Source organism: Onychostruthus taczanowskii, unplaced genomic scaffold (genome assembly GCF_017590055.1).
Source record: "Onychostruthus taczanowskii isolate IOZ18803 unplaced genomic scaffold, ASM1759005v1 scaffold2, whole genome shotgun sequence".
Lineage (NCBI taxonomy): Eukaryota > Metazoa > Chordata > Aves > Passeriformes > Passeridae > Onychostruthus > Onychostruthus taczanowskii.
The window spans coordinates 16301986-16446164 of record NW_024499239.1 but is presented as its reverse complement, the minus strand read 5'-3'; the positions used below and the strand labels follow the sequence as shown (position 1 = coordinate 16446164).

Genomic DNA, 144179 nt, shown 5'->3' with positions numbered 1-144179 from the left:
CAGAAGGAGCTGTGATGAGAACTATCACAGGGCTTGATTGACCACATGCTATTGACCTGAACAGGGTAGGAGATTGATATGATATGTGATGATATGATGATACAACCTGTTGACATCTATCGTCTTTCATCTTTTCATCTCTCCGTGGCTGTGAGTGAAAGTCTAGTGCTGCATCAGGAACTTCTCCTGAGAGCTGCACTGCTGTTAGGCAGGTTACAAACACAGGGAAAGTTGTGAAAGACTGTTCCTTTTCCAAAACCAGCCATAGGCAATTATTGTGCTTACTGTTGAGTTGTGTTGACTGTCATGTCAGACAGGTTTTGTCTCAGGCTCCTCATCCACAGGTCCTCTGAAAGGGTCAGGGAGCAACTCTGCTTTCACACAATGTCTCAGTGAGCAGATGGTACCACTTAATTTCCCTGCCTCCTTCTACTCTGCATTGACTGTGTTAGTGACACGGGTGGGAGCTAACAAATAAGACTCAGTATTGTTAAGCCTGAGCCAGTTTTGGCTGGAGAGAAGAAAGCAGCTAGAACACAGCTCAGTTTAGTAATCTTTGACCACTTCTAGCGTCTATGACAACAGTCAGCAACCTGTGGGGATTTATATCCCCACCTGCTGCTCAAAGTCAATGTAGCACCAGCTACCTTTTTCTTTTCTGTTACTGTGCCTCAGCTGTGGTCCTTTCATAAATAAAGGTAGACCCTTGACCAATTTATAGCCTACAAACATAACTGAGGGAAAGCAGGGGGAAAGTCACACCAGATAGGTAAAGATGAACGCCAGTCCGACAACAGGAAGTCATTAATCAGCTAAAGAACGTAAGTTGGCATGTAGCTTGCCAAAAGCATTTGAGATTTCCATTTGTCTCTAAACAATAAAAGGCTTCACACGGTTCCCTATGCCATCACAACTATGTAAGTAGATTTCTGCAAAGGTTTTCATGTTGTCATCAACTCATCTTCTCAATTATGTCAACAAGCATGCAGCAGATATAGGAAGCCCACTGTACTTGGAACCGTACAGACACACAGGGATATGGAGCTGCCACTTAGATCCACCCAGAAACTGAGTAAGGTGTGTTAATTCTTAGAAATAGCACTTGAGCAGTGGTCCAGGAACTATGCTGATTACTTACCTGTTTCCAGGGGGAGCCAAGGTGTAAATGTTGATGAGTAAAGCCCCATGAGACACTTATTTCTCCCTTTGTCATGTTACTCGAGCTGTTGATGGCAGCAATAACTCAAAATGAAGTCTTGCTCCATATAAAGGAAAGTTTATCCAGTCAGAGGGACTACCTTAATTTGCTTCTTGCCCTTGGACCAATATATCAGTCCATTCACTGGGAAGAGACTGTGATCTTACAGTGACTTTGTAACCACGAACAGCAGAAAAAGGTGCAGGGAAACTAGGACTCATGTCTCTTTCTCAGTGATGTTCTGTCACAATTTTCCAAGCAGGACTCAGATTTCTAGGTTTCTCTAGGAATTACATGTCCCTGAAAAAAAATCTCAGAAGCAAGAACAAGCAGAAAATTGGCTGCAGTCTGAGAAGTAAAAGGGAGGAACTTTTATAGCCCTCTTCAGTTAAGGTGCAGACAGCAGTTAACCCTAAGTTTCTCTCCCCTTGCACATAAGGGGTCATGGGTAATCACTTATGACTAATTGCACACTTGTGTCAGAGAGATGCCTTTTCACATCTGGTTCAGATAATCCCACAGTCCTGAAATGTTCCACCAAATGTTGCAGAAAAATACAACCTGTGCAGTGTAACAGCTGGCGGATGACCCGAGCCTGCAGACTGACACCTAATAACACATTTGTACCCTGCAAGAAGATCTTATTACAGCATGGTCATTTTACATCATGAAGGATTATCATCTTCAGGATGAGAATTTCACCTTTAAAGTAGAGCCATAAACATTTGAGGAAATGCTGACTACAAACTGACCAATGTGCTATAAAGCCAAATGCCAAACTTGGGGAGAGAGGTCAGGACAAGGAAAAAGATCCTCATTATGGAGTTTGAGTAGCAGCTTCCCAGTCAGGGGTCTGAACTTTCTGACACATCCACAGCTTCAACCTGCCCCATGATTCTTTTTTTGTAAAGCATCCCCTACCCACCTCAAATGCCTTCTTTCTAATCTCTCTACAAAAAAAGATTAAGTTGGATATGGCATTCCAGATACATGAAAATGGTGAAAATGTTTTTTTACTCCCAAGGAACTTGTGTTGCAGAGTTTCAAATGGCTTCAAGATATCCTATACTTCATTCACAAGTGCTGACCACACTTTGCCAGTCCACTCTCTAAGTATTTTGAATTATTAATTAATAGTGAACCAATTAGCTCTCTCCAAAGTTTATGAACTTAGTGTTTCAGAAATGTGATCCATGTATGACTTCTGTAGGTAGAGTACAAGCAGTATACATGTTTTGTGCCCAAACACAGACTGCTGAGTGTCAGTTCATAGCACAACCTTACATTCATGACATTGAGGAAAAGCATCTCTCTGCACTGCAAGCACTCTTCCAGGACACTAAATTACTAATGCAGATGCACCCTTTGAGAAAAGGCAAAAAGATTTTCCTCCTCTCTAAAGACACAAGTAACTAGCCTTCTTAGTTTTAGAATACCTGTCTTCCAAGATAAAACTGTGTTCCTACAGATAGTATATTCAAATATATATAAAGATTTTGTAGTGTATCAGAAAAAAAAGTGACAAAACTTATGGAAGGTATGACAGTTGGGGTTTTTTAGCTCCAAGGTCTCAAATGTTCGGTTTAGTGATGTAGGATTTGTATATTCAGTGAACTATAATCACAGCAGATGTCTAGAGCTACAGAAGTAGCTCCAGAAATTTTGGTATATGGCGTTCTGTATTGCAGAGACATAGTGAGCCACACAGTTCAAAGCTGCTTCCCCTTCGTTTGTGTGTTCTAAGAGTAAATTCAAGCTGATTTACAAAATTAATTGTTGACAATTCTGCAGCCAAGACACCCATCCTAGGCCTCAGTGTTTTAAATACTTTAAAAAGAGAATAGAACAGCAGATGTATAAAATTCTTTACTGGTCAAAATCATGGATTCTGTAAAAGTGAGAGGAAATAATGTGCAAATACACTTGCACATTAATAATAAGGTAATAATAAGGCAATAATAATAATGAGTTTTAATAGTGTTAAAAATAGAGAAAGACAAAAACTACATCCAATTCCAGAGAAAAGGAATAGCAGAGAGGAAACAGAAATTAAATAAATCACCAAAAGCGAGAAGATGTAATACTGCAGCATTCAGTGCCCTCTATTCTTCCTTCCACAATACAGTCCTGCTGGTTATAAAGATTTTGCTTCTGTTACAGATTAGGAAGGCACATTTAAAAAAATACACTAAATCCTGAAAGACAACCTTGTCTGACTTTAAGTACCCAAATTGTCAGCCTGTTCTTCAGAGCACTGCATCCTCTGTGCCATGAGGTCAGCCTTGACACGTTAGCTAAATAACCATTTACCTGCCTGGTGCTCTTGTAGGAGCACCTCACGTTGAATTTATTTACCTGACATAGACATATGAGAGCACCACAGGAAAGCTTTGACTGCAATGCACCTGGCAGGTCCTCCCTCCAGAGAGGGACAAACTCAGGTCTGTACTGACACCTGCCATAGTCCCAGGATGACTCATCTGGCATGCACTGAGGCTGACTTCAGGCCACCCCAAGTCATGGGCTTACATTCACACAGTTTGGAAAAAGAGCATATTTGTGTTTGAGCCCAAAATAAAAAATCAGCACAGTCAGCAAGACTGAAGTGAGCATTGGAATAAGGTAAGATGCTCTACTCAAAGTTGGTTTTATTACTTAAAGAAAAATTTTTAAAAAACACCACACCACATAAAAAACCCACACACACCAAACAGAGGCAAGATCCAGTCTTTTCTATTAAAAAGTATGGAATAAAGGCACAAGCTTTTGGTGCAATTTTCTGTTTTCATGAGAGCCCAATTACATTTAAATGCAAAATGTTTCTGTTAGCTGTGCCAGATACTGTTTCATGGAAGTGGAAGGGCAGTCCTTCTAACCAGAGGAGAGGGATCAATATCTGGTGAATGATGCTTCCTTTACAAGACCTATAATATGACTCTTGGAAAAAAGAAGTGCTTTTCTTTTATTAGTATAATCAAGAATAAATTCCACCATTTAAAAGACTTAATGCTAGAAGAGCCAAAATCATTGCAAAAACATTGCACAACATGGACAAAAGTAGATCTCCAACACACAAATGGAAACCTACATTAATGAAACCAGATGGGAGTCCCATACATCCTCCAGCACATGGGCTGTATGTTCCACAAATCGTGAACTGCAGATGTAGGATAAGTCCTAAAAGGTTTATGTTAGGTAAGAGTCCACTTTATGGGTAGCACTGGAAAGACTCCACAAACCAAGTCAGTTTTGCATAGTGAAATACACTCCTAGAAACAAAACCCAGCCCTAAAGCATAAACCATTTTGTCCCAGCTACACACCATGGACTAAGTTAGAGAGCAACACCTTGTGCATTTAACTAACTCAAAAATATAACAAAAAATAACCTTTAGAAAACAGTCAGGAAAATTAGGGAAAAAACCCTATGTAGTAGTAATATAATGTAACAAAAATTCCTGCAATTGGAACCCTGGTCATAATCCCATCCCTCCAGCAGCTCTGCTAAGGCAGAACATGCTGGCAGCTCCAAAGAGCACACGTGTTTATTCACATCATATTGTGCACTCTCCCTCTTATCCATGCTGAATATTTTATGTCTCTGGAAAATAGAACCTAAAAGGCCATGCAGGGGGCAGCTCTCAAGGCTTTGTATAGCAGAAGGCTGCATGCAAACACACGAAACACATTATCAACACCTACCTATTTCAGAGCCCCTTCAGAACATTCATATTGAAATACATCAGAGGTGTAGATACATCTTTTGCTTACAAAGTCTAAAAACACAACATATCACAAGATATACTAAGATTTAAAACACTATTTCTTTGACTGTTGTAAAATATGATTTTCCTTTTCTTCTGATCCTGGAAATGCAAGGCAAGGGGGAAAAATAGCATAAATCACAGAAAGGTTTGTGTGTGAAGGGATCTTAAAAATCACCCAACAGAAAGTTCCAACTTTCTGTTATATGCAGGGACACCTTCCACTAGATCATGTTGATCAAAGCTCCATCCAGCCTGGCCTTGAACACTTCAGGGATGCTGCATCCACAGCTTTTCTGCATAACATGTTCCAATGTCTCACCATCACAGTAAAGAATTCTTCCTAATGTCCAATCCAAGCCTGCCCTCTGTCAGTTTGAAGACATTACTTCTTGTCCTATCACCACCCTTGTGAAGAGCTCGTCTCCAGCCTTCTTACAAGCTCACCTTAGATATTAGAAGGGGCTCTAAGATCTCCCTTGGAGCCTTCTCTTCTCCACGCTGATCAGCCTCAACTCTCTCAGCCTGTCACAGGAGAGGTGCTCCAGCCCTCTGATCATCTCCATGGCCTCCTCTATACTTCAACAGCTCCATGTCCTTCCTGTGCTGGGGACTGCAGACCCCGGTGCAGAACTGCAGGTGGGGTCCCACCATAGCAGAGGGGCAGAATCACTTCCCTTGCTCTGCTAGCTGCACATCTTTTAATGCAGCCTGGGATATGGTTGGCTTTCTGGGCTGAGTGCACATTGCTGGGTCATGTCGAGCATCTCATCAGCCAACACCCCTGAATCAGTCTCCTCAGAGCTGCTGTCTATCTATTCTCCACCCATTTGTGCTTGGGATTGCCCTGACTCAGGTGCAGGACCTCACACTTGGCCTTATTGAACTTCACGAGGTTCACATGGGCCCAACTCTCAAGCCTGTCAAGGTCCCTGTGGATGGCATCCCTACAGTCCAGTGTGTCAGTTCCACCACACAGATTGGTGTCATTGGCAAACCTGCTAAGGGTGCACTCAATCCCACTGCCCATGCTGACAACAACACAAAGAAAATATTTAATGAAAAAGCTAATGATGGTTTAATACAAAATTATTACAAAACTGAGTATCATTTTCTGGAACTATACAAGTAAATAATTCCATCATCCATTATGGCCTTTTTATCCTGTATTAATAAAGCAAAGGCAGCATAAATTTGCCTTGAGAAATTCCTACATATCAGGAGTGGCAGAGAACCAGCACAGGCAGAGCCACAGTGCCCTGTTGCACTGGCAAGCTGGGAAGATGCTGGTGCAAGTTGTCCCTTCCTCAAACTGCTTTAATTTATGCCCTGGACTGGTCCTGACTCCAGTTCTTTTTTTTTTTTTTTTTTTTTTTTTTTCCCAAGGGGTTTTTTTTGTCAGGCTTGTCTCCTTGGAAGTGGAGATCTTGAACCCTTAACGAGAATTTTAGTTGGAACTAGGAACAACTTCTTGATCTCATCCATGTTTTTCCAATTTGGATTCACAAAATAAATTTAAAAACCTTTATGAAAATCAGAGACAGACTGGAAAACTTAAAAAAATGTGTGTTAGTCCCAGTGGGTGTTCTCTTGTTTTGTCTACAGCCACAATATATAACTACATAAATAGTAAACTCCAGATTGACACACCTCTCAGCCATAGGCTTCCTTGCTGAGCTAATCAGGTAAAATATGGATCCAGGTTCATGCTCATTCTTCAAGTTTTGTTTAGAGGTATATTATTAAATAGCTTTTACATTGTTCCCCCACCCTTTGCCCTAAATTTTGGGTACTCTTGGCAGGTAGATTGGGTTGCTGTGGGAATATTTGCAGTGGAACACAGAATTTTTTCCTATATATTCCTGTTGAGACCTTCAATAAATTAAATTGGTGGTTTTGAAGTTTTTCTGCCTACTTGCTACCATAAGTCTCTAAATAGAGCCTCTATAGTTTTTTCTGTATAACCCATCTTAGTGTTTATAAGGTGGTAGAAGTTGTGGAACTTACCTGCAGGCTTGCCAAGGTCAGTGTATGAGCATAGCTCTGCTTTATTAGACTTTGGAAACATTCCCATTTGGAGGTTCATTTTCAAATGTATAAATCTCAGTTGGTAAAATACCATGACCTTCTAGCAGCTTCTAAGCAAAAACCTACACTCACCTCATACATCAGCATAAATTTAACTCATATCACCTTTTATTCCTCCTCCTTCCACAGCTGGTCCAGGGCTCAGTGGGAAACTGCTGAGTTTCAAATCTCAAGGGAGCACTTTGCTTTGCAGTGGTTGCCACTGTACCAGTGTGGCAAGAGCCATTTTTATCTCTGTGGGTTCTTGCCAGAAAATAAAAAGATTCTAAAATTACTCTGAACTCCCAAAAATAATTGCTATAGCAAATAAATCTGAGCTATAGAAAATGTGGAAAAGAATTGCTCTGCTTCTTCCCCTTACAACCAAAGGCAATGAGATCAATATTTCTTATGTGATTTCTGCAGAGCTGATAGACATACATTCAAAGAAACTTTGGGGGTAAAAATCTAAGACCAGTTTTATTCCAGCAGGTGAAGGAGAAACAATTTACTCCTTCCCGCAGGATCAAGGACTGCTGCCCTGTGATGGTGCCCTCTCTACTCCAAGAAAATCACACCACACTGCCCTTCTCCCCAGACTTTAAAAGTCCCTTGAACTCAGAATCATCCCCAAAGAAGTTCCAGAGCTACTCATAAATTTCCTGGAGGATGTACAATACAAGCCTTGTCTACATGGTACCAGCCAGCTTGGCTTAGCTGATCCTCATCTGAGCCAATTCCACCAACTCCTTGGATGGTGGCAGTCTCCAGAAGTGGAAAGACTGCAGGAATCTGCATACCTATTCAGAAATTCACATTATGTAGAGGTCCATGTTGGTGGGTGTTCTTGTCAGGATCATGCTCAGCCAATTCATATCAAGTGTGACTGAAAATGTGAAAATTCTACCATGTTGCTTCTTGGGCTTGGAATTCTTCCTCCTAAATCTTGAAGATGAGATTAGATCTTGCCTCCAATGATGGATAATTTTATACAATCAGTTAAAAACCAAATGCTTGCACATTTTTCACTTCTAGAAACAAACCAAAATAGAAAGAAAGAACAAAAGAAAGGCTCAGAAAAATGGTAGCTAAGCAACACAACTAAAATATTCATTTACAACCTCTTTATTGCCACCTATAACCCAACATATCCTCCAGTCCTTGGGACTGAACCTGTTCATGATATACCATGGGCTACGTCCACATAGCATTGTTCAGGGCAAAATACATGCTTTTATGATCAATACAGCTGTGAAAAGGGACAAAGGACAAATGCATCTATTAACTCTCTAATGTAGAAACCATTTTTATTCTATTTTTCGACAGCATTCTTGTGGAATGTCTGTTATAGTAGAAATTTTAAAATGTTGGGAAATAGAGAGACAGGAGTAGAAGAATTTTTTTCTAAAAAAGGAGGTAAAGTAAGACAATATAAAAGAAATTTGAAGTGCAGAAACCTACAAAACAAAGGAAACCAACGAAAGGAAAGCAAGAGGGAAATGGGGCAAGCATCGCACAGGAACACTCACAACCAGTGTAAAGACTGGTCAGTAATAGTGTATGCAAAGACACTTCTAAACCTTTGCATGTGCAGGGAGAGTAACACTAAAAGTGGTGATGAGCTGAGAGAAGGTGACTCCATCAGCAAGAGCTCTTGCTCCTCAGCCTGTGAAGTTTGGAGCCGGGGCTCCTCCACCTCCTCATTGCAGCCTGGAACCCACCAGCAGCTCCCACAGCCCACCAGCCCCACACAGCACAGTCACTGCTGGGGCCCAGAGGAGCCCTGTGCACAGTCACACACACACATGAGCAGAGAGGGAAACTTGTAGTCAAGGCTGTTCAAAGCACTCTTTTCTGAAAAGCTTTTCTTTTTAAGAAGTACCAGAAATCCAAGTCCCCTGCACTATTCTATTTCTTCTGCCTCCTATAAACACTAGCATGCCCTCAGTGTTGGGGTGAGAAGTGCACTCCTACCATCTTGAATGAAAAGATTAATTTAAAGCTTTCCAGAATTCCCTAAAATCAAAATACTTTCTGACTATTACCCTGTCGGAAACATTACAGTCAACTGCTCAACAGCAGTATTACAGATACAAAGTAAACAATAGCATACTCTATTAATTAGTTTACAAAATGCCATGTACATTCTAGATGTTCAAAAAAGCTAGTTCCCTACCCAAAGAAACTACTTCATGGCATAATGACAGCACACTAGGTAGAAATGAAAGTAAACTGAGAAAGCAAACAGCAAGAGAGGCACCATTAAAACACAAGTGAGACATTCTACTTTGGCTGGGGATAAAGTGGGAGACAGAATAATAGCCCTTCTAGCCCTTCTAGCACTGAATCTACACAGCTATTAAAAGAAAGTTTTTAATTTAAAGCCAGTTCAATTCACCACAGTTAAATCTCACTGAATTACGGATTCGTACAAGCCAGATATTTGTGCGCGTGCTGCCGCTTGTGTAATTTACACTCCAGCCCTAAGTGATTACTGGATCGGCCAGCTGACATATGGGAAATATTTGCACAGAGCTGTGACACAGGGAAGTTTGTGGTTTAAAAAAAAAAAAAAAAAAAAAAAAAAGAGAAGGAGGGGGACACACACACACAAAAAAAAAGGTGCTGTTAGTACAGAGCCTGTGCCACTCCAGCTGAGTGAAGCCAAAGTTTCACTTGGAACTTTTCCCACCAGAACTTCCATCCTCTCAACAGTGTTAGTTAGAAAAGTCGTTTGCATTCATAATGCTTTGCTTTCACAGGAAGAGAGACCTATTGCAGCAGAGCAGCAACTGCATCTCTCTCTAAAAACCTACCTATTCAAAGACATATTACCAACTGAAATATTACTTAAATGAAAATAAGAGTTGTCAGGGAAACTCAGATGTTGAGCTCTACAGATGTTTGTGAGGTCTGTCTAAGAGGAGAAATCTCAGCTGCTCTCGCTAGCAGTGCTGGTGACATATTCTGTGTGCTGGTTTCTTTTCCTTTTCTGCTAACAGTGTTACTCTGCCACGCGCAGTGCCAGGGAGTGCCAAAGAATGCCAAAGAATAGCAGTGCTGCCTCCTTAGCCAGGCTCAGGTTCCAGCTCATCCCAATCATTGATCATTAACTACCCCACGCAAGTTTTGCACCAAGTCACCTCGAGCTGCAAGATGTCTCTGAGTATGCATTGTGCAATTTAATCTCTCCCTGCTGCTGCTCTCTGGGCATCTTCAGATGGAGGTGTTTGCTGTGCTCAGTGCCTGCCGTGCTGCAGTCTGCTGCTCACACTGTTGAACTGATGCCACATTTCAGGCCAGAGGTGGCTGGCTTTCAGTGGTGGGAGAATTAACACATTGTATAAACAAGCGAGGCTGTAAAGCCCTTTTAAATCCACCTGAATGATAACTGCTTATGTAGCAAAGGAGAGAGAGTTCACATTCAGTTTGTCTTTTCTGGGGTCGGATTATGTTGCAGAAAAGGCACAATTTTGTACCATGGAACACCAGCTCATTTACATGCTTTGGGCTTCATCCTGTCTCATTTATTCAGCTTACCTCAGGAGGACAGGCACAGAGAGAGGGCCTATGAGCCCTTCAGGCTACGGCTTTGCCAAATAGGTTTGCCATTACTGAATTACTTCTAAGATATAGCTTCTACTCACATAACTAGCTTTTAGTAGGGAGAAAACTGCTCAAAATTCTTCCAATGTTCTTCATGCCTTAAAAAAAAAAAAAAAAAAAAAAAAGATTTGACACTTCATGCACGAGATGAACCAAACCAATTCATGGAAATGTACATCCCATAACTAGGGAAAGTATTTTGTTACCATTGGTGTTAGTAGCTTATGAGAACTGACAAGATCACAGCCCACAGTGGTGTGGCTAAATGCCTGCAGAAAGAAAAAGGCTTTTGTAAGTTTGCTGGAAAGAACCTACTTGCAGCCCTGACTTCAGACTGAAATGGAAGAAATATTCTACTTTCAAATGTGAATCAAAAAAATATCGCTAGCATATTTCTCATCAGCCAAATGATTTGTCTTATAAATATGGTTTTTTGCTAATTCCTCAGAGGATGACAGCTGGGTGGTAGATTTATACAGCTAAGAAAAAATTTTGAGAGGAATCCAGGCATTTTGAGGCATCTGAACTTTTCCAAGCTTCCAGACCTTTAGAGCTTCATTCCTCACTGTTAAACACACAGTAGATCCTCTGACCGTGTCATTACAGCTTAGCATGAATAAAACCACCCAAACCCTACATATTTAGGAATGTAAATCAATAATATCTTGCAATTTTATCTGAGGTAAGAGTTTAAATGAATTTCTTCTGAACATTTAATGGTTATTATCAAGGATTTTCTTTCAGGATTCAGGGAAAATATGGAACGGGGAAAAATATGGCATAGTCTTTGGCACATTCATCCCCTTAATTTTTTAAAAAATAAAAACACGGTAAATTTTTTTTAACATTTTCCATTGGTTACCTATAAGTAAGGGAGGAGTAAATGGATAGCACGATGGTGTGAGGCAAAGCTCAGTACTCAAAATCATGAAATACTCAAATTAAAATTTTTCATGATGGATTCAGAACATAGGAAGAGCTGTAAATTAATATGGGCAAGAAAGTTTTCAAAAAGCAAACCAGGACCTCTTCCTATAAACGAAACAATTGGGATAGAGATGCCCATAGTTACACAAAAAAAAGAGAAATAAAAACTAAGGAAAATATCACCACATCTCTGGCCCCACTGAAAGAAATATAATAGATGTGGAAGAACCAAAAGACATCAGGACTTTCAAGTAAGAACCACCTGCATTTAATCTGAACAAATGCAAGCAAATAAATTTGGATCACAGGCAGAGTGAATAAAGCTTCTCAAGCTGTAGCTCCAAGTTTCTTGAGAAGGGCTGACAGCTCACAGAAACATCTGTAGAGGAGTCCCAAACCACCTCAGCAGGGCTGTGCTGAACAGCGTGCTCAAAGCACGATCACGTCAGAGAAGGGTACTCAGGTGATTCCTGCCTTCGGTACCAAGAGCAGCTGAGCTCTGGAAGCACAGACTCCAGTATAGGCTGTTCAAGCACAGCTGAGGATCAGGTTCTTCTCTAGGGTGTTTGGTGTTCACTCTTTGTTAGCTCCTGGTATCCAAACAGATTGATAAAATGAACCGATTCTGCCAACAGTGCAACAATTGCTTCTTCAGTTTGCTTAAATTCAATTACTGGTATGAATTACACTGCAGGTATGCACAAAGAAAGTAGTTCAGCACCAAAAATTAAAAAAAAAAATAAATAAAAAAGACTAAGTCAACCCAGGAAAAGCAAGAGAAGTCCCTTGGCTAAGTGACTAAGGATGGATAACAGAACCATTTTCTGCAAAACTTTTTCCTAGCTCTGAAGTCAAACAGCAAGGACAGACATATGTCAAAAAAGACATAACCCACATTCCATAATGCTTATGCTTTGCATCCTTAAAAATATCCTGTCGTTTTTATGGCAAATATTAATTCCTGTCCTAAACACTCTGTAATCTTGCTCTGTGCTTTTAAACAGCAGCCATGTTTTGACACAGGATCGCTGTATTCCAAGGGTGAGAAAAATCAATGCACTACTGTTTAAGTGGTCTGTAGACTGCTTTGAGAACCAACCAGCAAAAGTACCCTGCATTTATTTCATTATTTATTGTTATTGTGCAGAGGTGGCTATAAAGTCTGCTGGAATTCAGTCTCTATGTGTATTTGATTGCTGGGCTCTGTGTGTGGACAGAGGGCACCTCTGTCCAATTAGGGGCTTTCCAAGGGAACATGGCAGAGGTATCCACTCCAGGGATTGTGTTTTATTTACTTTGCTTCTTAAACAGAAATATCAACCAGTTTTCCATTGCAGGACCAGACGTAGCAATCCTCATTCATGTTGGAAGGCAAAAGAAGTATTTTTTTCTTAAATCTGCCACACAAAGAAGTAAAATACACAAAAGCTCTTCCTTGTCAATATCAGTAATATGCATATTAAGAACTACATCAAGCATGTGCATTTCATAAGAACAACTAATACTTGGTTTCCTTAATAAATACAAATCTTTCATACACATCTGGCCAGGGATACATGATGCTGAGAACACCTCAGATCTCATGGATTTATTAATAAATTATATATTCCAACTACTACATTCTACACCATGAGTTTTGAGTAACTTGTTGCAAATCCCACTTATATCTGTACTAGAGCTAGAAAATTAGCTTGTTTGCCCAAATTAAAGACCCAGGATTTAGTTAACCTGATCAGCTCTTATTTACAGTGATAAACATTTGGAAAAGTAGGTTGGATTCCATGTCATTCCATTCAATTTCATTTCAGAAATCAATCTGTAAATCTTTATTTTTCTATTTGCAAAGTGCAGTTGACAAAGAACACTTCATACAGCCATGTTTTTCATGGTCTAATACTCCAGAGAGTAGACACAACTCTAGTGACAAACTGCTGTCATCTGACTGTCATCACCATCCTCTAGTATCTAAATATTAGCAAAATGCCTAGGAACTTGCCAAGAGATAGGCCACAAGTCAGCATGAATGAAGGATTCTAAGACTGCCTACTTGCTATGTAGAGACTTTTAAAATGCAGGATTTCTGGAAAGAAATTTATCCTTTAGGCTGGATAAACTTGTAAACCCTCTGACAGAAAGGAAGAAGCATCAAGAGATAAAAAGGGGTATGAAATTTCAAGGCATTTGAAATTATTTCCTGTTATTTTTTTCCTCAAGACTCTTGTGTTCACGGATAGAGATTTTAAAAATAGCTGAGTGACTTCTTGGCTGAGGCAAACAGAAAAATACAATTCAGGGTTATTGGCTGCCTAGTAGACATTATATTCTGGTTTCCTCTGTGCATTCACACAAGTAGTTGCCTGTATGTACACAGTCATAGAATCAGAGAATATACTGAGTTGGAAGGGACCCATCAGGACTCTCAAGTACAACTCCTGGCCCTGCACAGAACACCACCAAGAATCACACCAGGTACCCAAGAATAATGTCCAAACACTTCTTGAATTCTGCCAGGCTTGGTGTTGTGGAACTTCCCTGAAGAGCCTGTTCCAGTGCTAAACCACCCTCCCTGTGAAAAGCTTCTTCCTGATATCCAACCTAAACCTCCCTCAACTCACCTTCATGCTGTTTCCTATAATCCTGTCACTTGTCATGAGCATGGAGAGATCAGCGTCTTCCCCTCTGCTTCAGTCCAAGTTGTGGAAGTTCTTTTCAGATTAATGACAGGCTTGCTTCAGTTAATAATGACAGTTATTTTAGTGCCCAGCAGTTTTAAGGAAGCCATTGCTTATTTCATCAAATCCTACCCAGGTTTTCAGATAAATCACTACTTTAAATGTTCAGGTACTTTGCCACTCACAAGAGCAGAGGCTGAATCCACTGATTTCACTAGTACCCATTTATTGCTGCAGCATATATTACAGTTGTGATTAAAAGAGTGGCTTTTCTTGTGTTTGTTTTGGTTTTTTTTTCTTTTTATTTCAGAATTACCAGAGGACTTGGGAAACTGCTGAGTTCAATCCCATGCAATACTATGCAAGAGAAATTAATGTACCTTCCACGGGCATTGGAAGAACACAACTGTAGAAAAACTAGAAGAGCAGACTATTTGAAACAGGCTGAAAAGGACAAACCTGCATGACTTCATGTTGTGTTTAACGCTACACTTGCATTTCAAGATTACTCTACGAGGCATGGCCACTGCTGATATTTGAGACACGGTGCAGAATCCATGCAAAACCCCACTGGGAAAGGGGACCAAATAGTTGTTTTCTCTTTTCTGTGCTGCTTAGGCATATTCATTTGTCTTGAAATAATCAAGTAAATTAAACAGATTCTTCATCTCTGCCTCTGCCTTAGCTCTTCACTCCCAAAGCTATTCCCAAAGCCAATTATATAGAATCCTATAAGGTAAATATTACTAGTTGTACAAAAACAAACTCACTATATGCTGTTTATTTTTATGAACTGCTAAGAATCACAAGAAAAGTCATCTTCTCAAAACACACTCAAGAAGAAAAAATGGTCATATGAAGGTATTGGCAAAAAAGCCGATACAAAAGAGTAGAATTTAAATCAGTCACAGCAATCATAAACAGATTTGACTAAAAACATTACTTAGTCAATGCTTCCCAGATTTACATTCTCAGAGTAGCACTGTAATTAGTAGAATGTAATGCTAACAAGGAACATTCATCAAAAAAACCCACTGGAAACTGAAGTTCTTTTGGTCATTCACAGTTAAATATCCTATTTGAACTCCAAATTCCTCAGTTTTTACTCAGACAAAAGCAAGGATATGCCTCACTCACTGAACCGGTTTTGTCAGCGATTATTCAATAAATGTTTATGCAATGGACATTAAGGGTTTTGAGGGAACTTTCACTTTCACCTTGTTTCCTTCTTTTACCTCTGGAGGGAGGCACCTCAAGTCAGAGCCCATAGGCAGGGAGTACCAGAACCTGGGTTGCAAAGATTTCACTTTGCGGTAGCAAAGCTGTGATGCTACGTGAATTTCCTCAGAGCAGGGCTCACAGGGAAAGCATGTGTGGGGTCCCCCACTGCAAAGAAAAAAAAAAGATAAAATCTCCAGTTGGAAGGCTCTTCTGGACTCCAGGATCTCACATCCCAGTGAACGTGTCCAAGTGACCAAACTCACAGCTAGAAGCAGTAACTTAATCCTCTCTTCCAAACACATTTTGGCAACATATGGAAGCCACTAAGTGGGTTGCAACAGATAAGTGACCACACATAACAAAATGAGACTCTTCAAAATGGTTGTAACAGACTGAGAAAAACAACAAAAACTGGAGAAAATAAAAGAAACTAAAACTAACAGAATGAAATGAAGGCATATTAGACCAGGCCTGGAATGTCTGAGTGGAATCCAGTTCACCTTATTTATATAAAATTTTGTTTGAAAAAGGAAGTCTGATTTCAGCAGACCCATCAGCTTTTATATGAGCATGAAAAGCGTTTATAGGAAACAATTAGTATCACTGTCCAGAGCTGGTATCAGAAAGTCCAGTATCAGAGCAGAAAGTTTTCATCGGGCAGGGAGACTGAAGGAAGTGAGTTCTTGAATGAGTAAACCCCTGAATGAGTAATCTACCTACTTAGTACTAATAAGAGTTAGTACAAGAAAGTAGAGAATCAAATCCATGCCTTTCTGAATCCAAATGATTTTCAACAGAAGCGCACTGCACAAACATTTATAGAAGTGAAAGGGTGACTCACTGCTTGCATATAAGTTTGTTTTAATGAAATTATTGTCTTACTTGCAGAGTTATATTTTAAGTAGGTGGTCTCCCATTTTTTAATTAATATTTGCTTCCTTTTTTAAAGGCAGACACACAACCCATAAAATGTTAAGGCTAGTTTCAAAGTCTTGCCATTCCGTGCTGTTTAAATAGCACAGCTCTAGAAACCAACACATTTTGAACACATTACCCACCCACATTACCAGTCATTAAAGGAGCAGCTGTGTCCCAAAGCCTCATGCAGACTGGAGGAGTTTGGAGATCCTGAAGTCAGTGTGGGACCTACTGACCCACATTGTTCCTCATCTGGTGCGCTTACAGAGGAGATGAGACCACTGTTCCAAACACACCTCATCACCTCCCTTTGCTTCATTCTTTGTGATTTTCACAGGGTGACCTTTTCAGTCACCTGCACATTTTAGTTTAGAGGTCTTTGTTTGTTTTCTGAATAGCTCATATTTGTGGCTTTCAAGCATGTGCCCTTTGACTCCACCTTCCCAAAGGACAGTCACTGTGGTTCATACCTACTTGCTTTTCCTAAACCACAAAACAACACTCTGAGTCTTATCATAAGGTGGTTATTTCTGCTGCTAATCTCCAGACACGCAGCTCTCTACATCTGTTGCTATTGTGTCAGATCTCTTTGGAGGTGTTTTATCTATCAATGCTCATTTTCTTTGATCATAACCCAAATAAATTTCTTCCAGATTTGATCAAATCAGAAGCACTTTTTGCTTTTTCCTCTCCTTAAGAATTGTTTTAACTCTTGAAAACTGCATAATTGATAAATGTCTGCTTGTATGATTTTGAAGTAAGAGGTGAGTGCCACAGAGACACCTTTGGGTACCCTCTGGTCTACAGTAGGAGAGCTATGTCTTCCCAGGGACACATGAGACCTTCAAAACTTCTGTGTGATGCCTGCCAGCCCCACAGAACTGTCACACCCTAGGGAATGCTTATAACATGGGTGCATGTGGCTGGGCAGCAGAACAAAGGTCCATCACTTACAGAAGGCTTTCAGCGTGCCCTGCAAAAAAAAACAGGCCCAGGAGCTCCCATCCCAAAGTCTGTACAGTACAGGAATTTACAGCTGCAAGACTAAGGTGCAATATAATGTCTATTTATACCTTGAAGATTACTGCAGGTGTAAACTAGCCAGGAAACAGCAGTCAGTACAAACTTTCAGAGGATAGGGACAGCAGGCTCTGAACCAGAGAGTAAGACAGTTTTTGACAGTGAGTGTGAATCTAAGGGAAAGATAAAGGAAACTTTCAGAGGGGCTGGATGGACAGATTTTTTAATGATTTAGAGGAAAGGCAACAATCATCTGTGGTTAAATAAGAGTTTGCCACAACAACCTCCAGATTCAGAATTCTCCCTGAAACTTGTGCATACTTCAGGTTGAAAGATTTATTAACACAGATGAGGGGTCTCCACGGTTTTATGTTTTATGTTTATGTGTTATGTGTAAACACACATATACAGAATGTCTTTTTCCTTTCCCTTCAGGTTCTTAAAAATCTCAAGAGACAGAGAAATATAAACAAATAGCTGTTACAAGTTAGTTTTACATTGAATAAACCTCTAGTAGAACATGAAACTGAACCCAAAAGCCTGAGTACATGGTCAGTAGAATTCCTAAGCCCTAAACTAGAATAACCCATGTCCCTAATACTGTTTTGTGCACAAGCACACACACATATGTCTAAGACACAGGATTGAAATACCATGACTGTTCTTAGCTATGCCAAAGTTTTTCCACCTGACACTAAACATTAGTTCCAGATAGCTTAAATCATCACAGCTACATTGAAATCATTAATCCTTGTTAGCAATTATGTGCACAACCTTCAGACATCAAATTTATAGTAAGCATACTAAGCTGAACTAAAAAAAAAATAAAATTCATGTTCTGTGTCCATGTTTGACATACTAAGATGCAATAAATTTTTTGCCTTAACACTCATAGGAAATTTTAAATTATTATGTGAAAAAGACTGTTGCCTATCACCCTTGGTTTTTCAAACAAGCTGACCATCTTTTGCTTGCACTGATTTCAGCCAGAGCTGCACTCCCTTAGTTTGTATGAAAACTTCACAGTTTTCATACTGTGTAAACACAGGAGTAACAGAGAAAATAAGGACAAAGCAAAACACCTAAAAGGACAGAGCTGGAATATTTACATATTACAGCAATCTAAATTTTATCTTCTTTGTATTCAAATTGACCTTGAGAGGGAAATCTTGACATGTTTTTGAAAATAGCTCTATTGGTAGCTGTAGAAAAGCTGTCAGAGGTACCTGGCCTTCTGCTGCTGGGTCACTCTTGCAGAAGATTTTTGAGCCAGTTCAGCCTCCCACTAATAACAAACAGATGTACTTAATGCTACTGAATGTAAATATTATTCTAACGCACTTTTGCCTAGTTTTCCATGAGGCCTTATTTTGAACTGCACATGCTTGTGAATCCCCCTGCCCAAGGGTTCTGCAGGTGGCCTATCTCACAGTGCCATTAGAAAGTTAATTACCTACAAGGGAAGTTTAAACAAGTTGTTCCAAAAGCAGTGGAACTAATAAAGCCTGGTTTCCTAGAGATTTGTGGCTTGCATCATTCCCTGCTCTGTAATGCTACAGTCCAAGCTCCTTTTCCATTCTCCTTTGATAAATTCCCCTCTCTGTGATCCACCATGCTCTCCTCCACCCCTCCTGCATCCATCAGCTTCAGGTCAAGCAAGAGGCACTGTGCTTGTTTCTGAACACTGCGCATGCCAGTGGCTTCATCAGGATGTGTCTGCTGAAAATTTTCCATCCATCCATGTATAAATGTCTAATGTATAACTAGCTCTAGTTTTCTCATAATAAAGATGAACTTCACAAATTTGAGAAAACATTGGCACTTAAATTGAGTAAAAATGGCCAACAAGTTCAAAAATTTCTTTAGAATAAAAATATCTAATCATACTCAATGACTATTTTTATTAGATTTACTCCTTTAGAAATTTAGTTGAAACTATTCCTTCCTCTCATATCATCTGTGTATATTTTCACATTGGTTAAAAGAACATTTTGTCTCTTAATCTACTAAATAGTATCAAATCTTTAAGACCATTTCAATCATTGTCTGCTTCATCTCAAAGATAATTACGTCTACAGAAAGATAACTGCACACCTTCCAAAACTTATCAAGTAACATGTAGTACTAAAATTAAAATGAGAATTTTAATTTTTTACTGCTGCACGGAATGAGATTACAGTCTGAACTGCTCTCAGATACCTGAACTCTTCAAGGACCAAAGTGTTTTATTTCCTTTTGATAAGCCTGTCCCACAGCTCTCATAGCATCTTTTCTTCACTAAGCAATGGTCTAATAGTGTAATTTTCTTGGAATTTCCACTCAGTCCTCCTTATGACTGTTGTGAATACCATGGGTCTGTAATCTATACAGTGCAGGTTTCCTAGCCCCTCACTCACAGAGAGATTAGACTTTTACAAGAGAGACCTTTCTTAATAGCAAAAATAATAAATGTACCTCCTAAAATAACATCTGTGAATCTGGCCCAACTCACCCAAAGATATTTTTCTATCACCCAGTAACTATAACATGCATGCATATTATTATCCCTGAGCTCTGTGGGCCCATTTTGATTAATCTTTCCCCAGGACACAGAGCCTTCCAAGCTATGAATCACTTTTGCTTGATTTTGTCTGCACTTTTCCATGTCAGCAGTTTTCCTGCCCCACCACATGATGACAAGAGCAGCATGCAGCGTTTGTTGACTGCCAAGTGTTACTGTCACACAAGTAGAAAAGGCAGTGGAAACAGATCAGCTTTGTTTAAGGATGTGCAGTGACTTTGTAGGCATCTCTATCTTCATCTATCAAAATACCAAACATCTCTTCCCAAAACAACCCCCAAGATTCCCCACAGACTGTGTGAACATTTGAGACAAAATTGCTTTTCACAGGTTGGTATGACACAGCCCACAGGAGTTAAAGTGGTCACCACACACTTGCAACACGCTAGGGTAACACCCATTTCTGTAGGCTGATTCCATCTGGAGAGCCTGACCAGAAACACCAGGAATTCCCTGCGACACACCTGACCTCCCCAGCACTCTTACCTCGCCCTCTAATGAGCACACAGCTGCCCAGCTTCTTTCCAACACCCACCAGTTTCATATCAGCCTTGCCCTTTGAATCTCTCCTTGCCCCTATTTTGATGTGCTGCTGACTCTGCAGCAAAGCTACACCCTTCTTTTGGTGGAGAATATGCTAAATACTTTTTCACGACAATAGTCATTAAAGATCTATCATGAGTCAAGCCTTTGGTCAGGACTTTGTTTATTCTGCATGAGAGATTCAATGGAACTTGTTCCAACTGTGTGCATTCATCTTACAGCTGATGAGAGACATAGAGAGAATTTTGTTTTGACCTACCCAAAATAAACATTTTCAAGAAAAGAGATACAAAATAAATAGTAAAAAGACTGTAAAATATTGAGGAAACTTGGAATGTCTTCGAAGATTACATAGTGTCTTCCCCATGTAAAGAGATTAATTTCTTTTCAAAATCCTCTTTAAACTGTAAATTATCAAATAAACTTCTATTTCAGTCATTATTCAGAACTTTAAAAACAGAAGGGTAAAATTACTACAGAGAACTATTAAAGGAAGAGGAGGTTAAAGTTCTAATTCATTTTAAAATTGGTCCTGTCTGAAATCTCCAGCAGGATATTGTACACAAGCACACGGGCAGCAGCAAACGAATCCAACCCTCTGCTGAGGGTCTGGGAGAAGACGAGTTGTGGGGTGGGCTGCAAGCGCCAGCCAGAGACACGTTTACCCTGCATATCACAGTGTCCCACTCTTCCCCATGCCCAGGCAGATCATCTGGTTCTGCCTCAGTGCCTGGTGATCCAGCAAGGACAGGGAATGAAGGTGTTTTCCTTGCAGCTTTTCCCACTTCTTCAAGGGAAAAAGAGAGGCCGAGGCGAGGAGGAGGTGGGAAGAGAAATGAACGCCTAGTTGTTCTCTGCAAGGGCAGCTATGAAGAAATAAACAACTCACATTACTCACAGGAGGGGGTGAAAGGAAAGTGGAGCCAGTCTGCAGGAGCTGGATTTTCCTGGCTCCAGCAAACCCCTCTGGAGCAATACATTGAGCCACCTCGCACCCCTCACTCCCTTATCTGAAACAAGCTGTCCACTTGCAAGAAGTGCTTTGCCTTCCCTCGCAGACCTGTCCCCAGCAGCTTCGCACAGGTAAGGGAACAGAGGAACCAAGAAGTCCAGGGCACAGGCTGAGACTCCTGGGAGGAGAAAAATAGCCACAGGAGTCACAAGGAGTAGGAAATTCCAGTATCATCAGGAAAGAGATGGGAATAGGCTATGCTCTTTGCAGAGATGTGTCCTCACTGTAAAGTTGCCAACTTTCCTTTTGACCTGCAACAGAGTTAGTGGTGTGGCTAAGACACAGCAGGGAAGCTGCACAGGGACTGAGGAAAGTGAAAACACCACCTCTATTTACTGCACCAGGTTTGAGATTTGAACGGCAGCATGGCAGACTGGAACACACAGTGCATCTGCTGTAGTTTCTGCAGACACAAATTGTTTGAACATGCTTAATCCAAAACATTTTACCAATTTTGAGAGGAAACTAAGAAAAGTAAAATACACATCTTCTTAGAGGCTTACATTTCAAATATACAATTTCAAGCACACGGAATGTTCAGAACTCTACATATTTGCTTTGAAGCCCATAGGTTAGATGATGCCTGTGCTAGAGCTCTTGTCTTTCAAAAAAGAAAAAAAATTAAAACTTCCAACTTATTTTATATTCTTCTGCACTCACTACAACTTAAAATTACCTTTCAACCCTCCAATTTTTTTTAAAAAAGATTGCATACTACCATCTATTTCTTTATGCTTGCAGTAACTAACAAAATGGGATTGCGACCAAACTCACAAATTGACATAACCCCCCAAAATTATGAAACATACTGTGAGTAGTGGAAACTTCTGGGAAACACTTCTCTAACATGCACTAGACGACTGCACAACACATTTATAACTGCATTAGGAGAGTAACGTAAAATCTGAATATAACCATATGTGATGAATGATGGTATTTTAATTGTCTTAGAAGACAGATCTCTTTTCCACTGAAGATACATCCTAGGTGAAGGATTTATGGAATTCACTTTTCATTCAACCCCAGTTTTTCTTAAGGCAATACAGAGGAACACACAAACTCCAGGTCGGCCCTGAGAATTCTGCAGTCCAATGGAAAGCAGTGGCAATGCAGACTGAACAGAAGACTTGCTGGGAGGAATGTTTGGAGCATTTTGCAAGGACAGGACCCTGTGTGACCCACCTGCTCCCAGGTCACCTTGGCCTCGTGAGTACCTCTGACACCAGCCTCCCACCCATAACCTCATTAGAGACTGCCAGGAATCCTACATCCAGCTTTCTGGAAGGACCCAAATTACAGCCTGATAGGCAAATGGACAATCTCTCAGTCACTTTTTTCAAAGTTTTCAAAGTCACTTTTTTTCATTGTTTGGCACCTTTATTCAATGTCTGGGGTGGATTCTGGCCCCTACCTTGAATTTGAAAATATCTCTTCCAAAGAGTAGAGCCCAGAAGTCAGGCAAAGGCAATGCACAGGAACACTGAATCACCTCTTTACATGTGCTTATCAGTAGATAGATGACTTTGGCGTCCAACTCCATTTTTTCAGACATAAATTAGGCATCAACAACATCAAGATTCACTGGTCTGCAATAAAGTCAGGTCTAACCACCACTGAGACTTTGAAAAATGTGTTAAGTTCCTTATCTCTGAGTTGACTTCTGCAATTTTTTTTCCTTCAAGGCATTTTGGAGACAGGCACACGTTAGAGGACCAAGCTGAATGAATTTGCATCAGCTGTGTGTCTGTCTGCAGGGCAGCATAATGCAAATGCTCATTCTGGTAGATTCAGAATCCAGAGATTCCAGGTCTTCTCTCCTGCATGATCCATTCTCTCTGCTAGTTACATTACATTGTCAGATAGCATTGTCAGTTATCCCAGTTCTGACCAAGGCTCTTTGTCTGACATTAGGATACCATGCATGAGTTTCACACTTGTTGGCCAAAATTTACAAGAGTGGACTTTAACCCAACTCAGTCTAACATCATCCACTGCCTAGCAAATGTACAGACTTTACTAGTGGGCTCCCAGTCTTTAATCACAATATTGCTGTGCTTCAGCTAGCCAGAGTCCGTGCTACCATCATCAACACTGAACTTTCCAGAAAGAAAATTTCCTGGGAGTCATTTTGCAGTCTAGGGCCAGGGATGAGGCAACTTGCGGTAGTAAAAAAGAAAAGCTGAAATGTAGCTCCACTGGAGCTGGCCAGTGACCGAAAACCTGAACATTCCCATACAAAATCCTGGCCCTGTTAAAGGCAATGAGCAATTCTCACTGATTTCAGAAAGATCTAGATTTCTCACAGATGCACTCAGAAAAATGTTTAAAAAAATCAGCCTCAACACTGAGTCAAATATTCACATTCCTGCTTCTGTAAAGAACCAAAATTCTCTCAACCCCCAGAGCATGAAAACCACCCCCATATCTTATGTAATGCTTTTATCTTCAAAAGCGTGGCAACTAGTCCAGAAAATGGATCAGGAGACTTGTTAAATGTTAAACAAGTTACACTCTCCTGTCTCTCTCCTATGTTTCCTCCTGTTTATTTTAAAAGGGAGCTTTATAATCCAAGAACATAATTCCCATCCTGTAATGTTTCCAGCAAATGAGTTATGGGCATTACTAGGCCGATAAAATACTTACAGGATTTCAGAATTAGTTTTACCTTTTCTAAAATCATCAATTCTTAAAATAAAGTAAGAGGATTATCCGGTGGAAATGTGTTTTATCAAAAGGAAAAAGACTGCACCTATATTTAGTCCCATTCAATACAGACAGTTTCAAAGGAGTACTGTAAGTAAAACTCTTAGACAACACTATATAAACACGTTATTTAAGCTACATTCTGGATCTGATTAATTATAACAGGAGATCAAATGTTAACAACTTAAGAATCTTCACTCCCATTGACACATATGGAGTACTTTAAAAAGCACTATAATTTCAGAGTAATAAATAAGAGCTCTCACCTAAATTATATGGACATTATCTTTTGATTGTTTTAAGGTGAATGCACAATATGGAGTGTTCATTGCAGGCTCATTTGGTAAAAGTTGCCCATATATGGCTGCTGAGAGAACCAAAGAGGAAAATTATATCCTTTGTAAGAACATTTAATTCACGAGCCTGTTCTGTTTTCTGTACAACAGTTATGCTTATGACAGGTATGCATTCCTGCAGCACTTACAATGTGTTTTTATATGAAAAAGACATTCATATTCATCCTTAGCTGAGAACATGTCTTGCGTTGCTCTGAGTGTTACAGTAATCCTGTTTCTTAAGAGAATAAGCCAGGCCAACTTTCTCAGTATTTAAACTCCAAATTCAATTTGTATCCTTACCATTTTGCTTCCAGCTATTTTCTCAAATACTGGAAAACTTCCACTAAGCTCCACTTCTTACAAAAATATATTGAATGTTTATTGCCTGATAACAATTACAGCAATTTTCAGTATGATTAGAACTGCCACATCCTGTAGTCACCAATTTAAATGAAAGGGAAAAACCATCTCCAGTCCAAACCATAACACAGATAGTCCACGCTCACTCCAGATGAGAAAGAGCAGAAACACAAGCATGTGATCCCAAGCTACCAATACAGGCTTTTATATGCCACATATCACCTTATAAAATTCAGTAATGGAAGTGAATCCTTTATTTGAGGTTTCAGCTATTTTCTTTTTTCTTTCCCTTTTTCAGAAGCAGACATACTGGCCCAGAGTTTCATTTTGAATTAACAGTGGAAGCAGTCAACCTTAATATGGAAGACTTACAAGGAAAGCAAGCCCAGTATTTTGGGAAAATTACAGCTGTAAACTACAGCTGAAATCTACTTCCCTGAGTTTTCATGGTGCACAATCAGACTTTTAAGAGAAAACACCTTCTACTTAACATAGAGTCTGGCATCAACCAGCAACCTACTTCTGTTGAAGGAGTTCAGGAGTTCCCAGACCCTGAATTTGGGTGATTTCAGCCCATGAAACATGGAAGGAGCAGAGGAACAGACACACAGCATTGCTTTTATTCTTCCTTCAGAGTCACATTTGAATGAGAAGTAGGCAGGATTTGTACCAAGTCACGACAGCACTCTGGTAACTCCAAAGATATGTCATCTTCATATGCCACTGTATCCACCCTCCTTTTAAACTGGACACCAGAAACCAAACTTGGTCTTCTGTGTTCTGATGGCTGTAATAAAAAACAAAAGATGTTCCAGAATTCAAAATTTCCACTTCCCTATAATATCTATCACATCTTTATCCCATTCACCACAGATAACTCAAATACAAGGTCTAACTTTTTCATTTGCTTTTCTTCAGAAAGCAGCAATTGAATGGTTCATATTGTTTGTTGTTTGACTTGTTAAATACAAGAATTTTTTCACCTCAGAAGTCAAATATATTTTCAAAATAAAGTTACTTTCTATTGGAAACATGGGGGGAAAGAAAAAAAAAAAAAAAACAAAAAAAAAACCAAAAAAAAACCACCAGTGTTTTATCTTGAAAATGGTTACAGAAGAAAAACAAAAGTATCTTTCTTTAAAATTGCAGTACTCAAAGTAACTAACCTTCTTTTGATATGCTCACTTGTTTTCCATTATATGCTGTTGCTTTCCAGCAATAAATGGATAAGCAGAATATATCTAAGGAGATGTAATTGTTATTTCCATAACTGACAAGGGAAGAACTTTGATTGGTGTCTGAGCTCAAATCAACAGTGACTCAACCAACTTCTATCTCCTGAAATGAGCCTCAAGACATCAGCCCTGCTCTGCTGTCCCACCCTCTCCTCAGCCCTCCCCAAAACCATCCCATTGCACAGTGACATCACCAGGAAATCACCTCCTCTGAAACGTGACCTTTCCTTTCAGCCCCTCCATTATCTTCTTTGCTTCCTGAAGTTTCCATTCCTCACCAATTCCTTTTGGTCCATGGGCATGCACCACATTTTCTTTAGACATTAACCTCATGTTTCCTCATAAACACGCAATGAAGAGAAACCTTCAGAAAGAAAGGCAGATGACACGATAAAACTCAGAATCTGGGGTATTTTGCATTCTTTGTCTTACTGCTGGGGAAGGCAATTTGCTGTAGGTCTGAAGAGGCACTGTATTATTCATTGGCCTTGACCAGCTGGGTGCATATAAATATTTTTGTATAGTACCATTTTGACCTAGATTATGCTTAATATTTAGAATGTATATCACACAGTTAGGATGGTTTGTGTAGAAAACAGATATAAAATGTTACAGTGATGATGGCAGCATTAACTGCATGGAAAACTATCAGTTAATTTTTCTACATTAATTTTAATATTTTTCAATACTGCGTCAGAATGATTTACCTCTTCAAAACAGCAAGTGGTAAATACAAAAAACATAACTCTTGTGAATAAGCACTTTTTAGATTTCAACTGCATGAACTTCATAAGAAAAAGGCAGTAAACCTTCCAAAAGGTTAGGTGATGTTTCTAAAAGCATCTTTGTTGTTAAGGAGCTTAAGCATATGTCTTTTGAACTTGCACTTAAGCAATTATGAAAAATATCATAAAGCAAATATGAAGACATGTAAAGTGTTGGAGTCTAACACCTGAACTAAGTTCAAGCCCTGTGGAATATATTCATTCTTTTAAACTTAGCTCAGGATTAACAAGTTACACAAGTCAGAGCCAGGGTAAAACATGGAAACTGTCATATTGAGAGATGAATGTATAATACAAGCTTACAGAAACAGGTCTGGACTTTTTGTTTATATAATGGGTCAACCAGACAAAAGCTGTAGCTCCAGGTTAAAGGTACATATTTATGAAACAGGTGCCACCACCTTCCTCCTTTTTCTCTACTCCTAGAGCATTTCTAACATAGGGAAGTTTTGTCTGCTGTTGGTTTTCACTGCTATGACACTGTAGTGACTTGAAGGATAGAGCTCTAATTCCTTAACCTTTGGGAGAGAACCAGCCCTCCAGCTTTTTTACTTATTTACTCCATATGTGACTCATAGCTAATAGCAGTCCCCTGTTTTATCGTCCCTTCTCGATGCTGCTTAGAAAAAAAAAGAGAACATATTTCCTGTCCAGCTAAGACCTGAAAGAATTATGATCTCTTTGGCCTTCTTGAAACTAGGATAAGGCAATAAGGCAATCCTTTGACTTTGAGGGCTTGTCAGTCCTGTCACAAAGCCAACAAATCAGCTCAGAAGGCATAAGCAGTGGTGCTCCGTGTGCTGTCCAGTTTATCCAGGTCTGGCATGCCTGTCCCTGAGACACTGGAACACTTGGCTGGCCCATGGTCCAGGACAGCCGCAGAGTGCTGGGTTCACAGGCTGGAAGCTCTCGTTCTGTCAGCTGCTGCACAGCCTCACCCCAGGAGGCAGGATCCCAGGAAAAGCAGGATCCCAGCCACGGTCAGCACAAACAGGCTCACCCTGTTCATTTCAGCTACAGCACATTGTCACAAATGCCACTCACTGTGCAGGTGGCCAAGTGCCTCTGAATGCATGACCTGGGCAGCACAAGGTAGAGCCCTGTCTGTAACTGGAAATGGCTCTCCATGTGTCACAGCTCAGCCACAGTGAGTACCAGAATGCTTGGATCAGGAGGGACAAGTGTCCACCTTGGAGCACTTGCTGCTGTCAGTGTCCACGAAGTGGTTGGGTGATGTTCTTAGACAGTTTCAGTTCAAGATTGCTCTGTGTGAAGACTGGATTTGGAATCACTGATCCTAAGGGATCCCTTCAAACTCAGGTTATTATTAATCCAAGGAGCTGGGTCTGGGATGACTTCGTGGTTTTGGAAGATATCTTATTCAGTGTTCTAGTCCATTAAATGAGCTTAATATGATTCTTTCATGACAGAGGTGATTGACATAAACCCTGCAAGGTCTGTAATTTTTAAAGACTGCTTTTAAAGGGAACAAACTGCTGAGAATCAGCTGGGACAATTGTGTCCCAGTATAAATATTTTGCTGTTGTATGTGGACTGTCATTAACTTCTATATGAATGAAAGTTTCACAAACAGAGGTTCCACCTCCTTCAAAAAAAATAAAAATAAACAACTATGGGTGAGCCAGGGTAAAATTCACATTGTAAGCAACAGAGTTCAATGTGCTAAAAACCATTAATCATGCTGAGGTCAACCAGTGCTTTACATATTTCCTCCCCAAACTCTGTCTTGTGGGTGTCTGTCTCCTAACAGATTTTGTATTGCTGAGTTGTAAAGCGTTCCTGATGAATTGTTTTTGGCACTCAGTCCAAAGTCTTGAAAGCCCAAGTCCCTGAAAATAAAAAGCAGAACCTTGCTTTAACATTGCTGTTGGACACAGCACTGGAACACACTCTACATTGTGTTCATAACAGGAGAGAAGTCTATTGCCTGTGCTTTGGTTTGTCTGTGATATCAGGGAGGCACGAGGCTATCAGCAGTGTTATAAACCAAAGCTGCTAGAGAAATGAGAGCACATTTGAAAGAAAGGCTATTGATATTAAATTTATTCCTCCTTTGCTCTGCCCCAGTAACTCTGGGACTTGTTATGCCTCTCTAACTCCCACCATCAGACAGTGATCCAGTACATTCTTCCTGCTGCCCTGTTACTCTCCCTGCCTTTCCTTAACCTCTCACTCTCATTAGTTTCCTCACACTTTTGACAGAAATGTGCCTTACTCTCCTTCACTGTTTGAAGAAGAAATGCACAAAACCCATTCTGGCTTCCATCCTTTTATCCTGCCTTTTCAACAGTTGCCATGAACAGTCATTCTGAATTCTTCCTCACTGACCTCATTCTTTACCCAGTCCAGTCTGAATTCTCCCTTGAAATTTCATCCTTCCAGATACAGTGAAGCACACCTCCTACCTGAATCCAGATGTTCTTATTCCGCCTTTACGGTCCCTCAACTTTCATCTCTTTCTCATGCTCCTCCTTACATCCAGCCTTCCTTTGCTGTTTGTGGTTTGATTTGGCATTCAAAAATTCTTCCTTTTCTTTCCAACTTCCAACAAAGAATCCAAACACTCCATCTTTTGCTTATGCCCTTTCTCTTTCAGTTTCCACACCTTCCATACCACCTTAAAATTGCAAACCACACAAATTTTTTTAGTAGAATACTTTTATCAGCTGTGTATTAAAGAGTCAAATTCATTACATTCAAAATAATTAGTACTGAACTCTGTTATTCTGTAAACAGCAATGTTTGTAGACGCAAAGAAAGCAGAGCCCCTCTTTTTCCTTTTTTCTCTCTTTCTATCATATAAAATTATTTTCTGAGCACTGCTATGGTATTTTTAAGCAATAAGTATCAAAGCAATATATAATTCACTGTCATATGGCAGTTATGGTATGCCATACAGTTATACCTCATCTACACATATTCTGTCATCATTTATTTTGTCCTTCAGAAGACTGCTCAGAACTTCCTAAATTATCCATAATCAACAACATAAAAGGACAACTCTTCTGTTCTCAGAAAAATAAAACTTCAATTTATATTCCCTTTCAGGTGTAAAAATTATAGTGCTAATGTGCCTCGTGGCTGGGGGTTTCAGTGTGTTTAACTGCACAGGCTAATTTTTCATAAAGCTTGCAAATGGATTTGAAAGATCATTTCTCTTTTTGTTTTCACAAAGGTCAATAGGAATCTATTCCTGGATTTCAGCAGAAGCTTGATCAGACACCTGTTTTCTGTGATACTCAGCTTCATTCATCACTGTTATCTACTATTTATTCTTCACCACTTGACTAGGGTTGTGATTAAAACACAACTAAACTAAACAAGTCAAAGAAAGTTAAGAGACTTTAAAAATCATGGCAGCTTTAATTAAATAATAAATGCAAATAACTGTTTATAACATAACAAAAATATAGTCTGCATAAGAATTAAAAAACTCTAATGAAGAAAAATTTAATGAAATTCTGCAGTCTTCTTGCAGCAGGAATTTGTTTAAATACAGCATACGGTAATTTTTTAAAAAAACAGTTATGGATTGCTCAATGGGATTAAAATTTCAGCTATGAGTGATAAAGCATATTAATGTGAGTATCATTTCTTTCATTCATGTGATTACATTCACTTAGTTATTCCACTTTTTGTTGGATTATTTCTCCATGTCACATCTTGTCCTTTTTTACCATTAAATGCTCAGAAATGGAATATTCTACTCTATGTTTACAAATAACCTAGCACAACAGGACCTCCATCCTGGTTATGAGATTCAGAAACAATTCAACTTCTAATTATAGTGACTTCATAATTACTCATGGCCGGCCACAAGAACAGTCCCATTTAACTCTACTTAAATAGGTCTGTAAACAATATTGCTGCCAGCCCCTTATTTTTTGTGATAAAAACTATACAATAAATTAATGCTTTGAACATTATCATTTTCCCTCTCATGTACAAGACAGTATGTTTTTGTATAGTCTCTTCTGCCAATAAATGAGTGTACCATTTAATTCTTCATGGAAATCCCTGATCAATATTCCACCTGGAAATTGCTAAGAAGGGCGGCGTTGGCCTCTAACCTCGGCTGCCCCAGTATCTGCTGGGGGTAAGTGGATGCAGCAAAAAATTTCTTGGTCCTTCGAGCTTGCCCGTGGTCTGATTTAAAGCAACCCACGCCACATCTGACTAGCTGTGACCCCAGGGCTGCCTGCCAGCTGGGATCTGCCGGAACATCGTGTGCTTTGGACATTCCCCTGTTCCCACAGTAACGTTTTGTCGGGGGCTGCAGGAATGTGCTAAGCAATGAGAATACCCAGCTGAGGAGACGCAGCAGTTTTCCAGACATCTACAATGTAGAATAGAAGAACTCAGACTGACACACTCCAAAGCTGTTTGCAAAAGCAAACTCTCTTATCCCAGGATTGAAGGATCTCACCATGCTACACCAGCTGTGGCTCTGAAGGAGAGAAGGGGCAATGCTGCCTATGAAGGCATTTCTATTTTAATTTATAGGATAGCTAAGATAAACATTGCAAAACTGCAATTGTATTCAGACAGAGAGCACTAAAATAAATCCAGATAACAGGCATCTGTGGTTCCAGGGCACCATTCTGTCTTGAAGCAGTACTATCTATCTTGCCCACAATTTTACATGTGAATTTAAAATTGTCCATCTATAGAAAAATCATTTTTATAAACTCAGTGTATTTAAATTAGTGAGATATATTAATGAAATATTTTTGCACCACAACTATCTTTGCAAGGTAAAATACATACATGGGATGGGCCTGAACCAATACACATCAGCATGTTAAATGACATGCTTCTTAAAAATAACTTTTTTTTTAATAAGGCTTAAAAGTGAGGCTCTAACTGCCCAGAGCACTTAAAAGTCCCAACCCATTTCCAGCGAGGACCTAATCCACTACCTTGGATCATCATCTCCTGCTTGTTCACTTCCCGTCCCAATTGACTACCCAGGACTGCTCAACAGCATTGGGTGGTTATTGAATCCTTCTCCCATCTATCATGGTGCTCCAGTGCTGGGTTTCTGAAGCTGTGAATAGTTTTGCAAATCCCTGATGAAATGCAAAAAGCACTTTGGGAGAAACTTGATAAATGAAAGCTCCATAGAACTTTTTTTGTTTAGCACAAGAGCTTAATGGAGCATGATCATGGTGGGTGGTGTGCACCTTCCATGGGGGGCGAGGAGCAAGCCAGGAAACCATCTTGCTGAGAAGAAGGAGAAGGCAGAGACAGTAAACATGCAGCCACGGGTTTTGTAAGAGATGATTTTTGAAACAAGCATATTCCAGTATGCAACACATATTTTTCTATTGCTTTGAAATTGCATCTGCTTTTTGTAAGATTATTATGTAAGAAAGGCCTATTTGCCAGAGTATGTGGTTACACATTTTCTACTGACTTTACAAATTGTTCAAATTTCAGTATTTGTTGGCTTCATTATAGACCAGTGTTATTACTGGCAGCTACAATAAGGTATTATAAAAACTTTTTTTATTGTTACTATAGTGTGGCATTAAGGATCAGAAACTGATCTGAAATAAGTGAAAGCTGAAAGGACAGGAATCAATTTACATTGTATTACATTTTAAAATCTTACTAAAATAAATTATATTTTCCCAAAAGGTCAAGGTACAAACAGATCTCCCAGATGTGTGATGGCTTCTGAGGTCCTCAATAAGAGCGTTCTGTTTCAAACCAAATCCTGCCTGATTATTCCGCTCAGTTGAAGAGGTTCCCTTTGTCTGGCCTTTGTGCTTCAGCTCACTTCCTATCCAAGGCACTTTCTGGACTCATTTACAGTTGATCTTCCCCCCATACTTTCATATTTTCTAATGGTTTTGATCTCATACTAGCTGAACACAGACTTTCCACCACAATCACCCATAAATATAGGCAGTAAGGAGGAAGCCACGGTGTGATGAGCCATGCACACAGAAGCTGAAGGGTTGGCCTAGGTCAAATCAACAATAACCAGCCCTATTCTAGACAAATTGCCCACTGCTGGGGGAGATGTTTCAGTGTCACATTTCTGCCGGTGTGACATAATCTGACAGGCAGAGGAACCAAAAGATTTCAACCAATTGCTCATCTAAGTGTCTGCTAATCTAATTTAATTGCTCAACTACTTGCCCATCTGAGTGGCCAAGCACCAGGCAATCCTGTGTCAGAAACGCTGGCTTCTTTGTAGCATCACAAAGGAAATACATACAGCATTTTGAGGAAACTAGAAAATGGGAAAAAACTCCATTCCCAAATGAGATGGGTTAAATCTGTTCATTGCTTATGTTTTTGCTTTGTTTCATCGGTGAACTGAAACACAAACAATTGTTTATAAAATCTCCAATTATACACTCAGGTAAGTGTTTTCCTTCAAAATACTAAACTAGAATTGTAGAAGCATGTGGAGTTTTAGGGGAGCAAACCTGTGCCTACATTCATCCTGATAAACTGAGACCACAGAACGCTCCTATATTAATTAAGAAGCAGGAAAATTTCAGGCTGAAAAGAATAAACACATATGAGAATGCTACATAAGCTGTTGATTTGGAAAACTCTACAAAAAAGTCACTTATTTTTCTGTCTTTGAAAGTAAAGTGGTCAAAGAACACGAGAATTGTTTATAATCCAAATATCCTGAGTATGTACAGGGCTTCCCTAACTTTTCAGTGACACACCAAATGCAGGGGCTGAACTATTTCACTTCACAGAGCTGTATTGAGTGCTGATGTCAGCAGAAGCAACCACTCACCCCTGAGGCCAAAACTCATCAGGTCTGCTCTCAGGTCAAGGCATTCAGAAAAATCAGGTTTGAGGTCAAATGTGGTGGGACAAAAAGACAGAAAACAAAGCCAAGAAGCCAGCAAAATGAAGCTTTTATCTCAATTTATGGCAGCACTATATGCAGACTAGTAGAAAGTATACATCCAGTTTGCCAAGTTTTACTGGGGGAGAGGGAAGGTCAGTCAGAGGAGTGCGTGGCTTTCTGCAGCATTACTAGCCTGAGTAAATGTCCAGTATCTGCTGGTTTCACTAGATTGGACACAGCATCTGTAATACAATCACTTACAGCATTGCCACACTCTTGATAAATTGCCACGACATCAGCTCCATTCTTGGGTAAGGACACAAGACCTCGCTGAGCCCACTCTTCATAAACACTACACAAGAGAAAAGATGATCTCTCACCCGTCGGTGTCACACTGCAGTGGTACAAATGACAGGTTATTTTGACACCTACTGGCCAACTCCACGTACAGCATTGTTAAATTCCCAAATTCCCAGGCTTCAACAGTGCCAAGAGAAGGCAGATGTTTAAGCCAGAATCAGTACAGTAAAAACTATTTTTTTTTCCTTTTAGGTTGGTTTTTTTTTTTTTTTTTCTACTGGAAGTCAGTGTATGATTGGAAACTGTAAAGGCAGGACTGACTGCTAAAAATCCCAGGCTAGTCTGAATCACAGGTTTACTTTAAAATAATTTGAGAAGATAAGGACAGGGAGAGGATAGAAAGGAAGAACACAGGGACTGGGAAGCAGGATGCTGCTTGGAGAATGCAACATTTACTTTGTAAGCACCGGCGTGGTTAATGGCTCTAAAATAGCTCTTATGCATCGAGGCATGAAATCCATTGCCAGGTCCAGGTGTTGAAAAAGGACTTGACTGATAAGAAAAGGCTGGCCAGAACTGAGAGCACCACCAATGATATAAACAGCTGTCATTTGGGGGGAAAAAGGATTAATCACCCCTGGAAGCTAATCAGAACACCATTGCCCCTAAATACCGTTAGAGGATTATAGTATCAGGATCCATGCAGAGAGAGGGTGCCGGTATATTACAAGTCAGTTAAAATGCATCATGAAAGTAAAACCTGTGGATTCAGGATGAAAAAATTAATGAACCTTGCAAGGTTTTGACACTGGGAGTCAAAAAGCTTGGTAACTGTCAGTCTGTCCTGACTGGCTGACACAGGTAGAGAAGCAGTAGATGCAGATACAAAGTGATGATTCTGCTTAGTTATTTGGATGTACAAAATGGAGACATTATTAATTGTTAATACCCTTTGAGAAAGGAACTGAGTGCACTCATTTAAGCACCAATCCCTGGATTCGCCAATCTTCTTTGCAAGAGCTTCCACACTCCACATTTCTCTGGCTGTGCAGCTGGACAGAAGAGGGATCCCACAGCACAAAGCAAAGCAAAGTTCAGAGAAATGCTCAGTTGAAAGAGAACAAATTTTCCAACTTTCTCCTCTTCCCAGCCAGTCCTTTGGATTTAGCTACACTGTAGAAAGCTCAAGCAACAAGTCATACCATATTTTTTGCAAGTAAGGAGTATAAGCAACATATTGCAAGAAAAAAAGACCAATATACATTCCAATTTTTTCTTAACCTATGAAATTTAACAATAAGCACCATATATCACATTATGTGCAAAGGAGAGGTGAGAAATGGGCAAAATAATAGATTCTAAATTGTTGAGATCTAGTACTATCTCACCTTAGCCAGTCAGACTTGGACATGCAGCAGCTGTTCAGTTGGAACACTGAAGAAGTACATTTATGATAAGAGATGGAAAAATTTTTCCAAGCTGAAAAGTTTGTAAAAAATCTTCATGCTGAACATTGGAAGGAAAAAAACTTTTATTTCTTCCCTCTTTCATTATGCTAAGGGCAATTTATTTTCACTCTGCCATTAAATGCAAACTTGTCCTCCATTAATAAGGAAACTGGTTTGGGCCCAGCATGGTGACTGCTCATATAATGCAGAGAGTACAGACATTTTCATACAAATTTCTGTCCTTCCTAGTCTTATTTTTCACACTCAACTCCATATATATATATATTTTTTTAGAGAGAAGCATTCCATTACCATTTTTTCTTCTTTTCATTGATTTTTTCCCTGACCTTTTACCATACTCTTGAAATGAAACATGAACCTAGTAATGTTCAAGATTGAGCTGAACCTTGAAAGTGATGATATCTGAGCAGGTTTCAAATTAGACAAAATGAATTCTTCATTCTGTTGCTTAGGAAAATATATCAACCTGTTTAGAGAGATGTGGGGACTGACTTATGTTTTCAAACAGCAGAAAATGTCTTTACAAGAATTCCGTGCAATATCTGGGATACTGAGTCATTGCAGAAGGATTTTGCACCCTACCACACAGAGGGGTCCAGTGTTGAGAGCACTCATACAGAGTTCATATTTTACTTGGGACTCAGAGAATATAGCCTTTTTTGAAGCAATCAGTTTATCAGTTAATATCACCTCTGCATGGTTGCTATAAAAAAAGGAAAGCAAAGCTGAAAATGAAATACTGTGAGAACCTCTTTTGAAGTTTTTCCTTATCTGGCAAAATGTGTCTCTTCAGGCTGTTTATCCCACTGAGATGGGGAACATTTTTTGCTCTCCTCTGAAAATTATAGTCCCAGTAACATAAAGCATTGTGGTGAGGGTAATATGAGCACAAATACGGATGCAAGAGGAATTCCAGTGTGAGGATTTAGCCTGTGCCTGTAAGCAAGGGCAATCGTTGGCACCTGCAGAGTCAGAGGTGCTGAGTGCAGTTCCTCAAGTGTTGTTAAATGCATTTTTCTTTGTATTTGACTTCACTGGACATGGACACCAGTGTGTGGGTGTGACCCAGAGCAGCAGAACAACCTCCATGACAGAAACATTCCAATTCCAGTATCAGAGAAGAAGGTACAGAAACTGCAGATGTGCAGGGAAAGCGTAAAGAAAACTGAACAAGTCATCTTGAAGGGCAGCAATCTCAGTGGTCAGGTGCTAATACTCCTTTTGTAGGCTTCTTGGGAAAACAGAATTTTAAAACCTGATACTTAAAATTCATCTGCATGTAAAGCCAGTGTCACTCTCTCCTATCCAATAAAACAATAAGAAAAATTCTTTAGTTTTTGCCCTCCAGCTAATTCAGCTAAAGAGCTAGAGGGAGCATCCATTGCATCTCATTTTAGCAGTGCAGAATCAAGGTTCTTGAAATTTTATACCAACAAATGAAGCTAAAAGTCCCCAGTAGCCATTGAGCCTGAGGTCAGATATTCCACAGCTGCACTCCAAACACAAAAAGAACTTTTATCTTAAGCCTCCCATGATACTTCAGATGCCTTAAGCAAAATTCTCCCCTTTCACATGCACACTGGGTTTCATCTCTACTGGATTTTGCTCTCCTCCTGTGGGCAGTTAGTGGGATTCTCACTTGAGCAGAGCAGGCAGGCAAGATCTCTTGATTTCACAGGGAAAGAAGTTTTATTTTAACAAGGTTGCCCAGGAAGATCAGAAGGGATATTAATATTAGTATTAATGTTGTCGATGGTGTTTTGTTGTTGTTATTGAGACATTCAGCTCCCTCCAGAATCAAGAATGCACATACCCATTCCTGTTACATACACAGAAGAACAGGAAGCTGGTGACAAAATTTTGTGGCTTCTTTCCCCTACCTCACCAAGATTTTATCTCCTCATTGTATCATTAACAAACACACCACACTTTTGCTGTATAAGGAATGATACCGTTCTGTATGTTAATACATACCTGAGTGCAATAGCTCAGGGATGGGTTAAAAATTACACCCAAAAGCACTTAATAAAGCCTAAAGCCTTTACTTCCAGTGACGAAGGCTACATGGAGGTACTGAAGAGAATGAATACAGGGATGACAGGGCTAGTGTAACATTAGCATTAGTGCTGTGTGCTACTTGCTGTGCAGCTGTGGTTTGTATAAGCAGAAAGAAACCATGTGTCAAGAGAGGGGAGAGAAGAGGGAGCCAGTAGTTGGCCAAACTAAGGCAATTTTGCATCTGTATGGGTTGCAGATATATATATGGGTAAAACAAAGGAAACCCCAGAGCCTACTTTTCCTTCCACTAACTGTGTGGCCTCTGAACTCTGATCATCTGCTCCCCCCTACAGCTATAGTTCTCCTGGCTTGTTTGAGGATTTAATTTCAAATTATACATGTGCAAAACCAGACTGAAATCCCATTTTACACTGGTTTGATCACTACTGCCTGAACTATAATTTTAAAATGTGGTGACTGTAATGTAGTTATGCTTCTTGTTTGCTCTTTGTAGTATAATAAGATACAGAAGTCAGGAACCCACTGTGTCAAGCAATGTGCAAACATATCCCTGTGCAATTCTTCCTCCATGAGTTTACAATTTTAATACACAAGGGTTGAACTATGTTAACAGTACTGCTACTTCTCTTTTTTTTTACTAGGCTCTGAAAGACCTAAACACCAAGTTGACTGTATATGTTATAAACATTTTCTCAACATTATTTACCCAAAAGGCAGGGTAGCAGCTCTGAAAGTATAAGTGCGATGTAGAGTCACTTAAAACACACATAACTTTCCCATGCCTCTCCCTTGCAATCCATTTAACACAAACACCCACTACTGTTGTCTCCGAACACCTTTATGTTAAGTATTTCCACCAAAACCAAACCTTCCCTTTACTTTCAAGGCACCATTTGACAATCACCTCATCCCTTTGCCCAGACACCAATATCTTCTGACTGCCCCGTTTCTGACTGCGGATTTTTCCCACACCATCATAAGTTTAGCTGAACTTCCAACTAGACATGGCAGAATCCACTTAAAAATATTTCTGTTGCAAACTAATTTCTTCTTGCTGCATTTAGTAGAGAGCAGTTTCGGTACTGTGCTAAATTACATTTTTGTCTTAGATGAAGCCCAAAGATGGCAGGTCCTGTAGGGCCTACGACTGAAATGGCTCCAGTGGACAGCTTGACATGGAAACAGAGCTGAAGTTTATGATAAATATAATGCCACCTTCACTTCTGAATTAATTCCATCTTCTTCTTCCGAAATATGTAACTTGAAAATTAATCCTTCCAGCGTGTTTCCCAGTGCGTATTCTCTTTCCACCTTTAAGCACTAAACTGAATGAGCAAGGGACTGGTTCTGTTTTGTATCTCACACGGAACTGAGCAGCTCTGTACTTTATGATGAATATGTGAAAGTGAACAAGGGAACATACCACCTGAAGTTTCCATTGCAGACCACTGACTAAATTCATACCCAGATATTAAATATTGACTTCCAGAACAGACTGGAATTGTTTCTCCTTTGTGACCCACTAAGAGACCTCTTATAATTTAGCTTTTTTCTTTCAGGAATCATATGCTTAAGGTTTAACTAGTTGATTGAAGTTATGTAAATTTATGATCTTGATGGAGATCCTCATGTATTGTAAAAATATGCTTCTTGCCCTATTAGAGAAGCTATTGCAGTCACAAATTATTTAGAAGTCATTATAATAAAATAATACCTCAGAATCATCTTTCTGTCACATGTGCATTGCTCAGGATAACTTTCCACATTTTAAACAGTTTACCCTTATTGCCATCAGTGGCTTCATCTTCATATATTGAATATTAAATAACAGATTCTGGTGATTAAAAAGATCCAGACATTTATTTAGTGGACATTTATTTGCTGAAGAGGCTACCATTTTAAAGCTATTCATCATGTGTTAAGTAGTTTATTACATGTAACTAGCCCATTCAAAATTCAAGGAGCTTTGATTTCACTAATATTAATATTTGTCCTAAGTTACTACTAATGATGGATACCAGTTTGAAACAATCCCTTTTCCTTTATATATATGACCTGCAACCACTCAAACAAGGAGCATGCTTCAGATGCACCAAAGTATCCATCTTCTAGTTACAGTCATGTCTAGGTTTTCCTCTTTGCTCTATACCTTATCAAAACAGCTGTAGGAGTTTGGTGAGAAATGAGCAATCTGATTTTATTGTGTATTCGAAATGACTACTCAGCCAAAATAAACTTTGGCCCTCTAGTAGCTTAAAGGCAGTATTGGCACATGTAAAACAAAACACACAACAATACATACCATGATGACTGCCAGATGTTCATGGCCAAAAACACACAGCTGTTGGGCTTAGCTCACCTGAACTCATTTTAAAGCCAAAGACAGCAGTCACCTTTGTTGAGCTGTCAGATTAACAGCGGGACTGCAAAGACTGGAAGCAAGGGTGGGTCATCTCAGTTACACTGAAGAATGCCAATTTATGCCTCATCAGCCAGCTGTCATGTAAAATTCCTCATGCTAGACAGAACTAAAAATAACCCATTTGTTTTAAATGCAGTTTTGTACTTTGAAATAATCTCGTTGTAGTTACTCGTCTATCAGAATTGAATGTTTCTCAAGCTAACTGAAAAACCCAATAGACCACAATTCTTCTGTTCTTCTATCCAGAAATATCATCGAGCAGTTCAGAGAGAGCTTACTCAGGAAAACTAAATATCACCATGCCATGAATCACAAGCAAATGGACTGCCAAACCCTGAATTCTATATAATAATAAAATAATAGCTAGGAATTATTATTATCTCGCATACTCAAGCACAAGATAAATATTGGGTGATACATATCTCTGAGATAGAGCTTCAATAAAGATTAATAGATTGCAGCAAACAATTAAACTTTTAAAGGTGGAGTTACCCCATTGCTAAAGAAACTCTGGCAAAAAAGTCCCCAGAAGAGCACTTCCCTTAAAAGGATATGGCTACAGGATTTTAAGTCATTTTGATGAAAACCAGTTGTAAGACTAAACGCAATATTCTATTCCCAGTGCTGAATTACAGTAAAAGTAATGAATATTTTCCTCAGTTTTCTGAGTATTCAAACAGCAGGATCATGTATTTTGTAAGGATTCAGGAGTTACAGTGTTTGGATCAATGATCTAAAATTCTGCTAGTTTGCACACACACAAACATAAGCAAACTATTTGCAAATGGCAATAACCAAGTGAATAGTCTACTTTTAAACCTATTTTTGTTGATATTTATCCTATGAATGTATCCTGTGTAAGGCACCCAAAAATCTGTTGTGTTTACACTTGTTTTGGTTCTTTCTCTGAAATTCAGTTGGGGCCAATTCCACAAGTACGTTTATTTGTGTGTTTTATTTTCTCATCTTCTTACTATTTGACAAAATAATCTTTTGCCCTTTTTATTATGTATTAATACATAAAATAAAACTCCTTTTGGCAAGATATTCTTGCCCACAGTAAGTAAATTTAAAGATGTACTTCTGATCACATAAAGAAGCAAAGCTTGAACAAAAACTGTCTTAACTGGCAGCCATCATTCTACTTAAGACACAAGAGCACGTATGGCATGTTTTCCCTTACTGAAAACAAAAGTAAATTCACATGGTGCTAGCTCACAAAAGATTTGGCTCCCAGAGTCCACACCTTAAATTCCTTGTTCTCAGTGTCCACGTGCACATCCATGCTGAATTTCCCCAGGACAACTCTGTAAATGGTAAAATTATACACTTAAGTTTTTTAGTTTTGTGTCTCTTACTTAAGAGGACTTACTCTGGCCTCACTTAGAACCAATATGTTCTAATATTTGTCTGATATGCAAATTAGGTCATGACAGAAAATTCAGGATGCATTAAACATTTTCTGAAAAATTTAAATCAACCTTTGTGGAAAGACTTTATACAAAGAATCTATGAGGCCCATCTGCTTTGCACAGGGTGTGAGAGCCCATGAGATTCTTATAGTTTCATATTCTGCTATTAGTTAAGGACTTTATTGCTTCCTAAATAAATACAGCAATTCAATCCATAAACTTACCACTGTATAACATATTTGGTATGACAGGCCTGACATTACCCATCTGAACATGTGATTACCAGAGACAGGTGAACAATTCTTCCTTCAAAGCACTGTATTTCTACATATGCTGAAAGAAACATCAAGAAAAAAAAATTAAACTAGCGTGAGGAAACATAACAAATATTTTAAATATTTTCATTGCTGTAAAATCTCACAGGTGGTCTCATGGCAATACCCCCTTTTTATGAAATCTAATAAATTCAATGCTTCCTAAAGTTGTAGCCTCAACTGAAGAATTTAATTGCTAAAATAGCACAAAACATTTATTCACACATCTGGTTGAAATTCCTTTTCTCTGACAAATTTAATCAGTAATTATCTATTTGACAGACACATAGACAAGGAGAAACCTCAACAAGATACATGCTTCAATTAATCTTTCCAAAAATTTGTATAATCTAACAGATGGATCAAACTTTATGTAAGTATTTGACCAAAGGCTATAAATCAACAGTGACATGTTTTCTTTCAGGCAAAGAAATTAATGTTGTTTCACAGTGAGACAAAGGAATTGTTAATCTTACAATAGTTCCCTTCCTCATAAAACTATCTGCTACATAGAGAATATTAATGATACAGCATTCTTAACCATGGCAAAGAAAGGATAGGTTTAATATGTGTGATTCTTGTTAAGTAATTTTCTTTTATTAATGCAAAGAACTTCATAGTTTTGCACTACAGCAAATTACTTCACAGTAACACTGATGAACAGTAAAACTCCCCAAGAGGCAGACCCCACAGTTACCATCTAATCTTACAGCACTCTGTCAAAGTGACGCTGCTCTGGATTCATATTTTTCATTGCATTTTTAAAAATGCAAAACATCGTGACATGAAAATAAAATTTGACCAGGGAAAGTGGCAATATTCTAGGAAAAGCTCCAAAAGGTGATTTGTGCTGTACAGGAGAGAGGCCTATGTCACTGCTGACCCTCCCTGTGGCAGATGTCACCGCAGCACTGCCTGTCCCTGGCCAGGAGTTTGTGCTGCTCCAGTGTCCCGAGCACTGGCAGCACCAGGCTGGGCACACCTGCGGCTGGCTCTCTGAGAGCTGCTCCGGGTGTATCAGCTGAAAGCCTCTCAGTTTAGAGCAGCCTGGACCTCCCAAGCTGCCCTCAGAAGGAAAAGTAAACTCGCAGCTTCTCCCCCACTAACCAAAACACGCAGCAGCTGAGGAGCCGTGGTCTGCAGCAGGTCACCGTGTCACCAGCCTCTCACTCTCCATGCCCCCACACACCCACCTGGCAGTGCTGACAGCAGCACTTGCGGCCTCAGCAGCCACAGGAGCTCCTGCCACCCCCCTGAGGAGTGACACAGCGGACACACGGCAGATCTCCTCAGGGAAGGGGTCTTCTTGCAGCAGAGTGCCTGCGGGCCATATAAAGATGGTCAGAGCTGCTGCTGCTGATCAGCTGAGTGCTGGCATCTTCCTGCAGACCAGCTCAAGCAGCTTCAAACAAAGGGAAGAATTAAACTTGCAACTCTCTCTTGCTATGAGAGTGAGCACCATAGCTAAGTGGAATGCCAAATCCATTCATTATTTCGGCAACCTTCAAAATGAAGCCTTGTTCCTCAGCAGAGCATGCTACCATACTGCTGCCGCAGAATGCTTTAAGACTGGTACCTTGGAGTGGCAATACTTCTTGCTCTTTTAAGCACAAGTGAGAAGCCACAGGAAAAAATTTTGTCTGGCATAAAAATATAGTCTCTTGGTTATGACCTTCAGCATCCTGCTCTGTGAGAAGTAATAGGAGCTTTGACAGCAATTAAGGAGCTGGCAACGTGCAGAGCAATCCAGACAGTGTAATGTAGAATTGGGTGGGAGCAAGAATTTCATTTAAATCTTACACTTGTTAAATACATCTTTCCATCTGTCTCTGAGTCAGCAGCATCCCCCTCAAGGCTGACACAAAGCTCAAGAGGAAACGAAACCGCTCCAAAATATTTTTGAACTTAACCTATCAAGCTAAAATTTAAAACCACCTGAGGTTCACTCACTCTCAAAGAGAGGGTGGGGGTATTCCTTTCTGAACCATGAGTGGACTTCAAAGGTATACTCTTTTCACTTCAATGTGAAAAGCAGACCTAGTCCTCTAAAGCTACAAAGCCCTAACTCCCTTGATGTCTTAAAGATTATTTCAAATCAAATCAAAATTAATACCAGATGGGGAGGGGCAAGAAGGCCAGAAGAAGTGAAAAAAAAATTAACTTTCTGTTTTATCTGCAGTTATTTTTGGCATTTCATAGAGGTACTTTAATTTCTTTACCCTTTAGTCTGCTATGACTAACTAATTCCAAGCTTAACTGGTAGTGACTATTGGCAATTCTGCTCACTTGTCAGATAATCACAGCAGTTAATTTTTCCAGATTTTTTTATTTCATAGTGCTAGGCAAATACATAAAAATTTATTTGCAAATACTATTCCCTTGTTGATTATGTCTTCTGCTTTTTCACTGCACTGGTATTTGCAACCTGCTTCTTTACTTGGGCCTGGATCCTGCTGGAGCTTGTGGACAGAACTTGCTGCTCACATGGAGCCAGGCAGTGGGACTGTGCACGAATCAAAAGCTATCTCATGCAGAGCATGAATATGTGTGTTCAAACTTTGTATTTAGAGGAAAAAAAAACCAAAACCAACTCTTACTTCACAGTATAGAAATAGCTATTACAAATTCACTTGGAAACAGGGAGCAAGATAGCACATTCTTCAGTCTTATGCTTTCCATAAGGAAACAAAGAGAATAATGTGCAAAACCAACAAATGATCCTATGGCACGAAAAACTTGCAGTAACCAGCATAAGAAAAAACCCCACAGACTAAAATTAATTTGCACGGATTACTGATGGAACTTTAAGAACATGAACTCATTCCCAATACAACCTGTTTGTGGTAACATGGAATAATCTTGAGGAATATGTTATAAGAAGATGAAAAGGTCCCTTTTTACAATGTTGCTAGTTGAATCTAAGTGAAAACCCAACAAAAATATAGGATAATTTGCTTTAAAGTCTACTAAACTTCTCTTGGCAGCCTTGGCTTCACCATAGCTTATTTATTTATGCATGTATATTTATATCCAACATATATATTATACTATACTATATCTATAATGTAATGTAATATAAAAATATAATATAATATAATATAATATAATATAATATAATATAATATATAATAATCAAGAAAGCCATATGGAAAACAATTAAGGCTCCAAAACCAGAAACAGGAAAGTTAGCAATAGAGGCAAAGTTGCCTGTTCCACCACAGTGCTGTCTGCTCATGCCTGTACATTTTGACACCATCTCCCGTTACACAACTGCGTACTCTTTCCCCTAAAGAAACTCCCACCCAGATACTGGCTGAGATATTTTCTCCCTCCCTCACCCAGAAAGGTGCGGCACATTCTGTTACTGCCTGAAAGCCTTGCTGTGAGGGCAGGATTCATTTCCTCAGTGGTGGATGTGGTGTTGCACATCCCCATAGTAACTGACTGCTTCAACCACGAGTGCATTTTCACAACACCCCTGTCTCCATCCTCCATCACTCTGCTTGCTCCCAATCCCTTTGGCAGCCCTTTGCCTTCCACAGTTTCATGCCCCAGTCACCCAATTCCTCACGCAATCTTGGTCTCAGCCACACCTAGAGAATAAGGTTCCCATCCAAGTCATAACTCCAGCAAAAACAAAATTTAGAAAAGGTGGGGTTTAGCCCAGACTTCCTTGAATTCCTTCTGATGAGCTCCTCTCCAACGCCTGAAGACCCACTCGAGAGGTGAAACAACCCCAGCAGCTAAAATTTAGCAAACATTTTAAAACCCGTGTGCAGTGAATTGGAAGGGATAATTTAATGTGGTGAATCATTACAGAAGAAGTTGCAGCAGCTCTGCCAATAATTTATATTCAAGAAGACACCATTTTCTAGGAAAAATTAATTTAAACTGAGAAAAAAAAAAAAGAGTTTAAAAAAAGGGTTAAAACACCCCCTGGAATAGAGGGAAGCACTCACAAATACCACTTTCAAGATACTTCATTCTGCACCACTTTAAGGACCAGTTCTCAGCAAAACATGCCAAGGAGAGAAAAGTAATTTTGTAGAAAGCAGGCAATATTAACAGTTGTAGTGAGAAGTGCTGTTTATATGTATTTTCTAGTTCAAAAAGTAAAATATATTACATATTCTGAATTGACTCTTGCTATCTTTCCAGATTTGAGGCTTTTAAAAGAAAAAAAACAGTGATATGAAATGACACTTCATTATTGGATTTGTTGGGGGGCAGGAGTAATGTTTAAACACAATGTTAAAACTTCTTGTCTCTACAGTAACTGAAAAAAATATTCTTGGAAATTTTCTCCCATTAAGATATGTTTTGGCAGTATCAGCACACTCATGCATGTTGAGGAACAATTTCTGTTGATGAGTTGGTCACTCACAAACACAAATCCAGATTCTCATTACTAAGGCTCTGTTCCTCTGCATCCCTGCCTGCAGGCTCTCCTGGAACTGACAAACAAAGCAGCATGACAGGATGTGACCTGGATAATTCAGGCAAACCAGACGTGGATGCACATCTGGGAACAAATGTATCTCTTCTGCACTATTCCAAAGTTGAACTCCATGATCTTGGAGGTCTTTTCCAACCTTAGTGATTCTATGATCACTGAGCACCAGCTCCTAAGAGGAGACCATAGAGCCGCATGGGGAGCGCTACACTGACTTAAAACTTTACTGCCCTAAAACCAAATGGTCTGTCCTCTGTTGGCCTCTGGACAGATGCCTCTGCAACCCTCAGAGTATGGCACTGTCTCTGCATCTCAGAGTTGATAGTCTGAGTGCAGATGCTCGGGCCAAGTCTGGTGGCCCTGGGGCCGGGGGTTGTGTGCCCTCCCTCGGCCAGCGCTGTCCCTGGAGCCCTGCTGAGCACAGCACGGCCGCTGAGCGCCTGGCATGCGCTCCCACGGCCAACAGCAAAACATTTGCATTCATGTAGACTCAAAAATGCCACGGCAGCATACATATACTGGCCTTTCGCTCTGCAGTTCCAGCTCTGGTAGCAAATCTCTGTACAGGCATGAACAAAACTAACCTTTTCTATTATCAAACAATTTATACGAGAATTCACCTGCAATGTCAGCTTCCAGAGAACTCAAAGCAATCAGGAGGATTCAGACTCTACAGGAAGCCTCCTCACCTCCAAACATCATAGAACAAGGCAGATAAATATTTTCTACTTGAAGCCTTAAGAGCAAGTGAATATGTCAAGTAAAAAAAAAAAATTTAAATTAGAAGCATGTTGAAAAAAAATGGACTGGGGTTTATTTCAGTTTTATCAAATCCCAGTCAATTTCTGGAACATTTATTCAGCTGTTCGGGATAAAGAGTAATATCTTAAATATTTTGAAGTATCATCAGATATAAGACTCTTTCATAAATTACAAATTGAAAGGTCAATGACTTCTGTGAATTTAAATGGTAACCAATTAGAAATCAAAGGCAGCAGTCCAACTATTATGAGATCCATCTCCTGACTCTACTAAGAAGGAGATTAAGTAATGTGTAGCTCCATGGATAAACTCTTAGTCCTTTATGCATGTATTATTTATTAAAATTTAACAAATGTTTTGAAGGCCACATCACCTTAGTATAGGAACAACCTTTGGTTGTTTTGTGACAAGGCCATCATTTGTTTCTACATTAAAACAGCATCAAGTTTTGCTAATTCCAGAACAACATTGGTGTTTTAGCACTTTTTGATAAAGATAACAAATAGATATTTTTCTATTTCCCCTAGCAAAGAAACAAAACCCTCCCAATCCCAAAGAGGAATGTCTAGATTTTATTGATTTGACCAAATGTCTATCATTTACATGGTATCTTCTCTTATGCAGCATAAACATTTACATACATGACATACTCACACAGCAAATACAAATTAACAGGCTATTCCTAAGGACTGTAGTTTCCATACAAGTGGGCACCTTCAGCTTTGATGCAGGTGGGCATAATGACATTAGTCAATGAAAGCCTTATGCTAAACACATGATTCTCCCTCAGGGTTGTTCTTGATCCAGGAACAAAACTATACAAGAAAGCTTCTAACCAGTATGGAGTCAAACATGCCATAAAGTTACACTCCCTTCCTCAAGCCACTTATTCACTTCAGATGGAAGAAGAGAATAGAAAGGTACACTGGAAACTGCAACTGCTCCTTTTGTGAAAAAAGTGCCAGAAAACACAGGGAGGAATGCAAAGTGTTTCTTTGCAATGGATTTCAGATAGGCTGAAAGGGGACTCTGTGCATGTCCTCTCTCTTTCTTCTCCGATGTTTCAAGAAACCACTAAAGAGGTACAGAAAAAGGGTAGGTCATTTTGTGCTTAAGGGAATCATCTTTTTTCATTGACATTTATATTTAAAAAGAAAACAAATTATTTTATATAAAAAGAAGTTAAAGATATTAATTTTCAAAACCTCAGATAACCCTAGCCCTGGAATCAGATGCTCAAGTACTCATCTCATTTTAGGCATCTGAAATATCTCCTATATGGAACATAGTCAGACCTGTGTTTTGGTGCCAGATATTCTTTGATGAGGCAGCTGATTAAAAAAAAAAATCTTGAAAATCAATATCTGTTGTGTTTATGGCATTAACAGCAACATGAAAGAGAAAACGAATGATGGTTTGAACATCTAGGAACCCAGGAAAGAATGTGTTTGCTGACTGGCTTTCTGCAGGTAGAACTGATTCAAGAGGAGGTCATACAGTGGTGAGCAGGATGAGAAAAAGGTCACTTGTCTTTACAACTTTTGGATGGCCTGAGGACTGTACGTCATAAAAAGGTGTACATTTTCCCGGTTTGTGATTCCCTGAGTTGTCTTCACTAAACACTTACCACTGGTGCCTCTGTGCGCCAGCTGTCACCTCAGCCACGCTTAAAGAATGCATGCCAGGCCACACTGATCCTGTCTTCTAATGCTGCTCTTCCACGTTTTTTAAAGCTGGATCATTTTCCCAGTTTATACTGTAACATAAATAATTGTGCTGCCTTAATGACAGTGAAGTGGAAGGAGGAATTGAAATACTATAGTCTGATACTGCTGTGAACATCCAAGTGCTTTGGTGAAATGACAGTGAGAGTTTACATTCCTATTCTCCAACCATCTTCCCACTGTTCTACTTCCTGCTGCAGCTCTTATTGCACCATGTAAATAGAAGAAGGTGAGCTCTGGTCAGGAATGCCATTTTTGCTCCACAGCAAGCAACAACATTGCAGTGCTCTGCAAGGCTCCTTGGACCTGCTTTATTTACTGTATCAATGTAGGCAAAATAGTTTAGAGACAGATATATCTAATATGTACCACTAAATATTGCAGGTATTTCCAAGTTTTAGCCACGTAGTCTAATATATGCTTCTAGCACATATTGGCTGAAAACAGTAGAGACAGGTGAAGAGAGAGCCCAACACATAAAACTTTGATGGATCCAACTACCAAGACACTCGTTATTTGCCAGTGTATGGAGGCTCCCATACATTTATATACACACAGATGCACATGTGTGTGTGAGCAGTGCAATGTCCTGCTAAAGTACACAGGGATAGAAGAAACAGCTCAGAATTATTGCTGCTGAGGGTGGCTGCAGGTGCAAAGGGCACAACAGAAACCACTGCCCCAATGAGTGGAACAGTAAAAGAAAAAAATATTTTTAAAAGTGGTTTTGGTAACTTTTTGGTTTCTATAACAATTAGGGAAATCATGTTTTGCCAGAATGCCTCAGTGATCACTTGCATTAGCCTTCAACTACCAGTTGTGTGTCTTCGGAGCAGAAATAAACATCTTTTAATGTTCATGGTTTGCACGATGTAAACAGTCAACTAACCTTGCTGGGTTGACTTTCATAAACTTGGGCCTATTTGTTACCTGAAATACACCTTGTCCAGGTCCATCCCAAATATTTGACTACATGAGGGATACCATCAGACTGTACACTTGTACAATGGAAGCATTGACAAGAATCCTAGAAAATATTGCTTGATGCCTCCCATGTCTAAACAAGGAACCAGTCAAAGCTCCCACTCCACCACAGTACACAAGGACAGGACATTCCCACAAACGTCCACAGCAGCCCGCTGGATGGAGTACTGTGGTCAGCCTGCAAAGAGTTCCAAGACACAGACAGCTTAAGTGGTCTGTACAAATGCACACAGGGAGCATTTGCAGCTCCTCCAATTCAGAGCCAAAGATTCTGCCAATTTCCATTGAAAATGCTGGTCTGCAATGTCCAGTTCCAAATAAATTCAAAGACATTGTCATCTGAATTTATTGGTGAATAGGTGTCAATTAGACTAATAAGATCCTATAAACAGGCAAAAAAACCCAATACACCAATCACCAATTTTCATTGCCTAGCACTTGTACCATGCTGGGGGTTAGGAGCAGAGCAACAATCACAAAGATCAGAATTCTCATGAGCTGCTTATAGCACCCCCTTTGAATGGATATTACAGCACTGAATGCTCCTCAGAGAGTCAGCTAATGAAGTGCCTGCCCAAGGATCTGGAGCCAGACTTTCTCAAAGCTGCATCAAAAACTGTGTCCAACCTGAATCAGTATGGTTAGTGAGTCTGCACTGCAACAAGCTTCTCAACCAAAGAGGAAAGACTGTCCACAGCAGGAGGATGCAGTAGAAACATCCAACCTGTTGTCACAACTAGAAAAACTACGCTGTTTACACCCACCTGAAAACAAATAATAATAGCAATTTTTAAAAAGTCAGTTGGTGCCTTATCCAAAAGACAGTGGAAGACATTCAACTGCTGCTCACATGTATCAATAAAACTAATTGTGTCAATTGACTTGCACTTCCCCAACTGCAGTATCTGGCTGAAGCTTCTCCAAGCCTGCTCAGCTGCACTTCAGTGTCACCAGGACCGGTCACCTCAGTCTCTGCTGCTGGGGACCTGGCTGGCACCAGGTGCCCTTGACAGAGGAGACTGGGAAGCCACCTCATCAGTTCAGCAGCTGACCATATGGAAACAGAGTTAGACTCTGAACTTTCAAAGGTTGGTTATTTAGTCAGGAACATTAGCAGAATCTGAGTGATGTAGAGATAGAACCTGATAGACAGAGAGCACCCTCTTTAAGACTCCTGATTATATTCAAGCTTACTGGCACAAACACAAGTTGCACTTTTGTATAACCTGTTGAATATAGGCTTATTTGCATCCCTGAATTTCTGCATGATAAAAGCAGTGAAGACATTCAACTGAAAAACTTCCATTTCCTTTCTTACATCAGTGTGATTCCTGGGGGATATGATTCGCTTTCTGGTCGTTTATGCTAGGTTGTGAGATCACTCCTGTTATAAATGGGTTGTCTATGTAATTGTTACCAATTACATGGAAATTGCTCCTAAATGGCACAGACAGCCCATTTGTGCCAAACTTTGGTTTACACTTTGCTCTCTTTCCAAGACAGTGGAGAGATAAAAAAGCAATTGGATTGATGAGTGGGATGTCAACATTTCTCTCCAGTTTCCATTATGCATTTAAACATTGCCTCACCATTCTTTGACAAATATTGGAATATTTCCAGAAATCACTCTTCATTTTTTCCAAGATGGTGATCAAATACCTCCCCAAATCTGAGTAAGAAGTACCAGCTCTTGTTTATCCTCCATGTCAGATATGCAATTCAGACACTACAAATGGGAACTTGATATGTTTTCCTGCACAATCAGTTGGAATTCAGTTTGCAATGAGACTTGCCAAGCGCCTCCAGATTCTTTTGTTTCTGATTCATTATGGATCTGAGAAGTATTTGTTCCAAAAACAGCAACTTGCCCAATGTCAAGTAAATGCTCTGCTCACAAAACTGAACTACATTTCAACTTCTATTTTTTCAATTTCCATATCATTCATGCTAGAGAAAATATCAGAAAAACAATCAATCATATGAGAAACATATTTTTTCTTTTTTTTTTTTCTTTTTAACTTGGGAGTGGCTTTAGTTTTAGTGGCTTTAGTGGCTTTATACCCTTCACAATGGGTAGAAAATTTAACACTGAAATTCTTGAAAGAACTTTATCCTCAAAGGCTTTAATTTCAATGGAGCCAGAATTTCTGTGTCAGCAAAGTATGACAGAATGTATTTAGCTTCAAGTGTGTACTTAAACAGCATAGACTTCAAGGGAACTTAAATACACGCTTAATTTTGAGCATATGCTTAAGTGTTTTTGGTGAATAGTATTGAACCACAGCATTCACCTCTTTTTTAAAGGAGAGAATGCCTTCCAAAGCAACATTTACTTTTCAGGGCACATTGTGTGTTTTTTAAATCCTCCTTTGATGTTTCTTGGTCTACTTTGTTTTTAAAAGCTCACCAGAAATCAAAAAGGATTAGCAGGTCATGATCCTCCAAGCTACCTGGTATAGATCAGCCCAGGAAAGGACAGAAATGGAGTTTAGCTAGCAAAGAAAAAATGCTTGCCTGAAGCAGTTTGAAGAACTTTTTCTGAGGCACAAATTAATTAAAACTGCTTTGGTATTTTGTTTTCTATTTATAATCATTATCATTTAAAGAATAAATAAGAAAAGTAGAAAGCAGAATATAGGATATTTCACAGATCATAACAAGCAAATATTAATATTAATGTGTATTAAATATCTTCAACTATGCCAGTAATATTTCATACAACAAGCAGTTTTTTCCACTCATCCTTAAAAGAAAAACTTTCCTGAACCAAAGTATACTTACCACTTTTTTTAAGAACTTGAATTAATATTTTCTTAAAAGTAGTGATTGCTATTATGACATTACAGAGTAGAAGTAGAGGAAGTCTTGAAAGTGATATTAAAAAAAGATCTGGATTCCTACTTCCTCCAGAATTCAGTGCTCTAAATGTGGTATCTGAGCAAACACCAGCTCTTGACCTCAAATCTATATTCTTCCCTGAGGTTCGTCCTCTAGGATAAGGACTGCTGTGTAGCAGTTAAATACAAAACAAACCTGAAATTTGTACCTTCTGAGGTTTGGTTCTGACCAGCCTTTGAAACAAGATTGCTTTCAGTCCATCGGTTATTTCAGCACTTGACATCACCCCCACATAAAACAAGGCAAATGGCCAATTAGCTAACTGGAACTTTTCCAGTTCAAAATGGTGCCAAAATGAATGAAGATGAAGTGGCGTAGAAAAAAAAAAAGAGTTTAAATTGGCTGAACAGTCAGCTCTCTATGGGAAGCTGAAAATAGAAATCAGTTCATGGAACTCAGGAGCTTCACTATCTTCTATTTGGGGAAGATCAAACTTCGGCATTTGCAAGTTAAACAGGGATCCCCAAGGCTTCTAGAGAGTACTTTATAAAAAGAGGTTTTATACAGGATCTGTGTATTTTGCAAATAAAACTGCAGCACATTAAATTCTAATCACATTCTATTCATAGCATCTGAAATCAGAGTATAAATTTGCTTCCTACAGATAATTATCTGGATTGGAGTTTTAATCTTATATGTATGCCATTACCCCTATGCAAACATGGATAACTTTTGGCTTTTTCTTTTCAGCAACATTCAGCTATTTTGACATTTTAAGTGGTTATGAGTTGGTTTTAAATAAAGACAGCCTAAAGAAATCAGATTATATGTTAAGCAGTAGTATTTGAACTGAGAAAGAAAAGAATACAGCACTGTAAAATAACATCTTTGCTTGGGAAATAATGTGCAAATTCCAGAAAGAAAAGTAGTTAATCATGCCAGCTTTGTAAATACAACTTCTATAAAAGTCAATGCTGCTTTAAATACATCTATCAGGCCCCTCATACAAACTGCTAAGCTGCAACAGAAATGCATGTAACTATTCTAAATAGGAAAAATTCCCGTGCAGAAAATCTCCCATTATTATAAACTTGTTATGCTACAGAACAGCACTTCAATCTTCTGTCAAAACATTAGCAGCACAGTACAGCCCAAGCTACATATACCTATGTTTACCTACTAAACAATACTCTCTACTATGACTTTGTAAAACTGTCAAAAACATCATGAAGCAAAGGTTATAAATCTTTGTGGAAAAGCAACCATATTCCTGATATAAAATACATTTTAAAAGGTATAAAAAGTACAACTGCAATTTATCTAAATTGCCATTCTCAAAAAAAAAAAAAAAAAAAAAAAAAAAAAAACATCAGAATAACCAGCTTCAAAGATTACTATGATATTTTTCTTTACAAAATTATTATAAATTTTGGATATCAGGCTATCAGGTGCACCTGCTGACAAGCAAATTAGCTCTGCATTTAAAAGACACTACCTGAAGCAAAAGCCCTTTTCTTCCAGTGAAAATCAAGCTGTGATTTAAAGAAATGGGGGTTTCAGATGCCTAATGATGCAGATAGATAGAACTGACAAGTATCAAATTCCTCAAATGAGCACATTTCACATAATTTGGTAGTGACCTTGTATGTGTCTAAACTTTAAAAAGAAAAGCTAGCCTGGTTAAAAAGCAGCTTCACGTGTTTTTATGACTTTTATGAACTGTCAAAAGAACAATGTATTCAGAGAGATTATGAATTCATCACAGGTTCTGGCACTCAGTGTCTGGTCGCAAGGGAAAACAACTTCACACTGTTGTTTGTAAAACAGATTCAATTTGACTCCACCAAACTTTAGAACCACAGAAGACAAGAAGTTGCATGAGTCTAATAATGCTTCAGATCCATGTTTTAAAAGCACTGATACTCAGCCATGTAGCCAGACACAATGAGCCTACTGGTATCCACCACATCACAGAGACTGACCTCAGAAAGGAGCTGAACTTAGCAACAACCTTTAGCTGCAGAGCTGTTACTGAAATGATTAGTTACAACAGCTCTGACCAGGCAGATCACTTCACCAGTGTGCATCTGTGTAAGATCAGGGCCTGAACATGTTTCTTCCCTTCATCTGGCCTCAGCTTCAGGCAAAAACATGTTTCACTTGTCCCAGCTCACTCCCATGTCAGTGGACATTAAGCACATGTCGCCTCATGTTTGGAGAGCATTGCATTTTTTTACCTCATAACTGTTTGCTGAATTGCCTTCCACCAGTCCTCACCTTGGAAAAAACTTTTTAAGTGCATTAACATGGCAAAATTCATCTCTACTATACATGAATCACATGAATCAATAGTGGTGGGACATTACTTACCGAAGGCAACCAGACCCAGAGTCCTTACGGTCTTTCTCTAAGCAGATTTGTGTCTATCCCTCCAGTCACCAGAGCCCTTGCCTTCCCTCCACAACACTGTCTATTCCCTCTCTCCATACCCCTTAATCCTCCAGAATCATCTCTAACCTTTCTGCTCCACCTGGAGGAACTTGTGCCATAGCACCAGCAACAGCAGTGCTGAATCTTCGGCCATAGCTGCTGCAGCACTTCAAAGGCAGCTACCACAGCCAAGGATTTAGACTGCAGCTGGAAACTGAAGGCTCAAGGTGGGGTCCCCAGGGCTGAGCAAAAAAAAAGCAAAGCTCATTTGTAAGGATTAAAAGGCGGACAGGTAATGGATCTCTGTGGGCAGGAAGGAGAGGGAAAAGCAGAGAGAGTGGAAGTCAGTATACAATACAAAAAGCTGAGGAGGTTAAGAGGGGCAGCAAAAGGAGGGGCTGAGGGCACAGAAGAGAGGAGATTCCTGGTTAGTGTAAATAATATACATGTATGTTAGGGAGGAAGAATGAGGGCAGTCTGGAAACATAAACAAAAATATCTTCAGAGAAGGTAGGCCTTTAACATAGCAGTTGGTGAAAAGATCAAGAGGAATAAAATACAAAAGGATGTACAAGTCAAAGACAGCTAGAAAAATAGGCACTGAGAATAAAAAACTGTGATGAGACCAAGAAATAAAATCCATCTGTAAAACAGCTTGTACTGGGAAACACATAACATCTTTCATACTGCAGGATACCCAAAATTTTTTATTATTCAAGGTGATAAGTGACTCTGCATATGAAGTTACAAAAAACATTTTCTTTTGAAAAATAATATTACAGAAATGTTTAAAAGAAAAAAAACTTAAACAACCCAAGAAGTCGGGTGTTTAAGACCATGCTACATATTACTTGGGAAGCAGGACCATGAAGATGATACACATGGACTAGAGAAAGACCACAGCCACCTGCCTGAGCTACATTGTGCTCAGCTTCTCAGAAGGGGCAGTTCTTGTCAATATTTGAACATATGAGCAGAGCTGAGGCCACAAACACACCAAGAAATGTAAGGATTTTAAAACACTTTCCACCTGCCTTGGAGACCATAAACTTGTGAAGCGAATAACTATTATGAAAATCTCTTTGAAGAGAAGTTCTCATCTGGTGGTAGTGGAAGAGAGTAATCCTCACAACTGCAGTTAACTAGACAGTAAAGCGATGCATTGGGACACAAATCCCATGGGAAGCAGCAAGAATTCAGAATAGAATAAATAATTTACTGCAAATCACACCTACCTTAGTGTAGTGTAATTTCTCAGTATCTCAGCTTCTTAGAATTTCCCACATCTGAATGCTAAACAATACACACTAAGTCATATCACAGAGTTGTACAATTATGTGTTAAGCTAATAAACAGGTTTTTTTGCCATCTGCAATATTTTTCAACAGTTAAAATAGTTTAGCTATTTTGTTAAACAACTAATAGTTTAATTATTCCAACAAATAAGCACTTGCTTGAACAGCTTAATAGTAACATTCACTTGAAGAACCTCAAAATTTCCCCTTGTGATATACTAGCCTCCTTCATAGCCTCATTACTTTCTGAATCTCCAAATGTTTCCTTGTAGTTATTAGAAAACACATTCTAGAGTTTAAACAGGAAAAGATTTCTAGTTTGGGCATTGAGATGGCTTAATTTTTTTTCTCTCCTTAGCTTTCTGTTCAGATGTTCCAGCAGAGAACTGTGTGCACTGCTGGAAAAGCAACAGGGAGAAGTGTGAAGATCACAGAGCACACAGCTTTTTATTTGCCATTTATTCTAAATTCAAAAGAAAAGATTACCAAGCCAAAAGTCATTCTGTTAGTTATTTAAAGTGGCTGATGCTAATTGATCTATCAACAGTTTGTAATGCATGTTGAATATATCACTCATCATTTCCAGACCAAACTGTTGACTGAGATTCATCCATATTCATAAAGACATATAAGCCTATCTATTAGTGCAAGAAGTAATGCTGATGTGGTAATAAAAATACACAAAAACACTAGCATTTTCCATGGAGACAATTTGAGACTTCAGAGAAGTAACTATTTTTATAATAACAGCTTTATTTAAAGCACTGTTTCTCACTGGATACAACTTATACATTTTGTGCTAAGTGTATATATATTAATTGAACACTTTCAAAATTATCCCTAGATAAAATATATATTATATGTTTAAAATTATTCCAACAACAATTATTCCAAATTCCAAGTAACATTTTGCTGAGTGTTAGTTCAAATAAATGGAGGAAAAAAATTAAAAATGCTTTGGCAAAATACCCTTCCACGGTGATGTCTTTAAAAGCATTTTGAATGCAGGGCTTCCTCATCTATTTTTATTCTGATATCAGTCAAACAGAGTGGAGGAAACATAAACACAGTTATACAGTTTCATTTAAATATAATTTTTAAGAATATAGACAGAAATTTTTCAAGTGTGTGGTCTCATGTTTGAATTTGAGCCAGTCAAAAAACTGCCTGCTGCTTCGTGATGGTCAATGGTACAACATGTTTCTGAAACCTCTAATGGCATTGTTGTGCTGGTCCCTGTCAAAACAAAGTTCCTGGTGTCCCAGAGCCTGCATCAAGGCAGGAGCACTGCAAAGGTACCAAGCCAGAGGAGAGCAGGGTGGTCACTGAACTGCACACATCGAGCTCCTGGAAGGATTAACAGTTCTTGTCACGGGCTCCTGACTGTAGTTGACAATATCTGCCTTCACCACTCTCTGTCATAAAAGAAAACACAGTAACAATCAGAAAATAGAACTTCTTGCTGGCAAAGCATTCAACAGATTTTTACTGAATACAAGGGGAAAAATAACAAACAAACCAGTATTTTTTATCTCTACCTTACAGGAAACCTTATCAGGTGCTAAGTCTCATTATAATTCTAGGTTTATTCAGGCTAAGCAGAAGCAAGTGCCTTGGTAGGTTATCACAACACTACAAAAGGAGTAGAATTTTCTTGCTAAAGCAGTGAATACAGTTTTACTTCCATGAAAATTTTTCTGTGTCAGAGTAATAAAAGAGAATTTATTTGCAAAAGTTGTGCCATTCATTCTTTAATAATAACTGCCTAAATTGTAACTGGAAATTGTACCTAAGTCTTTTTGTCTTTAGTCCAAGCATTTCATCAGAAAATATGGACAGAATTCAAACCAAATTTTAAATACAGCCATATTTTTAAAAAGCTTTGATACGTATGCTGGCTAAAGATAACATTAACATAAAAAGAAGCTCTGCATACTATATTTCTTCTCTAATACAGATCTAACAGATATTACGCTATTTACAAAGCACATGATGACTGATGCTTTCTCCTACATGAGACAGAAATGTAAAATTTTGTATCCATTTCCATCTGAGACAGCTATGCAATATTTTGAATCTATAGCACTGAATACAGTAACATAAAGAATTTCAAAGTTTCTACAAACTATTTGATTATTAGAAACACTATGTAATTAATTGTACACAACGTTCCAAAATAATATGTTGAGTATTACAAGTACTTGCACGTACAAAACACAATCTTCCAAAAGAACTTACTTTAACAGTTGTTACTTCATGTAAAAGCAATGCAGCTTATAAAAGAGAAACAAACCAAGTTTTCCATCAATACCTGAACTACTGCATTGAGCAGACTTTGCTCTGGCAGTTGGAAGTGTGATGTTGGTTATCTTCTTCAGGATATTTCACTAGTTCTGCCCTGACAACATTCTGTTAACCATGTATCAACATGATGGATAGAGGGCAAGGAGAAGAATGTAAAAAGAAAAGAGAAGGAAAACAATGGAGAGATTAATCAGTAGTTGAAAAGAATGAATGGATAACATAAGATTATGCAGGAGCAAAATGAAAGTGCATTTTCAGGCCTTAGGCAGATATAAGAGCAACACGTCTGGCTGAAAGCAGCACCCTCAGCACCAGGGCTGCTAGGCGAGCTTTCTCCAGAAAATGCCCTCTCAAAGCACCAAAGTGAAAGGCTCATACATGCAATCAGCAAAAGTGTATTAAAGCTAGAGAAGGGACAGAATAAAAAGACAGGGAATTCAGGGGAAGAAAAGATGACAGTGGCCTATTCCTCCTCAAGTCAAAGATACTTAAATACTACATTATCAGCCTGTAACAAGTGCATTAGCTGCACACATGCATCTTTCCCATCACATAACTATCCCATTACACCTAAATATTTAATCCAAAAGCAGTGACCAAATTAACAACCTCATATCAAAATGCTCACAGTTTTGATTTTTCTTTGCTTCATTTAAAAATCAAAAGTTCCCATTTTTTCCCTTAAAGACAAACAAACAAAACTGTTTTCTCATTATTAATACAGGTAATGGATACAGGGTTCTCATTATTAATACAGGGTCAATACAGGGCTCATGCAAAAGGAAGTAAAATTCATGGAACAATTTCAGCAAAGAAGCAGCAAGTAGAGGTAAGTCTGCTATGAAGGATACCCTAAACCAGTTTAATATTTTTCCTAAATACTTCAACTTTCCTTCAATATATTTTCAAGGTTATAATGAATTAATAAATAATTAAATTATATTATTTTAAGGGAAACAATATATAAACTGGATTAGGAATATATAAACAGTATACATTAAAGATTACCTCTGTAAATAAACCTGTATGTCAAACAAGCAACAATAATTGAATAGGCTGGCAAAGGACCTGGATTTATTAGCTGCTGAAGTACTCTTCTTGAGCTTAATTCATCACATTCATATTATCTTATCTAGTGGACAACACTCATGATTTACTGGACTCCTGGCCTGATGTTATCAAGAGAAAGGTTACCAAATCCCATGTAGAGCAGTAGTAGGAGTTTTAGCATTAAACAGAATTATCTGACCTCACAGGACCTAGTTTCTTCATACCAATATTTTGACTAGAGCTGAAGGGCAAAAAAAAACCCAAAAGTCCTGCAGTCAGTAGGCAATTAATTGTTCCTCAAACATTGGTCTAAATCCCATCCTGTAAACACAGGCAGATTAGTGACCTATGCTTAGTTACACTGCAGCAAAAAACTAATGATCATAAATTACTTGGATTTTCTAATGGAATTTCATCCAAATAAGAGTTTAAAAATATCACTGCAACATTACTTTCATTAACTTTTTTGGTAATTTAAAACTTGGGCCTCTGCATCAGATTCTACATCAAGTGTATCATTGCCATGGCTCAAATCAACATCAATAGCGAAAAATAACCTTTTCTTGGTCCAGGTGCTCTGTATTCCAGATCTGACTTATCTGCCAAACACTTTATTGTACAAAGCTGGCACACACACACTGGTCTCCTGAACTGGTGTTTAGTTAGAGAGAAAACTACACATCACTTACAAAAATGCTAGCTCTTGCCAGTGCCAAGGAACAAAGCTGTTACCCCATGCAGTTTTTACACTACGGTTGAAAGTAAAAAAATACAGAAAGAAAAACATTTGATTAATAAAGGAGCTATTTCCTCACATTTCATCAGACCCTTGCAATTTAAAAGGGAGAGTATTTTGAGGACTGAAAATAAGTCAGAATCTGCAATTTCATTATTTTGGAACTGTTCTATTTCAAAAAACATGCTCTACTTTCCAGTCACGCATGAAGAGTAATCTAGTTCTTTGTTTCACCACAGTTTTGTCCAAATAAAGGTTTGATTAACAGTCATCTCAGCATGTTAACAGACAAGGTTTAGTAGCTCTAGCTGAGATAGTTTAAAGACTTACCACCCCCAAATGTCTGTCCTATTCCTCTGCTGGAGGTCATTGCTGCCAAAGGAGAGCTGATGGAATGTAACGTGGACTTGCACCTCATCCACTTCAGCACAGTCTGGCAGCTTCTCTTTAAAACAACTTTCAGCAGCAGTTTAAGCTAAGCTGCTCAACTTCACCCTGATGTGGCCAAAGCACATGATCACCTTCCATGTTCTGATTCTGATGTGGGAGCAATAGGTTCCAACAAAAAGGCAGCAGCAAATAGCTTGGGCTGCATTAATATCTTAAACTGCTGCAGCTGTTTTCTGAAACAATGCAGAGTAAATATAATTCAATCTCTAAGGCTTGTTCTTCCAGTCAATTAACAGAAGTTGTGCTGCTAATTTGAAGGCAACCAAGAACCTCATATACTTTTCACAAGAGCATCTGCAGTTCTGCTACTGATCAAAGCTCAAAAGTCATGAGCCAAACCCCACAAATTCATACAAGATAAAATACTATGTTTGGGATTCCTATGACTTATTTGCATCCACCTATAAGTCACATCTGAGATCTTCATAGACTGTAACAATCATAACTGACTCTAAACACAAGAAGTAAGATCTTCAGGCACAAAATCAAGCACTAGAAATAATTTTAAAGTGTATTCTCAATACTAGACAACCAAAAATACAAATATAGCATTTAACTGTTGGCATTTTACACAAATTCAATACTTAATCTTATATTTTGCTACTGCCTAGATTGAATGAACATATCTGATGTTCTCTGACAAATGGATTCAAGCAGGAACCATCTCAGTTTTCAAAATAAGGAAATCTCACATTATACAAAATATGGAAAATTCAAATTAATCCAGTGTATAAATAGTGCACATTTGTAAAAACCAAAGGCCTTATTTAAAGATTGAATCCAAGCCAACACTTGTATACTTTATGGATGAGTCACATTTACTATTGTCTTATATTTAATAGATTCTTTATAGCATTTATCTAGCATCTGTTTATCCACTGATCCAATTTTATAGCCCAGTAGCTAGAGTATTCAATGCCTAAAAACTTTAAGGAACACACATCATATAATTGTCCCACAAATTAAGGAAGACACATGCCCATTTTAGAGATGAAAGAGGAAAAAACTCCCACCACCATCTGTGATACAAGAGTCTGTGGTAAAACAGAAACCTGATAATGGCATCATCCTCTAACACCACCTCCTTCCAGCCAAGAGACCAGCTCCGTGCGTTTGGCAAACATCATCCACACATCACTTCAATTAGGCTTTTCTACTGCAGACAAATGAATTTCTCTCAAGAGAATTTATCTTCCCAAGGATATGAAGGTTCAAGATTTCACTCTCCAGATTATGAAGAGACTTTCCCTTTTCTATTCTTATGAAGTAATGGGGGTATTTGGTTCCATACAACAGTGAGCCTTAAGATACAGCTAACAGACATTCCAACACAATTCTCATTAGGAAAACTCTTAGAATCCTTTCAAAATAACCCTCTCAAATGGAGCAAAGGTTTTACTGGTAACAAAGACCTATTGCTTTTTTGGAGTAGTTTTAAAATATGCTCCATTAACAGAACTTTGCAAATTAAGTATCTCACACTCTTTAGCTACACACACACTGTTGCACCACATAGTGACTTCTGCTGTACCAGAAAGGCAACAGTGAAGTTTCTTTCCTGTCCAAATTAATTTACTGGCTTTATTTCTTCTTTTGTTGGGTTTGGGGTTTTTGTTTGTTTGTTTGTTTGTTTTTTTGTGAGTGGTGGTGGTTTTTCAGAGATATTTTTTTACCTTTTTTTTTGATAATTAGAGCCTGGATTCACATCAATAGTAATACATGCCACAGTATTTAATTTATGCAAATTAACTATTTATAGACTATTGATAATGCAACGTGTGTAATATCAACTGAGCCGTATATTGCATATTCCATTGATCTACTCAACAAAATTAAAAGCTAATCACAATACTAAAGTAGAAGGAAGCCTATTTAAATCTGATACCAGTTTGACATAATTATGTACTCTTGACCTGGGGCTATACAGAGCTTCCTACTTTAAAGACAACCTATAACGATGCCCTTTCTTTAGAATTATACAGCTTTCCCCATAACCCTATTATAAGTCTCCTTTGAATTTAAGGTATGTACACACCTTTCTACAATCTTACACTTGAGTTACAGAACACCACTCAGAGCACAGAGAGGTCTAAGACTGATATTCCAGTGCTAGCTAAACAAGCAAAGAAAAATTTAAGAACTCTGTGTGCTCAATTATTTAGCACAAATAATCACAGAGCTCAAAATAATAGATGGATGGTGCCTTAGTAGTAAAAGAACATTTAAAAGACACACTTAGTATTTCTCTGCCTATAAATTACAGCTTTTTAAAACTAATTTGTTATTAAGTATGCTCTGTAAGTTTATTTTACAATTTTACTGTTTGCAATACAGTTTTCTAGTTAACCACTTCAACACAGATTGCAAACACTGCTGTGGCAAAGCACTTTCAGAAATTACATATTTATTGTATATTTCAAAAAGAAGGACACCAAGCTGTACATTAGAAATGCTTTGCCACTTATTTGAAAAAAACTTATTGACTTATTTTGTGGTACTTATTTAACACTGGTATTGAAAAGCAGATCATGTTACACCATAGAACAGAAACATTTGGGTTCACTAAGTAAATTTAAATAACTGTAATCTCAAATGTCATTACACAGAGTTGCCTCAGTAGTATAATCTTTCTTTTTGAGGTTTCTGAAATTGGGTTGTAGAAAAATTTTTCAGTTTAAACCCATGCATATAATATAATTTATATCTTCCATGCTACCTGCATATGCACACATATTTAATTTCTAAACTAATCTTAAGTGCTATTGTTAAATAAACATCCTTAGAACTAAAGTTTTTTCTTCATTTTTGGATATGTTTTTCTTGTTTCAGAGATTTGATCATGACAGATAAGTAAGGAATTATCATATTTCAAAAAGCTGTTGTGAAATCGAATATTTATCTTCAGAACAACAGAGGAAGATTTATTTAAAGAACAGTTATAAATGCACAAGATCACTTTTAATACTAAATAAAATACTAAAAAAATCCATGTATTTGTGGAAAATCACCTGTGATTGTTCCAATTCTGCTTTGTTTAATTTGATGCCGAGTATGTCAGCAGCAATTCTCTGAAAACACAGGAAGACCTATGGAAGGAAAATAAATTGAATTTCAATGATTAAAAACAGACATCCTTGAGGTTCTTTCAAATATATCAAACCATTCCTGAACTGTAAATAATGATATACAAAATTATGACCTGTGCAAAACAGATCTGAAAAAAAACCTCATCTGGTACTTTCAATTTTGTTTAAAAATTTGAGAAAATAATTCAACAATGGTACAAGGAATGAACAGTATGCTGGATTGTTAAGCAACACTTCTACTTTGCCTCCAGAGACCTAAGTTTAAACAAGCTTTTACACAACCCACCTCTCAAATACTACTCTCGGTGCTATAAAATATGAATAAGGGTATTCACTAATGTTGAGCACAAAAATGTATTACCAGTGTATTGTGAAATAAGAGATGTAGGTTTCTGAAACTCAGAATAACAGAACTGTGCATCGACATCACCAAAATCCCTACTACATATGTCCAAAAAATAGCAGTATGAAAGAGTTCTGAAGAATCTTACAGAACATACACTGAAGAGAAGTATCTAGGAACAAGCAGGATGTTGTACAGCCTGCAGCAGCAGCCTGGCAGAGTTAGACTTTGGACACGGTTTAACACATAATACTGGGTGGCAATGCTGTTTTAAATAATTGCTTTAATTCATCTCAAGACAGTCCACCTATCTCACTGTTTAGGTAAAACTGCATTTTAAATGTCATTAAAGAATATGACATGTTCAAGAGGAGCAGCTTAAGTGTGCTGTGCTGCTAAACACTGTATTGCCAAGCTACAAATTACATTTCATCTTCAGGGCTGCTAACAACGTCTGAGCTCACTACCTAAATAACTAACAAATATTGGTTTGCATCATGCAGCTACCACCCACAAAAAAAAAAAAAAAAAAAATCTATGTACACGCTCACCGTCATTTTCAGTGAAAATTAAGAAAAATACAATTTACACAGTCTCTTCTAACATCCGAGATGGAAAACAGAAAAATTTAGTGGCACAACCAACAAAGTGTGGTTGCTTCCAAAACAATTGCTCTTTCTCTCAACTCCTTGGTGTAGTACTGGTCTGTTCTACCACCATCTACACAACAAGAAAGGGTACACTGAACAGAGATTCTGAGGCTCAGAGACCTAGTTGAACCCACATCAAGATCACAGGTGCTCTGAGCTACATCACCTGCCCTGAGGACACTGTGCAAAAAAACATCAAGCACAAGTGCAATGCTTCAGCTATGTGATTTGGTAGACAGTAACACAGTTAGTAATAATAAATCTTCCATGAAATTTTTTTGCCCCTGAGATGACTTTTGGAATTTTCTATACACACAAAATCATCTTTTGCAAATAGGTCTGTTGAAAAGATCTGACATAAACAAAACAAATCATTGAACTGAGTAAGACTCCTCTAGTCTATACTCACAGTAGCAACGCATGCCTTTTCTTAAATCACTGTCTAGGATAAACACTCCATCTTCTGAATGATCAGTGTGCAGCAGCAGTGAAAGGGATAATGCAAATTTATATTGAAACTAAAAATGAACTATTGAAACGACTTCTTTTGCTAGTATATATTTAGGCAGAGATTTCCCGTTAATGTTTTCTAGTCATGTTCAGATTTACTTTCGTTTTTAAACAGTAAGCTATGAAAAGTACAAATCAGTATATATAGTGGAATGCTGATGTAATTAATAACTTAACTAAAAAGCTGAAATAAAGATTCTGTCATAATTAGCAATGATAAATGTATCAATTATAACATGAACTGATTTTGGTGGTCTCCTTGAGAAAAGAATACATTTTATCAGATGCACATTTTACTAAGTGTAGTATAATTTTTTCTTCTGTTGCTAGCATAAAAAGGCTGTATTTTCACACTTAAAAAAATATGCCAAGGATTTAACACAAACTATAAAGAGAATCAGGACTCACTGCATTTGTAACAGCAGCATTGTTAGACTTTACAGAAAAACTATTATTTTACAAAATTAGGCAGCTCACTGCACAAGATTCATCTAAGACCTTAACAAGTGAATCCATTTGTGGACTATACATCCATTTACTTGACCATGGTCTTGCTATTCAATAACATTAAAAGAAAGTAAACTTTCTTGTCAACAGTAATATTAAGGAGACAGATACAAGACTGTTTTATGGGAATGACAAACTCATTAGGCATGAGACAGAAATCAAGCAAAACAATACAATGTGATTTAATTCGACTTAGAGTGTCAACTGAAAAAGAACCTTTTCTTTCATACACTTCCAACTAAAACAAATAACCCAGTTAGCTCAGAGTCAAAAGATTGTTCAAAAATGTACTCTGCAAAGCATCTGCTACAAAAGTCAGAATGTTCAAATTTCAATGGAGCTGCAAAGGGAATGTCTCTCATGGCTCAGGACTCATATTAAAATCTTTTATTGCAACAGGGTCTTGTCACATTATTTACCAATTGTTGGAAAATTCTATATTGATGGGTTGTAGATGGGACTCCACCTGGAATGAAGAAATATACTTAACTACAGGCTGACAGCAAACAGAGATTTAGCTGGTCTCAGTTTTCACGCTGATGTAAAAGTCAGATCATTTCCATTAAAATTTGTACCTCAAACTGAAAATCAGATGAGAAACCACTGTAATTTAATAAGAATAATACACATCCATAAAAGATCTACTTTTCATGCAACTAAGGGAGGCAAAAACGGGCCTGCAGCACTCAGAGTTCTCAACAGTTTATGTGAAGTATAACATAACTGCTGCATCTTGAAAAAAAACTACAAACATCTACAAGTTTGGGGTTTTTCCTTACTTACAGAATCTCCTGTCTTGGCTGACACAAAATGGCTACTGAAGTTGTTTTCCTGACAAAATCGCTGGTGCTTGTCAGCTTTCACTGTGCGAATATGTTCCAAGTCAACTAAAAATAAGTTGAAGAAATGAAAAATTATTACACTGGAGCCCATTTAGTTACTGGCCTTAGAAATTATTCACTGGAAACACATCAGATATAATACTTTCCTTTACAGGTATATTCAAATGCAAGTTTCTTTCTCTCTGTAATGATTTGCTAAAATAAAAGCAATTAATTACATCAGACTAATTTTATTTGCAAAACTGAAATGAAACCACAACTAAAATTTTATGGCCAAATGCAACAAATTCATATCTCAAAGTACAACTTTATTTCTGGATACATTCAAATATTTTGTAATAACTGCTGCTAGCTACATACAAGACAGAACTAATATTCCATATTCTGTTTGCAAGAAGGATGCATATTGGGGATTCCAGCGTAACCTGAAGACTTTTACAAAATAAATTCACCAGGCACATCTGAATCGACATATTTTTCCAAAGTAAAAATGTAAATAAGTTATAAAGAATTTTACTGCAGAACATGGCAAAGCAAAAACATTCACTATAATAAAAAAATTGACTGAGTAAAAGCAGTGATGCTTAGTTACTTACATATGAGACTTTCAATTCCACAAAGGTGTGGTTCAAAAAATTTTAAAAAGTAAAATTCACATTTCAAGACACACACATATTTTCATTTTTATCACTTTACAACCATTGGAAGCAGAGTAAAGTTTTCAAATGGTATTTTATGCTGAAAAGCACTGGTTGCTTCCAAAATCTCACAAAACTCAAGTCTTATGCATGTTTTATTGTGTACATTCCAGTTTCTCCAATCTGATCCTAAGGTAATTGGAAGCTATATTGAACAGTTTCTCTTTTTTTTATTGCATTACGGTTCCTATAAGGGTGTTGACTCAATGTAGTCAAATTATAAGGCAAATATATTCAGAAGGATTTAAGGACAAGCAAGCTCTTTGAGTTAATACAGGAAAAAAAAACTTCAACTGATTTCCTGAGGAAGGGACCCAACTGACTTGTAAAAACTTGTAAATTTGCAAATCTAGTAAGCCTGTATAATAGTGTTATTTGATTATCAGCTGAAAAAATGCTCTCCTACTACATAAAAGGCTTTATTTTTAAATGATATTGGAGGTCTTTAATTTGTAGGCTCTGGAGATTTTCTCTTGGAGATTTTTAGCCTAACAGGGGATTCCTACACCCCATTTATACTGCTTACCTTGGTTAATGTGGAGTTTTTGACACGTATTACTGTTCCTTGCACATCAGTAAGGCCTTGTTTGTAAGAACAGGCCTAAAATCATCCAGTTACCACAGACATTAATTTGTGAAGGACTAAAATACTAAGCTATTAACACTAATGTTTCTAGTATAGAAACATTCCATAATACTAAATGTCCACTATGTAATAAAGTTTCATTTAAAAAGGAAAGAACAAATACATTTACTAAAATAAAGCCCAAAGTCAATAACAATTTTGCTAAAAACATGCATTTAATTTTTCCTCTGAAAAATAACTACCAAGATAAAAGACATACTATTTTGAAATGCCTTTAAGAATAAAATACAGCATACTGCCTAAAACATTTCATTATTAACTATTATTTTTATGCTTCATATATTAGTTTTAAGTGCAGCTTGGAAAAAACAACAGTAAGAGTACTCTTTTGGGAAAAATAAAAATGTATTTTCTTTATTTTCATTTCATGAACTTTTAAAGGAACTTTAACCCCACCTCCAGATTTCACTCATATTTCTCTGATTATACCTGAACTCAAAAACCCTACACACACAATTACAATACAGCTAAATAAATAGATAGATAGACAGCATTTACATTATATTCCTTTAAAATACCACAACATGCTTACATAAATACATAAAAACAAGTTCACTAGTTACATTCACTCTCAAACTCTCCCAGGAAGGAAAGAATACAGAGTGTACAAAGAAAACAACAGGCTAAAAGGTTGATGGATTTCCAGGAAAAAAATGCCACAGGCATATTGGAAATCATCCTCAAATGCCTCTTATTTCCTATGAAGAAACATCAATAATAATATATGGTCAGTAGAGTATATACTTTACTACAGAAATTGAAGCCCACAAGATCAAAGAAACAAACAGATTGAAAGTGAAAAATCAAGGTGTAATTATGTTTTCAAACTTTGTGTACTTCTCAGTCCTTCTCCCCAGTCACAAGTACTTCACTTTCTGCCTCCTGAATTTCAGGCTGTCTGCTCTGAACTGTACAGGCATTGTCATGCCAAGGAACTGCCAGGTGACAGTCCATGTGTGCATTCAGAGGCCACAGAAAATGCCACGTGATTCATGTTACATTAGTTCGTGGTGAAAAAGGGCACATTTTTAGTACAATAAGAGTTTCAAGAGTTAATAAATATTTAACTACCCAAAACTGGAGTTTGGAGTCAATGAAGGGCAGTGATCCTAAATCCAATTCCTTTGCATTGCCCACGGGCCAAGGGCATAATTGTAGAGTTACTGAAGATCAGCTAAAGACAGTGAACAGTTACCCTCCAGTCCTTTTTCTTTAACATCTGACACTGGTCAGCTCAACAGGCAGAATTCTTAGCACACCAGGAGATAAGTCTTGTCCAGCTTTTATTTAGACATCACAGCAAAAAGACTTTAGGGAGAGCTTTGGAGGAGAAAAATTATTTTCTAAAAAAGATGTTTATAAGGAATGCAGAGACTTTATAGACAGAAAACTAACAGCTGGCTAATGTGGGCTCATATGATGAGCCAATTAACAGCAGGAATAGGTGTCTTGGGATGAAGAATGATACGAGAATGCACTTAAGCCATGAAAAGTTTAACAGCAAAGACAAATAAGTTTTGGATAGAAAGAAAGCGAGTAAGATACATAAATACCGTTTGATTTTATAAACCAGGCAAATGATCTTGCAGAATATTCTAAATGACTAGATAACACAGCAATGGCCAAGAAAAAGGAATTATTGAAATTTAGATACAAAATGAGAACATTTTAACTCTGGTAATGGCTATGCTAGGCCATATCTAACAAAGGTCTCAAAGAAGGAATCTGCAAGATTTGGCCACACATCAAACACAAACATTTAGAGAAAGGCCCAAAGCGAAGTTTACGTGCCAGATGGTACAGTCATCCTCTTCATCTTTAGGGAATGAGAAAGAGGGTAACAGCAGGGCAAAATTAATAGCTTCATTTTTACCAAGTAGAATATAAACTGATGGCTAGAAATTCACAATGGGATGAATAAAGGAGACAAAAGGACACAAGACACAAGTTTGAAAAGTAGAAAGAGATTTAACTATTTGCCAACAGTGACACTCTACAGCACACAAATGTTACAAACCAGTATTTTTGGTCAAGGGCTTGAATACAAACTCTCCTGAAGTATGTTTTCTGATCAGGAAAAGCTAAGGGAAGCCCAATACATGTAAATATTGGAGAATGCAGTGTGGGTATTTCTTTGATCTATCATTTCAAAAATTCTGAATGTCTTAAAAATGGGATCAACAGGCAGAAAGGGCTACTAAAAGTATACATTATGAAAGCAATAGATAAAATGTCAAAGAAGTACATTGCTAATTCCCTGGTTAGAATGGAACCACTTAATATATTTGCATTAAATGGAATACTTATATGAAAACTTGTATCAAGAGAAGCAGAGGGACATCATGAGCAATGGGGGAAGGAGAGTGAGATAGTATTGTTCCCCTGACTAACCTGATCAGGACAGGAAAAGGGGGCTCATCAGCTCCAAAGTATATTCAAAGTCCTTTTCAAAGAAAAGGCATCCACAATATAGGCTGTTGCAGTTTTGCTCACTTTTATGCCTGAAATACACACTAAAAGCCTCAAGTGACAACAACAAAAAAAATACATGGCTTCCAGATATCCTCCAAAATTTATCTCCATTGCCTTGCTTATGCTCTAAAGAGTCCATCTTGTTGATTCTCTAAAATAAGACTAAACATTCATCTTTAAGCTTTTTAGTATGAAGAGTCACTTCAATTACACTAGCAAGACAGACTGCTGTTCCATAACAGGTTGATTCACATCTATATGTACAGGTATATCATAAAGATACCAGAACAACAAAAACAGATTAGAAACTTTGGGAATTCAGATGCAGCTCTCAGCAAGGCAAACAGATCCAATGAAAATCTCCCTTTAAAAATTGAGCAAGCATAGATCAACGTCTGCTGTTGCAAAAGTAGGTAAGACTTACTAAAATGCTTGCTTCTCATGAATTCCAGGGAGTTGCATTTTGATTTATAGGTGAGATTAAACAGAGATCTAGTGAGGTGAAAAGAGAAAACAGAATCTAGGAGGAAAGTATTGAACTCCCACATAAATCCCAAGGATACTCCCTCTAAGGCATTCCTGAAGACTTATTGGAAGAAAACCAACTCTATCCCAGCCAAAACCAGCACAGAAAGAAAAAAAAAGGAAAAAAAAAAAGAACACAAAAAAACACCTGTAAGAACAACACTGCAAGTGACATTTCAAAGAAGGACAAAGAAGTAAGATTAAGTTATAACCAGAGAGACTTGATTAAGTTACATCTTCAGGTGATCTATAAAAGGATTTTCAAATTGCTATTATACATCAATTATTCGCAGTGAAAATCTCACGGACAATGCTAAATCAAAATGGAAAAGGAAACCATAATTTAAAATACTGCAAGGCAAGATATCTATCCTATGATTTAAAAATTCTGAGGAAACACTCAAGACAGCATAAATTATTCTTCAAAGTCAAAAGCCTATATGAATTTACTTGAGAAATTAAGAGTAAGTCAGTGAAATTTTAGTGTATTGGGCTGTGGCAAGGGAATGGAAAAACCTTTAGAAGTACGAGATAAAACACAAATTAGTGCTTTACAGTCTACCCACACCCAGCCATCCAACAACAATTACATCTTGACTGAATAGTTCTGCTGCTTTTGGCTCTGAAACCACTAATGGTAAATAAATTAATGTCAAAATTGTTTCTCTTCCACTATTTAGATGCTTGTGTCACTCCATAAGTTAAAAAATGGCCTGCAATGAACCACACAGCACCACCATGCACAGACTATCATTTCCATTCCACTACACCATATCTGGTGTAGCAGCTTCAAAACTACTTGAACTTAACTGCTCCTCTAAAATCCAGGAGCTAGGACTAATATAATTAGCTCATAGTTGGCTGCAAGGAGTAAAGAGTGATATCTAATCCGAGAACTGGATTGTCTTAAAATTAAGGCAATAATAAAATACATGTAACAGTTTACTCAATACAACTGGTACAAAGACAAAGCCAGGAAGTACTTTAAAATATATATCATTAGTCAGAAGAATGATGAATGTTCTGGTTTTATAAACTTTCAAAACCATATAAGTAAATAACTGCACATACTTTAAAAAGACAACAGAGCATCATTTGTGCAGAATGTGAAGGCTGCTACTCATTTTATTTATCTCTCTTGCCCCCAGGACTGCCAGTCTCTTCTTTCATAACATCACGGAAGAGCTCCATGTAAAATAACAGGGGGTTTTTAAGTAGGAAAACATCCATTTTGCATGAATCTTCCTTTCAGGTAATTTTGGAAGAAACACAAAAACTGTAACTTGTACAGGTACTTCCAAGCAGCTGAGAAACTAGTGACAGTACTTGCCGAGGACAGTATAGGCAACTGAGTATAATGCATGTGAAGCAAGTCTCAGTGTTTAACACTTCGTTGGGACCTCCCCTGGATTGTGAGATTACACTTGCAAACCATAAGCTGTTTTCAATCATTATACCAGTGATAACCAACGTACCTTCTTTCTAAACCATATGTATGGAAAGAAACAAGAGGCAGTTTGGAGTTTCAGTAAAGGGATGCCTCTCCACCCAAATCTCACGATCTTCTGCTTTCAGACCTTGAATTGTAAAAACTGCAAGGGATTCATTTGCAAAGGGGCAGTTCTCTTTAAGACGAACTTTTTTGAAATTGATAACAGTATTTTCCATTAAAACTGACAGTAACACATAAATGAAGTTACAACTCTCTATTTTTTTACTTATCTTACACATTATAGCTATTTCGTATTTCAATATAACTAAGAGTAGTTTTAAAGTTATGAGTAAACATCTTTATTAATCTATGGTACCACACAAAAATATGTTCTTTTATAGAATGCTGTGAAAAATGAAATATAAATCTTCCTGCAAAGTATTTGCAGCTGTGCACACAAGGTATACAATTACATAATGTTTAAATAATGAGCTATCACGATTAGCCCACACAGACATGACAAGTAAAATGCTTTAATAATTTATTAATTTGATTTACATGTGCTTAAAATTATGTACACATTTTCTCTTCTGAAAATACTTCAGGGTCATTAAAAAAGGGGTCTGTATATGACAATGGCTTTTTCATCCTATTTTTTGGTAGAATTTCTGGCTGATTTCTTAAGAACAAAGCTAGCTTGGGCACCTGAAAGCCTAGCAGGCTGAGGACAACAACACGGTTATACAGCACTGTCCTCATGCAGTGCATGCTGCTCAACAAGTACAGTTGGTTTAATTCCAGAACGTGACAGTTCTGCTTCCTCCACGCGTAAGCAAACGTATATGAAAAAGGGAATTAAAAGAAGGATTTCTGCAAGAGGTGCCAAATATCCACTATTCTAAAAAATAAACCAGAAATCAAGCTGAACACTGACAACATTCTAGGCAATGGGATTTACTTTCCAGTTTATCAGACCTCTGTCTCATAGCCTGTCAACAGAGAATAGCTCAGCATGGCCCATTGCTCTGGCCAGAAGGAACATCCTTTCAAGCCTCTTCTGCCACAAGCAATATTATCTTGTTTTAATCCTAATTCTACCATCAAGCCAAAGAAAAAAGTGAAATTTTAAAAAGGGCAACAAAAAAAAACCCTCCCTAGTTTTTTATTGCACAGCTTACCAGCAACCTACTGCTTTCCCACTAAAACATGGAGCTATTTCGTTATGTCTTAGATTTTAAAGAGTATTTCAACAGGTAACTTAGAACTTCAAGCAACTGCATTTTCATTTTCTATTTAGACACAAATGTTCTTTCTGTGTAAAAAAAAATCTAATACATAATTATTATTATTATCCAATATGATCAGATTTATACAGAAATAACTAACTTAATTTGCCAACAAACTGGTCTGAAGCACTACCAGACTTTGTGTATCAGCTAGCTTTTTGAAAATCTGTTTTGATTTGGTACTTCTAAACTACTACAGCACACATTCTCGAATATTCAATCCCAAATGTCAGAGTGCAAACTGCAGCTTTTCATAGTTAATTTTCTGTTAATACTTTCAATCTTCTTCTCACACTAAAATTGTGTAACTGCCAAGAAAAGAAAACTCTTTCATGGAAGTCCTGAAAACTATGCCCCTACTCTGATTTAAGGAAGCTCAAAAGGAAATATAAATATAGTTCCAGTACAGATTTTCTCAGTAATTTTTTTAGGTTATCAAGAAAACATCTAGAGTGTTGATCTGGTTATACTCATGTCAGACAAACTACATGTCACATTAACTACCTCCAGGAAGTTATTCCAAACACAAAATAAACTGTTTATGCCACTTCTCAGATAGATAGCATGACAGATTGTTATTAATTGAAGACAGATGAAATACATTAATTTGATTGCAAGCATGTGTTTACTTTCTCACTGTCATGTACACTCTACTGCTGATGCTTTCCTATGAGGACATAGTAACAAATCAAATGTTGTATTAGAAGACTTGCTAAGGCAGAATAATAGGTGGTGCTGCACTTTAATACTTTAAAAACTACACTTAACGTTTCCAGCTACAACAGGAAATCACTGGTTTCAGAAAGCAAAAAAACAATAGCTTAAAAACTCTTGTAATTTACATAAAACACGGTAACACTTCCTCCTCTAAAAAAAATTAGAATTATCAGCAAATATGCTTCTCAGTTACAATAAATAAAAATACAGCTTTTTAAATGACAAATCTATGATCTGAGTGCCTTCTAAAAGACAAATTCCTACAGATACAAGACATGAAAATGTATGCCTAATATGGGAAAGGAAAGGTGAACAATTCCTAGGTCTCTGCTTAAAAACAGAAAGACGTCATGCCTGTGAATGAGGTTTGTCTGGTTTTATGCACACCTCTCATATAGGCCTCCACTTATTTGTATGAAGCTTATGTGGAATTATCTTTCTTGTCCAAAAAATGTCATACAAAGACAGAAAAATCTGAGCTTCTTGGAATAACAATATCTCACACATTAAAATCAAATTGATGAAGCTGACAGTTTGTTCTAACACATGAAATAATAAAAAAGAATGTGTTTAGCATGACAGGTTCTCTGATTGGCATTTATGAAAGTAGCTGCAGTTATTACATTAACTTCTCTTTATAAAAAATATCCCATATTAAATGAGACTTTCAAATACTGTTAAACAACAAACAATTACAGCACTTCTGCTAAAACTCTAAACCACAGCGGGGTTCTTGAGCATCTTAGGTTAATGAGGTTAACACTTGCAAGATTTAAAATAGGTTTCAACAGAAACAAGAAGAGCAGCCAGAAGTAAATGCCTTCATCTCAGCACACCAAGTGCAGCTAACTAAAGAGGACACAGTGTGACAGGATTCTTGCCTAATAACAAGCATGTTTAATGTCTGGTAGATGACAGGTCATTTTTAAGATGATGTTAACCTTTGCAAATACAAACAGCAGGCATATTTTCATACAAAAGTAAAATTTCTTATGAAGGAAAAAACAATACACCCAAGTTTCTTTTCAAAACTAGAATGACAGAGGACTGGCTTACACAGCTTAAAGAGACAGTTAAAGAGAAAATAAGAACTTTTTTTTCCCAGCTAGACATTTCCCATTTTCATTTTTAATAAATTCTTGGCAGAATTTTTTGCAACAATTTCTCATTTGACTGAATGGACTAAGACTACACTGACAGCTGGAATCTGATCTCTTCTGTTAGGTACCTGTACCACTTACCCCTACCCGTAATGCTGACATTTTTGGAAAAAAGTATTCAGAAAAGATTATATTATTAAACTAATACAAATTTGAGTCACCTTGAATATTATTTTAGGATTAAAACATAAATGGAACTACTCTACTTTTTTTTTCTTTTGAAAGGGTATAGTAAGGCCACAGAAAGCAAGAGAGGTGGATGAAAGGCATTGCTGACTGTCTTCTCCCCACCCTGCAACTCAAGTGGCAAAGCACACTCAAGATCTGTTGAGGCAGCAGACAGTGAACTCAGAACACATTAATCGAGGCACAAGGAGTTTAGATGTGGTGCACACACCTCTGTGCAGATGGTTTTATAATGTATCTCTGTTTGCTGCAGTGTGCAGACCTAAACAAACACATCCTTAGGATAAGCTTAACAAATCAAGTGGGGCTGTGAAAGAAAGAACATGAAACACTTTTGTGCATTATAGTATGGAGAATGAACAGCTTGGCTTCAGAAAACTAATGCTACTTTCTCAAAAGTATCATGTCACAAGACTTTGATGCTCTTTAATTTCACACCTATGGTTAATTAGTTTTTACTTTTCACACAGAAACATGTCCTAAGATTACAAGCTACTCCTGGAGAGAAAATTTGTTCACTTTTGCTTTTTCCCGAGTCTGTCAGATTCTTATATGGCCCTAGTGCCATTTTACAAACCCTTTACAATTAGTAACAGATCATTTGCTGACTAATTTGCTTCCCAGTAGGCAAATACCATTCTTGTTTTTACAAAAGGAAAATGAAACACATATGTAAAGATAAATTTAATGCCTTGCTAAGATCACAGGAAATTTCACTGAGCCATCAATTTACTGCTTTGTACACTCTCATCTTTCATCTTCTGTTACACTTGTGTTCAGCCTTCCTAATCTTTGTGCCAATGAGAAATTTAAGTTATGAAGTTAAGTTAAATGAGTTAATCTAGACTCAAATATCTTTATGAGTGCCTATTTCCTAAAGACAAGGAGAAATGAGAAAAAGCCTAGGACAGAAGAACCCAACCCAGCTGAATTTTTCTTGCTATATGAGTTCAATAATAAAAATCACAGGGCAGGCACAGTGACCAGCACAGGACAGGAGCACAGTTGAAAATGTTTACTGAATGATGCTGAGAAAGCAAAGCAAATAAAAATAAGCTGTGTTCACACAAACCATAATCCCCAATGCCCAATACCTTGTACAATAATTCCAGTCCCCACAGGAACACTAAAACACCGACATTAGACAAGGATATGTTTAATGAAATTATAAATTATACAGCAATAGCATTAGTGTAACCATCTATGAGAAAAAGAAATTCTGTTAATGATGAACCATAACTCAAATACAGTAGAGCACGAAAATATGTAATAATTCTTTTGTATCTCTGAAACTCTAGTTGCTGCATTTCTTCTCACATTCTTAAAATTTTCTGTAAGTAATATATATGGTATGTCATTTTTTGATCCAGCATCCTTCATAAACACAGTAATTAGGCATACACATTGAAAAAAAATCAAGTTTTAAGTGAGACATCATGTTCTAATTACTAACATTTTAACAATACCAACAACAAAAAATTTATACCACTTAGAATGAAGATTTTCACTCACCAGTCTAAGACAACCCTTTATAGAGCAACATACAAGAAACACAGAACCATTTGATTCATAATATTTTGACAGTATCTTTTAAGTGTTCATATGCACTACTAGAGACAAGTTCATTTCTATGTGCCTAACTTCAAAAATCACATTTCTCTTTAGATTAGACATTACTGAGTTTGATAGTAGTTTCCAAAGTTCCCTGTAATGAACTTCAATGACTGCCCCAGCACTTTAAAACAAGACTTGCTGACAGAAAAAAAAAAAAAGAAAAAAAATAAACTCTCCTCTGATTCAACATGAAACTATTTTTATCAGGATTACTGAAAGTTAAAAAAAAATGCTTAGACTGATTTAGCTGAGCTACTAGTGACAAACTGCTGGGCTCAATAGTTTTTTTCAAAAATAAATTTCCTCCTTATATTATTAAAGGTATGTTTTAGGACAGAGGTTAAAAAGGGTAAAAAATAAAAAGCCTATTTTCCTGCTAATCCAAATAGAGACGTCCATTGTTTTGGTTGAATTTAACAATTCCAAAAGGTCAACAGAGTGTAAAAAAAGACATTATAGTAATGCAATATCTGAAATTCTAAGTAGAATTAATATTAAGTGTTCTTCAGTGCATTATTGCAGACATGAAGTTGCAGTGTACTAAATATTCAGAAGATGGTGCTAGTCCAATATATCCATAAGCCATGTGTGGATCAGCTTTTCTTCATCTCATTCAAATATCTTCTCTAGTTTTCATGTATCTACTACATCATCACAGAATTTATCAATACCAGGACAAAGCATAGTCATCATCATTTAAGTACTAAGAGAAATACCAAATGATACCATTCTAAAATTCATGAAGATTTACAGGATTTACAAGCATAAAATATAAAGATCACTATAATTTCACAAATTCAGGGTCTTGCAATCTTCATGAAAACTAATACATCATTTCTTACATCCTGCCTTTAGTCACTGACATCTGTTTCCTTCTGCAGCTGAATTTTCAAGACCTACTGGTGCCAGTACCAAAGTTTGGAAAGTCTCACCTGTCCCACTCCTGGCTCTTCATCCTCACCTTCATGCCAGAGTGTAACTGATCCCTCCTCACCTACTTAGGCGGCCATGTAACTCCTGTGAGCTTATGAAGCTCAGTGAGCTGATCCATGTTAAAAATAGCCATTTCTTTTTGGCTGCTCTGTTTAACCCAGATCAAGTCTCAGATCCGATTTCCCATGGAGCAGCGGTGGTAACTTCAAGCTGCAAACGTGCTTCACCACAAGGCCAACCAATTGAGAGCTGCAGCCTCCCTGAGCTTGCAGGGGCTGAATTCCTTCTCAGCACTGAAAAGGGCTGGCAAGTTAACAAGGTCAGTCTCATTACTGCATATGAAAAACTAATTTTTTCATATTATTAAAGGCAGATATCTATTTATTAAGATATGAGATGCAGTCAGTAGCTATAGACAGAAATCAAAACTAATTCCATCTGTCCTCCACCCACCAAGCCCCTACAAAATCTTTGAACCAAATTCCAGTTCTGCCTATTATTCAAACATTATACAGCCCCTTCCACACTAAGTACAGTTGGACAAATACTTTCTTCCAAAAAATAGTAAATCTGGACATATTAAAACATCAAGAAAACGTCTTACCCTTTCCTAGCAATTCCTAAAACAGTGCTTTCCAAATAATGCATAGGAACATATCTCAGAGTAATCTATTTCATGAAGCCATAGAAATGAACTATTAATACTAAACTTACTTCTATAAAAAGAATTCACCTAAAAAAAACCCAATTCCTCAGACGGCCCATGCCAGCATTCTGGACGGCTTCTGCTGCATCCATCTACACAGACTGTTTCCACAGGTATGCTTCTGTTGACTTCAGGCCAACAGCTATGTTTGGCTATCCTCTCCAGTGTGATGCTTTTATCCAATGCTCTGAATTACTTGCTCTTACCAGAGCCAACCCAGGTTAACTCCAGGGCCCTTCCATGCCTGATTCCTTTGTCGTTCCAGCAGATGTAATAAGGAGTTGGAGACACTTAGTGCTTCTCCTACATACCCCTCTGGGAACTCTCCCACAACAAAAATTATAAATGAATGTGAAATCATTCACTGAGATATAAAAGCAAGTCTTAAATGTTCAAAGATCAGGCCAAGTCAGTATTACTGTTATTACAATAAACCTCCAGCATTAAGCAATTTCAAACATCAGTTCTTCTTCCAAAATTTTTCAATGTAGAGACAAGATTGGCACATATCTGAGAGAAATTACTCAGTTACTAGGCAATTTATTACTGCTTAACTGTTCCATGTGTATCAAATCCTGTTTAACAGCAGCCCAGTTTTTCTTCCATTTGGAAGCTTTTGTAACGAATTATTACTAAGACAAACTGATTTCAACTGGCAGTTAAAAATTAATAGTCCAACTGAACTTTATATTAAATGACTTTTTATAAGCAAAAAAAGTGAGGCTGCTTAGTAAATAAATATAACATACTTCATTTAACTACAGAAGGAGAAATTGAACCCAAGCACATTCAGATCAATGATAGTAAATTTACCAGCTAATTCTTAAGCTGAGCCACAGCTTTTCAAAGACTACAAAGAACTGAATTCAAGCTACTCATACTTTACAATATGATGATTTCAGAGCAGACAGTAGAAATCCTACATATTTGCCAACTCACATACTTCATTATCACAATCTAATCATGCAGGCACAAAAACCTACCTGAATTTTAATCAATACATCAGTTGGTTCATCACTGTCTTGAAGAACCAACCAACTTCATTAGCTTAACAGAAAGGTATTATTGACTCAGATATTGAGGAAAAGCTACAAAAGTCTTTTCCCAAACAAATTTAAAACACCACATAGTGGACACGCTAAGATGGATTATACTAATATTGTAACTTCACTGTATTAACCAGTCTCAGATGAGCAGAAGGAACCAAGTCATCAGGCAAGCCATAAGGGACTGAACAAAAATCATTAACAACCTTGTCCAAGACTTTAGAAGCTATATAATGCATAAAGTAACCAAGGGAATAAGAAAAGTACTTTATACATTATTTGTTACAAATGAGGGCCCATACCCCTCTCAGAGCTAACCCAGCTATCTGCCTTTGCAAAGCAATCCAATTCCCTCTTATTGTTTCTCTCTCACAAACAGAAAAAAAAATAAAATTAACCAAACCAACCTCACACCAAAAAAACTTTCATCAAGAAACAGATGTTTCAGCAGAGTTGGCAGGCCTGAAATCAGTTAGAAAAATGATAGTTTCTTTAGTAGTTTAAGCTACCATAATTGCAAATCAAAGCTTTTTCTGGCTACTGGCTGAGCACTTCCAAAGCTTCTCAAGTGATAGCACCACTGCAGAAGAAAATGAATGCACATATTCATTCAAAGAAGAACTCCTGTTTGTTCTGCTCATTTGAGGCTGCATTAGTAAACAAAACTAACTCCATGCAGTGCTACCATGACTGCAGATGACAAAAGTGTAAGTGGGTGAAGTCAATCACAAAACCACCTCAGACCAGGCTGTGTTGTGGGAAATACATCACTGAGAACAGCTAAATTTGAACATAAGGCATGCACTCTTACAAGTTTTTGTCAGGATTCATTTTGATTTGAAAATATTAAGTAAGTTAGGGTTCAGCTGGAACTTCTTTTTTTAAACTTTTTAACATTTCTTTTCTAAAACTTCCTAAAACCAAAGATGATTTTAAGAGTTTCTGCTTCATTCCATTTTTGTTTAACTTAGAGAAATCAGCTACATCTGACCTAAAGCAGAACTTAGCTGCCGAAAATGTATTTTCCCAGACTATTTGGTCAGTCATGACCTCAAACAGTGAAATAAACCCAATCTATTTTTTATAATTTAGAGTCCTCAAGGATCAGTAGTACTTTGTTCGCTAGGTTTGGAAAAGTAAAGGAGAATTTGCATCAAGCTAACAAGTCCCTTGCAAATAACCCCAAGATATTATCTACTAAAATTCTAGCACAGCCCTGCTGATGACCTAATTTCTCTGTGACTTAGAATACTTCTCCTCTTCTAATATACATTAAGAGTTTGCACAGGCACAATTTCCATGGGTGAAGTGTTCTAAATTAGGATAATAAATAAACTATTTTAGCTTGTGGTTAAACATTTGTTTAGGCCATCAATGACCAGTCTTTGATAAATTTATGTCAACATCAAAATTCTACTTAAAACATATTAATAAAAAATATATTAAAGAACATGTTAGATTCTTAGAACCTTTCAGTATCACAATTTTCTTTAATGTAGTCTAAAGACACAGGGTTTTCAGAAGAGTCTGTGAGATTCACACAGTTGAATTGGTTAAGAGCAGATACTTTAAAAAAATACTTTAAAGGCCTAAAATTAACCAGGGACTACTGAGTACTCAGTATTTCTCTTTGTCCCCCAGACTTCTTAATTACTTTAACCAGAGACAAATGTATTGAAAAATAAATAAGACTGTAGAGCAACCACCAGAATCCAGATCACATTCTCTTACCTGCACTGTTCCAACTACCCAGCTACAAATACACATAAACATAGTTACAAAACCTAAGGCACTGAGGTCAAAATTGTGAGGATGTGTAGAGGTCTTTTGTTCACTGTCCTACAAAGTTCTTTGGAGCTTGGAGTTGGGGAGAAGGAGTTGTAACAGCTCGAGAGAGTTTGGGGACTTTTAAAATCCAGTAGGTGAAGGTCTAGTATCGTCCATGCCAGCAACTTCCATTAAAGAGTATTCAGCAGCAGGTACTGAGGCAAGAAAATAAGAAACAGTACAACTACAGTGATCACTCCTTGATACGCACCCTACTTTGAGGCAGCCTGAGTTCTCAGCCTGACACTCCATCTCCAGGTTGCCTGGAACACAGCTGAAATGTTTTATAGCCGCTAGTGGGCCAGCCCTTCACAAGTCTCTGCAGTTCCTTTCTGAAGCCATGTGTACTTCTGGCTTCTACAATGAATAGGACTTCAACAATTTAGTTGTTCACAATGTGAAAAAGCAATTTAATCTGTTTTATTTTAAGCTTGCTGCTTAACCAAAAGGCATGAGATTTCCTTGGGTTTGTATTGAAAAGATGCCATGTAATTGTTCTCTATCCTCTTTTCATTATTTTATACACCCATTTGTCTTTTTCTGACTTCTAGGAAACTCAATCTATTTTGCCCCTCCTCACATAAAAGCTTTTTCATTCCTCTGGTCATCAGTGCTCTCCTTTGTAAACTGAATCACCTAAATTTTTCTCAATTCTTGAGGATAATTCTGAGATTCATACCCAAAATTCTAATCCCAGTCTTATCAGAGCTTTGCAGTTTGACACCAGGGATACACATTGTGTTAGAAGGAAATTACTCACTAGGCATTTTGCTTGTCCTACTTGTTTCTTCCTTTCATTTCAGAAATGACAGTAGAAATATGTAGGGAATTCAAGCTAAACATAAAAATGAGATATCCAACAAACTGGAAGTGATAAAAAGCTTTTTGGGTTCTTACTTTCTAATAGTATGAAGTCAAAACATACTCAGACATATAAGGAGAGAACAATAACCAAGTAACTTTAAAAGAATTTACACTGCAACCCAACTCACCTTCACCAGCTGCTCATACAAAGCAAACAAGGGCATATTCCAAAGACAGATGTGTTAAATGAATGCCACACCAAACCTTTGAACATTAAATATTTGGCTGAACACCACAGCCCACACTGTTGGGAGCAAAAGTGATACTGAAGGTATTTCCATAAGTGTGGAAACCCCAACACAGCAAAGCAACAAGTACCAAGACCAGTGATGGCACCAGTTATAACAGGCTGTAATCTGGTAAGATTAAAAGCCAACAGACACCCCAACAACCTCAACTAAAAAAAAATTAAAAAAAAAAGAAAATCCAGCTTTGAAGAAACTTCAGCAGCATCTCTGCTGCAACACAAAACATTCAATGACTACACCTGAGATGCTCCCCAACTGTGTGAATACAATTCCACATGCAGATGCATGCTCTGAACAAGCACTGACAGTAAGCTCAAGCTAAGTGAACTCAGTATGGCCCTGCCACAGGATAACCTGGTGGGACAAGTCACACCTGCTCCAAGTGCCACCAGCCATCTGGGAAGGCTTTGCAGCAGCCATGTATCACTTATGGACTAGACCAGCCAGAACAGGATCAAAAAAAAAAATTGCTCAAACAAATCCCAGAGATATGTACACATGGATATTAGGTCATAGAGCATTTTACACTCTAGCCCCACGACCCTCAATATTAGTAAATACAAAATGTTCTTGAAGGAACGACTTTTTGCTTTTTCTCTTTCAGAAGGTGGATTGAACAAGGCAAAGTCTAAATCTTGCCTCTTTCTTTTAAACATTCAGCATCAGATAAACTCTCTGCCTATTTCTGTCCAGCTGATTTTAATCAGCTTTAGTAACCTGGACTAAAAAAGATAAATCCTGTGATTACCTCAAAATACTTAAATCATGAGTAGGACTATAATGCTTGCAAAATATGGCACAAGGGAAGTATTATGCTTAGTCTTGGAACTTGGGAATTTCAATGAACAAGATCCCTCATTAGAATCAAATGGGGACAGATGTACTTACATGTGGGTGGGCATGGGTGGACATCAGCCCCTCCAACCTCTATAATGAGCAATTTCCTCAGATTCAAAGAAAAATTTAATAAAAAGTTAAAGAGAAATGGCAACTTGCCTCCTATTACCACTGGCCTAACTACTTGGGCTGCTGGTTCTATAAAAAAGCTTTTTTTCAAAGAAAATTATTGTTAAAACCATTTGGCTGAAAGTGAAGAGCTATTGAAAAGTACATTCAAACTGGCAGCTTGCTCTTAAAATTCCCCCTACCACTTTTATAAGTATCGTTTTGCTTGTGGCTTTTAACAGCTGTTCACACACGTCTAAGCTAGATGTGAACTTTTATTTTCCCAAAACTAAATGGGAAGCTTTAAACAGCATTTGATTTAATTTTTTTTTAATTAAAAGCGGAGGTTAAAAGGACTGAGGAAATGGATGATGCAGCTGTGCTGATGCTAGGGAAAAGAATTCCAGAACAAGAAGTGAGGTAGAGTAAACACACAAAATAAGTTTCCCTACACTAAGTGCACACCACACTCAAGGGATTTCATTAGCTAAAGAGAAGTTAACTCTATATTTCTTCAGAAACATTTTGCAAAATTAAACTAAGTTGTGTTTTGCAAATATAATAGAATTGTGATGTCTACTATGCTTTTCCCTTGGACCAATCCTAAAATAATTCCAGAATGAAGTGGCTTTACAGGTTCCAATGTTATTCACAAATTCATTTAGACACTCAAAAAACTCAGACACTCAAGTCAGAACTAGCTCATTAATATTGCCACATATTTACTTTGGTTTGGTTATCAAAAGAATTGAACTTCCCCTATATTTAGACATCTTCTTGGAAGAATTAAACATTTAGCATCACATTTGCAATGGTACTGAGAGACTGAAAGATGAAAGCAGGCATTCCTATGGGCACTGTTTAAAGTACCAAAGCAACTGGGCAACTAGGCAATAGTTTAAGCCCATTTGAAAACCCCACCAGACAGCAGTCTACATTTTCAAGCACCAGCATACTCACAAAAAGTCTGCCTTCTTGGCCTAATTACTTAATACACAGCACTAAATACTAAATTCTAACAAAAAACCCGCAGAAAGAATAAAAATAGCCCAGCTTATTTCTACTTGTACATGTTAAGTACAAAAGCACACTATGACAATATAACAATTCTGGATATCAACACATATTTAAAGGTTCATTCTACTAAAGTCCTTACAAAGACATAAAAGCAGCTCTAAGGCAGAAAATGCATAGGATTATGAAGGAAATGCCACATCAATTCATGTGGATTATGTACCCTGTAGATTGTAACAGCTCCAAAAGAAATCTTCTTCAGTACACTAGTAGAACTACTACTTAAACCAAAAGAATTTAGTCGTTCATCCATCAAGTTTATTCAGAGAAGCTGTTAGAATTTCTATAAGATGTCTAATAGAGTAAAAAAGTATGCAAAGTAAGCCACACATCTCAAAATATAACCACTGAAAAAGAGAGGAGAGGAGAGGAGAGGAGAGGAGAGGAGAGGAGAGGAGAGGAGAGGAGAGGACCAAAAGCCTGGTATATTGGGCTGACGAAGCAACACTTCCTGGTCATCTATGAAAAGAAAACCAACAACATTAAGAGCATTGCCTTTACACAAGCACAAGGGACAAGGTGTAAAGAGTATGAAGATGAAAAAGTGGAAGAAGAGAGACAAGTAATCCAGCCTGGACAGCAGAGCCTAACAGAGAGAAGCAGATGGAAAATTACAGTGATGCAGTCATTTGCTTGTCTCCCTTGTTCACCCACATACAAGAGGCTCACTATAAATATGAAAATCTGAACTAATCAAAACCAGAAATCCAGAACATTCTAGTCAGGTCCAATAAAAAATATTTCAACCTGGATCCCTTACTTGGTTTCCTCTGGGACAATAGCCTGTGGGATATTGTCTTTGATGATACAAAGCCTTGATTTCTGTTGGGTTAGTTCCTTGCTAAATCCAGGGCACAAATCAAGTCAAACAAATGAAACCACAGTCACAGGTGAAACATTTTATGCAGGTGCATATAAATTAGATTTGTACATTTTAACAAATCAAAAGCCAAAAATAAAAATTCACCACAGGTAAACACAAGGATATAGCAAATCCTTGTTTGATATAGCAAAACATTAATGTTTCTGACACTTCTATTAAAAAAACCCGGTGCTTTAAGAACTGATATACTGAACACCGCTTGCAGATAAAATGATTCAGAGTGCACCAATTCACGTTTTGCATTAGACAGAACAGAAAGGAAACTTAATTTCCAGAACTGTGAAAATATTATAAGTCACTTTATGTTTTATTTCCTAATAGTACTGTCCTCAGCAGTACAAATAAACTAATTATAAGAGTATCACTCAATGGAAAGACTGAAGGAACTATCAATGACAATATACATTTTGCTGCAATATAGTTTCTTAATATTCCACAAGTGAGCTGGAGAAAAAATTGGCCAAGCAACTTCAGAAATGGATACACACCAGATCCACCCACACTATAAAATGTTCCAAAATGGATGGCATAGAAACAGAAAATGCCTTGCTACTACAAGACATTTCTTTGTCCAAAGGATTATCAGATATCCTATCTTTTCCCTACTGTCAGTTAGTATGAGCCCAAATGTATGAGAAGGTCACTCCCAAAAGGTACACACAAATTTTCCTGTCCTGAGAATTCTCAGGTGCAAGTGTTCCCCTCAGATTAAACAACTACAAAAGTATGTGGTTTTGCAACCTAATAAATAAGCCATAACAGAGTGAAAGTAATCAAATTCAAACGAAAAGTAATCATTTCCATCAATAAAGCAATATTATCTGTTTAGGACAAGGAAAGTGGTTTTATTGCACATTTGCTCAGTATTCCTTCTACACGTTGGTTTCCTAATCATAGACTTTGTCAAGAACCTGACTTTGTTAACTAATGGCAGGCTGTTAGCAGTCTGTACTGCTTTAGAGAAAAACTGATGGCCTTCCAAAATGATCTGCTCTAGTTCAGTCTGAATTACTGGACACGAAGCAAGAGGTAGAGAACAAAATATTATGATGTGTGCTGTGCAGACCAAGCCTGATTAAGAAACAAGGCTTATGGCTAAAATCTCTGAAACAAGTCTTGGTCACACTGATGTCAAAAGCCAAACAGTACCACTGACAATTGAACTAGACACTCAGTTTTAATCTTTTGATTTTTCAGTTCCCTCTCAAAGTAGATGAAATGTTAAACCTTCCCCTCACATATGTGTCAATGTGACAAAAAAAGTAGGGTATTATTCCATGTAAACATCACAATTAAAATAATCTCTCTATGATCATTTATTTCAAAATTAAGAGATAAGGGAAGTCAACCGTTGTTTTGGTGACTGAAAGACTGTAAGTATGCTTCAATTTTAGAGAAACAATGTACAAGATATTTTTTCTGTCCAGTTTGCTCTCTAGCATCCTGCTTCCATTACTAGTTCATTGCCATGCTCTAAGCTGAAAAATATGAAGCAAACTGAAGTCTTGTTTCAGTGCTTTTGAAGGCAATGAGACTGCTTGGAACAAGTGAGGGTAAGTGTATATGGTGGGATTGTGACGTTGCTATAGTACTCTTTCATGAACAGTAATTACTCTGCAAGTGTGTAAAGCAGACAGGCCCCGTTGCATAAAGCTCAATGCAAGTTTTATGAACTGCAGAAAAGCATGATTAGTATGGGGGAAAACATGTTTCACACTTTTATTGTAAAGAACATGAGAATCTCACAGAAACTGCCAGAACAGATGTTCATAAATTGGGCCCTTAATCTGCAGCACTTTCCAGGTTTTAAGCTATATCCACGGGTCTGTAGAACATATTCCTCTCTTTTTAATATAATTCTTCTGTTTAGTTTTTTTAATAAATAAGTTTATGACTTTAGTAGTGTTGCCAGCTGTTCAATTTTGATTTACTGTCAGAGTCTGCTTTAATATATAGTGGCTTTTGTGGCTTACCCATATAGATTACATTTTAAGCTTCAAGATATCACTATAAAGCAGCTGGAAAAAGCGCTGGCTGTGCTCAGAAACCAGCATTATTGCCCTAGTGATCAACCACTGAAACATGCAACTAGACCAGTAACCATTCTCTAATAAACTTTTGTACACACCATTCCCAAAATAAAACTGCAAAACTTACAGTGTAAAAGCAGGTCATCTTAACACATGTACTTTAAGAAGTCAGCCCAATAAAATTGCTAAATTATTAATTAGGCAATATATTAGCTAGCAATAGAGAACTATACAATGACTGCTCTTTATTCTTTCCTTATATTGCTTCCTTTGCTTCTACTGTGCAGCTTGAGAAATAAAAGATTTTAGAGCTGCTTTAAGGAGTGCTTTCTAAAAATTTTCTTTAAAGCAGTACTGAATATTACTGGGAAAGAATTGTCAGTACTCTTCACACTGAACCACTTTCAACCTCGCAGAATTACAATACAACCAGACTGGCTTCTTTTCTCCAGTATCTGCAAGTACACGGGGTAATATTATTAAAATAAACTACCACAACAGTATACTTAGAATAAAACAATTAATTAAACTCAAAAACTCTGGAAATTCTCTTCAGCTGAACTAGTTCAGAAATATCAGTTAGAACTACTAGGGCTCATGTATTACACTGAAAATTACTTTTTCTGATCAAAAATATTCCTTTTTCCATATAAAACTAACTCCCTGAAAAAATTCCAGTCAAGAGAACCAGTTTGATTCAGAAAGATAGTATGGTACCTTGTGAGAGGAATTTTTTTGCTTGTCTTACATGTTTATTTTCCCCCCAGTTGAGATTTGCCGGTTGGACAGTATCCCTGCTGCACTACTCTCACAAAGTCCTATCATACCTAAGGGGAAGGCCTTCCTACATCATGGAAGATAAAATGGGAAAAAACAAAAACTAAACCAGCCTTTCTACCATAGCATCAGGAGCAAAGCCTGTAGGAGAATGAAGAATGAAGAGAAGCATAAAAATGCACATCCCATGAGACATCACAGTGGCATCTCCAAAACAAAACACATCAAGCTCCTGTAAATGTATGAAGTAAGGTTTTAGGAACTGAGGGTCACTCTTTCTGTCCACAGCATCAAAGGTGTGCTATCTGTACAAATCTTGGTTTTTCCAGCCTTCATGTTAAATTATCTACCACAAAAAATGCTTGGTTACAAAATCCAACAATTTAAAGCTGTCCTCAATACACATCATGATTACATCCCTGGATTTTTCCAAAGCAAGCCTTTCCCATAGCATTTTACTGTTCTGTGTGTTCCATTCAACTATTTAGGCTGTAGCTATTTTTAATTACTTTTTGTTTACCATATGAAACAAAAAGCAATAGTCCTGATGGCAGTTTTTAAATGGGATGACCTAGGTATGATTGAATTCTCCAGTCAAAGTCAGAAAGAGATAATGTTATTCCTCTTTCTGTACACATATTTCTAAATTTTAATAAATTCTACCATCTGTGGAATTCTACATACTAGCATTATACCAGTATGATATATTCCTATTAACACACATAATTAGGTGAAAATACTGGACAATATTTACAACCAAAGAAAACCCTCACAGTATACAGATTCAAAAAGGTAATCCAGAAGAATATTATAAACTAGGGGCTAGCATAAAAACACCAGAGTGAACTTGGAGTAGCTCACAAAATGTGCTCTGAATTTACACCTATGTAAGAAACAAAAATTCTTATCTTAAGCACTACTTCTGAAAAAAATACTAGAGTTAAAAAAACAAAAAAAAGTAATGAAAATTTCATAGGGAACTAAGTATTTTTGAAATAGAAACTATGTACAATGTACATAAAGGCCTCCTCTTTTACAACCATTTTTAAATAAATAAATTAGATTACTAATTTACCATTCATCAACACTGTACTCCACCCTCCTTAACCAACACATTTCAGTAAATCTTAATTGGTTTTTAACTGAATTTATTGCTAAGTCTTTGCCCTCTCCTTCAAAAACAAGCATATTTTGAAGTTATCCTCCAAACCACAATGGCTAGAAGCGCAGAGTGTAAATAACAGCAACAATACTCTCTGCATTTAACCAACAGGCTTATCTCAGTGATCTGTTTGATACTTAGTAGTGACTCCTGTGGTAACATCTTCACAGTCTCATATTACATACATAGAGGGAAGGACTTTTTTTTTTTTTTAATACCATTTTTCCCCTCAAAAAAACATGATCTATAAAATACACCAAAGTAGAATGCAAAAAGAAACTGCAGCACAATTGGTATATCATCAAGACATACTTTGTCAAATACTGGAACAATGGAGAACTCATAACCGTAAGTGCTTAATATGCTTAAAACTCTATCAAAAAAGCCACACATTTAGCAGAGCACACTGTTCCTGTACTGAAATGGGTATCATAAACCCACAGTGTCTCAGGAATGGAGCCATAACTGTGGGCTAAACTCGAAATGGTACCATTAATTTCCACTTCCCTAGCAAAACCCCAATAAACATGATGATGTCCTGACAATTACACAATTTAAAAATATACATACAATGCATTCCCTATAATTTTTCTTCTTTGTTCTTCAAGCTGCATTCACATCATTCATACTATACCACAAAGAAAGTGAAGGTTATTCATTGTGATTATTCCCCATAGTAGCACAGACTATCCCTCATTCTCTAAACTGAGCTAGAATAATAACTGCTTACTTCCAATAAAAGTCTTAATTTTTTTTTCTTTTTTTTTTGGTTCATTGAAATCAGTACAAAAAGCTGAAGTTTTCTCTGCTGGTTAGGAATAAATTTCTCTTCCACACTTTCTGCCCATACAGAGTATTAAATATATTCAACTACTACGTGCATTTCAGTTGAAACACTGTACAACTGCAGTAACAAATGTTACTGGCATTTATCAGTCTTACTTTGAAACTTTGAGGCTTTAAAAAAATTTATTTACTGACTTATCTAGCTTTTAAATAGAAAATAATGCTACAATAGCATTTGTCTTTTTCTCCATTTTGTCCAAAATCCTAATAGTAATGCCCTATTCACACTCGAAATTTGGTTATCCTCTCTCATCAACTTCCTTCAATAATAATATAAGAGAATATATTTCCACAGTAGCTAATGGAGACATTCCTACAAATCAATGTGCTGCAGTGATACAGAAATAAAAGCTTACTTCACTGTAATGATGCTTCCAGACTTCCCTCAAGTCAGGTGGTTACTTGCAGTTAATGATCTGTGACATACCACACAAGTAGTCCTAAAAAGACTTATTATCCACTGCATGTGCAACAATATTTGCTTTATGGATGGCTAAATGAATGAAGACATTCAATGTAACTGTAAAAGTAAAATCAAAAGAAAACTTACAAGTAACATGTTTTCTTTGAGTAAAAGAGCTGTGAACATTTTCCATTAATACTTAACCTTTTGCTGGAGCAGTGCAACCACATATAATGCTTGAATCCATAAAGCCCAAGAGCTGCTCAGGGTTAACGCTGATTAACTACCCCCAATCAAATGTTATAACTTTTAAAAATTTCAGGGTTTCCCTCCACTAATGACATCGAAATTGCATTTATGTCATGTGGCAAAGGTAGGAGCAGGACAACCAGCAAAGAAAAGAAATTCTGCCCTGTTTTAAAAGCAGGTATTTCTTTTCAATCCAATAAAACAGACGTGAATTTGACTGGGTTTTAGAACTATGTATATTATGCTTCACTGACTTCTATTAATATACTAATAGAAAAGAATAGCAAATTAACCTAAAATAAGCTCCAATCCAACAGCATAATATCTCCCATGTCTCTCAGACTGTGCAGACATTCACACATTTTCTGTTTATAATTTTTTTCATTTACTAGACTCAGCTTTTGTCCACCATATGTCCACCGTAGATTAACTATTCCCTTAGGTACAATTAAGGGCTTTCCATTTGTTGTAAGAAGACCTAAGTATGAAGGACGCAGCCAGAAAAAACATTTCTACCTAAAAACATTAAACCAAAAACAGAAGCACATTCAGCCTGAACTATAGTTTATGCAGCATCTTTTTTTACTGGGCATATGTCTACATTGCTAAATAAACCACAGACAAAATCCATGGAAACAGTAAGAGATCTCTCAGCATTTCATTTGTGTATTATTATAAAAATATGATACATATACGGTTTTAACCTTTGTATTTAAACAGTTTACTTCTATTTGCATTTTTCAATGACATCTCTAAAGATTTTTCTCAATTTAAGCATAACTGTTAGGGAATGAGAATATATTACTTACTGGTATTTCTGTAGCACTGGTGTTTGAGTTCCAACTACACTAACAACTGTCTACCAGGTCCTTGAATTTGGTTGTGGTTCTTGGTTAGTCATAGCAGGCAAAACTCAAGTGCACAAAACAAAAATCTCAAGTGCAGCCTCAAGACTTTACATGTAGGAAGAAGAAACCAGTTATTCATTGTCGCTAAAATTTAAAAAAAGTGTAGCATAAGAACTGTTTATTAGTTGGAATAGTTCATGACTATTCTCACTTTCTTGTAAAAGCACTGTATGACTCAAACAAGAAATCCTTTTTTCTGCACATAGTTTTCACATGGTTCAAATGAATGCAAATTCATTAATTTTCATAGAACTACACCTGTTTATGTCAGGACTCTGTCCAGCTGTACAACTCTCAAACTCAGACAAGCAGTACAACAGTAACATATCTTCTGAGTGCAAGTTGTGTATATTGTTCAGCTTCAACTCTGTCATGAACCTCAGACGGCAGCAGAACACAAATGAAAAAACAAGCTCTACTAACTAATGATATCTGGGTTTAATACAGGCATTTGACAAAGATTATTAATTCTCTTTTGAGAAAAAGGATTCACCATCAAACACTATACTGTATACATGCTTCAATAATGGCTGCAGCACTCTTTTAACCAGGTTACTAATCAGCTTCTGCATCCACTGCCTTCTGATCCAAGAGATCATTTAGTGAAGGATTCTGAAAGAAGGCTCAAAGAAAAACATGGGCTGATTTGCAGCCCTTTGCAACAGACACATTTATCACAGCAAGTCACATGAAGACTGGAGCCAGAATGGAACACATATGAACAGATCCTTGTAATCTTTCCTGCCAGGTGTTTTCCCTTCACAGACAATACAATATGGAAAGGTAAATGCTACACAAGAGCAATAAACCCTCCTTCTTTTGTTCTGTATAAAGTTCTGTAAGCTCAGATCCTTTCCAAAGAATACACTTGAAGCTCAAGCTCTGTCTACTAATCACAGTTTAGCAGACTTGTCCACATGGCAATTTAACAGACATAATTAAATAGATCTTTTCAGCATGGATGGTACACAGCCCTATTAATGTTAAGCTAAATATGATATAGGATCAAAATCTTGCAAGACAAATGCTTCCACAGACATGCAAGGTAATTTTTTCACTCAAAAATGTGTGTGCTCCTAGGTTGCTCCCACTGCTAAAGTAATACAGAGTACATTGAGACACTGGGTTGTAAATATAATATTATGGTGGATAAAAGATCATTTTTACCTGTGCTTTTCTCTTCCATTAATTTAAGTTTCTTGTTAAAAGTAATTTTTAACAAAGTAACTTGACCTTGGAAACAAATCCATAGGACTGCAATTTTCTATTAATCTTACAAGCTGGTTGAGACAAACATTCTGTATATATTTTAAAACAGGGTATCATTCATCAAATTAGTTGGTAAAATGATTGTAGCAACAAACAAGGTTTTCTTTTTAAGGGAGTCTCTACAGGTAAATAGTTTACCCTCCAATCCCAAAAGCATGTGTAAGGCTCAGGTGACCAGACCTGCTGTTGGGCATACAGGAACTTTACTTTAATCAGGCATAAGACTCTAAAGAACAGGGGTCTTTGCATTAGCTGCTCAACATTTGTCTTAATTACAGGTGAAGGACCTTAAAAGGGCAAGCCCACGGGAAGCAAGAACAGAAAACTGGGGTTGGTTGGGAGGGACAAGAGAATGAATGCACAACTCTGAATTTAAATGAAACAGATTATCAAAGTGAGTATTAATAAAGAAATTTTCTGACTACAACGGGGAAGGCTAAGTATATAATGCAGCAACAGAGTCAAAAAGCAGATGGGGCAAGTCCCATGACCAGCCAGATTCACATTAGTACACAAAACACCAAATGTTAATTTGTATCTGGACTGGAAAATGTTTCTTTCTGCGTTCAGATAAGATAGGTAAAAACATTTCATGTTGTATGTAAGGGCAAGTTAAAGAGTATACTGAAATGTAACCTTTAAACTTCACAATGTAACAGCATACCACTTCCTGTTCAGAGACAGCACTCCAAGATCAATTAATCACGGCTAAGACGAACAAACGGTCAACATTCTTAATTAGTGTTGATGCATTCTCCTCTGTGCCCTCATCTGTCATGAAGATTGTTTAAAAATCTGAGTTATTAGTCTTTATTGAGGAGTGGATCTGGTTAATATCTCTAAGAACAGAAATCATTCATCTAGGCACTATACTCCAGTACCTGATAATTCCTACCCCCTATATAAACTACAGATAACCACCGCCCTAAGACCATCTTGGTAGCTATAAATCAAAATGAGTATAGCTCCCATGCAACCTGGGTTAATTTTTGTTTACAATATATCCACTGAAAATGCTAGCATGACACTTGAGGAGACTGCTTATAGATTAGTGCAGAAAAAAATACATAAAGCCATCAAGGTAGAAAGGAAGCAAACATATCAATCATATGAAATATGGTAAACCCTCTCTAACTTACACTTAATGACTAGAAGATCCATTGTGATTCACTGAACTTTATCAACACCTAATTTAAGCAAAGATAATAAGTGCACAAAACACAATTCATTCACTTGATAACTATAGCCTCATTTATACCATACAAATCAAAGTATTTGACAGCAATATATATACAAAAGTTTTGAGTTATTGCATAGAAAATCTAAAATGTAAAGTTAAAATTAACAGTGATTAGTACTACTAAGCTAGTACTACTTGCTTTGCACTCTTAATTGGGTGTACTCCCCAATTAAGAGTGCAAAGCAAGTAGTACTAGCAACAGAGATATAAGCACACTTCAAATATACTTTATATTCAATAAGAGTAAAATAACACAACACAAGTTACTAGGAAAATCAAATTTAAGATTCAATATCAGCTGTAAAGTTCAGGATTATTAAGACCTTATGACTTAGAATTAATAGGACAAAATGGTTCTACATTAAATTTTATAATTCCTTCTGTTGTTCATCAAATGCACAGACAAAAATCTATGGAAAGACGAACATCAGTGCAGAAAGCAGGTCTGGGCAAGATCTTGATTCAAATCAGCTTTCTACTCTCTGATCAAATGTGGAGGACAGGCTATAGAAAAAAAAGAAAAAAGGTACAAGAAGGAAAAAAGAATGAAAACTGAAACTAAGCACCCAGAGGGACCAAAGACAGCTTAAATAAAGTCCTGGTTTTACAACAGAGATCTGCATTTCTGAAGCTCTTGCTCTCCCAATTTTTTTGAATAAATCAGTGGGCAATGACACACTTTACCCTAAAAACAAACAAACAAACAAACAAACAAAAAAAAAATCAGGGGGGGAAAAAAAAAAAGGTAAAATAAAAAAAGATAGGCGGGAAGGTCCAGAATTCCAGAATTTAGGTAACAATTCATACTGCTCTACTATTTTCAAATAAATCTCTGATGGATGATATACCAGCAACTGATAGGAGCTTTTTAAGTAGAAATTACCTTTCCAGTGTTTTGTGAATAAATCTTAACCTCTTGCAATCACAACAGGACATTTTAATAGCTTGACACCACTCTGAAGCTAATTATCATGCTTTAAACAGACACAGCAGCTTACTGTGTTCACGCTGCTAATCCACTGCAATGCACAATAAACCAGAACAGTGAAAACAAGCACTGATTCATTTAAATCAGCACTGAACAATTTCTTCAAATTTTATGGAATACTAGAAAAATCCCCGCAAACTTAACATTGAATAAAATTATTACAAATTGATACTAGAAACAACTAATAAATCATGTACAAAACCACATGACTTAACAGTAGTAAACAATTATGCACCATATACTGCTATGTATCAAATAATTTGCTTTCAATGACAAAATTACCCAGGGAAATTATTTTCATTTAATAGAATTCAAGTGTACAGTTTTCTGTATCATATTCTGTAGAGAAATATTTTTGTTTTCTTCCAAGCTATAGCTTTTTTTCTGAGAGAAAATCCAGGTATATCTCCCCCAAAATGGAAAAAATACACATGTATTTCAGACAGTATTACTAAGAGAAAACAGACAAAGGACAGCCCAAGTAAGTAACTTCACGCCAAAGTTTCAAAACAGAGGCTGAGCTTCCAAATTCTTATCAAGGTATCTAATGACTGGCCCAAACTTTCCAAATGCTATGAATGAAAATAACTGCATTCTTGGCAAATTTTAAAAGCTTTTATCAGAAAGAAAGTTAAGTGTTAGAATAATTTGCCTGTGGATATTGACATTTCTAATCTTTCAGTGAGCTTACCTGGATATTTTCCTAAAAGACATGAACAGCTCAAAAAAACCAAGTACAATCCTGAGACAGAAACCACTCACTGGAGTATTTCTTCTAAATGATGCATGAGGTCAAGTAAGTTCATCAATTCATCAAATGGCTTTTCCTGGCTCTTAACCTATTATTGCTCTTGCATTGCATATGAGTGTTTTATCACTTACTAAGTAAAGAAGTTGAACAGAGTGATTCCTTCCTAATAATTTGTTAGTACCAGTAGTTTTATCTCTTCATAGTATCTGAGAGTCAACACCATGCTTCTATATAAACACCTTGTTTTGTATTTATGTAACAACAGGAGCCTACTATTAATTTTTTAGTACTGGGGTGGAAGCTCTCCTACATATTCTACTACAGAATTCAGAAAAGCAGCATACTTTCCAAGTCTAATTTTTATCATGCTGAAATAAAAATAAAGCAAAAACATCCCTCTGTAAACAGTATCCCCTGCATGCTCAACATGTCCAACAACAACATCCTTGGCATCACATGAAATCAATATTTTGCTGTTTTTCTTTATACACAGCTTCTGAAGGAAAACAAGGCAGCAAGCAGTTCCTTCATCTGCTATTTTCATAAAATGAAACCCCTTTAGTTAGTGTCAGCATTTGTCTGAAAACTCACCTAGGAAACCAGATTCTACTCCAGATGCTCCCACGGAAACATTGGATAGTAAATATTTGTGGGCATGTGGGATATGTGAAAAAAAAAAACAGAAATAAAACGCCTCCAAAACAAAACCAGTATATCATTTTCTACACCTGTTGTGCCAGTTCAGCAAATAAACATTTGTTTATGCTATGTTACAGAGTATCTCACTGCAAATACATCATAAGATTTGCAGAATTCTAGCTAGAAGTCCAGATTTAGGATAAAATAGAAACCAGTGAAAAATATTTTTCATTTGAATTTCAACAGAATCTGTATTATTGACTATTATTGACTCTGGTCTGCTAGAGTACAACACTGTCAGTGTTACACTTTCAGAAGTGCTATTTATATATTGTAACTCTAAGACCTTCTCTGTTTTCTTCACAGGAAATTAGTCTGTCATAATTAATGTCATAAAATACTACAGCACCACTGTAGCAATACTACAATTAATGGTTCTGAGTGAAAGTGTTGTCTCTACATTGTTTTCAAATTATTTTAAATAATTCTAACTTGCTGGATTAAGTCCTTTTTTCAGGTTTGTTCATGACATGGTCACTGCAACACAGAAACAAATTATTTGGAAAGTGAAAAAAAATCAAATCTTTTTCTGTTATTCAAATAACATATTTAGACTGTTTAAAAATTATGTATCCACTTCCACCACTTTGTTTCTGAAATTTTTATATGTTGCTTTTATCATCTTCAACAGAAAAAGGGGTACGAAAGCCAGGATGAAGACATCAGATATGCTAATAAGGATGTTCATGTAAGACTTTTTGTTGGAAACGGGGAAGTTTGGAATCCATATAATTAGGAAACTATCTAAGTGATGATTATATAAAGTGACATATTTTGGTGGTCAGAAGAAAACCATTATATCATACTTATGTGATCACAAAAAGGAGGTTTAAAAAAATCCCAAAACAACACAAATCACCTCATGTGCACAACTACAGATAACGTTAAAAAAAAAAAAAGTCTGATAAGCAACTCCTCAGTATTATGCCTAATGCATAGTGTAGTTTTTTAAACATATACCAGTAGTTAATCCAGCAGTCTCTTAACATACAGAATCATGAAATACACCTTTTACTACACCCAGAAATGCTCCATTGCCATGGCTATATCCTGGGACACTATCAAATTCAAACATGGGTGAGTGATCTCCCTGCTCCTGTGTGCTGCTCTCCAAGCCAAGAGGACACAGGGAGAGAGGCTGCAGGCTAGGCAAAGCATGATGCAGCAAGTCCCATAATATAACCTATCTGCCCAAAGCCATAACCCTGAAGTATACCCAAATATGTCATCTTTACACAGCAAAAACACACATGATAGTATTTAGTTGCATTTTGCTAAATATATATATATATATTATATATATATATATATATACACACCTTATGTCATTTCTTTGATAGCAAACCACATCCACAGTATTTCAATTAATATGCAAATATGAGTAACTTACTTTTATTTCCAACCAAGGCCACAAGTGGCTGTGTTTCTGATCCTTCATTCACTTTTTTTACCACATTATACCAGTCTTCCAAATTTTCAAAACTCTGGCCATTGGTAATATCATAAACCAAAAGAATGCCCTAAATAAAAAGACATGTTTAAAATGTTACAGATTATAAAAGAATTTAGCATGGTAAGATTTGCACCAGTCTAAATTATTATTGTCATAGAATAGAGCATTGACAAATAATGGCATCATATCTTTTGAGGCTCAGTTAAAGGAATTATAAATTTCTATACTATATACATTATTACAGTATTTCTCCTGCATTTCATGTGTTCCAAATGCACATTTCAGGAAAAAAAAAATGGCAACACAGTCAAGAGCACAATTAGTTATATCAGAAATATTACAAACTGCATATGCTTTATGATAAACCCAAAATAGCATTTCACACGAAAAGGAAGATAAAAATTACACTGGAAAAGGTCTTTTATTTTAACAAATATTAGTTGTAGTTTCAATGCTCTTTTTTTGGAAAAAAAAAAAAAACGCCATTCAATTTTACATTTCTGCACATTGTCATGTTTCTGCTGTCTTTTGGGGTTAAAGGCCAGATTCCATTCCTTCAGTGTTGCAGAAGATAAGTAAGAAGTACTGGCGAGCTTTAAACTTTCAAAAGAGTACCTAAAGACATGGTGAGAACTCAAAAAGGACTCCCATATATTTCAGAGGTTTTGGGGCAAGCTACAGGTGACAAACACTTAAAGCAGACACTGCTGATGTTTCCTCAGCACAAATATCCAATAATAAAGCACAGCCTATTAACAGTCCAAATGTCATCCCCGTCCATCCCCTCCACAATTCTAAGATCAGCTCTCAGTTCTTATTGAGTTTTCTGCCCCTGCTTTCCACTACACCCTATTAAAGTTAGTATCTTGTAAATGAGGAGTAAAGTCAGAATTGGTTTCAGGTACACTTGTTCTCTTGGAGTTCACACCTAGCAAAAAAACCCCTACATCTGCACACTGTTTCTCACATGAAATTTTCAAAAATATTCTGAAAAAACAGTATGATCCACACAAAAATAGCTGGGTCGATGACCTACTGTCAATAGAAAAGATTTTTCAAGTTTTTTCAGGCTTTTGTCTGGGCCCAGTTTTAATTGATAGTTAAAAAGAGTGCTTTAGATCATAAGGAGTACTTTAAATCACAAAACAGAGTGTACACTTAATAATTTCACATTTGGCAACAAATTAATATAGACTGCAAGAGTATTTGACAAGAGTTCAGACTTTATGATAACAAACAGTGTAAAAATAGTAAGATGCAATTCCATAAATACCATGACAAGTTCAAAGGAAGCAATAATCAAGTACACAGTAGGAAGCATCTGGCTCTGTAGCAGGTTCCATATAATAGGATCAAGGTTTTACAGCTCACAGCTGAATATGTCAAGCTTATTTTGCAAATATCACACTGGCATAAAACATTCCAGGTGAAATAATGCATCCATCTTTGGACACTTGAATGTCAAAAAAGGGTACAATAGAAGAAACCAGTAAACAGTATCAAAGGTTTGGAAACCATGACTGACATGAAAAAAGTGGGAAAAGAAACCTAACTGCCTCAACAAACGCATGACTTATGGTAGGCATGATGATGCTGGTACGAGTTTTAAGAGAAGATGACAGTTCTCTTTCTGTATGCTTTTACACATAGTTTGCAGAAGCCACTAAATTGGGAAAACCAGCCAATGTGCCCGAGGGCAGGGTTACCACAAAGGGGTATGTAGACACGCTCAAGGAATGGGTGAACAGGAACCTTTCTACATTCAACATGGATAAGTGCAAAGTCCTGCAGCTGGGAAGGAATGAGCAATACAGGCTGAGGGGAGTAATACATGACTGCCTGGAGAACAACTGAAAATGACCTGCAGGTCTTGTCAGACAGCAGGCCAAATCCAAGCCTGTGGAGACCCTGAGACACATTCCCTTGGTTAGAGACACAAGAAGCTTCCCTCAAGAGCTGTTCAACCCCATTGGCTCCTTCCCGTGCTCCTACGTCCCTCAGCCACTCCCTCCCTATTCACCCACTGGCCCTCATCTTTGTACTGCCCTGATACCACAGTTCAGCCCCCACCTCTAGATACACAGGGATCTGGACTCTCCCAATGAGTCCTGCCCTTGGACCCTGAACATCTCACCACACAGCTAAATTAAACATCCGTGGATACTATGCAAAGGCCCTTTTTGCTTCCTTACCCTGGACTTTACTAGCAGCTATTCCAGCTGCAACATGAGCCAGCAACATTCCCTGGCAGCAAGGATGGCCAACATGATCCTGGGCTGCATTAGCAGAAGTACAGCAAACTTTTCTACTCAGCACTTGTTGGATCATATCTAAAAGAACACATCCAGTCAGAACACATTTTTAGGCCCCTCAAGACATCAGAAAAGTGGAGGAACTTCAGCAGGGGGCTAGTAAGATGATCACAGGCTGGAGCACTTGTTTTATGAGGAAGAGATGAACAAACCCAAATTCTTCAGCATGGAGAGAAAGCAGCCCTGGGAAGACCTAAAAGCAGTCTTCCCATACCCATGAGGAAGCAATGAAGGACATGGAGCCAGGCTCTTCACAGCAGTGAACAGCAGGATAAAACTCAGTGGGCATAAGCTGAAATAAGAGAAATTCAAACCATAACTAATGAAAAGCTTTTTCACCATGAGGAAAATAAAGCAGGCTGACCAGAGGTTGCTCAGTCTCCATCCTTAGAAGTTTACAAGCAGGAACTCCATAGACCCTTGAGCAGCCTAGCTCCATCTCTCAGTCGACCCTACTTACAGAGTGTTTTACTCCAACCTCCTGACATCCTTCCACCCTGAACTTTCTTATGAATCTGTGATCAATACAACACGTAGCGATAGGTTTAACTCACAGCAAGAAGACTATAGCAAGAGTACTAAAAACAAGCAAACAAACAAAACAAAAAACCCTATGGAGACTGTAAGAATGGCAAAGCTCTGAAATACACCACCTATAACAGTCACTAACACCGAAAAAATTTTTGAAGGTCGATAAAATTCACTACACATGGATAGCTTCGAAGGAGGGTAACAGATCCTATTGAGATCCCTCCAACTCCTACTTCCTTAAGACAGCAATACCAATCTATCTCATTTCCTCCAATGTGACCAACTCCTTGGCAAACCTGAGTTTTTGTTCCTTATATAGTTGCTATTAATTTCTGAGGAACAGCTTTCATCAGTTCCTTCAGGGAAATTAAGAATTATGACACACAACTTTCCCCTTGCTATCTTTCCTTCTTTACTAATCAAATATAAAATTAAACATCCACTTCCCTCCTCCAATTTTGGTGCAATTTATTACTTAATATCTTGTATCTCTAAGTTAATCTCAGTTAATTCCTCCTGACTATTTTTATAACTACCCAAATGCCTGGGCACTTGGCATTAAATTGTTAAATTAAATTGTCTCACAATCTAAGTTTTGCTCTAGGAAGGACATACTTATGTTATTAAATGCTCAGTGGAAAAGGAACTCAATCTAAAGGACAGGTATGGTAAAGGTTAAAAAAAAATTCCAGCCACAATGCTGGAAGTTGTAAAAGAGAAAAGAGCACACGGCAATGCTTCTTTCATTAGCTGTCAAGTTCTCTCACCAGCTTGCAGAAGAGCAGATTATCTAAACCATCTTCAACACTAATCAGACTTTGATGGAGAAAAAATCAAAAAGTGTGAGCATTTTAGGTCTGCCAACTCTTTCTAACCAATTCTTCATCAAAATTCTACTCTGCCTCATGTTCTCTAGACAACTGTAGCCTACCTACCCCTTTGGATGAAAGGGTATTCACAGTGGATTTACCATCAAAGATATCATTTAACAAAGTTTGCAACTAGAGCTGACTTAACTTCCTTTTGGTCCTTTTCTCTGTGATCTAAAACACTGCTTCTAAAGCACATTCTTCTCTTAAACTTTTTTTTACTCTTGTCAATATTTGCTGCACTTGCAAAAAAGATAGATGGCAGGTATAACACCATATAGATGTAAAAAAAGGCAGCATGGCATCCAGGTCATGAAGAATACTTTCTGCTTAGATTTTCACCACAACAGCACTCTATAAGCAACTTAATATAGGTAATTAATGAAGAACTAGTCACAAATCCATGGGTAAAATTTATTATATCCTTTTCTTTTATTTAACAGAGAAATTCCATAATTGCTTTCAAAAAAAGAAAAAAAAATACATCATATTTTCCACAAACTTACAGTATATGCAGTACAGACCAAGTAGACAGCATAAAAGCTGTTGTTTCCCTATTATGTGTGAGGAATTAAGGAGTAAAATTAACACTGGCATTTTTACACAAAAGTACTGTATTTGCCTGCCATGAAAAAGGTTTGAAACACATGGTAGATGACATGCCAAGAACAGCATATTGATTCTCTAGTCTCCAGCAACATGGTGAATAGTCCCTGCTTGCATAATTACACTCTACTAAGAGAGACATTTTGCCTATGTTAGTGCACATGTGAGTGCTTTTTGTTTAGGAATTACAGAACATTTTCAAAAATAGGTCACTGGAAACTGAGAATATTACAGAAATTATTTGCTGCTCCCTGGAGAAAGTAGAGTCTGCAGTACTCCTATTAACAAGCCAATTTATGATGTAGCATACGCCAGATCTTAAAGATAATTTAAGCTAGATATGTGGGTAGGGGCAGCAATTACAGGTAAGCTATGGGAGTGCTTCTGAAAGATTTACCATGCAAACAGCAGCAGCCTTCTTTCAAAACTGAAGTGCTAGTATGGAAGTGTTGTAACCAGGCAACATATTTGTACTGATAATCAAAATTTAAGACATGCCAAGTTTATGTCAAGATCTGTCACAATAAAAGCAAGCTAGAGAAAACAATAATTAAAAACATATATTTTCTTCTTCATTTATCTTCAGCTACCCTCATCCTATGACTGACTTTTGCATCAAGGAACTAAACTTTCAAATTTTCATTAATATTATAAAATAAGCCAGGCCAAAATTCTAGAGTATTTTTCTAGCCACAGAATATTAATTTAGGAAAAAGCAACTTAATTGTTGCAGAAATGTGCAAATGAAAACAGAGTTTTTGCAAATGAAAGCAGCTTACAGTCCACACATACTTAACCACTCCTGTCTTTGCTGATACTGAGGACGTGGTCACTCAAATACATGTGACTAAGTTATTAACTTGTCATAATTGAATGATTTACTCTCTATCAGTACAGCTGTGGCAACTGACTACACAGTTACTCTAAGCATCTCTCAATTCTGAGATAAATTCTTTTCCCCATAACTTGCAGAGTTCTTCTGCCCCACCACTGAAATTCAGCTACCAAGATAGGATGCAGTAACTACTTTGTTCTAAATTAGCAATATCAGAGGAAAAAATGAAAAAGGTGCAGGGAGAAAGCAACTGCTTAAAGATAGAAGTGAATTGCAATTTCTCCAACTGCAACCAATGCAACTTCCTCATGCTCAAATCTGCCATTCTTTTTTTAAAACATGGCACAAGAAATAGGGGATCTCAATCAAAATATGGCATCTTAACAGTAGCTTAACCAAAAGATCTATCCTAGAGAATTGATTCATCTCTCATTAGAAAGACACCTCTAATGGCAAGTTTTTCCAGTGAAGTTTAGATGGATGCTTCATTTAGTCTTGTTGATGTCCTAATCAAATTTCAACCAAGATCAGGTGAACTGCAGACCATAATCTTTTCAGTTGCTGGAGATTCTCTAAACTTCCATCCCCAGCTGGCCATAGGATTTTAGAAGTAGGCCATATACAAAAATAAGAATTTAGCAGCTTTTGATTTCCGAATCTCACAATGATCAAACAGACTGAAATCTACACAAGGCTATGGGCATCTGCACATACTGGATAAAGGCACAACACATGCCATAGATATGCTACAAGCAATTCCACACATGTACTTTAAATCTGAATTATTTAGATTTGAAGAATACACAGACAAACACAATTTCTGCAGCAGATCCAAATAATCTGCTTTATCTGTATCCACACAGCTTGTGTACTTTATAAACAAGTCCAAAATCCCAGCTGCACCACATATGCTGACCAAGTGCTCATCATAGGCAGATACACTTTTTTTGTAGCTACCTTCACTCAAGTTACTTCACTATTTTAAAGGCTCTCTTGCACTGGGGAACCCCAAACTGAACACAGTACTTCAAAACACGGTAGCCTCAAAAAAGTCAGAGAGCATGATATTCACTTTCCTTGATTTGACTACTTCATTCTTACTAACATAGATCAGTACTCAATTAGCTTTTACTGTTGCAAGGATGCATTGCAAAGTCACATTCAACTGTTTTTTCACCTCAATAAGACATCCATCCAAGAGCTTTTTCCTCCAAAATCATTTCAAAGAATGCCTGAGGTTGGAAGGGACCTCTAGAAGTCATTTGGTTCAATGATCCTGTTCAAGCAGTGTCACCCAAAGAAGGAATCCCCTGTGTGTCAGTTTGTGCCTATTGTCTGGTTCTGTCAACAGACACTACACAAAAAAGCCTGTTTCTCTCTTCCTTGCATCCTTCCTGCATGGTGTATATGTACTGATTAGCCTTCTATTCTCCAGGCTGAACAGTCACAGCTCTCTCAGCCTTTCCTCATAGGAGAGATGCTCCAGACCATTAATCACCTTTGTGGCCCTTCACTGCACATTCTCCAGTTGATTCCCAGCTGCATAAGAATATTCTGTACCAGGTACAGGACTTGGCATCTGTCATCAGCTGAACCTCACAAGGTTTCTGTTGGTCCACTCCTTCCGTTGGTCATGGTCTCTCTCAGTAGCAGCCCTACACTCCAGCACAGTGACCATTCCTCCCCAAATTGGTGCTATTGATAAACTTACTTACAAACAATGTTTTGTTCCCTTGATAAAAGAATTAGTAAAAGACACAACTCCAATACCAACCCTTAAGAAATAAAACTTATAATCAGGCATCAGTAAGACACTGAGCTGTAGACTTTTAAATCTAGCTGTCCATTCAGATTTTCAGTAAATTTATGGTCCACCCATTCTACCTATATCTCTATATATTGTAATTATATTATGGGAGATTATATCAAAGGCCCTGCTGAAGTGAAGATAAATTACATCCACTGCTCTCCTCTCCACACAGCTAACCACCTAACCACAACCAACAATCAAGCTGGCTGTGCACATTTTACCTTTACAAACTCCATGCTACCTCTTCCCGGTTACTTTCTTGCTGTTTTGTTGTCCATTCACAGGAATTTTTATCCATATTTAAAAGGATTTACCTTTATAAATATCCCTACTTGTTCTACTTTGCTTTTCCTCTTTTTCTTATAAAAAGGTACAGATGTTCAACATGACATAAGCTTATGCCTAGAAATAAGCTGAAAGCAGTGCCTTTTCAAACTATTCATGTCATTTCATTAATAGATGAAAATATATACAATTTTATGCATCTTTAACAGGCACTGTTACAAAGCTAATAGAAAAGTGTGTTAGAAATGAACTTTGATGATAAGAAGCCTCTTACAGACACTGGCAATACATGCCAACACTGAGACAGAAAAATCACTAGTCCATTAAAAAAATTTGGGTTAAAATGAGGACTGGAGGAAGATTTAAGACAAAGAGTTTGGACATAGGGTTTTTTGGTTAATGTGTTCTGAATGACAAAAAAAAAACCAAACTTTAGTCTTATTGATACCAATTGCTTATACACTTTTGGGCACTGGTATTAACTCTTTGACCTGCTATTTGTGGTAAGACACTCCTAAGTTTATCACCAAATTCAATACAGACAAAGCTAATAGCCTTTTATTTCCTTCATTAAATTTACTTTGGACATATGGCAACAATTTGTGATTAATCAAATTCCCTCTGTCAAGGAAGCCACTTTCTCCTGTTGCTTTCTAGGTCTGTAACAGGTTAGCAAATCAGGTTTTATTAAAAAACAAGAATATGCTATAAACAGATGCAACAGCTAAAAACATTGACTTTTTTTGAAAGTGACAAAATGTTACATTGACAAGTTTCTCTTTATTCAGCTAACTAATAAATCCTAATCTCTTTCATCAGCCATTCCTGTGTTGTATAACATTATCTAATAGCACAAGTTATGTCTATTGGTGTCATTACAAACTTCAAGGAACAGAGCACATTTTAGGATCACTCATGCTAAGAAGTTTGGCATTTATAATACATCCTCCTAAATCATCTCATGACTCAAGATGCAGCTATAATACTTAGTTCTTAATCCTACCATCCACTTCAAATTGCTTAGTTAACCTAAAGATAAACTTAATTTTCATTGGACAGGAGTTCTGCAAAAATATTTAGCTACCTGGTTGTCTCTTTTTGTTTGCCCTCTTATAACCCCAGTTGCATGTATGAGTTTAATGGTGTAGGATTGCTCTTAATTTCCTCGTTCTACCTTTTCCCCCCAGGAGGCAGCTGTTCTGAAAGCAGCCACTCTATCTACCATGTGGATATCCAAATAGCCTTTACTATTTATTGTGATTGCTTTTCTTAACTCAAGACACAAAGCCTGAAAACAACCATCTGTTCTTGGGAGTTATTCAGTTCTATAAATGCACACACTTTCTTTGCTTTTTATGTCAGCTCTAAAAAATTAGCTACACACCAAAATTAAAGTAGCGTATTAATATGAATTAAGTTTAGATCGAACAGACATTCAACATTTTTGAGATTCATGAATCAATCAACTAAAAGCTATATATAATGTATGTATATATGTATAATTTTAAGAACAAAGTTTCAATTAATTTTATATCATTGCTATAAGATATAATTATCAGCATTTATACTGTACCTGAGCTCCATAAATATATTTATCCAGCATTTTGCCTCCTATTGTTTGTCCACCTACATCCCACACTTGAAGAGTAACATTCAGATTTCCTGGAAAAAAAAAAACAGATATTGTGTAACCTGGAAAATTTTGATACAAATATATTCAACAACAATAGCTTTTAACAAGTACACAAGAAACAGGAACTAAATTTTGAAACAAAAAGTATTGTATCATCTGGGAAAAAAGTAATTTGTGTCCGGTTAAGTCACTAAGATACAGTAAAAGGATAGCTAGCTATTAACATATCTAGTATTAATAGAAAATAATTGGAATTGCATAAAGTATAACACTCCTGAATAGAAATTATATAACACATTCCACTGACAAAACATATAAACTGCATGAAGAATGTTCTACAGCGTGGTACTTGGAACTGAAAGGTAACACTAATTAATGCCAACTTATCCACATTACTTCATACTGTGTGTCCCTTCCTCACTCCCTCTCCAAATATTCCTTACAAATCAAGAAGCGAGGAAAATCTTCATGATAACTTCATTTTGTTAGTGATGCTGATAGCAGTGTACAGCTACAGAATTGTAAAAAAATGGAAAATGTAAAACTGTAAAAAAATTGAAAGTTGAAGATGCAAACTGTGATTACTTCCTCCACTCACCACCTTAAGGCATGAAGCTAAACTGAACATGATTTACATAGTCTCATCTTCAAAGAAATCTACACCAAGAATAGACCCTCCTTTTTACTCTAAACCATTTTTAAGCTATGTTGAAACTGTTACCAGGGGTTTTTGTTAAAAACTAACAAAAAATCAGTGTAAATGCAGAATATTTAACATCCTACAAATCATACATATTCTGCAAGACAATTCACAGATCAAAAATATACAGAGAAAGGTATGGTACCATATTCATACAAACATATTGAAGTATACTTTCTCACATTTTGCATGGTAAGGACTGTTTTCAGATCTGTACTGATTACCTGGGAGCACCAAACTCTAACAGAGTAAGGACTGACAAATTTTTCACATGACACTTACATGTAAATACAAATTCTACATACTCAGAACCAATCACAACTGCCTACTCATTTTACTTCTTGATTTTAAAAAATGCAACAAATTTCATATCAAAACAATTGCAAATCAAGTGAAAATGAATACATTATTTTGGCTTGCTAAGATATAATCTTAATTCAACTATTTTATGTAGTTGACAATCTGATTTTACCCCACATGATCCATTCAGCTGTAAATTTGTAAGTGACACACTGGCATTGGTTACACAAGGGAATGTGCTCCATGGAAATGTATCACTGTACTAGGTGAAAATAACAGCAAATTATAACTATATAGCTGAATATATGCTACCAGTGATACTACATGTACCACATTATATTTTTATAATGGACCTTGCTTTAATCTGGTTAAAAGAGCAGATTCCCAAAACTACTACCTTGGTCTCAAAAATACAGAGATGAATGTGAAACTACTATTAAGCAACTCTGAGTTTCATGTAATACCAAGAGAATTTCTACATGGAGCTTACAAAACACATCATAAACACCCCAATTCAATCAAGGCAACCATTTATAATCAACAAAATGCTTATTTGTTTTGATAGTTCATGTACTATGTATTATTAATCAATTATTTTAAAATATTAGAACATAAGTAATCATAAAGAATGCAGGAAAGTTTTCCATAAAGCATCTGGCATCCTCAGTCTAAAAAGACTATACCTCCTCAGTGGGTAAACAAACTATGCAGGCTCAAAGGCTCACCATGCTGCAGTATTCTACCCCTATGTATTCTTCTGGAAAGTCACAGTGTCATTCATGACAGATATTTTGGAAAAAAAAAAAAAAAACTTTTATAAATATTATCACTTTCAAAGTCAGTAATTTTCAGATACCTAATTTTGTGTTCAAGTGCTCTTAAAAGTTTCAACTTAATTTCTCCTACTAAGGAAATAATTATGCACAGCATTCTGGCCTTAGTATCTGGATAACTGCATGGAGCAACATTAGACATTTTAGAAGTTAAATTAAATAGTCTGTGACAGTCCAACTAAAAAAAATTCCTATTACAAATTATTTACTCTGCCTCATTAACAATAGAAAAAAGAAACAGGAAGGAAAAAAGAGATTTGTATGTTCATTTAATATGAACTCCGTCTTAATAAGGACTTCGCTAACTATGAAATTCACACTGATCATCTCCTGTGAAAAATGCTTCATTTTCCCTTTTTTTCAGTTAGGTTCTGTAATATTTGCTTTGTACTCAGATTGATGATGGGGAAGAAAAAAGGGTGTTAGGATTATTCTGACAAAAGGAAAAACTGCAGGCAATTTATCTAGCAAGTATTTAATTAACAACTGAGATAGTAGCACACAAAGTTTTCTGAAAGAAGTTTGAAATCTTTTATTTTTTCAATTTAACAGGAACATAAAAACTAGAGACTTACAACAAAACAAAAAGAAACCATGCATAATAAGACAGTTCTTAGAAACAGTCTTAACACTCCAATAAAAATAACAGAAGAGTCCCATCAAAATAACACATAATACACTATTAAGGAAAAAAAAATCCCCAGCACTTCTTTAGTCTGTAGAAAACGCGCACAAGTGCGAAGCTGAAGCACGCAGCGCAGGGCAGGCGTGCAGATTGCTTCTGGCATGGACTGAAGCCACCGGCTGCTGCAGCAGTGACCCTGCAGGAGGACCCCTGGGGTACTGGCTAACCTGACTTACAGCGCTGCACAGTCAAGGTGGAACTGAAAACACAAGTCTGAACACCTTTTACACCAACGACTTGAAAAAAATTCCTTTTAACAGGAGAATCCTGTTTACTGAGCTGCACCCACAACCTCCCAATAGGTATACAACTATGGCTCTTAGGAGTCTCTATCAGCAGACCCTCTGACTAACAGACACGCTATTTAAGCACTAAAACCCACACCACGGTTGCATCCAGACTATACAAGATTCTGCATCAACAAATATAATGAAACTGATTAGCACTCTAAAAAAAAAGTATTTTGAACAAACTGAATGAAGTGAATTTGTCATGTTGAACACTAGACACATGTTGAACAACACTGAACACACTCAAAATTTATCAAAGTGTTTCTGATTTGTATTAAACTGTACTGTTTTACCATGCAAAATATTTACTATTTTCACTGCAAAACTGCATTAGTTACTAAAACAATTGGAGACAAATGCCACTTTTATCTTAAAAAATAATTTAAAAGAAAACAAAAAAACCACAGAAAAACAGTACTTTATTTTGTAAGTTATAATATATTTCAATGAAGCCAAATGCAAACTGCTGTGCAATTCTAGAAATCTGTAATTTTAATTTCTGGAAACTTTGCTTACATTGAAGAAGAAAAAAAATCAACTACTGAACCATAGTTGTTCATCAATTCTCCCACTGAATAAGAGAAAACAAGTCTTTTTTCCTACTGCTACACATAATTTCTGTGCAGTGGTATCAATTAACCTGTCAAGTAAACATAGCAGCTCTGCAAACCCAGAACTAATCAAGAAATTAGAAATAATCCACTTACTAAAGTAATGCTTCCTATTCCAGTATTTAGAAATGTTACCTCCCTCCCTCTCACTCCCCACAACTGGTCCAGTTTACCTATGAAACAGAGAGCCACATGTACCTAAACACATATATAGGTATAGGCAAAACCAGAGTGCCAACCTACAGAAAAATGTTTCTTCCTGAATATGAATACAAATGCTACTGTTTTGAGGAAAACAGATGTACAGACTTTTTGGTGCTATTTTTACCTGCATTCTGATTTTATTACAAAATTAACTATGAATGAATGAAATTCACACACAATATAAACTACGAACAAAAATGAATGAAGCAACAGTTGATAATTTTCCAAATTTTCTACTCAACAAGGATATTTAGAATCCCAGTAATGTACTAATAGTTTCTTTATGCTTAACAGCTGGAAAAAAAACTTGCAAAATACAAGTTCTCAGCATGCACACTGCATGATTTGTGTACACATTCCACTTGCAAGTACTGCTGTTAAGTATTATACACACTGGTATTTTTAGAGGAGTGAGCAGGACAACAAAAAAATTATTCTGTTGATTTTATGGAGAAATAAGCGCTGGGATTTGGTACTTTATCATTCACCAGATACTAAAAAGTACAGCAAAATGGCCAAACCAAAATGGTGAACACAGCGGCAGTCTGAAAAGATTATTCTGTTTCACTTAAGAAAATATATAAACATAATCAAGAAATTATTTGCAATATAATTTTTTAAAATATAAGTTGAAGAACTGTATACATTTTCTTATAACTTCAGGTTACAGATAAAATGCTTACTTTCTGGATTTGCTTCTCTTCTCACCCTTCACAAGGAAAAGACAGAACTTGCATCAACTTTATCAAATCTCACTAAAGTTCTTAATAATTACACTAACTTTTTCTAACTTCTGATTTCTGAATCCAGAAGTAAATGTTTTTAATTAAATATTTGCATGCTTAGAATATGAGCACATATCAATCAGTGAAAAGACATATTTTAAACCCCAATTGTTCAGAGACAAACTTAACCAGCAATTATTCTTTTTTAATTATTCCTTTGCATTTTCCATGCAGTGTGCTGCAACTGGTATCTAAATAGTTTCTTTGCCGTCGTGAAGTGAAACATCTTGAATGCTCAAACTGTATTTTTATGAGTGCCGAGGGACCCTAAATTTTAGTGGTCTATTAAATGCCAGCAATTTCATGCTGCCTTGCATAAAACAGCATTCACATATTAGAGCACTGCGAGTCCATAGCTGCATTATGCTTCTCCCACACAACTGAAATATGAGTTGTGTATTTCATTTTAAAAAAATATGTATTTCTTTCAAAACACATATACTTTTTCAATTAATATGTTTAAAGTTCCATTTCATCGTTGTGTGTTACACTACCCACATGGAAAGTGAGTGCACTCAAGCAGGGATTATAAAATTCATCAATATAGATAGCATTCCTTTTACTTGAATTCAGTGTTTTACTTAGAGATGTAAGTTGCAAATGCATAACTCTATGACACCTGGCAAGAAAGCAGGAACAAAATATTCTCCAAACAACCTAATTTGCCATAAAAATCACTGCACTAAGCTTACTTAGTACACATTACTCTGAAGAATGTGTTTCTGCAAGTCCTGCTGCCACCCAACCCTTCAGTGTTAATTTTTATTCTCTTACCTGGCAATAATATCCTTTTCAAGAAGAAGTCCAATCCTAAGGTTTGTTTGTACTGTTTTCCAAAGGTTTCTTGAGCAAAACGTGTAGCTAAGGATGTCTAAAACAGAACAGTATCAAATTAAGTTGTCATTTTTAACAGCAACAAACTTTATGTTAACCCAGAAGTATGAAATACAGTTAAGCACTTTTTAAATCAATGAATGCTAACAGTGTTCATGGATTTGGATTGACAAGCACTCCAGTCAGTTTCAACATAATAACAGGAGGTGGCAAAGGCTACTAATTTATGCAAAAAGAAGCAAGGTGCATATTTGCATTTATTTCAAAAATACTCTAACAGTCCTATTACAAAATATTGTGCAGATTTGAAGGAGGTATCATTAGTATACTCAAACTGACACAATCTAGGTGACACCATCTGTACCTGAAGATGTTAGTATATTTAAAAAGCATTCATTTCCAAAACAAGGGTCCTCCCCTGGTAAGGAACACCATGATCCCAGACCAACTTTCTGGGAGAGAACAGAAATCTGCACAGTGCAGAATCCCACAGGGGCCTCCTAAGTGGGGCAAGATTTCTGCCACTGTACATCAGCTTCAGGATCAGGGATTACAGGAACTCTAAAATGGGAAGAGTCCTTTCTTACACACAGGAAAAAAAAGTTAAACTCATATTAAGAATGCACATTTATAAAATCATTCCTTTCAGCAGAAATTTGAAAATTTATTTCTTCAATTGGTATTCTGTGGATTTATGAAAGCAAGCCAATACACTGTTACCTAATAATAAGCTTTTACTACATACAGATGAAAGGATACACAGCTAACCTAGGCAAACTACTGAAGCAAGGCACTTACATTCTGTCAGTAGCAATTTAGAGTCTCCATTCAAGACAAAAAAGAGGTGGGGTAGAAGGGAAAGAAATAAAGAAAGAAGGCCCAAAAAAAAAAAAAAAAAAAAAAAGACAAAATAGTAGTACAATCATAAATAATTCAAAAGTTTGTATTATGAAAAAATAATACTAAATATTAAAAAATATAAAATACAACCAACAACAAATTAGCGTACACTTAAATATCTCTTGTTGACATGACATTTCTAAACAAAAAATACAAATTAACTAAATTAACTACTGAAAAAATAATCAAAATATTTCTTTACCTATATAGAGAAGAAAAAATACTAGGAGGCTCACAAAATCCTTACACTGTCTGAGAAAACTTAAAAGAGGCCAGAAGAGTTTTTTCTTGGCAGTTTTCCATTCATCAAGCCATGAAGAGATAAGTCACACAATTGTTATCAGAAATTGCTGTTAAGAGCACATTTAATCAAAAATGCAATAGCAAAATAATGCCAATAGTTCTGAAATATGAGAATAGGCAAGGCCCGTGAATACAAGGTTATAACAAAGATCTAAATTAGGATAATGGCAAATGTACACAGAAAAACAACCCCTTTTTTTGCATTAAAACACGATCACCAGAGCTCCAGCATTAACACTCTGGTATGAATAGGAAATATTTTTTCAACTATTAGATTTCCTATTAAGTAAATAAAACAAGATTTACTGTTTCATGTTTCTATGCCATATTTATATTCCTATCACTGTCATATATATAATGAATTATATTTCCATATCAGAAGATATGTTTAGGAAACAATTCAATAAGTCAGTGTTAGCCTATGGCAACATTTTCATTTACTTCACTGAACACAAGCCACAGGAGGATTAAAAATAAAAAAAAAAAAAACAAATGGTGAAAAAAAGCAACTAGAAATGGCATGAGTACACTTATATATTTATATCCCTGTGGAAAGTGGGAAGACCACAGAGGATGTATCCTGAGAAGATTCTTCTGCCTTCAGCTATGTGAGAGTAATACTAACAACACACACAAAATAAAATTCAATACAGATTCAGACTACAGCATTGAAAGAGTCAGTAGAACTGTTTTTTTTCATTTAATCCCAACAGTTAGCACGTCAAGATTACAATGACATCTTTAATTTGTCATGACCTTAAAGAGGTAGACAAGAATAAGACAACTGCAGGAATATACAATTTAGTCTTCTTGAAATTTTCCTTCTTGGAAAAGTAACTAGTGCCTAGAGTACAGATTCAAGTATCATCTGACTATATCACAGTATTCTATATCCTCCAACACACTAATTCAGATCCTCATTAAATAAGTAACCACTGCCTTCTTGTTTTAAAGGCTCAGTAAATATTAGCTTATCATTCTGTGGCATTCAATATTCCCTGAAGACTTCTAGAGCTGTTAGTAAAAAGAAACAACACACATTCAATTAACAGCCAACCTATAAGAGCAGCAAGTAATCAACAGCCTGGCAAAGTCCTCTTAAACAGTTTTTCTCCACTGTGCTCTTGGATGCAAAGGAATTTATACCACAAAATCATTGACTAACTCCTTCTTAAATTTTTTCTTAATAAATGTTAGAGCCCAAGGAAGGTGTTGGATTACCAGTCTACAGTCCTCTATTTATTCACAAAACAAGCATTTATCCACAAAATACTAAGAGCAACAGTTCAAACTTCTTTACAACAATAAACAAAGAAGTTATGTCAATGCATATTCAAGTGCCTCTACAATGAAAATACTCCCTCCAAATCCCAGAAGTGTTCACTGCCATGCTTGCCAGAAAAGATTTTGCTCAACATTTTTACCTGTTGAGCAAAATACAACCTATATAAGAATTAATGAAAGTTAAATACTTATTCAGTAGAACTGTAGCTGTAAGAATAAATCAGTAATCAGTGTCCATTTTTTAGAAAGGTTGCATTCCATACAATTCCACCCCTTAACGTCAGGGTCAGAAAACAGCACAATAGCATGAAGGCCTTTGCTCCTTTGTAGCTGTATTAAGACAAACAGGTCACCAGCTTGCATAGCAGAATTTCCAGCAAAAATTCCATCAGTTTGGAAGGTTCACACACCTGACTTAAATACTTCAAAGTGAATGGCAACATCCTATTCTAAATATCAATACTCTATTGAAGGGTGGGGTTAAAAAAACCATGTCAAAAACAAGAAAATGTCTTTGGGCTCTAATGTACAGCAACCAAGATAGCAATTAAAAAAAAAAAAAAAAAAAAAAAAAAAGCACAGTATTCTAAGTTCAAAATACACTAGGATATTTGGGAAGGTTTTTTTGAAAGAAGCAAAGATGGAATTTAACCTTACATAAAAGGTATGACAGTTCCTTGCTTCTATTTTTCAATGTCAACAATTCAGTATAAACTGAATTTGACATGCTGTTCCTGAAGACCTACATAATGAATAGAGGAAAAAAAAAAGCAAAGAATATCTATGAAATAAAATAAAAGTAATGAAATTGAAAGTCAAATGGAACAAGCAATGATAGCCAGCTCTGACAATGACTACTCATCAGGGCAACCAGAAACTTGTAGGGAAAATCCCACCAATGACAACTCTTTGAGTAAAGTCCTATAGAATTACGTTTTGAGAAAGCAGTGCCAAAGTGTAGTATCAGAGTTGTAAGAAAGAAAACTAAGCCAAAAATTCAATTAGATGCAAGCACATACTTCTGAAGAAACGGATTTCCATTCACACACGAACTTTAGCCACAAATTGAAAATCTACTTTCCAAAAAACACATCCTTTCTCTCACTCCATTCTAGAACATCAATGCCACTATCCAAGCACAGCTACACTCATCCCTCAGTCATGTCCTATCTTATTGGTAAGAATTTTAGGACAAACAAAACTAAAACAAACACTAGGCTAAATAACAAAATGCTTTAACTACCATAAAAACACGTAACTGTCCAAGCTAATGTCTTTCCACCCCACTGCTAACTACTGATGAAACTTTCTTCACAGAAAAAGAGAAAACTATCATAACTTCTTGACATTTGATGTAGATCTGTTTAATGCAGCTGGGCCAATCTGCACAGCACACTTCATTCAATTTTCCATTTGCAAGACTCAACAGTGACAACAATATCTTGGTCACCATCTACGAAGTTTTTGAGTCCAAGTGTAACAAGACAATTCAGAATTGGCACAATGCTTAAAAATCTGCTATCCTAAAAAATCCTAAAGTAAGCAGGACACTACTTTTTATGCCAGCCTATGTTTAAGCTCCTGCAACTCCCATACCAGCTTGTGCATTCATTATTTCATTTTCATCATCCATTGTTACCAGAAGGAAAAGGTAGGATGTTTCTGCTACCATACTCTAGTTCCAGTTACAACAGATAGCAGATAAACAGAACCTCAGCACACCTATTTTTCAGGACCTCCCTTTCCATTAACAGCTCTGAGATTTACTTCCAGAGGCCCAAAACCTTTTTCAACATTAGCAAATCATAATATTCTATCTCAAATCAGCAACCTTGTATATTTCAGTATTAAACCAATCTATGCAGAAAAAGAGTAGAAATATCTGGATCATAACGTCTTTTTTTTTCAATCCATACTAGTAATGTTGGTTTATTTTAATGCAAAATCATTTTGGCCCAGGAAGAGTGGGTTGATTTAAAACCTAGACATGTAAGGCTGCTGTGTGTATATATGTCCTTCCTACATTCAAAATCCAAAAGCCAACTGCTATTAATAATTGCTGGATTTTTTTCATCTCACATTGTCCCCACTTCTGATTGCTTTTTAGATTGTCTTCCTAGTCTGTCTAGTTCATTAAAATCATCCTCTATTATCTTCTGACTAACCTGTCTTGCTTCCCTCAATTTTGCTTTTCCACAGTTCACCACGACCTTACCATCTCTATTTTACCCTAGGAGTTTTACAGATGCTACTCTGTCTCACTTCTCTTATGCCTTTTTCACTTTTACTCTCCTCTACTTTTGTTTGCTCCAGCAGCACTTATTGCTATCCTTAAAATTCTAAGTATCTAATTATCAATTCAACCACCTCAAAACAAATTAATACAAGCACAGCATGCCTCCCCTGCCTCATGGATAGAGCAATTCCTAGCTAGTGTAAGTACAAACATTAGCTTGAACTGATTGGTTTTTAATCTGCTACCAATCCTTGCACAGAACCCGAGTCACATTGCTTCTAAGCAATGAGTGAGGAAAAACAGCAAGTTTCCACCTGACCCACAACAACAATTTTTGTTGTTGTTGTTGGTTTGGAAAAGAGGGGGCAAAAGAAGCCAAATATGAACACCTCACACTAAACACAAGATACAGTATTTCAGATATATCCCATCATTTTCTACACACTCCTGTCTCATGATCCCAGAGTAACAGGAAGAGAAAAGCCAACACCTTGCACAGTAAAAGAGAGATAAGTATGCATGTGTGTAACGACCAGCTGTGAACCAGATGTGAGAGCCAGGCAATTTAAGAGTTGAAAACACAGACATACACAGGTTTCAACAAGTAAGCGGAACGAGCAGACAACAAAAGAGAGTAACCTCAACAATTTAGTCTTCTGAGGTAAAAAATAATAGCAGATACATTTTATCCTTCCATTCCATGACCCAACTGCTTCTTTATTTTTACAAGACCTTACAATAAATCTGTGTGTGCTGCCAGGCCATTGGGATGGTGGGAAGGAGCCTCTATTACAGCATCATCTAGGGGGGACGGGAGGAAAAGCAGCCCACCAGAATATTGCTGCTGCTCGTGCCCAAGAACCTGCCATGGAAGCGTGAGATTCCCAGAGTCAGCAGGAAATGCACTGAGTGGCAGCACCTGTGAGAGAGGTAGGAACCAACAGGAATATACATCAAAACTCAAGAATGCTTGAAAATCCACGCTTGGCGAGAGGTCTTGCCACAAGCTGCTCAACAGCAATAGTGAAAGGATTCTTCAGTTTGAATGGAAAACTCCTGGGAAATGCTACCCATGAAGCAGCACTTCAGCTGTCAATGCTGTGCATTTATTATGCTCTCATCGCACAGCTGGTTGGAACTGCCCATCTACTGACTCGGATGAACACAATACCACTTCAGACTGGGTTTAGAATCACTGGAGACAAAAAAAAAAAAGTTTTGTTTCTTTCTAGAGCTCTGAATAAGTAAGTGAGCAAAACCACATGTACTTTCACTTAGAGCTTATTCCTATTAATGTAAGGCAGTTCATTTAAACCAGTTCTATGAACATTTCCACTTTTCATATGAACTGTAAAGCAAGCAGAATTTCTTCTCCTTGTAGTTTCAAAAGTTAACAACAGAGGAAAGAACTGTATACTTCAATCATACAATAAATTTACTATTTACAGGTGTATCTCACAAAATTATTCAGGCTACATATGACAATCGATATGTTTAAGGGAATAGTTAAGAGCAGTGACTATTTTAAATGGTTAAGAAAGCAGTCTTTCTTTTGCCGCCTTTGGTCACTCCTTGTCAAAATTTCTCTTTTACAAAGAGAAATGTGTTGGATTATTGTTTGATTGTTTTGATTATTGCTGATAAATAAATTTTTATAAACAGGATTTCATTATGGTGACTACAGATAGGGGAAAAAAACCCCAGAAACATAAAAGCTACAAACGAAAACTAAACAGACCTAACAGTGCCTTTCCAAACTCTGGAACAGTAACTCCACTATGCATCTATGCATACGCACAGATGCATAAAACATATGCAAGATGCAAACTGTTCTATCCAGTTCGGGAGGTTGGTAGCCCTGTATCCGAAACGAAGGGCGCCTGCAGACCCAGCTAAGCGACATTCCCTGCTCGTCCCTTTGGAGGGGAGCCGCGAACTCAGCCCGGCCCGACCCCAGCCCTCCACGCCCGGGGCACTGCAGCCACCGAGAACGGCTTTGGGCTGTTCCGGCCGAGCAGCTCCTGCCTCCGGGGCGCGACCGGCAGCGCACGGGGATCCCTGGGAAACTCCGTCAGCACAACACGAATTACGTTATTCGCCGCTCCTTTGCTTACGGCTCAAGAAAACTGGATTACAGTCGTGTACGTCTTTTTGTTGGCGATACCTGCGCGGGTGCGGAAGCCCCGTCAGAAGGTTTGGCTGCCGGGCACGGCGCGGATGCCGGCGGGAAGAGCCCGCGTCTCCCGCGCGGGGCCTGGAGCCGAGGGGCAGCAGCCAGCCAGCTATCGCGACAGCGGCTCCGCGACAGACTGGAAGCCGCCGCCGGCTGCTCCCTCCTCAGCAGCAGAGCCAGGAGCAGCCTGAGAGGGAAGGCCGCGAAGGGACTCGGGGCACCGAGGCGAGGGAGAGGAGCTGCCGGCGGGGCCGGCACTGACCTTGCCAGTGGTGCCGTCCCCCAGCACCACCAGCTTGAGCTGGCGGTCCGGACTCTCCTCCTCCTCCGAGTCCGACATAATCTCTACGGCCCCGGCGAGAAAGAAGAGGCTGCGAGCAGCCGGGAGGAGCGGGGTGCAGGAGCGAGGACGGGACAGACAGAAGAGCGAGCGCCGCGCTCACTAAGCCGGCAGCAACGGTGAGGCGACCATCGCCATCTTCCTTCGGCGCGCCCTCCGTCGCTATGGTCCGCGCGGGGCGAAACCACCGACAGCGCTGAGAGAAGGGGGTAAACGGTAAATTGAGGGCGGGAGCTACAGCAACAAGTCCAGCTGCTGCTTCGGGACACACCCACTTGTTCCCCCACAGGATAGGAAGATGGTTCAGCCCGGCCGTCGGCCGCGCTCCGCCGTGGCTCGGGCCCCGCAGTGACGCCCTGCGCGGTAACCAAGCAACGGGGGGCGGGGCGGGGGCGGGGCTACGGCCCGGCCGCCCCCGCTGAGGGACGGGGCAGTCTCGTTTGGGGCTGGCCGGGGCGGCGGAGGGTGGCCGCTACCTGGTGCAGCTAAATAAATAGCTACGGCAGGCAAATCATAGTCACTGCATGGCTTGCGTTGGAAGGGACTTTAAACATCATCTCATTCCAACGCCCCTGCCATGAGCAGGGTCACCTTTCTCTAGACCGGGTTGCTCAAAGCCCCGTCCAGCCTGGCCGGGAGCCCTGCCGGGCTGGGGCAGCCACAGCTTTTCTGGGCAACCTGTGCCAGGGCCTCAGCGCCCTCACGGTGAACAATTTCTTATTGATATCTAATCTAACCTTGCACTCTTTCAGTTTAAAGCCATCCCCCCTGTTCTATCCCTGCATGCAGGTGTATGAAGTCGCTTTCTGGCTCTCATCTCCCCTTTAGGGGGGTACGCAAAGGCCCGTACACTAAGGTCACTCTGGAGCCTTATTTTCTGCAGACTGAACAATCCTAGTTCTGGGGACTCCACCACTTTCTTACACAGTCTCAGAACTTTTCTATCCATATAAGCAATCAGGAAGAAAACTTGTCAAGGTAGCCCTCGCTGAATTTTAGACCATTACTTTATTACATATAAAATACATTATATAGCCAGGGAGAACAGACTATAACCTCCTCTTTTGCATCATCCTTCCCTGAGCTTGAAAACTGCCAGTGTCCCTTCAGCCTGTCATCTTTCCCATAGACTAAACAACTCCTCTTCAGTCAGTCTTTCCCTCAGTTGTCTTTTCTAGACTTCTGATTATTCTTGTTGCTTTCCTTTGGCCCCTCTCCACTTTCTTGCAGTACTGTGCCAAAAACTGGATACAGTACTTCTGTTGAGGCCCTGGGAATACTGAGCAGCGTGGAAGTATTACTTCATGTGTCTTGCGTAGGAGACTTCTGTTTATATATCCCAGTATGATGTTTGTTTTCTTGACGGTATGACATTGCTGACTCATATGAATCCTGACTTACTAAAAGAGCCTCTGGATGCTCTCCTGTTGTTGGGGTTTCATACATGTTGAAGTTTTATTTCTGTTTGACTGTAGTGCTTTCTGCTTTTCCCCACTGAATTTAATCCTGTTTCAGGATACTTGCAACATTAAATAAAAATAAAATTTTATTTATAATGTTTTCCTCCAAAATGCGTGCCAACCATCTCAACTTGCTTATATCTGGAAGTCTAAGAACCACACGCTCTATTCAAAAGTCATTAAAAATGATATCCAATAGTACCAAATTTCTTCAAGCCTCTATTTGATATATTTTTCCAGTATGAGTGACAACAATTCTTTGGGCATTGTTTTTATGACAGTTTGAACAGAGACATTTGGAACTCTTTTAATAGATGTATTTTAATGGATTCAATAACAAGCTAAGAATTTTTAGAACAACTTTGTATCATGTCTGAATAGCAATCATACCTGTTTCAGTCTCTTTCAGGTTTTCTTTATGAAATGTATATCTGAAATTTCCAATATTACAAGTACACTGTTTTACTCAACCCTCAGCTGGATCAAGAAGGCTCCTTATTGATCATGTATTCATGTAGTTGCATAATTGGGGCTAAATTCTTTTCCAATGGCATTCTGGAAAAAAAAAAAAAAAAAAAAAAAAAAAAAAAAGGAGGGGGGTAGATAGACCATAAAGTACATTAAATTCTAATGGAAAACAAGACACCTTTGTCACTCCTTACTTTGAATCAAATTTAATGTGTTCTTTGTTATTTTCCACTTCAGATAATCATTTAGGCAAATTGTTCTGCAAGTCCTCTTAACTTGGCACTTCAGCAAGGGCAGCATCACAGCTCAGCTGGACAGCATCTCTTGGAAGGAAGAGCAATAGGGACAAATGTGGAATTTTCCTTTATGATTTCTGACATAGTGAATAGTTGTACAATTGGCATTACACATTTAAAAGCTCCGCATCTCACTCCAGGGCAGACACATGCTTGATAAACCACTGTTGGTGGAACTGCTCATATTTCTGAAATGCCACCTCAGTCACATTAAAAAAAAATAAATATGAACTATTATTTTAAAGCTTTCTGATGATTTTGAGGAGGAACAGGTTCTATTTAACCCACAAGATGAGAAGCTGCGTGTGCAAAGGCAGGATGATAAGAGAGCAAGGTGCTCTAGGTGTCCAGACTACGTGTATTTTCATTTGAAATATCACAAAGAAATGTGTGTGTTATAATAAATATCCCAAAATTTAATTTGCTTCCCTTTCATCTTCAATGTTGTGTTCATTACATTTGTCTCAAGGCTGTGTATCTGATTTGTTTAAATAAACAGTTATATATTAAAACATATTTTGAAATGCAGTGAATACTTGGTGTGGACAAACGTGCATGCTTGCTATTGACTACTAAGAAAAATGAATGGAAACTACCCCAGGAGATGGCATAGTGATGCAATTGGGCAACTCAGCTCCCAAAAACCTCCTTGCTTAAGTCTGTGAATGATAGGGATCTACTAAAACCATTTTTTACTATATAAAAGATCAGTGTACAAGAAAAAATCTGCCTGGTGGAGTTAATGCTTTAACAATAATTCTACCAAAGAGTGTTGTTTACCATTATTTAACTTTAGTAGCATAACAGGGCAAACAATCTGACTGCAAATCTTTACATATCTTGCTTGTGATGTTCAGCAAGCACATTAACAGCACGATGTGGTAATTTTACAGAGTGGTACCAATTTTTGCTACCAACACATCCCCTCTGTGAGGCTTTCAAATTTAACTATTTTTTGCCATCTTTACTAAATGCCATCATTGCCATCCTTATTAAATATGGATAGCACTTTATAGATGAAAGGAAGTTAGTCTTAAAGTGTTTGATACTTCACAGTTAAAGAAAATATATAAAGTGTGTTGAAAAGCGCTGGAATTAACAAATAGATCACCGCAGTAAAAAAAAAAAAAATAATAAAATAAAACCAAAAACATTTATAGTGGTATAGAAATAATTTGAAATTCTTATGCATTTTTAAAATACTAAGAAGAAATCCTTGAGCAGTTACTTTGAATGGAGTTTCCACTGAAAAGTGCCTGGGTCACCACATGACACAGAAAATAAATATATATTGTTAAATAAATATATATTATTTGACATTCTGTCTGTATTTTGTCACTCTCCCTAAGTAGAATCACTGCAACTTCTGAATGAGTTTTTGGGAGCCAGAGGTAGTAGAGTGTGACAGGACAGGCCAGAGATGTTTAGGAGAGGAGACAGGCAGCAATGGAAGGGTTAGAGCTTATATGTAGGTAGGAAAGGAGAGCTGGAAAGGGAAATCTGTGGGAATTTCTGGAGGTCAGAGACAAGAGTAGGAACTCTTAGTATTCACTCTTCACAGTCCACATTTTTATGCAACATTTTCGTCTGTCTCAAGAGACCAAGCCAGGTACCCAACTCACCTCATTTGGGTTTAAAGGAACTTTCTTTCCTGGCCCCTGTGAATTTTTGTGTTGCTCTTGTTCCCTTCTTCGCATTTTCCCCTACCAACCAGTTTAAATTTTTTAGTGCAAGCCATTGATTTTCATTTCTGCTCATGTTCTGAGCTGGCAGTCAGAAATACTCTTTTTTTCTCCCGTCATTTGTTACAGTTTAATTAGAAAACCATTTTTGATAATCAGTTTCTGTTTGAAGAAATAGCACAGTTCCAGTTTTTGGTTCCTTTGCCTCCTTGTTCTTAAGTTACCTATCCTAAGTAATTGTGACATGCACAGTCCACCGTGTTTGCAAATGCAAACTGTACAAATGCAAAATAGACCTCTGAATGTGGGAGGTTTTTTTTTTTAGAATGTAGTATTGCATTCCCTTATGCAAGTATCTACAAAAGCACTAAAAATCATAGCCTACATAGGAAATAGATGTATGCTTCTCCCAAGCTCTGAGAAAAGGTGTGAATCAAGCTGAATGGGGTGGAATCAAGCTGAGAGAAAAAGGAATAGCATGCATGAGAGCCTTCAACCTTTTTGCCATCCTCTTCAAGAATGCAGGGTCATTAGCTACCAAGTCATCTGGGCTGTCCTTAGAGCACTTGATGGAAACAACACACTTCTCAGGGTGACTGACATGAACTGTGTCCTCTGTTACCAACGCAAGACATTCTTTTGACATTTGTTCTGCTTTTTCTTCCCATGCTTACACAACAGTACTCATTCTCTTTTGAGTTTCATTCATACCAGTTTTTCTGTTTCAAGTCTCTGTAGCTGAGATCTGCACACACTCCTCTTCTTCAGTGTGGAAATTAACGTTCCATTTGTTTGAATGAGGAAAGTGTCCTTGAAAAGAAACGCAAAATTGTTGCCACAAAAATGGAGTGCGCATTTAAAAAGAAAATATATTTACTTCCATTATAATGTTGGGTTTGCCACTCATCTCTGGAACAGAGTAGAGAGCAGCTGTTGGTTTTAATTGCACTACAGATTTGCAAATAAAACCCAAATTGTTTCTACATCATCAGTATCATCTCTAATGTCTTTACCAGACACTGTTTTCTTCTGCACTGCTTGATGACTGTGCCTTGAGTGAAACTCAGTGATTAATGTGCCTGACTAGACAGACAACTGAGTGGAAATGGTAAATAATGACTTGTTTTCATACACGTAAAAAACAGTTCCTACTCAAGTTGGAAATCCTTGCTTTTGGAAGGGCATTCTTCCATTCTTGCTTCCTGCTAACCTAAGGTCACATAAGGAGTAACAGTTTTTAATGCTGTTGACTGCAGTGATGTAAACGTCTCTGGCCCAAAAGCTGCAGTGAACAAGACTTTCCACACAGGAATATGGTTAAGCTGAAGGCCACAACTTTTATGAACTACATTGCCTAATAAAACAGAGAAGAACCACTAGCCAGCTGTTCCCCACAAACTACCCAGTAAAACAATGCCAGTGAGGTTCACCAAGCACAAGACTGTGGAGGCCAAGCTAAATGTTTAAGAGAAAGCTGACCGCATCCTCCCTCTGGCAATAGTGACCATGGTATGTGGTCCCACTGAAACTGTCTCCTCCTACATTGACTCTGCTGGGGAGGGGAGAGAAGTGTCAGCAGTAGCTTTTTAATTTGTCTAAGACACTACCTTTTTCCCTGTATTATGGAAAGGGAAATAGCTCACTGACACCTGGCTAGTATTTAAGACATGAGCAGTAATTCTAGCCACAGTTAACATGAAAAACCCACATTGGAAACTTGCTCTCCAGTTGTGTGAAAGACAAACAAGTTCTCTTGTCTTTCCACTAGCTGAATTTACTAATAAAGCCACACCACATTTTCAGTGTGGTAAACACTTTTTCTCACTAAAGCACACTGTGTAACTCAGAGTATAAAGTCCAGCAAACAGCAAGGCTAACAACAACAGTTACAGAAAGAGAAGGGGTCAAAAAGACCTACAGAATAAGAACTAATTTATAAATTAAGTACTTCTAACTTCTACTGAGATGGTCATGCAAGTTTGGAATTTCCCACATGAACACAGAGGATCACTGGGAACTCCTGTTTCTTGTCCCCAAACCACAGTGCTTGTTGGAAAAATGGAGAAAGCTGTCTTTCTCAGAGTCTTGACCTGTTACCAGTTCAAAAAACAGCTTTTTCTTTTTTCCTTTTATAACAACATGGAAAATCTGGAATTATTTTCCAACCTGTGCTGCAGCTTTGGAAGTACCCACCTAAATCACTGGTGTCCTGTTGTTGATTTCCTGAAGGATACCGTCAAGGTCCATCACAAAAGCAGGAAAGCCATGCACTCTCACCACTCTTCTTGGAAATTTTTTCTAAGGCCTGGTGGTTTCACTCCATTTTATGGCTTTACCCTTCCGGCTCTTTCCCCATCCTGCTGATGGTGGAGTGTGCAAGCAGCTGCATGGGGCTTGGTTTCCAGCTGGGGTGAACCACAACATCCTGCCTGACAGAGAAGCTTCCACCCAATCACTTGGTCCCTCTCCCTCAGCCAGAGCAGGGTGAGAATCAGAAGGAGAAAAGCAAGAGATGAAGGTTGAGATAATCACAGTTTAATAACTGAAACAAAGCTACACACAAAGCAAAAATTTTTTAAGGAAATTAATTCTCTACTTCTCATCAGCAGGCAGATGTTTAGATGCTTCCTGGAGGGCAGAGCCTCAGCATGCCTATTTGGGAAGTACAATAATCTCAAATGTCCACTCTCCTCTCCCTGTCCCCCAGCTTTTTTTACTGTGCATTTGCTTTTCTCACACAGAAATCACATTTTCATTAGATCTAGTAGCCATCTCATTCTTCTCTTAAACCACAAGCTATTAAATCTCATCTTCTCCTGAATATTTAGAATATATTACACTAGTTTCCAAGTGTATGACTTTACAGTCTATAAGGCTGAATCTTATCCCACATCAAGGGTTTTGGGCCGCAGTTACCGAGTTCTCTTGGCCCAGTATCTTGAGCTTCCCAAAATCATTTTACCAGTTAATCAGCCTGATCCTGCTTTTTGTGGGCAGCTCTTTAAGAAATGTATTACACAATGTTGCACCTGAAACTTATTGCTCAGGTGGCCCATCCCCTGCAACCTGATACTTCTTTCAGTAACATCCATCATAATTTTCTCTTTATCTGATTCTCCCATCTTCACCTTGTCTACTGATTTCCATTTTTCTGCCTTAATGTGTAGCTACTCTCTGTGAAAATCCACACAGAGAAATAAACCCAAAACCTAAAACACCTTTCTGTCACCCCTACCTTTTTCCCAGGCTAATCTTCACTCCCTGATTCTCCAGCTCCTTCCCCCAAGGGGTGCAGGAGAATAAGGAATGGGGTCTGTGATCAGTTCATCACACATAGTCTCTCCCTCTCCTTCCTCTGCAGGGCAGGACTCCTCACACTCTTTCCCTGCTTCACCATGAGTTTCCCAAGGGTTCTCACAGCCTCCTTCAGGGATCTGTCTGTTCCAGCACAGGGTCTTCTAGGGGCTGGTGGTGGATCTCTGCTCCACCATGGAGCTCAACAGAGCACCTGCCTCTCCAAGGTCTGCACTGCAGGCTGCGGGGGCTATATTTCTGCTCCAGTGCCTGAAGCACCTCCTTCACCTTTTTCTCCACGGACCTTGGTGTCTGCATGTTTGTTCTTCTCACGCATTCTCACTTCTCTCTTCAGATGCACTTGTGCAGGTTTTCCCCCCTCTCCTTAACTCCTAGAGGCGCTGCCACTGTTGCTGTTGGCTTGACCTTGGCCAGTGGCAGGTCCATCTTGGAGCCAGCTGGTATTGGCTCATGTTGATCATGATGGAAGCTTCTGGCAGCTTCTCACAGGAGCCACCCCCACTCCCTGCTAGCAAAACCTGGACACGCAAACCCAATACATTATCATGTCTAAATTGCCCATGTCTAAAAAATCTTTCAGCAAATCAACTGCCACTTTAATATGACATGTGAAATAAACCTGTGTTGCAATGTATCCTATGTTTTACTTGCTAGAGGTCCTTATTAACATTCTTTTTCACTCTGAACTATATGTCAAAAGAAATCCCTTGGAAATGCATCAATTAAAGCTTTTATATAACCTACCAGTCTGTGAAGACTGTGTGAACAATTCAGAAGACAAAGTCGATTTTCTGAATAAATTATTAATTGCAAATTATATTTAATATCATTTGATATAAATATGATAGTGAATATATCCCTTGAAGCACTTTTATGATCAGCTTTCGCATAAATAATTATTCACTATTGATCTTCATCCAAGGAGCTGCACATACATGAGTTGAATGAATCTTGACATTGGAAACCCTCTGCAATCCCCTTTCTGCCAAGTCTATGCAACCTGTTCAAAGTCATATATGTTGCTAGCCTCAAAGGGAAGAAAAGAGCTTCAGATTTCCTACTTTGACCTCTCCAAATATGCATTTATCTCCAACATTAAACTGCAGATGTCACAGTCATGACAGTGCAGCTTTGTGTTCACTGCAGCACATGCCAGCCATGCCAGCCAAGTACAGAGTGCTCAAAGCTAATTAGTTCACCAGATCCCTAGATTTTATTATACTGGTTGCTGTAGAGCCTCTACTCCTCTGCTCGTTCACTGTGCAACCTCATCTATAAGTACTTGGCAGCTGGAAGGTACTGATGATCCAGTACAGTTGTCTGTCATATTGTATAAAATTGTCTCATTGTTCTTTGATTGTACCCCATGACTGTGCATTTTTTTTCTTTTTCCCTAGATTGAAATTTGCAGTTTTTAGGGAACAAATATGATCTGTTGGCTATGCCTGTGTACATCACCTAGTGAACTGGCATCCTCATGTCTGACTACAGATTTTAGCTGCTGTGAATATTCAAGCAATGCAGTCATGTGTATAGCTCAGTCTGGAGTTTCTGGATGCACACTTTCCTGTGAAACTTTCATGGGAGAGATGAGTTTGCACTCACTGCAGACACCCAAGACTCATTTTCTTGAGCAAACAACTATTTCCATCCAAAATTAATTTGAAATACCTATGGAATGTCATTTAGTATCTTCCAACTCAGCCATGTCCTGTTGTTATCGTCTGTGTAAGATACAGTACTCCAGAGGATGAAGCCTAGCATTTCCTCCACAGACCCACCAGCCAGCCATCAGCTGTGCCATCTCACATCAGCAAGTGAAGGCAAAGCACTGACTACCCCAGTGTGCTTTGCCAGAAAATGGTCCCCATCTGAATAGCTTAATGTAATACCTTAATCAGCTTTGAAATGTCTTCTGTGCCCAACAGGCATGTGTGTCGCTACCCACCGTGGCAGAGGGCTCCGACTGTGTTCAGGAGCCAGCAGCTGCAGCTGTTCAGGATGTCGCATCCACACCTCTCCATGGTTTGCTGCCACCGCTGGCAGCAATGAAAGTGCACCCACACCACAGCCTCACCTGAGCTCCTCTTCATCAGCAACCTAGGCCATGACATGAGCAATCAGGCTGGGTACAAGTCTCTCCGGCTGCTTCAGCTGCTGTGACATCCAGCAAACAAGAGAGCTGACATCCTGGCTGGGAGCTGGCCTGTCATAGCTCTAATAAACATGCTTTCTTAGACATTATTTAATATCATTTAGCACAGTAAAGTTCACAGCCCAGTGTCAATATGTCAGCTGGAATCACAAAGAACTAATATTTCTGATAGTTTTTCTGTTCATCTTTTTTATTGCACATGACAAACTAAATTCAGAACTATCCCCCAGTTTTCCATAAGGGACTATGACCAGCAGAATTACATCTCTCGGATAACTGGTTTTCAAACCCCTACTTAGTATCAATTTTCTTCTGATGTGGTATCAAAAGTTGTGACTCACTCTAAGAGTTTTTCCTCAATGCTAGCTTATGTGCTTCCAAGTTCATTTCTTCCCAGGAAATTTTACATCTTCAGGGCAATTCAATTACTGCTGCCAAAACTGTAGGTGTTTCTGATGGAGATGAAGTGCTTTATGGCATGATTATCTCAGATCTAAGTCAAGCCAAACCATAGAGGTGTATTAGCAACATGGTAAATATAGAAAATACTAAGAAAGAGAGAGTTAGGAGAAGCACACCAGCAAAAGCTGGAAGAAAACTGTGACAGAATTTTCATATCTAGTACTCTACTCAAGTAGATCAAGAAGAAACATTGCAATTAAGGTTTTGAGAACATGCCATTATTACTAATTAAAGATTAGGTATTATTGTCTATTTCCTGAGAATTATTTTACTTAGGTAAAATTCTCGCCAGTTAATAACACACTCAAATTCATATTCCGTTTGACAATATATTCAATTAATTGACAGCTTACTCAGCTTATTGCATAGACTTAAGGGAATATTATAAAAATATCTAGACTGCTATGAGAATTGAGATTCAGACTTAAAATGAGATGGGGTGTCTCTTTAATCCTTCTCATCATTCTATACAATTGGAAATGTTTGGAGTTATTTTCTATTCTTACTTGTAAGTAGAATGCCGTTTTTTAAAAAAGAAAATATGATATTTGAGTTGCTAGTGTTCCCTTTAAATGGACAAATGTACACCCACAGACAGAGACACAGACAGTGTGTATCTGTGACTGCTGGAGCACATCAAGTGAAGTGACTGGATTTTAGATCCCTGCTGGCAAACACAAACATGTTGGATGCCGTGCAATTCTGTCACTTCACTTTGGTTCTTCGATGGCAGTTGTAATCTTCTGAAAAAAAATTGGTCTCATAAATTTCTGAGCTGTTTGGCCAAGTTCCTGCAATCCTTTTCCTATGAAAAACTGCCTGCTACTCAAGCTTTGTTATCCAGTAAAATATTACGAAAGTTCTCCACTGATCTCACTCTGTCATGCAAGAACTTTTCCAAGACATTGCCTGCTAGATTTCAGCTTTAACTGGTAGGCGTTAATATGTTTTCATTTTCCTGAATCAGGCAATGTCTGTCTCAAGAGCAAAACAAGGATCCTTGAGCCAGACTCTTGCACTGCACATGCAAAGAAATTTTTTGAGATCAAAGGGGAAAATCTGGCTGGTCTGAAGGGTGATATCACTGCTAATCCTGTTTTATTTTCTGCCTAGTGAGAATGAAGAGCAGAAAACTTTATACAATGTACACTGTAAACATAACAGAGGGCATGAGCCCGTCAGCCTATCACTGACACAAGACATGCAGACCTGGATCCTGACAAGGATATTTTGTGAGCAAAGGCAATAATGAGGTTTTGAAAGGCACACATTTAAGAGTAATGGATGCTTTAGAGCTGTGCTCCTACAAGCTGTGATTTAAAAGGCTGGAGGCTTCAATTTGAGGCACTAAAATTCAAAATGACAGAAACTTACAAAATTTTATTGCTCTGCATTTAATAAAATTTACATTTACAAGCTGTCAGTTTGAAATGCTGAATAACTTATAGTTTAGAACACTGAAAACCAGTTTGAATTACTCTTGCAATCCATTGCTTCCTACTCACAGTCTTTCTCAGATACTCAGAATAATCCATCCATCACACACTTTTCTTATCTCTCTTAATTAATCTTTGGCCCCAAAAATATATTGGCTTTGAAGGAAGGTCAGGGAAAGAAATGCATCTTGCTGCCATTAAAAAAAAAAACACCCACCAAACCAAAACACCTAGGCATAATGAATGAAAACTCCCTTTCTGCTTGTTTAGTGTGCTAATATAAGAGCATTAAGGCCAATGTACCATCTACAGCTTGGTTACTCTGGCTGTCTGGATTTTTTTGTTAATTTACAGACTCAATTATGTAGACTCTTAAATTCACAGCATTAGTGGGTGGGAAGGTAGATGGTTAATGACAAAACACAGACTAGGAAACTTCTGTTTTATATGTATCTTGGGTAATGTTTTTAGAAGAACAAGGATCAAAGATTGTAATTTAAAGAAACTCTCAAGATGGGAATAAATGTACATGAATTTAAAGCACCCCTAAAAATTATGGTATGGCTAATATCCCCATGCTTCTGTGGTCTGTTCTAAAACAAAAATATTAAGCCAAATATTTGGCTCTATATAATAAAAACAGATTATCTAATGGTTTCCAGTGGGAAATATGAGAAAGAGCATTCATAAAGACTCTGTAATAGTTATGAATTATAAAGACTTCCTCATTTTCAGTATGAACTGAGACCCCAATAGAAACTGTTAGATATTTATTCACATGCCCTCAAAGGGACTGCGCATGGACATTTTTAATTAACATTATTTGCAACACCTTACTCAAGTTGTTCATTATGAATTTGACACGTTTTGAAGTCCTGACCAGAAAGTTTTCATCACTTACTCTAATAACACCATTCTTACATGATTTTAATACTTTTAAAGGGTTACAGTGATTTGCAATCTCTACTTATGTTAATGAAGAAAGAAAACAATGTTTAAGTAATCAAGATCATAACATTAAAAAAATAAGTCAGGAAACTTAAAATAAACTTTGGCATGCCATGAGGCCTTCTCTGTAAGAAAAAAAACACAAGTAAAAAATAAAGGTACAATTTGACAGCACTTTTGTATTTCCAGAGAAGCTCTTTTGTTGCCATTTCACTCCTCTCTTTTCAGCTGCCCAAATGTTTTGACATTTATTACTGGTTATAAAACCTGTATATCAACTTCACTTCACCACCATCTGTCCTCACTGGCCTGATGTCTGTGCCTATCAGTTCAAATTATTAAGATAGAGTAAAATGTCTTTGTCTTGCTCCATTTAAATGATTTTCCTTAGCTTTTCTCTTTCATGCAGTTTTAGCTACTGAAGCCAAAACTGCGTGGTGAGTCTGTGTAGATTTGTCTTAGGTTACAGCACTGGTAGCAAAGGCAGAAAATATGCAGTAAAATATTGACTTGACCTTCATGTTTGTGTCTGCACAGGATAAATAAATTCTACTACTTTCTTCCTAGAGAATGGTAAACATAACTAGAAGAAAGCGATGCTGAAGAGAGCTGAGAGTACCTGAGAGCTGTACCATGACAGAGACAGAGATACCTGCTCATCTTCTGAAGGTGTCACAGGCTCAAATTTGTTTAAACTTTGCTCCTTAGCTAGGAGCTAAAATGTTGACATTTAGCTTTTTAAATAAAACGGGCGTTTGGCACCTCCCTTTGAGAGCATGTGTTTAACTGTCTCAGCTACACCTTTTATGTTCGTAACTACGTTTTCGTTTAAATTGGTTTCGTAAATAACAGCTGGAGCTGTAGAACACAAGATGGCAGTGTCAGACGCCATGTACCAGCAAGGACTGTGGGACGGTCCAGCGGGGTCTCCTGAGAGGAGACAAGCAAGAAGCGCTGAGGTCTTCGTCCTTTCTTTAACACCACTGTGGAACAATTGCTAGGAAGCCGGGAGACCTTTCCGTTCCAACAATACCTAGAAAATACTCTGCAGAAGGAATGAAGATACAGTATGCTCTGCAGAATAGGTTTTGCTCCACACAATTTACTGAGATCTCCAGGTCTAAGGTGGTGTGTTAAGACATAAAGTAATACGTATCTTACAAAGTTATCAAGGAAAAGGGACCTTCTGTCTCTGGAACATTGCTTTTCTTTCCTTGTCCTAGCAGAGAATGAAAATATAGGTTCTTTATTTCCTCTCTTCCCCCCCCCCCCCCCCCCACAAATTTATATATCATCGGTTGATACATAGAGTAAGAAGATAATCTTTGTCAAAAACATATAGGAAAATGTAATTCTTGAATGCCATGGTGTTTTTCCTGGTTTGAAGAAGCTCAGTATAATCGATGAGGGTGTGCATGTGAAGGTCGGGGTGGAGAAGGTGCGAAGGTGATCTAAACCGTGGCAAAAGCCCCAGACCGAACCTGCCCGAAATGCAGCTGAGTCCAGACGCCTGGCAGAAACTTTAGGGGGAAATAATTTTAAACACCCATTAATCAAACCTGAATGTCCAAAGCGAGGAAAGGTCATTAACAATTACTGTTCTGCTGAATTTGAGGGATTCTTACTGGGGCGTCCTTCATGACTTCCTTAGCCCCAGTCCCGTTCCCACCGAGGAACGTGGGTCTGTTCCTTTGCATGCTGCCGTTCGGACCCCCAGTCTCTGAGCTCGGGATCTGGCGGTGTGTTTGGAAGGGCCGTTTCAGCCCAGCCTGCCTTGCCCAGGCGAGAAGCCCGCTCCCGGCAGTCAGGGGTACCTGCTGACAAGCAACTGCTCGGTTTTTTTAGTGTGCACTGGGCTGGTGATTTTTTTTTTTTTTTCCCATCATCTTTACCTCAAATTCGGAAGCTGAGAAATTATTTTGTTTAATTCTTGAGGAAAGTGCAATAACACCTCAGACATGCCTTGGAAGTTAAACTGGAAATAAACCTCCTCATCAAAATACCTCATCGGGAGCCGAGAAACCTCAGACAGTCAATCCCTCTAGTCTTTATTTTAAAGTGTATGGACGGCTAAATCCTTGCGCTTGCTCTGTGAGACTGCATTTCCTGCACCTCAGCTATCCAAAGCGGCGGTCGGCGTGTTTGCCCTTTGCGGGGACGTTTTGCTGCCTTGGAAGGTGCAGCAGGGCCGGGGCGGTGCCGGGCCGGATTCAGCACTTTCCCGACGATGACAGTTCCCTCCCGCCACGCCGAGCCGCAGTCCGGCGGCTGTGGCCCTGCGGTGCCCCCGTCCTCATCCCTGTCTCGTCCGTCGCTCCTCTCGCCCCAGCGGAGAAACGAGTTCATGAGTGGGTTTTGTAGAAGCACTCTACAAAACAGAACAGCGTGGGGACTCATCTCACCAGGGCTACTGCAAAGGCCCGGGTAATGCCCCGACACGCTCCGATGTGTGATTACCTTCACCCCGGTAATCACCAGCGCCCCTGGAACCACGCGTGTCTGCGTGGCCCCGTCTGGGCTTCTCTGTCACTCTGACTACTCTCGGGCTGCGTCAGGGAACACTGCAATGCGGGGCCGCGGAGTACCACAACATCAGAACCTGACTTTGCTCCCTCTCTGCCCGTCCTTGCAACTGTGACCGAGGTATCCACAGTCAGTTATTCCTGACGAAGGGAATGTCTCATGTGACTCTTCAAACGTTAGAGCAGCAAAAATACCCAGGGTTTAAAAAGCAGACGATGCCTACCGCTCCGTAGAAACGTGGAGTTTCTGCCTTGCAGCACTTGGGCAGGAATGTTGTGCCATCGACATCGTGCGGGGATTAAAGTCAAACGACGGCGGCTTCATTCGTTTATGCACAATAACAAAACCAAAACCAAACACAACTAAACAAACAAACAAACAAAAACAAATAAAACCAAACAACCCCGAAGAAACCACCTAGGGTGAATCCTCACACTTCCTTTTCGCTAAATCGGACCCAGTACAATGGTGCATCTGTTCCCAGAGCGTGTGGGTTCCCCGATGGCCGAGCCGAGCCAGGCGACTGGCGCTGGGGCTGGGACGGAGGCGCGGAGCTGCCGATTCTGCTTCCATGGGCTGCGCCAGGTCCCACAGGCACCTTACATCGTGTGCATCTTGTTCTAGGGGCACTGCGGTAAATACCCCAGGAAACGTGACGGGAGCAATGCAAAGGCACTGCGCGCCCTGTTTGCAGCCGAACCTCCCCGTCACGCTTTGCTGTCTGTCCCATAGAGGACAGTTCAAGGCCGTGGGTCGTGGAGGATCGAAGCACAAATACGCGCGGGTTTCCCTGGCCGCGATGGTGATGAGAGCGGCTGGAAGGGAGCAGCCCGCAGGGACGGCCCTGGCTCTCGGATCAAGCCGCTTTCCATCTGGGATTCCTCTGAGATGTGTAAGCGCCTCGGGGCGAGCACAGCCCCGCTGCCCCGAAGGGCTCCGGGGCGGGGAGAGGCGCGGAGGGCCCGGCTGCTCCCCGCGGGGCTGCCCTCCGGGGCCTGCCATGGCCCGCAGCCGGGCTCCGGCGGCCTGCGGAAGGGCCGGGGGTGCCGGGGGTGGGTGGCATCCCAGGTGCCCCGCTCAGAGGAGAGGGGCTCGCTGCAAATGTCATCAGGACCTCGCCGCCCAGCCCGGCGCATTTCAGCCACATATGGTGGGTGGATTTAGGTGTCAAAAGCCGGCGAATTAGAAATGGTAATTGTCCGTCATTATGGGTGAAACGCGATCTATCACAACAACTGGAACATGTCTGGGCGCTAGCAAAAATAATTTGAATGATTAGCGATCATTATGGATGTCAAGCCGCGTCCATTAAGTTGTATGAAGAAATTATCCTTGACGTGCGAAATCAAACTACAAATACACAGGCCTGGCATTGAGAAGACCCTCCCTGCCGAGCCGCGGGAGGCCGGGAGCAGCCCCGCGGGGCGCTGGCAGGGCCCGGGAGAGGCGCTGGGACAGCTGAGCCGCCGGGAGCTCCCGCCCCGCTGTCTGCTACGGCCGGTGACGAGAGCTCTGCCGCCAGCTTGCACGGCCCTGCTCATGGCGAGGGGACAGGCGACAGGCGCTCGATCTGTCAGGGAAGGCTTTGCAGGGAGTGGGAGGCAAGAAGCAGAGAGCCGGGCGGGATGCGGCAGCGATGGGAGGCTGTCCCGAGCAGCCAGCAGGCACCGCCCGGACGTGCGGGAGAGAAAAGATGGGGAGAGCTTCTGGAATATGTCGTCTGCCAGACACACGCTGCATCCCGCGTAGCTGCTCCTGTCCTTGGTATGAGGGGATGTCCGGGGACCGGCTCCCCGGTCCCGTGCGGGTGCAGCCACCCCGGCCCCTCCGCGTTCTGCAGCCCTCAGCCGCCTCACCCCCGCCATGCCTGCCCGGCCGAGGGCTTTGCCACCCCACTGAAAACAACGTTCTTCCCGAGGCGACGTCGGTTTACAAGTAGTTTCTATATTGCAAATCTTGCATCTATTATTTTCCAAGACAAAAATGTTGGGGTTTTCTTTTTAAAGTTCGCCCCGTAAAGAGGGCTTGCGATAATCTTTTTTTTTCCCTTCTGTTCCTTTTTAGTGAAATAATTTGTTCGCAAAAACGAAGTGGTTATTTCAATATCTTTTGGAGGCATTTCGGGTAAAACTATGTCATTGTGCTCCCACGAGCCATGACCTGATATGGACACCTAAACACAACATCCCAGTGGCCGCGAATCCACGCAGCAAAAAGCAAAATCTCTTCTCGAAGACTGAGGAGACCCGTCTGCTTCTTCCAGACTTTTTTTTTTTTTTTTTTTTTTTGACCCGGGAAGTTAGTAAAATTTCTGACAAATTAAAGGAACCTTCACAGTTGCTTGACGAAATCACAGTCAGCACCCCTGCAGAGTGGGGTTTATAAGCAGCAAATGAGCACGTGTTCTTTTCTTGTTCTGGTCGCTGGGAAAATGTAGTACGTCCATGGAAGTTCCCCCTTTGACACAATTTTTTATTCTTAACTGAATAAAGAGAACCTCGAATCGTCTGATTATTATTAATAATAATTATAATATTAATAAACCAAGTAAATATTATTTGTCTTATTTGGTTATTTTGAAGTACTGTGCTACCGTGCAGAACGGAGTGGCAATGCCGCCGCCTCGGTAAATCCGCGCACTACAAGAAGGAAAACGTCTCCGTGGCTTTTTGGGGGTGCCTTCAGGGCTGCGCACCCCGCCACCCCCCTGCCGCCCCCCGGTATCGCAGTCGAGTGCCTAAAGGCAAGTCCCAAACACGACCTGTCCCTTCGCTTTCGCCTCCTGAACAGAGGAGCCCGGCAGAAACCCCGCCACCGAGTTCTAGCTCTGCCGACAGCCGGCAGAACCACCTTCCCTCCCTCCCCTTCCAGCCTACCCAGCTTTATTCGTACAATTTGCAAATCTGTATTATTCCCGCACAAGCCAAAAATAATATTAGTCCTCTCCACGTGCATTTCATCCCTAATTATCACTCGAGTCCTTTGCGACACAAAGCGTTTCTCTGGCCAGTTTAAGCGCGGCGCAGATCCATGGGCAAAGTGATTTTCCCCGACCCGGGAGACAAGCAGCGGGGGTTTCGCTGTCGGACGACTCTAACGGGGAGCGGATCATCGCTGCTGAGCTGAGTCCTCAGACCGCCGGAGCCGACAGGCAGAGTCGGGCTCTGAAGCAGCAGGCAGAGGTGTTTTTCAGAGCCGTCACCGCCTGCAGGATTTGCTTTCCCTACAGAGCAATTTAGGAGAAAACGCCGTAACCCGCGCCCCTGCCCCGAGCAGCGGCTCCTGTCCCGTGAGCGCTCGCCCCAGCGCCGGCCCCGGCCGCCCCTCTGCCCGGCCGCCGGCAGCCTCGCAAGCTGATACCCTCCAGACCCAGCAAGCTGAAAGCCAGACCCGTCTTTTCCTTTTCACCCGTTTTATGGTTTTCTACCTTTCTCGTTTGGTGTGGAAGCACTGTTTTACTTCTACATCGGCCGTGCATGAAGAGGTTGCTTGTGGCCTTCCTAGCTCCCATGATTATTTTCTTTTTTTTTCTCACTTTTTTTTTTAATAAAGAAAAAAAGTTTTAAAATATCTACAAGCATTTTAACCTTTATTATTGTTGTTATTGTTATTGTTATTGTTATTGCTATTGCTATTGTTTTTGTTCTTTTGCTATTGTTGTTAGTGTCCCTACTATGGTGGGGAGGACATCGTTCACCAGTTCTGGTGGCTATTTGCACCCGTCTGTAGACATCAGGTAGTCCTTGCGGGTTGCCTTCTGAACCCCTTTCTGTCTCTCCCAGCGCCGAGCCACTTTTGCGGGAGAGATTTCCCTGGCTAGTTTCTGTTTCAGCAGAGGATGTGTTGCTGGCTGCCGTCCGTGTCCTTCGGGAGCCCAAGCCGTGGCCTCTTTACTACCGTGTCAGATTTTAGGCAAGAAGCCACAGGCGCACCTGAGAACCACAGAACGGCTTAAACTGCAGCTCTGCAGCCACCACTCCCCACTCTTAATTTTTTTCAAGGATCACCCTGACTATCGCCAGCACCACTTGGGGTGCCAAACACCTCTAGCGGTTCCTCAGTGGGCTGCCCAGGCAGCAGGCCTGGGGAAACACCGGAGAAAGAGCCGGCGATGGTTCTTCAGTCACCCCAAGGGTCTTGGACCGAGGAGCCAAACCCCTCATCCTCTGCCAGGGTTTTCCTCTGTGGGCCGTAGGACCTGTCTGAGAGGGAGCCAGGGAGGTGTCTGCGGCTGTGGGTGGAGGAGGACAGCCCTCGTCCCTGGCCTGCTCCAGTCACCGCGACACCCCCCTTCCTGGCCAGCCCGAGCGTGAACTCGCCCCCTCTCTTCCCTCCGTCCCTTCCTTCAAAAAAAAAAAAAAAAAAAAAAAAAAAAAAAAGCAACGAACAAAACCCAAAACAAAACAAAAATCCTACACCACAAGTACTAAACGTGTTGTAGGAAAATGGCAAGCCCCACCTGCGGGTAAGAGTCCGCCCTGTCCCGCGGTCCCTCGGCAAGGAACCGGCCAGCCGCGGTGCGGAGCCGCCCCGGTGCGGGGTAGTGCGGCTGCCCGGGCGGTGCGGGGGTCCCGCGGGCGGCAGCCCCGGTGGGGCTGGAAGCTCCTTGGTAGAGCTTGCCGGCCCACCGGCGTCTCTGCTCGCCCCCGGAGGAGGGTGTGCTGCCTGTCCCGGAGCGGTGCGATGTCCCGGCACTGACCGCCGTGACACCCGGATGGGAAACGCGTCATTTGCTCCCTCGTCCACCTTGCTCCCCGGTTAATCACGTTGTTTTCCCCGGCAGCGGACAACGCGAAGGAACAGTCCGCTTTATTGCGGCTTTCAGAAAGGTTGGGAGAGGCAATATCCTTGATTATGTGGCCGGGAAAAAAAGACTTGTTCTTTATTTTTCCCATCACCTAGGGAAAAGCCATGCTGCTCGATGGAGACACTACTGGCAGCGCCCTGGATCTCCAGAAGACGTGGGGTCTGGCTTTCCGGCCGTGCGGAGGAGCACCCCTGTCTTTGTCTTCGGAGCCGTTCCAAAGGAGCGGCTGCCGCGGTGGTTTGGTGCTGCGGACCCGGGAGAGCCGCTGGAAAAGGGGCCGGGATTCCCCGCGGCCCCGGCCCGGGGCCGCCCTCGGGGCTCGTCGCCGTCCCACTGACAGGAGAAGCGGAGCGGAAAAAAGCCTGCCAAGGCCTGCCGGGGAGAGGCCCTTAACCTCGGGCCACCTTTGGCCCCTGCTCCCGGGGCAGGTGCTGCACTGCCGGGGGGGGTGCCTGTGCCCCGGTATCTTCTGCTTCTCCTCCTCCCGAGAAAGTGTTGCCGATTTCTACCTGAGTGTGTTTGTGTGTGTGTGTATGTGCGGAGGGGGGGCAAATCAACGTGGTTTCCTGTTTTAATACCCTGCGAGCGAGCAGGAGGTAGCTAAATATAGGCAGCCTCCCGGCTGCAGAGTTGGACTCTGCGCCTGTGCGACTGTTTAATACACAAACACAAGCGCCAATGGAGACATATGCAAAGATATACACAATTTACATTACATTTCAACAATCGAATTTCTTGGAGCTGCGGTATTTCCCCCCTCTCCCCCTTGTCTTTGCAAGAATTTTTTTAAGACTACAGCTTGCCCATGGTCAGATGGAAAATTATTCCCACGGCCCCTGTACGGTTCGGGGTTTGTGGGAGAGACCGAAATTGGGACACATCGTTAGGGAGATTATTTTTACGTAGTAGCCATGTATGTGCTGATGAGCCGAATGTGCGTTTGAGGGTGTGTGAAGAGAGCATGTTAGAACCCAGGTTCTGCTGATAATTTAAGCACCGAAAATACAGAGTAATTCCTTTGGCTTCAGTACAGTTACATGCGTGTAACTGGAGTTTTTGCCATTAAGAAAAGATAAATGATGCCGAGAGTTTGCTTTATATTTCAAAAATCAACATTATTAAGAAAAAGCAGGAATAGAAACGCCTCAAATTCCAGAAAAATTCCATTAAATTATTAATTACATTTCCCCAGTATCATACACTGACGTTTCTCAAGTATCACATTTTGTCAATGTCAAAAGAAGACACTGTCGATGCATAAATGTTCGATATTAAACACCAATAATAAAATTCCGGGCAACTTTATTCAGATCAGCTTTTCCAGCAACTTCTATCTCGAGTAAAATGCACGTTAGTTTTACCTGGTTCATAGGAAATTAATTTGACACTTTATTCTGTTACCCGGTGTTACAACCCAAGGAATCTCTAATAACATTCACTTCCCTTTTATGTCAAGAGGTTCCCTAGAGCATTGCATCTGTTAGCAAGCACAAATCAAAATAATACAACACAGTGACCAAAGGGAAAAAATAATTAGGCTTAGAGATAGTCAACTCCCTCGAACAGGGCGCCCGATAGGAACCACAGCCTATCGGGCTGCCACCCCCGCCGGGGACAAAACCTCTGCTATTGTGAGCTGTACCATCGAACCTGAGATGGGAGTCAGCGGCTCGGTGCCTTGTGTGGGGCTGCAGGCAGAGAAACGCGCCCAGGGGCCAGGAAAAAGCAAACCGCGGGGCAGCAGTGGCACCTCTTTACCTCCCTAAGTGCACGGGGTGTCCAGATTCTGCTGTCCAAAAGTTTCATTTTTCACGGAAGGAAAGTGCTGGGAATGTCGGAAGGTCGGAAGGAAATAGTTACAAAAAAAAAAGAAGGAGACAGGAGCTTCGGATCGGGCCAAATAAATGTCAGCCCTCCCGTATCTGCCAAGGGACTGCTTTCTGGAGCACTCCTTTCGGCAGCAGGACCGCCGACACGCCCGGCAGAGTAAAACCAAACCCAAAACATTTACTCCGGTGTCACGACGGCTGTCGGCTTTGGGAACAGAGAGCTCGTCCCCAGCCCGTGCTGGGGCAGCCCACGGGCAGCCACTGCTGCCGAGTGCCGCTGGAGGTGCCAGCGCAGGGACTTCTAACCCGCGGGGTGCCCGAGCCTGGGCAAAGCGAAATGACAGCAAGGGAGGCCAGAGCGAGGGGCTGACAGGGAAAGAGCCCGGCTGCGCCTTGGGACGGCTTGCAGGCACAGCGGCCAGGAAGCGATGGGGGGGCAGGGGCTTCCTGCAAGCCACTCCGTGCCCGGGAGCCGCAGCGAAAGCCCGTGCGAACCAGCGGGAAAGGAGAGAAGCCGGTGGTGATGGAGAACCACCGGCGCCCAGGCAACGCGGCCGCCTGTGAGCGTGCTCCGTCAGGGCTCCATCGGCGCTGAGAAACAGCTGCAGCCATCACCGGGTCCGGTCCCTCCGAGCGCCACTGCCCGGCCCCGGGCCCCCGGGGGAAGCTGTGCACCCCAGGTCAGCCTGCCCTCCCCTTCGGCCAGCGATGGCCTCGGCGGAGACGCCCGAGGACAGCAGCCGACGGCGAGGAAGAGCCGCCAGCAGCGCGCCGAGGGCCCGGGCTCTACAGAGGCTTGGAGGAGACTCAGTCCAAGGCGGGAGGCTGCCCCAAGTGGCTATCGCGGCAGTGTCGGGATACAGACGGCCTGGGCAGTTTCGTCGAGGTCGCCGAAGCCCCGCTCTTGCAGCCCAATCCTGAGCCCTCGCCCCCGGTCTCTCTGCCAGGCTCCGGCAGAGAGAAAACAATCCACCGACCCACGCACCTGCCCCAGGATCCGCCACGGTTTTAAACGGGCACGGCCCGCCGTAGAGGGGCCGCAGCCTGCACGGTGAGGCTGCCACCGACCGCGAAAAGCAGTTCGAGGTCCCAGTGGTTCCTCCTACTGCACCGCGTCCTCACCGCTACCAGCACCCGTAAATTCAGCCACTGATCCCGGTTCTCCGGCAGATGGGGGATCGCTCCATCTGGGACAGGCGCTACCAAAGAAGTGATTAAGGCGCCCGGCCAGAGCTCCTGGGTCCCCTCCGCCTCTCATAGAGGGAACGGGCATCAGCACTGACTGCTGCAGCCGGGAAAGGTGGTCCAGATCTCTGCCAAGCTCTACGATCCTCACCGTGCAAGTGGGAAAAGGAGGGATGTGGTCTGAGCTACGGCCTGAGGTCTGCTGCAGGGAAAAAATATCACTGGGGAAATCCGTGCCCGCTCTCAGGAACGACAGAAACAGCAGAGGTAAGTGTTAAACTAAAGTTTATAAATTAAGAAAAAAAAAAAAAAACAACAAAACAAGTACAGCGGGTAGCTTACAAACATTCACAATTCATTTGAAGTAAATAATCTAGTTGAGTGCACAGTGCCATTAAAAGGGAAATGGAGGGGGAAAAAAAAGAAGGGGAAAAAAAAGCAACGAGTTACCTTGGAAGAAAGAGATTGTAATTACATTGCTGAGCAGATCAGAAACCCCCACCCCTGGAGGAGAGCTCTGCAGAAGAATTGTAAAAGGCACTGATGGTATTAAAGTTTCCTGTTACATCGATTTCTTAAAAAGCCTGACTAGAAATATTCACATTGAATATAAAAATAACAACAACTTTAATACATCTGGAAAGTGCGAAAAATCCATAACTCCTCCCTCCCCGAACACGGAAAGATCTCAGGAAAAAAAGGAAAACAAGAAACAAGAGTTTCAATAGAAGTCTCACCCTTTTTTGACATATTTATCCTTTGCCAGGGATCATGGAGTACAGAAATAACATGGGCAACAAGAGTAGGGGGACCTGAAAGAGGCTTCCATACATTCAGCACCATACAAGGCACACTCAGTTTGCAACAAGTTGGAAGACCAAGGACTCAGACGACAAAAATAATCTTCCTTACAATCCACTGAGGGAGTCCTTGATCTCCTCATTTGACTTGCATTTGGTTTTGCGGGTTGTACTTTTTTTTCCCTCTCCTTTGTTTTCTCTCTCTTTTTCTCCACACAAGATCGAGTCTCTACCCATCCGAAGCAAAATAAAACAAAGAAACAAAAAGTCTACACCAAATACACTGACAACATGGATACCATGAACAAGTTGTGCCGAATCGCGAGAGTCCTCGGCTGGCGGGATAGGGACAGGGTGAGGGTCAGGGTGGGGGTGGCCAAGAAGTCCTACGTTGAAAGAGTAGAGGGTGAGGAACCATCCAAAAATATTAATAATAAAAATAACAATAAAATAATAATAAATATTGTCCGAGGCACTGAGAGCTGCATCTGGGGCTCTGGACTTGAGAAGCTGAACGGATGGATTGATGGATGGGGGGGTGGCAGAGGGAAGATGGGTTTCCTGGCTGCCAGTGTGTATGGCGGGGGTGCCGGGGCCGGGGGGCTGTGTATGTGTGCCTCTCACTGGGTGCCGGCAGCTGCGGCGCAGGTGGACAGAGCCCACCCGGGCAGGCAGTAGTAGGGGTAGTAGTAGGATGGCTGGAGAGAGAGCAGCGAGGGCGGCCGCAGCACCTCGCCAGGGTGGT

The 144179-nt window shown here is 38.8% G+C and overlaps 2 protein-coding genes across 2 annotated transcripts in view; both read right to left on the bottom strand.

Moving 5' to 3' along the window:
- Positions 1-56918: 56918 nt before the first annotated feature.
- Positions 56919-120953, bottom strand: RAB28 (RAB28, member RAS oncogene family). Its single transcript, XM_041402803.1, has 7 exons — positions 119991-120953; positions 112773-112869; positions 107531-107619; positions 98647-98776; positions 66614-66717; positions 63743-63820; positions 56919-57609 (listed from the first exon to the last, which is right to left on the bottom strand). The coding sequence occupies exons 1-7, from the start codon at positions 120066-120068 to the stop codon at positions 57517-57519; spliced, it is 669 nt and encodes a 222-aa protein (XP_041258737.1). The 5' UTR covers positions 120069-120953; the 3' UTR covers positions 56919-57516.
- Positions 120954-143913: 22960 nt separating this feature from the next.
- The window catches only part of NKX3-2 (NK3 homeobox 2), a 1669-nt gene continuing 1403 nt past the window's right edge, over positions 143914-144179 (bottom strand). Inside the window, 1 exon segment of the mRNA XM_041402821.1 lies at positions 143914-144179. This exon segment is cut by the window's right edge and continues 354 nt beyond it. Coding sequence (XP_041258755.1) covers positions 144055-144179 — 125 coding nt within the window. The 3' untranslated portion in view covers positions 143914-144054.

Excerpts from the sequence above, each read along its gene's own strand:
- RAB28 (XM_041402803.1), bottom strand. The coding sequence starts at position 120,068 with ATGTCGGACTCGGAGGAGGAGGAGAGTCCGGACCGCCAGCTCAAGCTG. Across the intron at positions 107,620-112,772 it reads GAAAAGGATATTATTGCCAG|GAAATCTGAATGTTACTCTT; the intron begins GTAAGAGAATAA and ends TTTTTTTTCCAG. Across the intron at positions 57,610-63,742 it reads CAGAATTGGAACAATCACAG|AGAGTGGTGAAGGCAGATAT; the intron begins GTGATTTTCCAC and ends CTTTTATGACAG.